This window comes from Natator depressus, chromosome 1 (assembly GCF_965152275.1).
Source record: "Natator depressus isolate rNatDep1 chromosome 1, rNatDep2.hap1, whole genome shotgun sequence".
Taxonomy (NCBI): Eukaryota; Metazoa; Chordata; order Testudines; family Cheloniidae; genus Natator; species Natator depressus.
Genome location: NC_134234.1, coordinates 283,551,490 through 283,695,668, shown reverse-complemented (window position 1 = coordinate 283,695,668; position 144,179 = coordinate 283,551,490). Strand labels below are relative to the sequence as shown.

At 43.3% G+C, this 144,179-nt stretch overlaps 2 protein-coding genes across 5 annotated transcripts; one reads left to right on the top strand and one right to left on the bottom strand.

The window, feature by feature from the left end:
• Positions 1-26,668: 26,668 nt before the first annotated feature.
• Positions 26,669-46,350, top strand: MDM2 (MDM2 proto-oncogene). 2 transcript variants are annotated; one of them, XM_074942080.1, is made up of 11 exons: positions 26,669-26,788; positions 27,347-27,431; positions 32,844-32,918; positions 33,359-33,492; positions 34,663-34,712; positions 36,116-36,183; positions 36,341-36,434; positions 39,071-39,228; positions 39,992-40,147; positions 41,557-41,634; positions 44,746-46,350. In XM_074942080.1, exons 2-11 carry the CDS (start codon positions 27,351-27,353, stop codon positions 45,316-45,318), a joined length of 1,467 nt encoding a protein of 488 aa, XP_074798181.1. In that variant the 5' UTR covers positions 26,669-26,788; positions 27,347-27,350; the 3' UTR covers positions 45,319-46,350. The 2 variants fall into 2 exon arrangements, with proteins under 2 accessions (XP_074798181.1, XP_074798182.1); XM_074942081.1 differs by lacking the exon at positions 26,669-26,788 and adding an exon at positions 26,990-27,223.
• A 26,044-nt stretch (positions 46,351-72,394) lies between these two features.
• On the bottom strand, positions 72,395-138,368 carry CPM (carboxypeptidase M). 3 transcript variants are annotated; one of them, XM_074942077.1, is made up of 9 exons: positions 138,238-138,368; positions 137,868-138,027; positions 104,285-104,382; positions 91,422-91,594; positions 87,609-87,793; positions 87,177-87,347; positions 83,424-83,576; positions 75,784-75,932; positions 72,395-72,793 (listed from the first exon to the last, which is right to left on the bottom strand). In XM_074942077.1, the coding sequence occupies exons 1-9, from the start codon at positions 138,241-138,243 to the stop codon at positions 72,560-72,562; spliced, it is 1,329 nt and encodes a 442-aa protein (XP_074798178.1). In that variant the 5' UTR covers positions 138,244-138,368; the 3' UTR covers positions 72,395-72,559. The 3 variants fall into 3 exon arrangements, with proteins under 3 accessions (XP_074798178.1, XP_074798179.1, XP_074798180.1); XM_074942078.1 differs by lacking the exon at positions 75,784-75,932 and having other exon boundaries at positions 72,600-72,793; XM_074942079.1 differs by lacking the exons at positions 72,395-72,793; positions 75,784-75,932 and adding an exon at positions 77,529-78,266.
• Between the last annotated feature and the right edge of the window lie 5,811 nt (positions 138,369-144,179).

Below are 144,179 nucleotides of genomic sequence, written 5' to 3'. Positions count from 1 at the left end.
CACAATGAAATTAGGTTGATGCATGGTGACTTATGATGACCTATCTATGCACGTCTCTGCACTCAAAAAGGGCTGCATGATGGTGATGGAGTAAAATCACCTCCCTGAATAGTGTAGAACCATAGTCAACCTGCTGAGGTTGATGCAGTGCAAGTGTAGGTACTTCATGACCTATGTCAACCCTAACTGTCCTCAAGCAGCTGTCACTGCAACAGTGACCACACTGGTCACAATTGTGAACTCCATCGCCCAGGGGCCTGGAGACCAGAAGCCGCCCCCACTTTACAAACACTCCACATATTTTTGAAATGTCTCTTTCCTGATTGCCCACCTTGTGTACAGCTGCCAACAGACCATGCAAGCTCCACGTGTTAGAAGCCCAGAGTAAACAGGAAGTATATGCATGTTTTGAGCCTGTGGGGAGAAGAGATTATGCAAGCACAGCTATGGACCAGCCATAGAAACATAGACATCTACGAAAAGATTGCACAGGGGATGCAGGCACAAGGGTCTGACAGGCTTCAGCAGCAGTGCTGCGTGAAAGTGAAGGAACTATGGCAGGCATACCACAAGTTCAGGGAGGCCAACAATCGAGCTGGTGCTGAGCCACAGACCTGCAGCTTTTACGTGCTGCTTGACATAGCTGGCGAAGACCCTGTGGACCACTGTGGGCTGAGGAGTCCATGACAAAGAGAACCTGGCCGTGAACAGTGTGTGAGGAGGAGACAGTTGAGGGATCCAGCTATGCTACGAGCCAGGACCTGTTTGAGACTCCACCAGTCTAGCCAGTTCCACCAGCCAAGCATGTATGAGCCTGATTTAAGAGGAAAGAAATGTGTGTATGCATTTTCCCTTATAATGTTTAAAGATGGTGCCTGGCCCATCCCCAAGTTAGCAAAACATATATATCGACATTGCATTGTTTTACTCGTCTGAGAAGAGATAGCCTTACAACAAACAGAGGCAGAGTTGGTATTTGCTTTTCATTACCCACTTGGGGTGGGGGAATATGCAGAGCAGTTTGTATATGTACATAGTGAGGTCCCTTGTATCCACCTGAGAGATCTTGATGTAACTTTCATGGAGGTAATTGCAATCCTCTCCTGAAGGTTTCTAGGGAAGGCAGTCTTATTTCTTCCTCTGTGATAGGACACTTTCCCATGCCACTCCACAGTGAGTTAGGCTTGCATCACTCTATTAAACAGGCTAGTGGCATACAAGCCTGGGCAGCTTCAGGACACCAGTAGTAGCTGTGCTCTGCGCCTTTGTAACCTGCAGGAATGAGATATCGGCTAAAATCACCACCACCTGTGGGGAAAAGTGCCAATATTCAGTGCCATTTTCCTCTACTCGTGCCCATAGTTTCACATACACTGATCTTTGAGAACCACAGCTGGAGTATGTGTAGCCAAATGCACTATATTTGTGCACTGAAATGGACAGAAACTTTCCAATTTTAAAGTTTTGTTCTCTTAAGTTAGAAGTTTGTATTGTATTGCCTTGCACATTTCTGCACTGTTTTTGCCACTCAAATTTCTATTTTTTGAAAATAAAATCTTTATTAGTTCACAACACATATTGCAGAATGCATGGGTGGTACTTAAACCAGCCAGAACTGATAAGTGTATAGCACCACTGAACTCATAGGTTCAAGAAAACACCCAATCATTTGGATAAATGTACAGCAAGCACCACATAATTCATAGGTTCAGGAAAACACGCAATTTAATATCTATAAATATGCAGCAAGCACTACACAATTCCTATCAACACCCAAAGCTTCAGGGCCAGAGAACAGTCCAGCACAGGTCACTATTGTGGCTGACCATTAAAGTGCTCTTTCAAAACCTCTCTCATATGCATAGCTCTGTGCTGAGCTCTTGTAATGGGCCTTGTGTCTGGCTGTTTCAAAAAGTCAGCAGACAGCTGCTCCACCTCCACCCTGGTGGCAGCTTTCCCCGCTTTGTTTCACAGATGTTATGAAGGACACAGTAAGCATCTATAACCATTGAGATATCTTTCTCACTGAGATCCAATCTTGTGAGTAAAATCCACCAGCGTCCTTCAGTCTAGGAGAAGCACATTCCATTGTCATTCTGCACCTGCTGAGCTGGGAGTTGAGTCTTTCCTTGGTGCTGTCCAGTTGGCCAGTGTATGGCTTCATGAGCCAGAGGAGCAAAGGATATGCTGGGTCTCTGAGAATCCTCTGTTTGGGAAAGCATGTCCCTGCTTGCAGCCTTATGAACAGTCCTATGTTCATAAAGATGCAAGAGACATGCATCTTCTTCAACCATCCCACACTGATATTGGTGAAGTCTCTCTGGTGATCCATCAATGCTTGCATAACCATAGAAAAGTAGCCCTTTCTATTGATGTACTTTGTGAGAAGATGGGCTGGTGCCAAAATAGGAATGTGTGTGCTGTGTATCACTCCACTGCAGTTTGGGAACCCCATGTAACATTCTATACCTTGGGGGAATGCCCTGTAACCCCCATATTCGTCATTTATATATCATTGTAATAGTGCATATTAAAGCAGGCTGTGTGAGGTATCAGGAGAAAGGTTACGATAGGCTGAAAGTCATTTTTCTACCTAAATATGCATATCATTAATGCAAATGAAGTTATGAGAATGTGTTGTATGGTTGTCACTAAAATATGCTGTGAGTTGGGGAATCACCCAGATATTAGCTCCCCAGAAACAACATCAAGGAAAGTAACCAACGCCCGGGCAGGTTTCAAACAACTATCAACAATCATTGTCCTGCAAGGGAGTTTCAATTCAATGACTCACTTGCACAAGGCCACACCAGGGGAATTGCTCAACCTTGCCTGGTAACTCATCAATGTCCTCCAGACATGCCTGGACTTGTGTTTTCCAACCACATGGACTCAGGGTATAAAACAGAACAGAGTGGCCCCATGCTTGGCTTTCTCTCCTTCCCCGCCCACCTATGCTGTAAGCAACAAGGACACTCAGAAGACTGAAAACTGCAACAGAGGAGAATGGCCCAGATTTCAAGGGTGAAACCTGTGTACTATGAACTGCAATACCCAGTGGGGTTAGAAAAACTGCTTAACCTAGATGTTGCCCAGTCTAATGGGGTTGAGAGTTTAGACTGTGTGCTTACATTTTATTTTATTTTATTTTGGTAACCACTCTGACTTTTTGTCTATCACTTAAAATCTATCTTTTGTAGTCAATCAACTTGTTTCACTGTTTATCTTTACCAGTGAGTTTGCCTGAAGTGTTTTGTAAATCTGCTCAGCTTTACAAAGGCTGGTGTATATCCACTTTCCATTGATGAAGTAGTGAACCAATTAATAAACTTGCACTGCTCGTCTTGACAGTGCAAGATGGTATATTCCTAAGGTACAAGATTGGGTGCTGAGGCGATTCGACTGGTGCCTTTCTCTGTGTGATTCATGAGTGGCTCTGGGAGCATTCATGCAATCTAGCTGGGTGTGGGGCTCCAAATGCGGTTATGCTGAGTGATAACAGCGCCCGAAGGGGTTTGCTGCTTGTCACTAGCAAAGTGTTGTGAGAGACAGCCCAGGCTGGAGAGTTAGGGGGGCACAGAAGTCCCACAGTCCCAGGCTGCACCCCGGGGATCCTGTCACACCCCATTCCTGCAAGTCCATCCACTGTTTCCTGCACATTGCCGAGGGTCATGGTCCTGAATAGCAGAAGACGATTAATGGCCCTGCACGCTTGCATGACAATAGCCTCCCCCCCCCCCCCGCCCGGATTTTCCAACTCCATAATGATTTCCCACTGACTGGTAGGAATCCACCATTGCAAGCTTCCACAGTATGACCATCTCTCACTTCTCAACGGTCAGTGCAGATCTCATTCTGGTGTACATACGCTGGTGTGTTGCGGCAAGCTTGGCCCACAGATCCAGGAACGTGGCCTTTCACAGCTCATCCTCCCAAACCTGCATTATGATGCAATGCCACAAGTCAGTGCTCATTTCTCAAGCCAAGAAGCACTGCTCCACTGTCTGCAGCTGCTCTTTGAATGCCACCAACAACCATGAATTCATTTAAGCTACATCCCTCAGCAATCCAAAGAAATCGTCATGCCCCATGCTGTTTCGGTTCTTCCTGCAGCTCTGCAAATACCAGATGATAGTTTGTCCTATGTTTGTAACATGGATTAACTACAGCAACAGAAAAACCCCTTCTATCATTGTACAAGGGTCTACACTATGGTGCTACAGTGGTGACAAGCCCTCAGTAACAAGATTACTACAACAGGACATTATGTTGTTCCAACTCACTGCCTAAGATGGTCAGAAAGAACTGAGTCGCGGTTAGGGTTACGGTGCCCTTTATGCCCTTGGAGGAGAGGGGGCAGAGTGTGAGAGCATGAAGGGCTCATGCATGACCCCTATTGGACACAGCTAGTGAAAATGTTCCAAGCTCCTGTGCTGGGGCAGATGGGCATGGACACCGTAAGTGGGATCCACATTTGCAGTAGCCTGATGAAGAACTTTGGTTCTAACAGCTTTCAAATGTTTGGAAATGTAAATCCTGCACGAAAAGTAAATACTTGACTGCAGATGACATAAAATCTCCATCAGCCCGAGTTTCCTGGAGATCTGTGTCAAAGCTTCTAAATTTCTTGTGAAGAGAAGAAGGGAGCAATTGTTCTACTTCCAACACACACCACAGAAATCCTACCATTTTCTTTGGTCTAGCTTATTTGAAAAAAGCTCATATGCCACAATAACCACCAGCCTAAAGTCTTGGTTGGGTCCCAGGCAGCATCGCTGATTTGGCAGTAGGGTATGGGAACAATAGAATACATTTACTAAAGTGATGTGTGTTAATGTCCCATCTACACCAGGACCTCCACTAAGAGGGAGTGCAGTTCCCTCTCTTCTGCTTTTAACAGCAGAGCAGCTCCCATTCCTTAACCTCTATAGCTGCTGTTGCCAAGAAAACTTTGGCCAAAGAAGCTGCCATAGGAGAGAACAGGTTACACCTGAAATACCAGGTAAAGGAACTAAGGGACGGAACAGAGGCTGTCCTAAAGGAGGCGACTATAGGGCCCACCTTGATTATCATGCACATTGTAGGGGGAGTGGTCACTTCGGATGAGCTATTACCAGCAGGAGAGTGAGTTTGTGTGTGTATGGGGGTGGGGGAGTGAGAAAACCTGGATTTGTGCTGGAAATGGCCCACTTTGATTTTCATGCAGGTTGTAAGGAGAGTGGTCACTTTGGATAGGCTATTACCAGCAGGAGAGTGAGTTTGTGTGTGTGGTTTTTGGAGGGGGGTGAGGGGGTGAGAGAACCTGGATTTCTGCAGGAAATGGCCCACCTTGATTGTCATACACATTGTGAAGAGAGTGGTCACTTTTGATGGGCTATTACCAGCAAGAGAGTGAGTCTGTCTGTGGGGGGGCGGAGGGTGAGAAAACCTGGATTTGTGCTGGAAATGGCCCAACTTGATGATCACTTTAGATAAGCTATTACCAGCAGGAGAGTGGGGTGGGAGGAGGTATTGTTTCATGGTGTCTGTGTATATAATGTCTTCTGCAATTTCCACAGTATGCATCCGATGAAGTGAGCTGTAGCTCACGAAAGCTCATGCTCAAATAAATTGGTTAGTCTCTAAGGTGCCACAAGTCCTCCTTTTCTTTTTGCGAATACAGATTAACACGGCTGTTACTCTGAAACCTATAGGTATCTTGGCCTGACTGATGTAGAGAAAATATCTTTTAACCACCTTGCAATGCAAGAAAAGCTGGATAGGGAAAACTGAAGCAAACGTCAGTAGTAATATGTACTCTTTAACTCTTCTAGACAGCTTTTGATTAACTATCACCTGAAGAAAACTTTTGAGAGCTAGATCCAACTAGCTATAACACCTAAGTCTCTAGTGATACTGTATCGAAGCATATAAAACACAACACAAAACAGGCAGGCTGAGCAAAACCAGAATGATAGGAGATGAGTCCGCTGCCTAGGCTTCCTGAAAATCTGGGATTTTAATGCTTACAGAAACTTAATCCTCCTGGAGTCAAGCTAGGTTAAAAAATCTTCATTCATATTTCTGTGAATGCTAATCTACACCATTAAAAACAGACAGCACTGTCCCACATCCACTCAATTAAAACAAAATGAGAGAACCTTTTTTCTGAGATACACGTCCTGTGGATCTCTGGGTCCATTTGGGTTTGACTTGCTTTGTTTGTATTGGGAGCTGATTGTCTGTCTGAGTCCAAGAACATGCTGCCAGTGCTTAATAAACTATCATAACCCATAGACTATACTACAAGTCCATAGTACTGGTTTTGACACTGTCTCCACTTCAGCTCATGCTACCCTTGTGTTTCTCTCAGAAGCCTGTACCACAGTTGTCTCCCACTGTAGGCTTTGGCTTAGCACGCCTCTATCCATAATGAGGACAGTCGTCATTCCAGGTTGACCCAGCATGCTCCTTGATTTTCCACTCACCCCAGGTAACAACACCTTCAGACAGACCAGCACCTCCTTGTGGAGGGTCTAATTTATTTACAAAAGGCATTGCAGAACATAAACAAAACTTTCACCCCAACATCTCAGATTGGTGACTGGGTGATTTAGTCCATCTGTCCCGCACCTGAGTCCAGCGTTCACCTCTACCCAGGTTCTTCCCCAGGAGTTTTCTTGGTTCCAGTCTCTGCCCCCTGGTAGTAGGCATCCTGCCCCTACTGGAATAAGATCCTTCTCTGGATTCAGGTGTTCAGGAAGGTCTGTCCACTGTGACTCTTCTCCAGGGACAATGGGTGATCCTTGCCAGACCAGGCCTTTTCGGGTGCCTGCTGACTGTGGCTCTCTGTCTAGGAGGCTCTCCTCCCTTGGAGCACCTCTTACAGGCGCCCCATTCTGGTGGGTTTCCCAGAGAGCTCACCCTATAGAACGTTCTGACTCACTCAGGCTTCTCCTGGGAGCTCCTCTTCCACAGGAGCGTCCTGACTCCTGTTGGAGTTTTCCTCTAACTGATCTTGGATAACCTTTGTTAGGCCCAGTTCTTTACTACTTATCCATCTGGGGAAGTCAACTAGAACACGTCGGGCCTTCATAAAGCAGACTGGACCCTAACCCCTGTAAAGGGCAGCTGCTCCATGACAAGGATAAAACCACGTTAGCTGGTCTGTGTTTAAAGATAGTTCAGGTGAGGCAGAAGCCTAGCTCAGATGATAGTACAAGAAGGGTATAAAGATGCAGAAAAGGCAGAAAAAACTGCCCAGAAATACCCACTGAAGGAAAGCCAACAGACAAGAAAGAGGGCTTCCAGACGTAGCTATTGTGCATGTTGTGTCCTAAGTTCCTCTTCTCAGAGAGACCAGCTGCAATGGTAGCATGATCACACCTAGCATCTGTATATGTATTTTGTCTGATACAGGGATCAGGTTCCTTGGAAACTTTAGGACTGGATAATTCAGAGAGGCCATTTGGAATCTTTCTAGTCTGAGCCCTCAACATTTGCCAGGCAATGGCGGTTTTAAGTTTTCCTCTCACCACCCTACTTTTTGGATAAGTCCAAATGCATAGGGTCCATGTTAGTGTCATTCTTCAGATGCAACTTGGGGTTGGGAATTTAGGCAGTGGATGGCATTTTGCCACCTCTGTGGACCTAGTGACTTGGAACATGCTGCTTCTTTGATGAGGAAGCCTGGTGGCCAGTTTTATGGACACTTCCACTGACAACCTATAGTCAGTATTCCTACTGGTATATTTGTTTCCTCCTGAAATTGTTCCAAAGAGTGTGGGGGTCTTGGGGTTGGAAGTGGGACTCATCAGTTTAGAGCAGTGGTGCCCAAACTTTTCCCATCATGCCTCCTGTGACACTGTATGGAATATAGGTGACCATTTATAATATTATTGATACCAATATTACAAAATTGCAATGAAACTTACAAGATATGCCATATAAGGTATCAGTGGAAAAGTCATGATTTGCTTCATTTGGGTTTCAGTGAAGTCACACAAATGAGGGTCATTCTTGTCAGTTGCCAGCTTGTGCAGATCAAGGAGTGACTGGTTCACATTCTTTTCCAGGTGCAAGGCACGCTCCATTGCTGTCAACCCATTCTCCCAATCATCACGATCTGGTTTCTTGATGTCCTGCAAAAAGATGCAACCGCCCCTCTGGTTCTGCAGCTTCATGAGTTTTTCAGCATGCTCACGCTCCTCGTGGGACTGGTGCAGGAAATACTTGGCAAAGTTCTTCTTTATATTGTGAGTTATACATGTGTGTGATATATATGTATGTCAAACTTGTGCTGTTTCTGGGTGACACCACCCAGACAGATTAGCATCAGCACTATCTAGCTTGTTTGATGGCCCATCAAGGTCAATCAGCTGTACAATTAACCTACTGAGAGAAGCCAGGTTTCAGAGTAGCAGCTGTGTTAGTCTGTATTCGCAAAAAGAAAAGGAGTACTAGTGACACCTTAGAGACTAACCAATTTATTTGAGCATAAGCTTTCATGAGCTACAGCTCACTGGTCGGTGAATCTAACTACACTGTTAACCACCAGTTTTGGGAGACTCTGCTCTCCTTTTTTGCAGCCTGCCTAGACTATGGCATTTTCTGTGTGGGCTACCCTAGGCACCTCGGGTCACATCTCTACTTACCAGTAATGGAATCTATCTGCTCTCCCCCTCCATGACTGCACAATTGGCTCAGCAGAGAAACTTGAGCTGGGGATGAGGGCGGAGAGGAGATGAGGCCAGAGCTGGCCTGGGGGGCAGAGCTGGGGCCAGGAGTGGGAGGGGAGCTGGGAGCGGCGCCACAGCCAGGAGCGAAGTCGCAGCTGGGAGCAAGGGGCGGGAGCCAGGCTGCAACCATGAGCAGGGCCGGGAGTGGAGCCAGGGGGCATTCCCTCCCCATCCCCATAGGGGCTGGCCTGGGCCCCACCATGCACCCCCCCGCCCCCGAAACTTTCCTCTGGGCACCCCTGGAGTTTGGGGACCATTGGTTAAGAGAGATCTTCCTAGGTACTAACTATAGCAGCATTTTCCAAGGTTGCAATATTCTGGGACTCCTGGGTATGTGTTTGTTGCAATGGTGCTGCACCGGTTTAACAATAAAGCAGTGGCTTAACAACAAAACTCAATCTATATGGCCCCTCTCCCTCTATAATCTGAGAATAACTCAAGAAATATTGCAAGACAATGTTCACAAAGCTCTTGGAGTCGCTGATGGAAGGGATGGTAGAAATAAAGTGTTGTGTTTACCTGGCTAAACAGTTCTGGCCCCCAGCAATAAAAGTGCCAGCTCCTCCTCCCATATAATGTCAGTAAGGGGATGTCAGTTTTATAAACTGCCACACCTTCCCACCTTTAGAAGGGGTATGCAAATGCGTCTTAGGCCTCTCATATCTTATTTTGTACAGGCCACAAAATCTAGAGCCATCCCTACCTGCAGCATTTGCTTTATCCAGTTTTTCCTGCATCTGTGCGGTTGAGATTAGCCTTAGAGAAGATACTTATCTTCAGGGTTAGCTCTGGTTCCTTCATCCCATGCTTTAAGCTTGACCCTGTTCTGTTCAATGGAAGTTACTTTGGCTGAAGAATTTCAGTTCTGACACTGTTCCACTACGTCCATCTAGGGCTGAGGAGGAGAAAAGAAGCATAATGTACTGCATGTGGAGCTGCTCACTGGCAACCCTGTATGTGGAATTTCTCCTCTTCCCTTCTTACTTTCCTGGCTTTCAGTGGAGTTCTGCTGCTTGGGAAATGTTGTGGCAGATGGAAAGGGCCATATATGACTTTGGTGCTTTCAATTTGCTTCCGCCGCCTTGCTTCCATGCAGGTGGAGTCGTCATGATTAGGGCAGTAGTGAGGTCTTTCAATGGGACCTGGTCCTTTTGAGGCAGGAAAAGGGATTGCCAGCACAGCCCAGCAAAGGAAGAACTTTTTTTCCTTCACTGAAGTTGTTAACAGAGGAGAAGTGGGGCCAATGCAGGAGGGCAACCTAGTCCATGATTGCTCTCCCTCATTCAAAGACCTTTCACAGTGCATCAGGTTGCAGCCTCTCCTCTGGCTATGCCAGAACCTCTTACTGAGGTTGTGGCTACATTTCTGCCGATACGTGCTGATTTACGCAGACCCCGTCTGTTGCCCCTTATCAAATTCCTCCTGGTACTAGCCAAGACGGTCATTCATCACACCAGGAGGAGGATGCTGGATGGGGGGGTGCGCTGCAACTGTGGGGCCTACTTCTGATTCCTTGTTAAGTCATATGTCTGAGCTGAGTTCCTCTGGGCAGAGGCAGGGGAGCCTTCCCAAAAGTGAGGGGGTAAGGTCCCCTGCCCCTGAGGCCCCTCCTCGTCCCCCAAGATCCCACCCCCACCCCTGGCCAAGCCAGAGTGGGGCCAGGGAGTCCAGCCCCCCCCCACCCAGGGTGGGGCAGAAAGCTGCCCCCTGGGCTACCCCCCCGCAGGGCAGGTGGAGGGACCCGGGCTCCCTACAGCTGCCCATGTGGCTCTTACCCCGACCCGGCTCTGGCTAAGGGACGTGGCCTGGAGCCACAGCGCGGCCATGGTAAGAGCCACACGGGCAGCGGTGAGGAGCCAGCATGAACCCTCCACCAGCCCTGGGGATGGGGACACAGGCCTGGGGCTGCTCTCGGGCCCCCCGCACTGTGGGCAGGTGGAGGGTGTGCCACGGCTCCCCACAACTGCCCACATGGCTCTGACCATGGTCAGGCTGCGGCTCCAAGGCCTTAGACCCCTTGGCAGAGCTGGGTCAGGGTAAGAGCCGTGCAGGCAGCTGTCGGGAGCTGGCATGGACCACAACTACCCGGGCTCGCAGGCCAGGCTCAACCAGCTGCTGCCCTTGCCGAGGGTGGGGCCTTGGGGGAAGGAGGAAGGGAAGGGGGCGGGGGTCCCTTGGCAAAAAGTGGACGGGCCATGGCCCCTGGCCCCCTCTGTTCCAGTGCCCCTGCCTCTGGGTGGTGTCCACTGACTCCTTAGTTCTCTTTCAGGAGCAGTGGGTGCAGTTGGGGGGTTTTCCACTCAATGTCCCCTTCCGGTTATCTGAATTTCACTCTATGACCTTATCCCTGGTTTTTCATTTGTCCCCCTCCGCCCGTACACAGTCCCTAGCTACCCCCTGCCAGCACACAGCCCCTAGCTACCCTCTCCCTGCATCCTGAGCTACTCCCCTCACTTCACACAGCTCCTAGCTACCCTCTCCTTGCACCCTGAGCGGTTTTCAAACTTTTTGAACTGAGTCTTTCCCGCCCCCTCCTTTGAGTTATATTTTTTGGTTGCATCCCCCCCCAGCCCAGACAGGCTGGGTGGCCTCCTGAGTAAATCAGGGGGCAGAGGTGGCACTCCCTCCATGGACCCTGCTGTGGGGAGCTGGCTCGAGCCCCGCCAGCCCTTGCCCCCCCAAAATAGAGGTAAAACTATGCCTATGCCCAAGGGTTCCCCCCAGCCCGCCAGGCTGTGGCGTTTTTATAGCATATTGAGGGGGGCCTCAGCAAGAAAAAGGTTGAGAACCTCTGGACTAGATAATCCAAAAGACATGATATTTTTAACTTCTACGCTCCTATTTTGCATGGCTTTTAAAGCTTATTTTTTTGCCACGAGATGGCACTGTTGCCGGCAAACAAATTTCTCTGCTGATAGTCTGCTATAGAGCATGGATCTTAACTCTGATTCTACAACAAAGACCTCTTGAATGTTTTTTAAAATGTATTTTACCCTAAAGGAGTCACTTGGCAACAGCCACACAATGCTCTTCTCTAGTAACTATGAAGTCTCACAATTTGCAACCTCTTTCTCCCCTTCTCCTCACCTCTTTCCTTTAGTGCTGTTCTTTTCCCCAGATGTCTTATTTCTTGCCTTTTCTTCAGTTGCTTCCCAGCCACCTCTATTTCATAAGTCTCGCACCAGTACTTCCAATCTGATGAAACCTGCTTAGAGCAAGATTTGGGCCTCACAGGCTACATGTGGGGGAATCCCCCTGTGATTTCTCTATTTCAGAGTAAGTGGAAAGAATTTATTCTTAGAACAAAAACAAGTCACCTGCAAAAACTACTCGGCTTGATCAAGTTTCTGTTCAGTGTGGCGCAGCAAATCACTCCACTGACTACAACAGGACCATGTGTTGCACTGAGCTGAACTTACAAAAAGTTAGCAGTTTCTCATTCTTGTGGGAGCCTGATATTTATTTTGGGCAGCCATGCTCCAAACCCCCAGGAGCATATTTGCTTCTCTCACTGAAGTAGTCTCGTGATATTCAGCAGTATCTTGGGGAGGAAGGATGTGCAGTGTTGAGTCTAGAATCTTGCAGGTCTGCTTCACCTTCTATTAGTTGACTTTCAGGGGGAAGCTGGAGGGAAGGTGATCATGCTTTAGTTACAATTATGTTGGGTCACAACAGGAAAGGGAAGGAAGCAAAGGAATGAAATAGAAACAGATTAAATGTATCAAACACAAGTAAATATGTACTTGTTAAAATAAATCCCCTTCCTGTTATCTCCCTCCCGCCTCTGCTTTGCCTGTCAACAGTATGTTGTTTACTTAGACCCCAACCCTGCAAACAGTTTTGCACATTCTTGCATAAAAGCTAAGCACATGTGTTTGCAGGACTGGGGTCTTAGACTGCAAGCTCCTTGTATGGGACCTATTTTCCTACATGTCTTTAGCTTGTTTTTGGGTGCTTTTGCTATCCTGAAAGACAGCAACAATAAGGGAGTGAAGGGGGGAGGAGGTGCTGGAAGAAGGAGAGGCAATGGAGGAAGGGAAGAAGAGAGAAAGAGACAGACAGACAATGGAGGAAAAACAGAAGAAATCCAAAGATGAGCACGAGACAGAGCTCATTCCACTAGACAGTGTCCTAGTTCCAACCTGCACTGTCTACAATAACAATTAATACATGTGTGTAACAATCAGAAGAGATAGGGAAGGCAGACAAAGGTCGCAATAGGACCACAGGGTTACACAGACTAAGGCCATGTCTGCAAGTAGTTGGGTCTGAGTCAGGTTTTTTATGGGCTATCAACAAGCACTACATGATGACATCAGTAATCTCTCTAAGCTGCCTGCCTAGCAGGGCCGGTGCAATCACTAGGCGAACTAGGCGGTCGTCTAGGGCGCCAAGTGGTTGGGGATGCCAAAAAGCGGTGCCCTGGCTCGGCAGGGAGGAGCCGCCTTCTGGAGGCACCGGAGAGCCGGAGCGTTGGCTTGCAGGGGCGGCGAGCCCCAGCCATGGAGGAGCCGGCGCGGCGCAGGGGGGCAGCAGCCCTGCAAAGGCGGCAGCGCCGCTAGCAGGGCGCAGCCACGCCCCCTGCCCCTCCTGCCCAGGCGGTGGCCCGGTGCCCCCCTCCCGGGGGCTCCTGCAGGCTGCAGCAGATGCATGCGGGTGGCGGCCCCCGTGTGCCCCCCAGCTCCCCCCTCGCCGCGCTCAAGCTCTGCGGCTCCCAGGCATGTGAGCCGCTGCTGGGGCGCGGGGCCCTGAGCCTGCTCCTGGAGGGGCAGTGGCAGCGGCGGCTCACACGGGAGCCGCAGAGCCCGAGCGCGGCAAGGGGAGAGCTGGGGGGCGTGTGAGCCGCCGCTGCCTCAGCACTCTGCGGGGGAGGGGCTGTGTGCCTGGCAGCGTGTTTTGCCTCCACGTGGAGCCAGTGTCTGACCGGCATGGGCATGGTAAGGGGAGTCTTGGCCGGGGGGCAGTCAGGGAGCAGGGGGAGGGTTGGATGGGTCGGGAGTTCTGGGGGTCCTGTCAGGGGGCGGGGAGTGGTTGGATAGGGCATGGGAGTCCCGGTGGTCTGTCTGAGGGCGGGGGTGTGGATACGGGTTGGGGCAGTCAGGGGTAGAGTCCTAGGGGGGCAGTTAGGGTGGGGGGGTCCTCAGGAGGGGGCAGTCAGGGGACAAGGAACAGGGGGCGGGGTTGGGGATTCTGAGGGGGGCAGTCAGGAGGTGCGAAGTGGGAGGGAGTGGATGGGGAGGTGGGGCACTCCCCCCATCCTCTTTTTTGATTGTTGAAATATGGTAACCCTAGGCGAGGGGGGAACCGGGGGCACATGGGGGCTGGCACCGCATGCATCCGCTGCAGCCTGCAGGAGCCCCCGGGGGGGGTGCCAGGCCGCAGCCTGGGCAGGAGGGGCGGGGGTGCTGCTGCTCCCCTCTAGCGACGCCGCTGCCTTTGCAGGGCTGCTGCCCCCCTGCGCCGCGCTGGCTCCTCCATGGCTGGGGCTCACCGCCGCCGCAAGCGGGACATTCTGGCTCTCCGGTGCCTCCGGAAGATGGCTCCTCCCTGCCGAGCTGCTGCAGCGGCCCAAGCCCGGCAAAGCCAGTGAGTGGACTCCGGGCAGGGGCCGCTGGGGTGGGGAGGGCTCGCGGGGGAGCTGTGCACCCTCCAGGGGAGTTCAGGGGGCAGGGAGGGGGGAACCTGGTCTGGGGAGCAGCTCCTGGGCACAGCTGGCCCTTGGGCAGGCTGGCCCCTGGGGTCTATAAAGGCTCGTTGGGATTTGCCCCTCAATGAACCAATGTGCGGGGCGGGAGGGGCCAAGGTGGAAGTTTTGCCTAGGGAGTAGAATATCCTTGCACTGGCCCTGCTGCCTAGTCATTATCAGTTGGCACTATTGTGGACTTGATGGGAGCCTGGAAGGGAGGATAAGGTAGTGGCTTTATGAACTAGTTGGATGCATAAGGGGAAGTATGGAAGGAAGCATAAAAGCACTTCTAGGAGAGTTGGACAAATAGGCGAGCATCACAGGGGCAACAAGAACAGATAAGTAGGATGGCACTACACTGAGAAGGACCTTGCTGGATGGAAAACCCTGCTGGGTTTTGTTGCTGAAACCAAATGGAAATGTAGGCAGACTCCAGACATTCAATTAAAGGCTACCTCTTATCTGTCTCCCCCTCCCCCGCCTCCACTCCAAATTTCAGACTGAACATTAAAGGGAGATTAGAGAGGCTATCAAAATAAAGAACTCAATAATAGTGGGGGATTTCAATTATCCCCATATTGAGTGGGTACATGTCACCTCAGGACGAAATGCAGAGACAAAATTTCTCGATGCTTTAAATGTCTGCTTCTTGGAGCAGCTGGTACAGGAACCCACAAGGGGAGGGGCAACTCTCGATCTAGACCTGAGTGGAGCGCAGGATCTGGTCCAAGAGGTAACTATAACAGAACCGCTTGGAAATAGAGACCAAAATATGATAACATTCCTGTGATGGGAAGAACACCTCAACAGTCCAACACTGTGGCATTTAATTTCAGAAAGGGGAACTATGCAAAAATGAGGAGGTTAGTTAAACAGAAATTAAAAGGTACAGTGACTAGAGTGAAATCCCTGCAAGCTGCATGGACACTTTTCAAAAACACCATAATAGAGGCTCAACTTAAATGTACACCCCAGACTAAAAAACACAGTAAAAGGACTAAAAAAGAGCCACCATGGCTTAACAACCATGTAAAAGAAGCAGGGAGAGATAAAAAGGCATCTTTTAAAAAGTGGAAGTCAAATCCTAGTGAGATAAATAGAAAGGAGCATAAACACTGCCAAATTAAATGTAAACATGTAATAAGAAAAGCCAAAAAGGAGTTTGAAGAACAGCAAGCCAAAAACTCAAAAGGTCATAACAAAATGTTTTTTAAGTACACCAGAAGCAGGAAGCCTGCTAAACAACCAGTGGGGCCCCTGGACGATCGAGATACAAAAGGGGCACTTAAAGACGATAAAGTCATCACAGAGAAACTAAATGAATTCTTTGCTTCAGTCTTCACGGCTGAGGATGTTAGGGAGATTCCCAAACCTGAGCCTCTTTTGTAGGGGACAAATCTGAGGAATTGTCACAGACTGAAGTGTCACTAGAGGAGGTTTTGGAATTAATTGAGAAACTTAACAGTAACAAGTCACCGGGACCAGATGGCATTCACCCAAGAGTTCTGAAAGAACTCAAATGTGAAATTGCAGAACTATTAACTATGGTTTGTAACCTGTCCTTTAAATCAGCTACTGTACCCGATGACTGAAAGATAGCTAATGTAACTCTAATATTTAAGAAGGGCTCTAGAGGTGATCCTGGCAGTTACAGACTGGTAAGTCTAACGTCAGTACTGGGCAAATTAGTTGAAACAATAGTAAAGAATAAAATTGTCAGACACATAGAAGAACATAAATTGTTGCGCAAAAGTCAACATGGTTTCTGTAAAGGGAGATCACGTCTTACTAATCTATTAGAGTTCTTTGAGGCGGTCAACAAACGTGGACAAGGGGGATCCAGTGGACGTAGTGTACTTAGATTTCCAGAAAACCTTTGACAAGGTCCCTCACCAAAGGCTCTTATGTAAATTAAGTTGTCATGGGATAAGAGGGAAGATCCTTCCATGGATTGAGAACTGGTTAAAAGACAGGGAACAAAGGGTAGGAATAAATGGTAAATATTCAGAATGGAGAGGGGTAACTAGTGGTGTTCCCCAAGGGTCAGTCCTAGGACCAATCCTATTCAACTTATTCATAAATAATCTGGAGAAAGGGGTAAACAGTGAGGTAGCAAAGTTTGCAGATGATACTAAACTGCTCAAGATAGTTAAGATCAAAGCAGACTGTGAAGAACTTCAAAAAAATCTCACAAAACTAAGTGATTGGCAACAAAACGGCAAATGAAATTTAATGCAGATAAATGTAAAGTAATGCACATTGGAAAACATAACCCCAACTGTACATACAATATGATGGGGGCTATTTTAGCTACAACTAATCAGGAGAAAGATCTTGGAGTCATTGTGGATAGTTCTCTGAAGATGTCCAAGCAGTGTGCAGCGACAGTCAAAAAAGCAAACGGGATGTTAGGAATCATTAAAAAAGGGATAGAGAATAAGACGGAGAATATTGCCCTTATATAAATCCATGGTACGCCCACATCTTGAATACTGTGTACAGATGTGGTCCCCTCATCTCAAAAAAGATATATTGGCATTAGAAAAGGTTCAGAAAAGGCCAACTAAAACAATCAGGGGTTTGGAACGAGTCCCATATGAGGAGAGATTAAAGAGGCTAGGACTTTTCATCTTGGAAAAGAGGAGACTAAGGGGGGATATGATAGAGGTATATAAAATCATGAGTGGTGTGGAGAAAGTGAATAAGGAAAAGTTATTTACTTGTTCCCATAATATAAGAACTAGGGGCCACCAAATGAAATTAATGGGCAGCAGGTTTAAAACAAATAAAAGGAAGTTCTTCAATCAGCACACAGTCAACCTGTGGAACTCCTTGCCTGAGGAGGTTGTGAAGGCCAGGAGTATAACAGGGTTTAAAAGAGAACTGGATAAATTCAGAGAGGTTAAGTCCATTAATGGCTATTAAGAAATGGTGTCCCTAGCCTCTGTTTGTCAGAGGGTGGAGACGAATGGCAGGAGAGAGATCACTTGATTACCTGTTAGGTTCACTCCCTCTGGGACATGTGGCATTGGCCACTGTCGGTAGACAGGATACTAGGCTGGATGGACCTTTGGTCTGACCCAGTATGGTTGTTCTTATACCAATGAACCTATGCCTAACCCCACCACCAATAGGATCTCCATATAGGGAATCCACTTTTTATGGGTGGCTGTTCACAGTCATTCTAAGGGATATATTGCATTTCCCACTGGTTTTTAAATAGCTGTCTCATGGAAGGCTGGATTTTTTTTTTTTTTTTGAGTTAGGCTCTTTTTTTAGATTGCTCATTGTCCCAAATCTCATACAATGTGTTGTTGCCACTTACATTAATCCTATTAGCTTGTTGATACTATTCCCTTCTAGGCCTCTCCCTGCCATAGAAAGATGCTTTGTGCTAGTTTAAGTGGTGCATTAGAGTGAAAACAACAAAGCACTGAATAAAACAGTCCTGGTGGCAAATAGTATCATCCTACTTTGTTTAAATCAGACAAACCACCCATCATAAATTTGAGACGGGGTAATGAGCAGATATGAAGCAGTCGACTCTGCATGGCAGGCGAGATCACTGGAAAAAAATATTTTCACAGTTGCTGATTAGTAGAACTTGCTGCTACAGTTGCAGACTTTACCACTCTCTGTTAGCAACAAAAAAATTGGGGGGGAGAGTTGGAGAGGAAGAAATATGTTCTATTTCCCCACTCACTGATGTCTTAGCCAAAGCTATAATGAATTTCATCAGAAAAATCTTTTCCTGGGATTTTCTGCTGCAGCAGCATAAAAACACTCATTGGCCCTGTCTTGAGACAGCCAATTTAATCAATATATGCCCTGGCAACTCCACATCAGATGGAATAATTGTGTTTGCAAAAGGCATTTATATTTAACTTCTCGGTTTAAAAATAATTTCCTAACATGGGGGAATCTGGTATAGATGGGGTTTAAATTGTATCACCTCAGCTGCATGTTAGATGCTGGTGACCTCAACACAAATTCGAGGGATTAGTTTTATTTATATAATCTTTCCTTGCCAGTTGGAGTCTTAGTGGCTGATTCACAAAATTAGTTTGTTAACTCTGGGCTTGTGGTTGATTCAGCTGTTTCCAAGAGCCAGAATGAATCAGAATTGGGCAGGCAGGGACCGAATTAAAAACTGCTCCCAAATGTATGATGGGAAATCAATTAAAAAACAAGCACAGGAAGTTTGCGTACTGACCTAGGATAGTTCCAACTTCAAGACTGTTTTTGAGACAGCTTGTGCTTAATTATATAATAATGCTCTAACCAGTAAGGCCCCAGTTGAACTGAGTGCCTTTTAAGAGTAAGGAACACATGACTAGTGTTTGTTAGAAAAACATTTTTTTATGACTATGCAAGCCTTGTGTTTACAAAGCCATGGTACTTCAGGTTGTGGTTTTGTCAGATCTTACAAATGGGCAGGGAGGGTTGGATCTGGTCATGACTTGTACAGACGAGGAAAACATAAGAAGCTGTGTGTGCTGACGATTCAGTAAGCAACACTCTTCCCTCTGAGGCCCTATCCCCTAAAAAATATTCAAGTTACCTGAACCGAGACTGCACTAATTGAAAATCACAGCATGCATTTCTGCAAGAGGGCTGAATTCCTGTGCAAACAACTGCCCTACTGTGCTTCCCACAATGCCTTATGGAAAGCCATCATGTAATCGAGCTGCCAGCTAGCCTGAGCCAGACCCAAAGACCCTCATTCTTATTGGGATCCAGGTAGAACTGATTAATTCCATTATCAGCTTCTGGCTCATTTTGGCATTGAATAGAATGCCAGACAGTGCTGTGACAAAATTAAGGGCCTGAAGAAGCAGTATGAGGTTGCAGAGAGTGAGGGTATGTCTATACTACAAGCCCTACTGCAGCCATAGGTGCCAACTCTGTGGGTGCTCCAGGGCTGGAGCACCCATGGGGGAAAATGGTGGGTGCTAAGCACTCATTGGCAGCTCCCCATGAGTTCCCCTGCACCCCACTAGCACCTCCTTCTCAGTGGCGGGCCCTGCCGATCAGCGCCTCCCACTCCCTCCCTGCCCATTGCAATCAGCTGTTTTGCGGTGTGCAGGAGGCTGCAGGGGAGGTGGGAACGAGGATGTGGTGCGCTCAGGGGAGGGGGTGGAACAGGATGGGAAGAGCGGGGGTGGGAGGTGTGGCATTGAGGGAAAGGGTGGAGTAGGGTTGGGGCCTGGGGCAGAGTTGGGGCTCAAGCACCCCACACACAATGAAAAGTCGGCACCTGTGACTGCAGCTATGCCACTGTAGCGTAGAATGCTTGCTACAGCGATGGAAGGGGTTTTTCTGTCGCTGTAGTTACTCCACCTCTTCAGAGGCAGCAGCTAGGTCAATGGAAGAATTATTCCATTGGCCTAGCAGTTTCTATACCAAGGCTTAGGTCAGCTTAACTATGTCTCTCAGTGAGCTCAGGTGACTTGCTAGGGCCATGTCTGTCTGAATTACAAATTTTGGTTGATGCAAATGTTTATATCACTTGGATGCATGCATACTTGGCTGCTTGTGTTGGTGGTATGCATATTCATGTCAATGCCAAGTGTGGAGAGCTGCTAGGTGTGCTCATCAAGGTGGGAAATCAAGAAAAGGCATTTCAGAAGTGCACAGGAGGTATTAAAGGGGGAGGTGGCTTCTGGTCGCCAGGATCCCTTGGGCAGTGGAATTTACAATTGTGATCAGAACAGTCATGTCACAGGGAACAGGGCATTGTGGAACACCTACTGGAGGAATGTTAGGGTCAACACACGTCCTATAGCATCTATACTTGTGCTGCACTGACCTCAATAGCTCGACTGTAGCTCTACACCATTTGGGGAGGTGATTTTACTGAGTTGCTGTAACGGGATGCTTACATAAGCTGGAAACAAGTTTAAGTGTAGACATACGCACAAATAGGTGATGCACGGCAACGTACATCATCCTAACTTTGTAGCATAGACCAGACTTAGGTCAACTTTTATTTTAGGTGTAGACAAGGCCTAACCGGACCTCTGCAGTTCAAAGGCATTTCTGCCCCTTCTGAAATGAGCTCGATGGGATTCTTAGGCCCAAAGTATCCACCAAGCCTCCTGTGGACTTGCACAGCAGCCAAGTACAAGTTTGGGAGCCAGAATGGTCATTTTGTCATCCCAGACCTGCTGTCAGAGCCCCAGCTAATGGTAACAAAACTGAGAACATGGCAGGCAAGATATAGTCCAGTATTCCAGTTCTTTTGTAACTGTTACCATTTGTGCTTTCTGGACTAGGAAGAGGAGAGATCTTGGTTCAGAGCACTGCCATGACTTCTATGAGAGCTAATAAGAATGGCCATACTGGGTCAGACTAAGGTCCATCTAGCCCAGTATCCTGTCTTCCAACAGCGGCCAATGCCCAGTGCCCCAGAGGGAATGAACAGAACAGGTAATCACCAAGTGATCCACTCCCTGTTGCCCATTCCCAGCCCCTGGCAAACAGAGGCTACGGATACCCTCCGTGCCCATCCTGGCTAATAGCCATTGATGGACCTATCCTCCATGAATTTATCTAGTTCTTTTTTGAACCCTGTTATAGTCTTGGCCTTCACAACATCCTCTGGCAAAGAGTTCCACAGGTTGACTGTGCATTGTGTGAAGAAATATTTCCTTTTGTTTGCTTAAAACCTGCTGCCTATTAATTTCATTTGGTGACTCCTAGTTTGTGTGTTATGAGAAGGAGTAAATAACACTTCCCTATTTACTTTCTCCTCACCAGTCATGATTTTATAGACCATTATTATATCCTCCCTTAGTCGTCCCTTTTCCAAGCTGAAAAGTCCCAGTCTTATTAATCTCTGCTCACATGGCAGCCATTCCATACTCCTAATAATTTTTGTTGCCCTTTTCTGAACCTTTTCCAATTACATCTTTTCTGAGATGGGGCAACCACATCTGCATGCAGTATTCAAGTTGTGGGCGTACCATGAATTTATATGGAGGCAATATGACAGGAATCAGCAACCTTTGAGAAGTGGCGTGCCAAGTCTTCATTAATTTAAGGTTTCGCGTGCCAGTAATAAATTTTACATTTACAGGGCCCCTCCCGACAAAACCACAGACTGGCAGTGGGCTCAGCAGTGTCGATGGCCAGGACCCCGGCTGGCAGGGGCCGGCGGACGGAACCCCAGACCAGCAGCGGGCTGAACGGCTCAGCGCGCTGCTGGTCTGGGGTTCCATCTGCCACCCATGCTGCCAGTCGGGATCCCGGCTGCTGGCCCCGCTCAGCCTGCTGCCGGCCTGGATGGATGGAACCCCGGGCCAGCAACGGGCTGAGGGGGGCCGGTGGCTGGTACCCCGGCTGGCAGGGGCTGGCGGACAGAACCCCAGACCAGCAGTGCAGGCGGCAGACGGAACCCCAGATCGGCAGCGGACGGAGCCGCTCAGCCCCCTGCCAGGCTGGGGTTCTATCTGCCGGCCCCTGCCAGCTGCTGGCCCCCGCTGGTGGGCAGGCAGTTGGTGAGAAGGGATCCAGCCAGCAGCAGGACCCACCAGAACTGATGGGGAGAGAAGGCAGAAAATATGGGACAACTTGCCCATTTTAAAGAAAAAGTCAGGACACCTGTAGGAGGGCTTAAATATGGGACTGTCCCGTTAAAAGCAGGAAGTCTGGTCACCCTCATACCCTTAACTGATATAACTACATCGGCAAAACTTTTAAGTGCAGGCCAGGCCTTAGTGGTACTAAAATGGTGCCTAAACTTTCTGGAATGTTTTATGCAGCAGGAGCTGACTCTAACTACAACAGCTGGAAAAGTTTCTACACTCCTTGAAGGTGGCATCCTTTGTCAAATATAATTCCTTTGAGTCCTTTTTCTAGTTTAGCTGCAGCCTTAGAGCTCATTCATATGGTATAGCAACCTGGCTTTCCCATAGGGGAAGTGTCTGTTGTAGTACAGACCCATATTCCACAGAAGTATGGGGAAAACCTATTTCTAGCAAATGAAGCAATTATGAATCATGTCATTAGGCAGAGTGTAAATTTGTATTAGAATGGTTTCAATTATCCTGGTCCTTAATGAGCAACCACAGATATGTTAGCTATGGCTCTAATTGTGTCACTGGGCAGGGCTTCAAAGTGGTGGTGGCCTCCTTTTGTTTCTGGGCCATTGGAACAGTAAGAATATTTGCTGTCTTAAGGGCACAAGCTGCCATTCAACCTAAAAATATCACACTGTGGTTTTGTCTATGCTAGAAAAAACAGTCTTACAATAAAAACAGTCTTGTATTACAGCAACTGCCAACAATGGTGCAACTGCACCAGTGGTAGCAAGCAACAGTGTAAACATTGAAAGGAGGGGGAGAGAGAGAAGCACGCTCATTTGCTTTACCATCATGACATAAAAAACTATTTATACCTGAGACTTAGTATTGATACAGCTGCACCATGGCAGATTTGAAAACAACAGCAGATTTTTAAACTAGACCAATCTCCCACTGACTCACTATAAATTCTGCCTGAGAAAAGAAGATTTGTGCCCAAAAGCTAATAAAAATCATGGTCAGAAACTTTTCCCCTGTTGATAGGTCTTCTGGGAATGGCAGTTATCAGCTGAAGAACACTCTCACACTTGTTGTTCACAGCAAGACACTCGCTGGCTGAGGAGTGGAAAAAGATAGACATAACTGCTTTTTTTTTTTTTAAGAGCGTGGGCTATATTAATCACAGTAAACTTACTGGTGATTTAAACAGGCATGTCGCTTATATACAGCCTGAGCAAAACCATACCACAAACACAGCTACAAAGCCTGATTCTTTGACATACATTTGTAAAGACTTAGCAAATGATATCTTTCTGTTTTGAATGTAATAGCTGTTGTGTTGTTGATGTAAAAGGTGTTCTCTGTCTGTGCTTTTGTTTTGCCTCAGTTCACTAGTTGCATTCTGTACAGGAATAAAACAGTGTTAATTAAATCATTTCCTAGTGTAGAGTAAAAACTTTCACTGCTGTTTTATGTTAAGTCCAACTGTAAAACTTCTAGCAATTCAGCTCTGCACACTTTAGTACTTTTTGTATACAATATGAGTATTGTTCTTGTAATGATCAGATTAGGTTCTGGCTACATTTGGTTAGGGAGGGATGGTCTGAGAGGATTCCTGCTCTGTCAGCTGTAGGCTAGGACATTCCGTCCTCATGAAAACAATCTTTCTGCCCTTTGAAATTCTGGAGATAATGAAATGTAAACACATCTCAAAAATTCTGACAGTTGTTTAAATGCCACTCATTGTGTAACTTCTTGGACCTTGAGCTTTGTGTTTTAGAAGGATAACAGGACTGTCTTGAAAATCTAAGTACTTACACAAATACCTAGATTTAATGATCACTGAAATTTTTTACAAGGTCCTGTTGAAAAACTGTATTTGTCCAGTGGACAAGCCCAGACATTTGTAGGGCCCTGCATGGATACAAATGTATATCCACGGATGCGGATATCCGTGGATATAAATCGGTATCCGTGGAACCGCAGGGCTCTCCCGGGAACCGCAGTGGCAAAAGGAACAGAACGTGGGGCAGGGCCGCCACTCCCAAAAGCCAGCGTCCCGCGCCAGCAGCTCCTCCAGCATGGCTGTACCGCCCCCAGCCCCACCCACTGGGGCGGGCACCAGGCTCACCAGTAGCTGTCCCTGGTTGCGCTCTTGTGTTAAAGCAGCGTGCATGCTCCCAGACAGGAGACACAGACAGCTATGTGGAAGGGACGGGGGCAGGGCTGGGGATGGGGCTGCGGTAGTACAGCCGTGCCAGAGGAGCTGCCAGAGTGGGGCGCTGGCTCCTGGGAGCGGCAGCCCCACGTTATGCTCCTTTCACCGCTGTGGTTCCGTGGATACTGATTGGCATCCGTGGATATAAGTTTGTATCTGTGCAGGCCTCTAGACATTTGTCGATCTCCTCTGCAGACAAGGGCATAGCTACATTGTAATGGCTAGAGCTGTGCCACTGTAGTGTCATAGCACTGATGCTTCGTACATCGACGGAAAAGGTTTTTCTGTCTCTGTAATTAATTCACCTCTCTGAGAGGTGGCTGGTAGCTAGGTTGATGGAAGAATTCTTCCATTGACTTAGCTGTGTCTACAGTGGGCATTAGGTCAACCTAATTATATCAAACAGGGAGCAAAATTTTTCATAGTCCTGAGCAATATACCTAGCTCAATCTAATTTTTAGGTATAGACCAGGCCTACGTTAGTTCTTACCTTTATTCTCTTTCCACTCGCAAATAATTCAGGTCTGTTCTTTCCATTCCTAGATTTCAATTTAAAAAATCTGCAGGTTTCAGCAGAAAAATGGAAAATGTTAAAAACCAAATGTTTTTGTTTTAAAAAAAGGTCTAATTTTGTGTTTTAAAAAAAAAAAGATTTTGAATGAAAAATTTTGACCAGCTCTACTGACTTACACAATTAACAGTACAATTAGTAAATACTATTGCTAGAAACAAATAATTCTATTACTAAATTAATTTACATTTTATCTTTTTAATGTGAAGACCCTATACTTATTAGAATATTTGAATCAGGGACTAAAGGAGGGGAAAAAATGGACAGGGTAGCTTCCCCTCCTCTCCTTGGACTGAGTAAGCAGCTCTTTCCTGCACATTCCCCTCCTGTTTCAATCTACTTTAACCACTTGATTTGCATACATTAGTAAAAATTAGTAATAAGTATGGCTATTATGGGGAAGTTTGGAAACCAAACTAGCAAGCAAGGGTATCTTCATCTAGTACCAAACCGAATAAAATGTACTTTAATCTGGCATTGAATTAGTTATGTGGATGATATGAAAGGCTCTCTGCTTTTATTCATCTGGATGAAATGCCAAAGGTCACAGTCAACTGTTCTACAAATAATATGTTGTAGCTGGATTTATTAGAAAACTTTAACATCAATAGTAGTAATTTCTACTAAAATAAATGTAATTGAATCTTATACTTCAGAGTTTAAGATAATTGACACAGAAGTCAGAAAGATTCCCTTTCTCCCAGCCCACCTCTGTGGCATTACACAACTGGCAGGGTGCATGGAGGAAGCAAGCAGCTATACAGGAAACACTGGATGGCCTAATATAATAAACAGGTTTCAGAGTAGCAGCCATGTTAGTCTGTACTCGCAAAAAGAAAAGGAGTACTAGTGGCACCTTAGTCCCTAAGGTGCCACTAGTACTCCTTTTATTTTTTTAATATAATAGAGAATTTTATGTTCTTAAAAAAATAAAAAGGTGAAATAAAGATTTGCAGGGAAAAATCAGGGTTACACAGTAGACATGCTATTATTGATGGGCCCTAATTTTCTCCTCTGACTGCCCATGACTCTTCACCTCTACACCCAGTAGGTTTTTAATGAAATACTAGTCGTTTTTACAGAGAGTTTTACTGAAAAAGTGGACTTTGTGAGACAAGAGGGAGAACATGAGCTGGAAAGGAAATGACTAGAAATACCTATCACTACATGCAACTTTTCCCTTTCCGGTGCCACTGTTTTTCACTGTACAGTGGAAACTGCTAAACTTGGTTCAAACAGTTGTTCAAGTAAGTGTTTTTCCTGACCTCAGGCCAGGCCAGGATTTTTGTCAGATGACCATGGCCTCGATCCTGCGATATGTTCTTTATGGGTGTAGTCCTGCTGTCCGCAGAAATCCAGGCCTGTGTTACAGATGCATGGTTAAAACCTGGTCTATAGAACAATAACTGGATGATGGTTGGGCCATGCCCCAGTTACAAACCAGTTCAACAAGCGGGGTCACTGTGGCTCATGCGCCGTTCAGCGCTCCAGGCTGGGCCCCATGGGACTGGAGCCAACAGCCGCGCCGTTTGGCACCCTGCTCCCGGTTTGCTGGCCGGTGTGGACGCCTGGCTTGGGCGTGGCTGGCCGGGGAGACAACTGCCCCGCTGCGCGGCCAGGGAACGGGGCAGGGGGGCAATGCAGAGGGATCGCGGGGCAGCAGGCCGGGGCCGTGTGGACGGTGGAGAAATGCAGCTCCCGGTGTGCGTGAAAAGGGTCGGGTCAGGCCGGCAGCTCGGGGGAGGAGGTGGTGGTGGTGGTGGTGGTGGCGGGTCCCCTCGGCCGGTCTCTCAGTCTGGGCGGGCAGAGGCCACGCCTTGGCGGGGGTTGGGGATAGGCCCGGGCTAAGCGGCGGCCCCTCCCCCCCCCGGGCAGCTTTGCGTGCGACGCGCCGCGAAGCCCAGGCCCGAGACCCGGATGCAGCTCGGCCGGGCAGGCTCTGCTGGCCGCGAGGGGGCGCCGGCCCGGGGGCGCTGTGTCGCGGCGCGTCGGGGAAATGGCGGAGCTCGCAGCGGGCCTGGCCGCGGCCGTTCGTGGGGGGTAGCGGCACCTCCCCCTCCCCAGCGGCTGGCGGTGCGTGGGGACGGGGCGCTGGGCCTGGCTGGCGGAGGGAGGGGCTCGGGCGGGGTAGGCCGGGCGCCTCGCTTCGCCTCCTCCTGGTGGGCAGGCTCTGCAGGGCTGCGGAGGGCGGCCGCGCGGGGCCTGCCCGGGAACGAAGAACGGGCGGCCGCGGGGCTGGGGCGAGAGGCGGGGGCTGAGGCGAGGGGCCGGACCAAGGCGGCTGCCCCAGCCGTTGGGTGAGTCAGCAGCGACGCGCGGCCGGCCCCCACTGACTCAGCAGCGTCAGCCCCGGGTTATGCTCAGACATGCCGGGCCGCGGCCAGCGGAGGAGCTAAGCCCCGACTTGCCTTCGTCTGGCGACGCTATTTAAAGGCGGCCCGGCCCCGCCGCTTCATGCCAGTGCAGCGCTTCAGCTCCGCCGCGTGTGCGCCCGCCAGGAGCGCCCAGGTGAGGCCGGCTCGTGTTGCCGCTTGGCGTTATCCTTGCGGGGCATGGCTCTGCTCCTCCGCGCGGACTCCCCGCTTCGCCCGCTGCCGGGCAAGCTGCTAACACCGGCTGTCTTCATTTCAGGCAAATGTGCAACACCAAGATGTCAGCGGGGTCGGACGACCGCCTCGGCGCCTCTTCCATTCCCCACGCCGAGCAAGAGGCGCTGGTGAGTAGCCCTGGCCCCTGGCTCTCAGACACTGAGGTTTTCCTGCTGGCTGCGGGGCTTGGTGCCAATGGACCTGTTGGTAGACAGGTGTCGAGGGTGTGGATGCTGACTGCTCCTACATCAATGCTAGGAAATAGATGTTAATATTGGATTAAAGCCAGGGAAGTGAAGGTGGGTTCTCTTTAATCGCCCAGTTGTGGAGTAAATCAGCTTTCACGGTTGGGAGTGAAGGATGACACAGCTACCTAAACTTCATGTTTCTGCGATTTTGTTGTATTTAAATGTGTTCTTAAAGAAATGTTTTTAACAGGTGTTTGATTTTAATGCCAAGTTTGAGCCCCAAACAGGTTACTAGGTCCGTTCAGAATATAAAACCCATAAAAATAGCATTTACAATGGAAATCTTGACAGAATCCAATTAGAGCGTTGGGAAAGGTGTATCTTCTAGCACTACATGGTGTTTGTATTGTTTCTGAGAGTCTGAATTTTACTGATTCCATTTAACTGTATGGTGACAGGTTTCAGATATTGTTTACCCATTGTTTCATGTTCTCTATGTATATAAATCTCCCCACTGTATTTTCCACTGAATGCATCTGATGAAGTGAGCTGTAGCTCACGACAGGTTATGCTTAAATAAATTTGTTAGTCTCTAATGTGCCACAAGGTGGTACTTTTCTTTTTGTGAATACAGACTAAGGCTGCTACTCTGAAAGCTGTGTTAATGTGTATCAGCAAAAACAACGAGGAGTCTTTGTGGCACCTTAGAGACTAACAAATTTATTTGGCCAAATACATTTGTTAGTCTCTAAAGCGCCACAAGGACTCCTCTTTGTTTTCATTTAACTGTGGGTTTTCAGTATGTCACAATACCATCTTGTGCTGCATCAGAACTTAAAAGCAAAACAGGGTAAGAGACATAGACCTTATAATGAAAAGCCATGGGGTATGGTGATTCATTAAGTGTGTTACGCTTCTGTCTGAGTACTGTACCAGAGCTGCAGCAATGGCGTTAGTCACTATCCTATGGTTTCTTTCACATCAGATGTGACTTAATTTATTTAAAAAGTTATGGCATGCTATTCCAAGTGAATTTACTTTGTTAGAAAAGTTAAGTAGTTACTAATAGTTTAAAAGGCTAGAAAGGTAGGAAAACATGAAAAAAGCCAGAAGTTCATGAAAGCGTACCATGCAGCTTAGGATGGAAAAATATACTGATTTATTTAAAATCAAAATACCTTAAAAGTTGGGGGGTTTTGTCATGGAAATCAAGGGAGTGATTGTAAGGCCTTGATCTGCAATCCATCTACAATGCCTGGGTGGGCCCTTGTGTTTGTATAGAGTCAGCAGTGCTCCTTGTGGGCACAAGCTTCCTCCCACACCTATCCAGTTGCAGGATCAGATCTTAAATAATACACTGGTAATTTACAACGCTGCAACTTTCTTTTTCCGGGGTGTGAAAAAACACCCTCCTGAGCATAGCAAGTTTCAGCATTGAGAAGCTCCAGTATAGACAGTGCACCAGCGCTGGGAGCTACACCCCTCATGAGGTGGGGTGTGTTTTTTTTGTTTGTTTTGTTTTGTTTTTTTTTTAAGAGCATTGGGACAGCTCTTTCCCAGCGTTCTGCTGCAAGTACATAAGTCATGTTAAAGCACTGCCAGTGTAGACTAGCCCTAAGTTCTGTCTACTTATGGTACATTCTCTCTGTTTCAGTGAGATGTTCATTCCCTTTATGAATCTGTTGTAAAATCATACGAATGGCCATAATGGGTCAGACCAATGGTCCACCTAGCCCAGAATCCTGTCTTCTGACAATAGCTGATGCCGGATGCTTCAGAGGGAATGAATGATACAGGGCAATTAGGGTGATCCATCCATCCATCCCCTGTTGTCCAGTCCCAGCTTCTGGCAGTCAAAGTTTAGGGACACTTGCAGCATGGGGTTGCATCCCTGACCATCTTGGCTAATAGCCATTAATAAACTTATCTAATACTTTTTTGAACCCACTTACACATTGGGCTTTCTTAACATCCTCTGGCACTGAGTTCCACAGGTTGACTGTGCATTGTGTGAAGAAGTACATCCTTGTGTTTTAAACCTGCTGCCTACTAATTTCATTGGGTGATCCCTAGTTTTGTTATGTGAAGGGGTAAATAATACTTCCTTATTCACTTTCTCCACACCATTCATGATTTTATAGTCCTCTGTCATATTCTCTTGAAGTCATCTCTTTTCTAAGATGAACAGTCTGTCTATTTAATCTCTCCTCATACGGAAGCTGTTTTATGCCGTCTTATTATTTACCCCTTTCCTAATGGTTCCTAACATACTGCTAGCTTTTTTGACTGCTGCTGCACGTTGAATGGATATTTTCAGAGAACTATCTGCAATGACTCCACGATCTTTCTTGGAGTCTAAATTAGTTGTTACCACTAATCATTTTGTATGTATGGTTGGAATTACTTTTTCTAGTGTGCATTACTTTGCATTTATCAACGTTACATTTATCACAAGCTAAATATGAGTCAATAGTGTAACGCTATGGCAAAAAAAAGCAAACATTCTGGGATGTATTAGCCAGAAGTGTTGTAAGGAAGACACGAGAAGTAATTCTTCTGCTCTACTCTGTGCTGATTAGGCCTCAGCTGGAGTGTTATGTCTAGTTCTGGATGCCACATTTCAGAAAAGATGTAGACAAATTGGAGAAAGTCTAGCGAAGAGCAGCAAAAATGATTAAAGGTCTAAAAAACATGACTTCTGAGTGTTTAGTCTGGAGCAGAGAAGACTGAGAAGGGGACATAAGTTTTCAAGTACATAAAAGGTTGTTACAAGAAGGAGGGAGAAAAATTATTCTCCTTACTCTCTGAGGATAGAACAAGAAGCAGTGGGCTTAAATTGCAGCAAGGGTGGGTTAGGTTGGACATTAGGAAAAACTTTGTCAGGGTAGGTAAGCATTGGAATAAAATTAGTAGGGAGGTTGTGCAATCTCCATCACTGGAGATTTTTAAGAGCAGGTTAGACAAACAACTGTCAGGAATGGTCTAGGTAATAATTATTCCTGCCATGAGTGCAGGGGACTAGACTAGAAGACCTCTTGAGGTCCCTTCCAGTCCTACAATTCTGTGATTGGATTTCATCTGCCATTTTGTTGCCCAGTCACCCAGTTTTGAGATCCATTTGTAACTCTTCACAGTCAGCTTTGGACTTAACAATCTTGAGTATTTTTATATTTTCTACAGATTTTGCCACTCACTGTTTATGCCTTTTTCTAGATCATTTATGAATATATTGAACAGCACTGCTCCCAGTACAGATCCTTGAGGGACCCTGCTATTTACCTCTTTCTATTTTGAAAACTGACCACTTATTTCTACCCTTTGTTTCCTATATTTTAATACTGATCTATGAGAGGACCTTCCCTTTTATCCCATGACTGCTTAGTTTGCTTAAGAGCCTTTTGGTGAGAGACCTTGTTAAAGGCCTTCTGAAAGTCCAGGCATATCTACTGGATAACCCTTGTCCACATATTTGTTGACACCTTCAAATAATTTTACTAGATTGGATTCTGCATGATTTCCCTTTACAAAAGTCATGTTGACTATTTCCCAACGCATCGTGTTCATAGATAGCAGGGGTAGTCAATAGGCGGACCACGGGCCAAATCCGGACTGCCAGACGCTTTTGAATGGACCCCAAAATCTTATTTACTTAGAATTATTGTTACTGTACTGTATTTTATTATTTTCTCTGGAGTCTGGACTTTGCCTATACCTTGACCAAGCTTTTTGGACCTTGACAAAAAATAATTGACTACCCTTGATCTGTAGTAAAGAACACAATTATCAGACGCACGGTTTCAGCCAGTTTTCCTGGTACTGATGTTAGGCTTACCAGCCTGTAATTTTCAGCAATGCCTCAAGGCTTTTTTTTTTTTTTTTTTTTTTTTTTTTAAAGGTGGTTCCAAAACCACCTTTACTGACACCTCAATCTGGGATGGTTCCTCAGATTTGTTACCTAAAAAGAATGGCTAAGGGATGAGAATCTCCCCCGTATCCTCTGCAGTGAAGACCGATGCAGTGGCCTTGTTTTCACTGAGTGCTCCTTTAGCACATCAATCTCTAGTGGCCCCACTGATTCTTTGGCAGACTTCCTGCTTCTGATGTGCTTTAAAAAATTTGCTGTTAGTTTTTGTCTTTTACTAGTTGCTCTTCAAATTCTTCTTTGGCCTCCCTCATTATACTCGATTTGATGGAGTTTGTTCCTTTTTTGTTATATATCCATCTGTTGCATTTCAGTGATATGTTTGTATTGTTGGGTTGAGCCAGTAATTAGGTTGCCTAACCCTTTCCATATAAAAAATTCTTGTGGCCCTTTTGTTTTTAGAAAGCTCTAACTGCTTCATAGTTTGCATCAAACCTTTGAAATATGGGAGAAGGAAAGTCCTTTGACCGAAGAGCTGTCTGTTTTGTCCCATGGCATTCAGATCAGGTTTTGCTGAGAGATGCATTTTTGAAAAAAGTCATTTCCCTTATCTCACCTGTTCTTCAGAAATATTTTGTCTCGATGCTGAAATAACTAAACATGAACATGTTAGGACCAGGTTCATGCTGCTGCTGAACCAGCAACAGCAGCATCGCACTCTATATTTGGAACACTTAAGAACTGTTAGAGCTGGTGTAGCACAAGATGATTTGGGGAGAGAGACACAGGGGCTTACGCCCAAACCCAGCAAATAGCTCTAATGAGCCATATAATTAACTTTGAGGGCACCATATGGGGTAGGAGCTGCCACACCTCCTAGTGGTGCGAGAGAGCTAGGCTGGGTTCCCCCTTCAGATACCAGCCTTCTACTTACCACCTAACGTAGTAAGTCTTGTAGTTCAAGAGAGAGCAGTCTGTGCTACATTGCTGAAGGTTCAGGGTTTACACCCAAGTGGTGGTGGATGATTTGGGGGAGGGAGGGTTGTTATAGTTGCATGTAATAGGATTTGTTGTTCTTTTTTTCTGAAAAAGAAAAACCTAGGCAATTACGTAAGTATGTAAATGAATCTTATTTAGGTTGCAAAGACTGTTGTTGCCTGTGCAACCTTACTTTAGCCTCCATGTACATATGTATCTTGGCACAGTCTTTAATTATGTGATGACACACAGATTTTCACAGAACCCCTGTTTCATTTGATGTGAACAGTAAATGCACTGGGGGGGAATGACAAAATTAAGATTGCACAGGGAACCAAAAATCTGCCATGCCCTAACTTTGAGGTGCTTGACTTTTCAATGTAAATAACACTCTTTTAACATAGTTTTTGTGGGAGTAATACAAAAGTAATCTATGGAGCTTTGGACTCTTTGGGGAGGACATGCACTATAAAAATTAAATGTGGTGTTTGCTTTTTTTTTTTCCCTTTCAGGTTAAACCGAAGCCACTATTGTTGAAGTTGTTAAACTGTGCTGGTGCCCAAAAAGACACTTTTACAATGAAGGAGGTAAGTTATCAGAACTTCTCATTAACAATGATGGATAGCAATAAATAGAAGTGTCAGACTTACAAGTTTACCATACTTATTAGTGATCCCATAATGAAAGAAAAATAATGTGGTTTACTGGATAGGGCATCGATTTGGAAGCTGGGAGATGGTTCTGTTCCTGGCTCTGCCACAGTCTTGCTTTGTAACCTCGATCGAGTCACTTAACATCTATACCACAGTTTCTCTTGTCTGTAAAATGGAGTATATAGCTTTGAGAACTGCAGATGAAAACTGCTATGTAAAGTAGTATTTATTTATAACTGTTAATATGGAGTTGCAGGTGATAATTGAAAGGAGAATAGACTCTTTAGGGGGTTTGAAATAAGTTATTTTATATTGGTTTTATACTTTAAAGTTATAAATATATTTAGTATAGCTATATTTGTCTTGCATTGTAGGTAATATTCTATCTTGGCCAATATATTATGTCTAAACAATTATATGATGAAAAACAGCAGCATATTGTCCACTGTGCAGATGATCTTCTTGGAGATCTATTTGGGGTACCAAGCTTTTCTGTAAAAGAACACAGGTAACATTTCATATTCTTTGTGAGAGAGATCAGTATGAAATGTATGTAACACACTGAAAGTGTGTGTTGGTTTGCAATTTGTTGCATATTTTATTTGCATAAGTCTTGACAGATGGAATTGTCATAATTGTATGCCCGCTGGCCAAGTATCTAGTTTTTTAGAGGGAGGCCCGATTCAGCCTGCATTTATATCTATAACTGCCAGACCTCAGAAGCAACACAAACTTCTGAGGTTCAGTGACCTTATGGGCTTTTGTCTGCTTTGAAGAGAGATTCTCCTCTTTACCCCTTGAGGTAACAGCAACATAATTTAGACATTACACAAGCACTTAAGTCTGTCCCCTTCCCATTATGAACTCCTTGTGCATGGGAGACCAAGCCCAGTAAAGGGGGTTGCAGAGAAGGGGCATACACTTTTGTTTTTCTCCAGGCAGCTACACCACTTATCAGTGCAGAGTGACAGTGGTTGAAGATTTCCCTTTGCAGCAGGCTAGACTTTCTTCTGAAATAGGTTATATTGCTGCAAAGCCAGGATGCATGACCTGGGTCTTGCCACTGCCCTAAAAGTTTAAGATATTTTTCTCTGGATTAAACCCTGAAATAATACTGTACAAGTTCCATTAAAAATGCTTTGAATCATGACTAGAGATGGTCCAACTGATCGTTAAGTGAGAAATGGCTTTTTGATGAAATTGAAACTTTTAAGAGGAAAATTCCTGGTCTTGTTGAAATTTTTCATTTTTTGAGAATTTCAAATTGGAATTTTTTCCAAATTTTTAGAAAAAAGCATTTAAAGTTTGTTTTGGTGGGGGAAAACACTTTCACTTTTTATACTATTCCCTTTTTACAATGGGGTGGTGAAAGAGGAGTGGAAAGCTTAAAAAAGCAAAATCAAAGTGGTGGTGGTGTTTTCCCCACCAAAATAAAATGAAAACATCCAAAAATGCTGTGAAAAGTTTTGAACAAAATAGAAGCATTTTCATTTTTTGAATTTTTCATAAAATGCATTTACCTCTTTTTCAACCAGCTCTAATCATGACACTACAAAATAATCAGTGTTTTCAGCTTGGTCTTTCTCTCTTCTAGTTTGGCTAAATATACCACAGTAAATAGGAACTTCTAATTTATAATTTTTAAATGTATGAAATGTCTGTTTTGTCTCCCTTCAAGGAAAGTATACTCAATGATTTCCAGAAACTTGATAGCAGTTAGTCAACAAGGTAAGTTAGTGCTGAAAGGCCTTTTTTGTGGGGGAGAAAGTGATCTTTATTAATGCAAAAGTCCTGAACCTGTATTAACTTACTTTGTAGGTGATATTCAGTTAACTTCAATCATTGATAGATGACGTAATTATTATCACTTTTTTGTAGCACTGTTGGAGGTGAATTGCATCTTTAACAAATAAATTGTTTAAGGTTATGGGTCTAGCACAGAAAATGGGCTTGAACTTGCTCATAGTGAAGTCAGTGGCAAAACTTTCATTGGCTTCAATGGAAACGGGATAAGGCATTATGTGCAGACTTTGATTCTGCTTTCTTTACATACTCAACTCACACTAAGAAATGTATTTTAAAAACAAAATATTTGAATATTGGTTCATCCTTAACTACCCTGTCTAATTTGAGTTAACATTTCTCTTGTAATAGTTTATATGATAAACAATAAAAGTAGCAGGAAAAAAATCTATATACTTTGTTCTTATGAGTTTAATAAATCCATATATAATTTCATAAAATAGACTATGGCCTAATTAAATTTATTCACATCTGCAAGAGAAGGATGGATAATGCATCTGTGATGTAACTTAAATTTAAGAAATGAGTGAAATGAAAGTTAAATATGGGGTGATTTTTTTTTTAAAGGCTCTTAAATCTACATTTATACATGTGTAATCTGCTTGATTTTCCAAAGTATGGAGCACCTGACATCTCCCATTGGCTTCAGTGGGTACAGTTGGGTACTCAACACTTGAAAATCAGGCACCTGCCTAAATATGGACTTTGGGGCTTAAAGTTAGGCTCCTATTTTTGAAAATCTTGGCCAGAACAGCAGAGTGGAAGGATAGAAGTAGAGAAGATCTCAAAGATAAAATCTGGTCAAATAAAGAGGGTATGTGCTTACTATACTTAACTTTGTTCTAAATGGATACCTTTTGTCGTGAAAATAACTAGTTGCATTGTGTAGTTCAGGGTCCATTCTGACAATGTAGTTAGAACAATTATTTCTATGTCTTAGTAGTATATTAGTGACTGTAAACATCTCTTGCAGAGCTTGATATCTTCTTTTGTAAACCAGTGGATCTTGTATGTGTCCCCTTGTAAATAGTGTAGAATCATTCTGTTGATATCTAGCTAAAAAGTGTATTTCTTTCATCTGTGAGAAATCCCAAAACACAGTTACATTTCTTTTTTCTTATAATTGTGTATGTAATGTAACAAAGAAAACCTTGAACCTTTCTTAACATTTACAGAATCACTTCATACTCGTAAGTATACTCTGAATTAAGATTTAAAACGATATGTACAAAGTATTTGCAGTATGTTTTTACAACTTTCACAGCAGTCCCTTGAGCCTGCAGATATTTCCTTTTTGATGCATTGCATTATGTATTTTTCTTTTTCAGAGTCTATGGAAGCAAACGTATCTGAGAATGAGACCAGGTGCCAACTTGAAAAAGGCAATGTTCTAAAGGTGATCTAACTACTTGATACATTCTAACATATACACTCTTTCAAGTTTCACAACTTCAGTTGCTTTACCATTGAGATTTGGATGCAGTTGAAAGATTAAAATTAATTTCATCCTATCCACATTACTACTATGCTTACTTAGTATTTTTGTTAAACAGGAATCCATGCAAGAGTTAGTTGACGAAAAACAGACATCCCCAAATTTGACTGCTAGACCAACTACCTCTTCTAGGAGGATGCTTAGTGAATCTGGTATGTGCACATTTATAATGCAGGATTTTCAATATTTTATACCTTTCAAGAGTATGTACACCTAGAGCAAACTTGTATGTCACTGGCTCATGTCATCTTTTGTGGGGGAGTCCACATTTTCACGTTTTTAGCCATTGTGAAAGGTACCAGATTGACAGCCCTGGAGAATGAGCTTCTCTGCTTATCCATAGAATAGATACAATGTGGGTAATGGCAATACAGGCTTCCCCGCATGTTTGTATGTCTCCGGACACAGCGGTTTCAATCTTTTATTTCTTTTTTTTTTTTTTCCATTTATGGACCCCTAAAAAATTTCGACTGCAGGTACGGATCCCTTTGGGAATCTTTGACATAGTGAAAACCACTGTCCTAGCACAATGGGGCTCTGGTCCATGACTAGGTGCTATGATAATACATACAATAACCTCACCAGCATGGTGCAGTCCTGACCTGCAAGGACTACCGGTAGGGTGATAGGGTAGCTCAGTCTCCATGACTTTTTTCAGTCCTCTGCCTTTATACTGATGTCACCAACAAGGTATCAGTGGTGTTTTCTTTGTGATGTGGACATCTTTTCACACACTGCACTGAGACTATCAAACTGATGTCAGGTAACTCTTCAGACAACCACCAGATTATAACTTTTGGTTGCTGTTTGTAACGTATTTGTATTGGATTTAAGCCAGTGACATGGGGTGAAAGGCTCTATTTTATCCAGTTATCTTGGTCCAGATTTTCAAAAGTATTTAGTCACCTAAATATGTCTGATTGGCCCTCTGATTCTCTTCTCTACCTCTCCCCTCTACATGGCAACTTAATATTTATTGGTTAATGCATTCTTTAACATCTGAGGTGTTGATTCTGATATTTAGTAGCTGTAATTAGTGAGTGTTTTTGAGTGGGTGGGTTTTTTGAGTTATGTTTAAACTTTCAACCTCTTGGTAGTGACACTTCATAACTTTCAATTATATGTAATACACACTGGTAATTTCCACACCAACCTGCATTTTATCACTTATCTGGTGATTCTTGATAGTTGTGATAAATTGAGTAACAATAACCTTTCACATAAAATCATAGCATGCAATATTTATTTTGTTTTCCTATGTTCAGTAATATTTTGTTCAGTTGTTTGATCTATGTAAAGTATTTCTGATATGCTTGACTTTGTAGTATTTAGGTAGCAGTCATCCTAGCCTATCCTAAAACTGTACTGCATTTATAAGCCATTCACGCTACATTAAAAGAACTCTTTAATGTTGTAACTCAAACTGGTGAAAGGATGAAAATTCACAGTTAAGGATTATAACTTGTAATACTTACACACAACCCAGAGTAATCAGGTGTTCTGTTGTGCCTGCTTATTGCAAGCTTAATCATTAACTCTGTTTTTGCATCCATTTGTCAGTTTATTACAGCCTTAAAATTCTTTTAATAGTGTTTTTATGTACACTGTTTTTTTAATTTGTAGGAAATCTTCCCCTTAAACCACTATGCTCGTTACATTGGGATGATAGCGGCTCCTTTGGAGCCGCTACTATTTCACTGTAAATGTTTAGAAACCGTGTGTTGGCATGTTATCAGTGCCTCATGGAGAGATGACAACTTAATGAGGACAACGATGGACAGGAGCAACGGTTGGGCCTGGGGGCATCTAAGTTTGAAGGTTGGGGCTCTCAGGGCGAAAAAAGAAAAGAGAGGGACTGAGCCAAGAAGCATCAAGGGAAAGTAAGAGGAGTCACAAAGTATGTACAAGTGTTTTGTTCTTGTTTTTTTTTTAAAACTAAAGATGCCAGGCTTAGAGGCCCTGGGGTGGATTTTTCAAACTTTTTTTACAGTGCAAAGAAAGTATTGGGCAGTAGAGTGAAAGGCACCTGTAGGTGACAGCAGGCTCTGTTGAATGGTCATTGAACCGATTTGCCAATCCTGGTAGGGAATTTCACTCCACTGCATTTATTACATACTGACTTGGCAGCTGCTTATTGAGTTTTCGTCAAGTTCGTTTATAATGCCTTTTCTTAATATCAGTGGAGTTGAATTTTGATACATTTATCCCCAAAATGCTGTCTCCCTACTCCCTCCCTCCCTCATGCTACCAGAGTCTAAAACGTCAGTGTTTTTTAGTTCTTCGGCTTAAAACAATGTTTCCACAGTTGATAGCTTGAACATCATGGTTTAGCCTTGAAGGAATTTTTAGTGTGGACTTTTATACCCCTTGCAAATTGGGTTTATAATAGAAATTCTGATACCAATAAATATACTATTGCATGCTATGCTAAAATAAAATCCCCGATTTCCGGAGGTGGCCGGGAGTTCGTTCTTATGATTCCTTAATCATAGTATCTACTGCCTGGAGAAATGACCATTTATAGGGCAGTCAGTGAAAAACAGCCTCTGAAATGTCAATCTTTTGCCCATTTTACACCATTTTCTTTTAGGAATATGGCAAGAATGTGTTTCATTGTCTTTTTAAAATAGGTCAGGTGCCTTTATTTAATTTTCCATTGAAAAACACTGAATAATTTTAATATTAAAGTTCTGAATAAGTAAAATCCAGTTTAAACATCTACTAAAATGCATGTAACGTGGACTTCATAGATGCCTTTGGATTAATAAGCTTTTTCTCTCTGACACAGAAGAAAATTCTTCAGATGAACAACCTAGTGAAAGAAGAAAACGGCATAAGTCAGACAGCATTTCGCTCACATTTGATGAAAGCCTTTCTTGGTGTGTTGTAAGTGGGCTATGCTGCGAAGGAAGCAACAGCAGCGACTCAATAGACTCTGCAAGTCCTGTAAGCAAGATGTATTTTTAATTATGTTGAGTTCTCAAATTTCCCAGACATGCATCTTGATTATCACCTTAATATTTGAAACAAATAATGCTTCTAGTGATGTCAGAGAACCTGAGTGTTGTATTTTATGTGGCTTGGATCACAAAACTTAAGAATAGAATTTTCTTTAATCTTCATTATGAAAAGTGGTGCCTCTGAATTGTGTATGAATATCTGTATTCCCAGTGAGAGTGTGTTTCGTGATTAGAGTAAGTTATTTACACTTCTCAGTTTCCCATCTGTAAAATATGGGTTAATATTTACACACCTTTGTTAAAGTATTTTGAGATTTGATAAAAGATGCTGTAAGTATTATAAAATCTCAGTACACAGAAGTGAAATATTTTTTAAATTCACACACACTATCATCTGCTTTTCTGTATATTTTAAATGTTAGCAAATGTAAGTTCAAACTTCGCTTGTGTTATATTTCAACATACTAGTTTTGGAGCCAGTTCCAATATTTTTTTCATTCATTTAAAAATAATTTTTAAAGGTTTTATTAGTCCAATAATATATTTCTAAATGGTGCAACTGCAGGAGAAATCCAAACATCTTGAGTGGTATGAGGTATTTGGCTGAGACATGACTATTTTATCTCTGGCCCACAGCCATTTAAACAGTGTTTCTCTTGACTGTTATGTTTAAATACACATGTAGCAGTATGAGTCATAAGAATGGAATAATGAAGTTAAATATATTCACCCCTCCCCTTTTTATTCAGGATCTTCATGCCAGTTCATTAAGCGAAAACTCTGATTGGTTTGACCAGAGTTCTGTTTCAGACCAGTTCAGTGTTGAGTTTGAAGTTGAGTCCATTTATTCAGAAGATTATAGCCATAATGAAGAAGGACAAGAGCTCACAGATGAAGATGATGAGGCATGTATATTCCTCTTCCCCCTCCACCCCACCCCCCCAGCTAAATCTGAAATGTTATAGCAGAAGCATTTTGTTGGAATCCAATATGAAACATTTCCATAGTCGTCTTTCATGACTGTATGTGCTGTATGGCAAATATGTACTGCCATTCTTTATACTGAGTTTTCTTTGTACAAATTTAATCATGATTCTGCAAGAAGCTCCATGTAGGCAGAGCTCCATTGGGGTCATTTATAGGGCCTGAAGGGACCATTACAATGATTTAATCTGACTTCCTCCATAACATAGGCCATAGAATTTAATCCAGTAAAATTCACTGTCTGGCTGTTGAAGTCACTGAGGTTCAGTGCAGGGTCAGGAGTCCACTTATGCATGGTTTCTTGTAGGATAAAGGTCTTAGCTTGGAATATGTATATAGAACTTTATTGGAAGAAAACCTCATAATTTTTGAAAGGCAAAACATATTAAATAGGATATTTATCTGCATAAAGTTAAAAGTGAATAGAAGTATTTTTAGAATACATTTTTAGAAACTATCTAAGATCTTATATCAGGGGTTGCCAAACTTACTGACTCTCAGAGCCACATACGACAGTCTTCAGAACCAAGACACACCTGCTGGGGCTCAGAGCTTCAGTCCTGCGGGAGGTGCCTGCTGGGGCTTGGGGTTTCAACCCCGCTCCCGCTGAAGCCCCAAGCTCTGGCAAGCATGCCCTGTGGGGCTGAAACTCAGAGCCCCCACACCCCACCGCTAGGCAGAAGCCCCTACCCCACCACCCTGTTGCAAGTCAGAGGTCCCAAGCTCCCCTCCCCAAGTATGGTAGGTGGAGAATGGTGGGAGTGTGGGGGGCTCCATGAGCCACACTTCAACAGTAAAAGAATCACATGCGGCTCATGAGCCACAGTTTGGCCACTCCTATGTTATATTATTAAGAGACCGCATAGGTAGCCTTAAAAATTCCAAATAGTGAGCTCTATGGTGCAGTGTATTAGAATTAGTGTCTTTCATTTACTGTGTTGACTAGTGAAATATCTGTGTTGCTAAAGCTTTTGTTCACAATTGACATTATCCATTTGAGGGGGGCCCACTGTTGTCTGTCTATATTGTAAATCTTCCAAGAGGTTGTTCCCAAATGAGAACAAAAGTTTTTAGAGCTGGTAATTGATTACAGTGTCTGTACCCGTAAGTAGTAGAGCTCCTCTCTTAATTCGGTACACCAAGAAAATGCGTGTAGTATGTAGCCACATCATCTAGAACTTTAGCAAGTACTATTTTCTATCTGATAAAAAGTTTAAACAAATATATTCTGTCAAGTGTGCTTTACTGCTTGTTCAGGGTTGTTTTTTAATAAAACATTTAAAATTGAAAACCAAGTAAAAGGAAGTTAAAATATATTTTCTTCCATCAGGTATATCAGGTGACGATATATCAGACTGAAGAGAGTGATGCTGATTCATTCGATGAAGATCCTGAAATTTCACTAGCTGTGAGTAAATCCTTGGTTCATGCAAAATCACAAGTCTTGTGAAATGAAAGACCAGGACTGGGAACATATATGAATTCCGTGGATACTGCAGTGATTTTAAAAATAAAATCTGGCTTTTTCTTGCATTAAAAGGAAAATGATAGTTTGAGGTCTTTCAGTTACCGACCTATAAATCAGTCTTTCTCTCTGCCGTTTTAAAGTTGTGGATACAGGAATTTCAAATTTTACTGGCTCACTCAGAGTAAGGGGCACACAGTTTAGAGCCTAGAGCTAACTTTTTGTTTAAAACACAAAGGAAGGATTTTTTTTTTTAAAAAAAAAAGCTTTTTAATTTTTTTGGAAACCAAAAGCTAGCATTGTTTTTGTTTACAAGAAAACAAAATAAAACTGGCCACTTTTAATTTCAGTGTCCAATCTGAGTGAAATAAAGAAAATAGCAAAAAATTGTATATTGAAAATTCACTAAGGATAAAGGAACTGTTTTTAAATTGTCTAGAAGATTGAAAAGATCAGTTTCTGTATTTTTTTTGTGTATAGTAAAGTTTTTTTTTAAATTTCAGCACATTGGCTTGTCAGAATATCTGAATTCAGAATTTGACATGTCTTTAAAACTAAATACTAAAACATGGAACATTTCTTTAAATTGCCATTATGAACACAGAGTTGCATAGGAGAATTAGTGATCCAGATCATGTCATTGGCTGAGCTGCCTTAATCATGCTCGTACTGTGGAGCCAGCTGTAATGATACCTCTGGGAATATAAGGAGGTTTTTTGTTTTTGTTGTGTTTTTTTTTAAATGTCAAACAGAATATTTTTAAAGTTACTTTGTCTAGATTTAAATAGATGATATACCGTTATTTCTTATTGCTCTTCATTCACAGTTCATGTCTGAGTAGAAAAAGGCATCCAAAACAAGCATTTTTTAATTATGGTGTTGCTAGTTGCAGCTCCATAGTTAAGGTTAAGTTTGCCACTCCCCAAAATTACAACACTCTGAGAATGGAATTTATATAAATTTGTTAAATACCTTTAGGAGTGAAAATGAATTTTAAAATGTCTTTTAAGGAGTTGAACATCCAGTGTTAGTCAAATTGAGGTTTTTTGGGGAAGGCTCTTGAATAATGCACACATTTCAAACATTTCATATAGTTTAAACTCACTGAAATCTTGAGTAGACTACACTTGAAAAAATTTTTTAGGATTACTGATCGTTTTTTCACAGTATTCATAATTGGAAGTTTTTCCTTCAGCAGAGACTGGAGAATAGTGTTCTACTTCAGAGAATTTCAGAAAAAAGTGCTCTTTTAAAATAGCTGCCACCTTCAGTTGTTTTCCGTAGTACTGAAGCCACAGGTTTCCCCCAGTTGGTAATTTTTGAGAAGAGCTAATTGTTCTCAGTACAACCAAATATTATTCTCCGCCTTGTGACCTCATAGGGTCTACCTGCTAAAGGCAGGTTGCCATCTCCTTGGGAACAATGGGAGGCTATAGCCATTTGTAACGATGATATTGACCTATGGTCTCATTTACATTAAGAACAATGGGTAATGGCAGCCATTTTGAAATAGGGCAATTCTTTGTGAGTTTCTCCAAAGAAGATTGTATGCACCAGACTCTCTTACTTGCAGGTGTAAATTTTCAGTTAAGAAAAATAATGGCAGAAAATTATCATTAATCCTAAATGTTTCCTAATACCATTGGGAGTGGGTAGGAAAATCAAGTTAATCTGACCTGGGACAACAAACACAAAAATGGCTTAATCACAAACAGGTTAGATTGGGGGAGGGGAGAACGGCAGTGATACTTCTCAAGTTCTGTACACAGAATAAGTTCTGCCACATGATATGGCGCTCTCAGTAGATTGTGCAGATACTCAAAATAGGTTCACACATCCTCTTGGATCTCAGGCTCCATTCAGTGAGGCTCATATGCTCCACTGGCTTTTTGGAGGAACCCAGATGCTCCTCTGCGGTCTGCTAGGTTTTTCCTTGACTGGAGACAGAAAACAATGGGATACTTGTCCCAAGGCCACTGACTAGTGGTACCAGAATAAGCTGTCACTCACAGTAGATTACAGATCTTCACAGTATGATTTTCCTTCTCCTTTTGTATATGCTTTGAATAATGAGTTAAGTGTTGACGTTTGAAGTATTATTATTGGGTGATAGTTAGCACCCACTAAGATAAATGAATCAGGTCACATACCCCTTGGAATTGTTTCAGGTTCTGCAAATGGAGACAGACATCATTGCATCAGTTAAACTCTGTTCAAATTTTCAAGGCTCAGTAACCTAACGGCTAGAGACTTTTATTTAAAGAAACATAGTGTTCTGGGATCATGAAGGCAGTGTAAGAGAGGTTCCAGTATGATGTACTGCTGCGTACAACATAAAATGGAATCTTGTTCTGTAAATGAGTTTAGTATATGGTGTTATTACAAGGCAGACCTAAAGGTATTTGAGTGCCGTAAATGTGCATTTCTATACCTTAACATGTTTGGATTTCTTTTATGTTTAACCTTAACTCAGAATATCCTGGGTTTATAATGCTTGGTTTTAGGATAATTACAGCATCCCTGTAATGTGTTTTTCCTAAATTACTGATAAGTAGTTGCAACCATAATTTCACTTTAACATAGTTTTATTTTTCTGAAAATATATATGCAGATAGTCTGTGCAATGTGCAAACTTACATTAGAGAGGTAGAAGATCAGTTGCTAAAACATATCATGGAATAGATTTGAGTCTAGCTCTAATGATAGTACTAACTGTATACAGTTTTGGTACACTGCCTGTGTAACATATTTTCCTTGGCATAGTTGTTTACTTGTTCAGTTTTGAGAGAGTTTTACACCCAAATTTTTAATTGCAAGGAGGGGGGAAAAAAATCATATGTGCTATCGTTACAAGATCGAGAAATTGTGGTATAATTGATCTTAACTTTCCTCTTCCTAAAGCTCTTTCCATCTTAAAATGTGATGATTGACCAATTCTATGTACAAATATTGAGTAAATACTTTAGCAGTAACATAAAGAATCTCCTTTAGTTTTTTTTCTATAATAGTAGGAAAGCCAAATAGCTTAACTGTTTAACTTTTAATTCACTAAAGGATTATTGGAAGTGCACTAAATGCAATGAAATGAACCCTCCCCTTCCGCGGCATTGCCCCAGATGCTGGGCTCTTCGTGAGGACTGGCTTCCTGATGAAAAGAATGATGACAAATCTGAAAAGCGAAAATTGGAAAGTTCCACACAGCTAGAGCATGAAGAGGGTTTTGATGTTCCCGACTGTAAGAAAGTGAAAATGAATGAAGATAAAGAACTAAGTGTTGAAGAAAGTGAGGATACAACAGCACAAACTTCTGAATCCCAGGAAAGTGAGGAATACTCTCAGCCATCTACATCTAGCAATATCTTTTGTAGCAGCCAAGAGGATTGCAAAGAACCTGAGAAAAAAGAGTCAGAAGACAAAGAGGAAAGTATGGAATGCAGTCTACCCCTTTCTAGCATAGAGCCCTGTGTCATATGTCAGAGCAGACCTAAAAATGGCTGTATAGTTCATGGCAAGACAGGACATCTTATGTCATGTTTTACTTGTGCAAGGAAACTGAAAAAGCGGAATAAACCCTGTCCAGTCTGTAGACAGCCAATTCAGATGATTGTGCTAACTTATTTTAGTTAGAAGGAACTTCAGCATAACTGTGCAACAAAGTTTCAACAGACCTTCCATACAAATTTCCATAGACTCTTACAATTAAGAGAGTAAGAAACTATTTTTGTATGTTTAACTAAAAACATATTTTGGTTGATTTTTCTTTCTTTTGATTTTAATGAAAAGTTGATGTCTTCATTAGGCATTTGGGGAGATTTTAAAGTACCCAAATTCCTGAAACTTATTTCCATGTTAGGGGATCTGTCACAACAAGAATTACACATCACAAGCAGATCAGTAATGACTCTTGTACAACTGAATAGAATATCCATTTTAAAATAATGAATTTAATGCTTTTGAGAAATGAGAGAGTTCTCAAGTTTCATTATTGTGAAAATCAATTTTCTTTTCCTCGGTAAGAATGAATAGATTTCATAATTTCAACCTTCCCATCTTTCTACAAATTCTGGTATTTGTTCCTTAGTCAAGTCATTGGGGAAAATCAGAACTTCTTAAGAAATCCCTAGGAAAATTCCTATTTTGAAAAATAAAATTTTGACTTGGTCATTGCTGAGAATTCAATTTATTTATCAAAGTAGGTAAATTGGGGGAAATACTTCTGAGACCACTTCAGATCACCAGAAGATGTGAAAGTTAGTAAAGAATTAGAGTAATTAATTTAGACCAAAAATTGGAATGAGCGAAGAATGAAATTAGGGTAGAGACTAGCCTTTCATTTCAGTAAAATGCAAGTATACGTTTCAGGTGCTATAAAAATGATTACTATTGATAAGTAATTGATTTGAATTCAGCTTTGATTGGTAGTAACCGAAGATGTTTGTCACATCACTCCTGTGAAATGATTTTGAGACCTGTTTCTTATGATTTGGTAGTCTGTCCTGTTGCTAATAGATAAGTAACCACATCTGAGTTTGGCACATTTGACTGGCCCAGCAGAGGGGGCCAAAGACTCAATGGTCGTGGTGACTTTAAAAAAAACAAAACAAAAAACCACGTTCGCTATGAAAACACATTAGTGGAGCGGTGTTGGGGAAGTTTATACTTCTACTGTACCTGTGTCCAGTGTTGTCAGTGTACCACATTTCATGAGCATTACGTTCACTTAAATAAGACCAAATATACCAAACCCTTCAGAGAGAGCAAAAACAGCACGGTGATATTTTGCATAAGGGTGGTTTTTTAGTTCAGCAGTTTTTTTTAATTGAATCTGTGATTCTCTGTTTTTGTAAGGGTTTTTCTGAATATTAAAGAGTTGTGAGGTGGTAGATTGGTTGGTTATATACTGAAATCAGACTTTAATATAAAATGTTGATCAAAATTTTGATATTACCTTTTTGGACAAAAATGAAAAATCTGTAAAATTAAATATCCTTAAAACTAGTGTGTCCAGTTCCTTGGTAACTCTTTTCAGTAATGAATTTTAAAAAAATCTCACCATACTTGCCCTCTCCTCCACCCTCCCACCCTTCCCAAATTCTCTGTCTTGTGAAATTTCTCTGTACTTTTTATGTTGCTGAATATTTTGTGTGTTTGTGGTGAATTCCAAGAATGCAGTGAAAGTGTGTATTTACATAGAATTTTTTTAAAAATGCTGTTAAGTTACTCAGTTGAACTGGTATTTTGAGGATAAAAATATAAGGTTTTGGATCATTTTGACGAGACTATTGTGCAAAAATGTGGCTTTCTTCTCTTGCTTAATGAGGTCCTCTTGCAGAGTGTAATATTGAGAAGAGACATGCAGATTTTGGGGCTTTCTGATTTCAAGGGCAGCATTCCAAAGTAGTTTAACCAATAAAGAATGGTGAAAACGGGAGCACCGTTCATTTAGTGACTTCAGATACTGAGGCCCGGTGTAAACAAAGGTTATACGATTTTCAATATATCAGTTGTCATTTTAGCATACGTGCAAAGTGCCTCATGTGGCAAGTGACCAGGATTCATCACCGAATTTGGTCTGCTGGTTGGATCATTGGCTTTCCCAGTTTGGGCCAGGTGTTGATGGGGAATGCAACATGAATGCTAATCGTTGGTTAAGGGGTACATCTCCTCTAAGTTGGACACAGCTATACCAGTATAATTATACTTATAGCATTATAAATTATTTGTTATAAATTATTTCCTCATGGGAATGGGTATAACTGTGTCTGCAGTAGGGGCTGTACTGCTATAGCTGTTCTGGTAAAAGATCACATCCCTAACTGTAATAGTTATACTGGTATGTGTAGACCAGGCCTGAGAGACACTAAAGACAGGGATATAGAAAAGCAGATTACAGAGCAATTAACAGAACCAGAAATTATACAGTCAAATCTTACTAAACCGCACAATAAGTATTCTTCTATCCTCACTTCTGAAAAAAGATTGAATTGCCAAGGACTGCAGTGAGGTTTCATTTTACTAAGACTTACTTATTTTTACATTTTTGTAGTATTTTTTGAATTATGGACATAAATAACTCATATTGTACTATTGCAAATAAGTGAACAAAACAATTTTTTGTGGCGTTTTCCTTTTTAAATTTTGATCACTTACAGATTCTTAAATTTCAGCAGTTTGCTAGCTGGAACGATAAAGTTAGTCTCTAATAAAACTGTCTGGGCATATAGTCTCTTCAGCTTTGTCCCTTCTCTTAGGCCTGGCCCACACGGGGGAGAGGGTGTGGGAGGGGGGAATTGATCTAAGTTACGCAACTTAGCTACGTGAATAACATTGCTGAAGTCAACGTACTTAGATCTCACTGTGGTGTCTTCGCTGCGGTGAGTCGATAGCTGATGCTCCCCCGTCAACTCTGCCTGCGCCTCTCGCTCCAGTGGATACCAGAGTCAACGGGAGAGCGCTCGCCGGTTGATTTATTGTATCTAGAGTAGACGTGATAAATTGACCTCTGCTGGATCGATCGCTGCCTGTCAATCCTGCTCCTGCGGGTAATGTAGACACTCCCTTAGTCACTTGGGGAGCAACACCATGAATGCTCTTACAAGAGAGCAGCCTGGCTCCCTTCCTCCAAAAGGATTTGGTTGCCTCTCTCTCATGTACAGCCTTTTCTAATCAATGTGTATTGGAAAGAAGGGCCCAGACATTTCAATAGGGATGGAGTAACCAATAGAATTTTTGGAATAGGCTACAGCGATGGTGGCAGGATTTCTGTGGTGCTGCTTCTGTCACAATACAGAAACACCATTCCATCTTCAGGCAGATGCTTCTTTGTAGTTGAGAGTTATTTTTAAACCTACAGAACTTCTTTTTGTAAAGCATCTCCTTGCACAGCGGCCACTTATTATTACGGTAAAAAGAAAGGAGTACTTGTGGCACCTTAGATCCGATGAAGTGAGCTGTAGCTCACAAAAGCTTATGCTCAAGTAAATTTGTTAGTCTCTAAGGTGCCACAAGTCCTCCTTGTCGTGAATACAGACTAACACGGCTGCTACTCTGAAACCTGTTGTTATTATGGTATGTTACTTCATAAATATAACTATGATAAAACTTGCAGACAACTTCTGTGTTGGATGCGGGAGATCAGAACCAAACAGGAAAGTGATCTGGGGGCTGTTAAGAGTAGTGGGGTTTATAGAGAATAAGGAAACATCAATGTAAAGTCATATGTTCAGAAAGAGGCAGTAAATACTGTTGCTACTAAGGGTTTTAACTCTCTCTCTCTCTCTCATACAATTTGCATCATAACAAAATACTGCCACCTCTTCTTAGAGAATTGCCCCTCTAGTTAGCACAGTGGGTATCTATTTTTCATCATTCCCTGCTTTGGAGAATGTCGATTATATAATTTCCTTTTATAAAAAATATTTTTCCCCGCCTTAGAGTAGGGTACCCTTTGCTTAGTTGTCAAGTTTAGCAAAGGAATAAAACAAATAAGCAGTCCACAAAGTTGGATTCCTAGTGTAGGCTATTCTGTGTAACCCTTGGAATGCTAGGAACCTGCCCATAGCCAAATTGATTTTGTAATAGTATGACTAGGAAATCTTCTGACAGTTAAAGGATAAAGAATTTTTTTTGTACGAATTGTGGAAATGGGCCAGTAAAATCTTTTCCCCTCCTCACAGCACTGTGGATATGTCAGGGCTTCCATGTCCTTGGGCAGACTTCTGTGTCATGGAAAATCAATATATTTCTGTCTGAATTAGGTCTTCCAGGAGTACTGTGTGCATTCTTGAGTGCTGCATATGAAGTACTTTATCACCAAAAAAAATTTATAAATTTTCCTCGTATTGTAAAAAACCAAGCTTTACCCCAAAATATATGCTATTTACGTAAAAGCAAAGACACTCCTACGACGTGGCAGCTGTCCTAAGAAACCAAGTTATCAGGGTTTCCTATCATATCCTCTCAACATTCTAATCTTGTGAGGCTTTCTTTCAAGATTCAGAGATTGAAAAGAAAGTAGAGAAGATACCATGTACCCGAATGAAAATTTTCAAGTACTTTTCCAGTACTTTGCTAATAAGTCTGAGAATGGCATTCATAAACATGTCTTAAAAATAAATTGGAGCACCTCAGCAATCCTATCAAATGGCAGTTTTCTATATTGAAGTCCCAAGTTGAAGTCTGCACCCGACTCAGTTTTTCACATGTATCTGACCCATATGTTGAGGACCTAGAGTTCATCATGAATTGTACTCCAGTTTTTCTAAAACTAGGCAAATTAAACCCAAAGCAGGGTTAATGGTGAGCAACCTTCAGTACATCTCCCTGTCTTATTTACCTTTATTATTTTATTTTGTGCAGTAATCAATGCAAAACAAAGTTCACAGGCATATTACTCGTATGTTGAGCTCTCTGAAATTCTACTTATTTAATATCAGATTAGTTTTAACTCTTAATTTATCACTTGTAAATATTCTTGTATTTTCGGAGACTTAGCAATGTTTGCCAGTTTTAATTTATTGAGTGGGAGGGGGGTGGAGGTGGGGGGTGGACAGGAGGAGAGACAAGGTGGGTGAAGTAATATCTTTTATTGGACAAAACTTCTGTTGGGGTGAGACAAGCTTTCGAGTTTTTCTTCAGGTCCGAGACAGGTACTCCTAGCATCACAGCTAAATGCAAGGTGGAACAGATTGTTTAGTGTAAGTAGTTAGCACATATTCTAATCTAAAGGACCATTCAAGGTAGAGTGGTCTGTTTAACTCCTCTGCAGTCATAAGTCAAAAAGAGGGAGTTAGTGGATTGCAGATGATTGTAATGAACCATAAATCCAGTGTCTGTTCAGGCCAGGAATTTTAGTGTCTACCAGAGTTGTGAATTTAAGATTCCAAGCTTATCTTTTGAAAATGTTGTTCAGGTTTCCTTTGAGGAGGATGAGGAGTGATACATCAGATATAATGTGATCACTTTGTGAAAAGTGTTTAGGCACAGGTGATTGGGTGTTTGGTTTTTTTTATCATTTTTGTGTGTGAATTCATTTGAGAACCTAGTGGTTGTCTGGTTTCACCCACACAGTTGTTGGGGCATTTAGACACCTGTAAGGTAAGTTTTAACATTTAGCTAAAAAGAGAATATTTAAGTGTAGTTGCATTTTAAAAGAGAGATCTTGTGATGATGGAGTGGGGCAGAAGCACAGGAAGGTTTATAGGAAAGCCATGAGATTGGAGTTTTCTCTTTTCCCTCTCAATGAAATTTGCAAGCTAAAACTACAAAAAGTAGTAAACAAAAAAGAAGTAGAGAGAAGGTAGCTGAGAGTTATCTGAAAATTCTAAAGGTGCCTGTGGTGGGGTGGTTACCCTGCTGTTCCTCGAAGGGCTTAAAACAGCCCTAAGAGAGGGCTATAGCTGGAGGAAAGTTAGGCTGGTTGGGGGAAGTAGCCACAGGTGGGGCCATGCCCGAATCAGGCCACAGCTGGTCCTATAAGAGGGCTGTTAGCCAGGAGCTGAGACAGATGCTCTCTCTAGCTACATGGAGAGAGGAGGACCTGGCTGCCTAGGAAGCTGAGGAGGGTACCTAGGGCAGAGCAGTGCTGGGGAAGGGCAAAGGGAGCTGGGGAGCTCCAGCCTAGCAGAGTCCCACGCTGCAGGCCAAGGTAAAGGCCCACGAAAGGGTACTAAGGCTGCAGAGGAGCAGCCCAGACCTAGACAGAGGCAGCTGGTCTGACCCCCCCTTGCCGATGATGAGTGGTACAGACTACAGTCTGCCCCGGGAGCGGGGGCTAGATGATGACTGACAGTAGCTAGGGGGCAGAACCCTAATCTAGAAGGGCACCAGGGTCCAGGAGGGGCATGGGTCCAGCAGCAGGCGAGACACCGACTGGCAGAGGGCGCTCCTGGCTGAAAAGAGCTAATTCCCTGGACAACTAGCAGGAGGCACTGCAGCGGTGAGTCGTTGCCCCCTGACAGTGCTGTAGTAGGAAAAAGTCCTTCAGCAGCAACACTTTTCCCAGCTAGAGTGCTATTGAATCTCTGGCTGCAGCCAAGGGGTTCAGGATTAGTTCTTTGTGCTGGTCATATTGGCGTTTATTCAGTAGAGGGACTAGCTGCATGACCAGAGGCCCTAAGAGAAATCTGTATTTGTTTATGGATTCAGTTTGGCTGTGAATAAGGAACCCACAAAGGTGAATGACTGGATGGGTGACCTAGATCAGTGGTTCTCAATCAGGGGTCTTCGAGCAGGTTTCAGGGAGTCTGCCAAGCAGGGCAGGCGTTAGACACGCTGGGGCCCAAGGCAGAAAGCTGAAGGCCTGAGCAATTTACTATACGGGGCCCTCTGTGGCTTCGGGCCTGGGCAGTTGCCCTGCTTGCTACCTTCTAACGCCAGCTCTGGCTTTTATATGCAGAAAAACAGTTGTGGAACAGGTGGGTCATGGAGTTTTTATAGCATGTTGCAGGGAGCCTCAGAAAGGAAAAGGCTGAGAACCCCTGACCTAGACATGAATTAAATCTTTAAGACTGCAGAGTTTTCAATAATGGTCTTATATTCCTTCATAGACTTGACTTCTGTGCATTCAGAGCATATAGGAATCAAGTACCATTGGTGCAGTGATTTGAAATTATTCTTACAGTACAACAAACAAAAGAGGTTCTTGTGCCTCTTCCATACCAATTTCCATGTTTTAGTTTGTGTTCTTGGGGTTTTAGGGCCTATGGTATCTGTGATAACGAGAACACTGATGGAATCGCAGAATTAAAACAATAACAGAATCTAGGGTCGCAGAAGCAGGTGGGCAGCGAGGGCTGCATGGCTGAGCTATGTGCAGCTGCTGGAGGTAAGAGCAGTGGGGAGGAGGGCATGGGGGGCAAGGGATTCATGGGGAGGAGGTGCAGGGGGCTAGGGACACAAGGGAGTGTAAGAGTTAGGGGAGAAGAGCCAGCAGCTGGGATTTAAGGGCAACTTCTGGGAATTCAGTTCCTTGCTGTGTCAGTTTCATGTTGGGAGTTGCAGACTCCAGCCATGCAACAAAACATTGATCAGTATAGCGAGCTACCACCTCTCACCTCTGTTAACCAGAAGTGCGTGAACAATAGTCGTTGTTTCTGCACAGTACTCAGAATGACCCCATCTCAGGTCCACTGGATCTTTGCACTTATTGGAAGATTATGATTGTGCCTAAAGTAGCAGAGGTTGCCCTACCTTACACCTTCCCTGTAAGCTCTGTAAAGACAGAGAGAAGCTTTAGGGAAATATAAAAATCTATTTACAGCCAAGAGGGAATCGCTCTCTGACAAAAATACTAAAAGGCTAGCCATATTGTACCACAATGCAGATGTCTGCCAGAGATGGCAAAAATAATATTTAAGCATCAGTTTGTAATGCTACTCAGCAATAAACAGTTGATTTGATATTTTGAAATGATTTAATCAAATTTGAAATGAAGCATTCCTTCAGACTGTAGGAAGCTTTAAAGTACTTACATTAATTTAAAATGGCAACAATGACTGCTGCAAGGATAAATTGTTTTGAGTGCATTTTTTTTATTTTTTAATTATTCAAATCTGAATTCAGGTAAATTGACACGGTAAGAAGCTCTTTCTTCTGGTGACTTGTGTTATTGTTCAGCAAAGTAATTTTGGTCATATTACTGAGTGCTACTTTAAGAAGTGTTTTAAATGTGTTACTTTTACTATGTACTGTGTATCTGCAGGATGTTTTGTTAAATTATAGGATTTTTTGGTAAAATCAGTTTTTTCCCATTGCAATCCAATTCTGAACATTTTAATGAATTTATAGAAAGGCTATTTAATTGTCAATGTGCATCAAACAATTATGATTAAAAACATAGATGGAATTATTTTTTTAAAAAATGAAATAAATAAATCCAAAGATCCACAATAATAAAACTGATTTCAGAGGGCCCTAGATGTCTTAGATATTTCATTAGCGTCGTTCCTGTGTCAGTTCTAAATTCATCTCTTTAGAACAGTGTGCCTGGTTCAAAATTAGTACTATCCAAGACATCAACAAAAATTGCTTTTATGTTTCAGATTTCAAGTCTTCATAATATACTTTAAGATAGTACGATTTCCAAAATTTAAGTAAGTCTTAAGTTATTTGTGAATGGATTAGAGAGAAGGGGAAATTTTCTTGTTTGTGAATATCTACTGGTGTTATCCTATAAAAGTCTCACAGAGTCAAAACAAAGTTTAGCAGTAGCCAACTTACTGGTTAGATATTTAAGCACTATTGATACTGCAGGGCTTATTTCAATTAAGTGCTATCAACTAATGCATATTAGCAGTTTTAAATAAAGATTTGAATTAAATTTGGAAAAACCATCATATGTATTCAAGAGGATCTGGATATCAGGTTTGATTATCTAGCTGATTTAGAAAGGGTAACAGCTACATAAAACTAAATCTATTTATCGAAGGTATTAAAATTGAATAGCAATGTTGTCTATAGATCATTGTATTATCATTATTTCATTTGCTAGAAAGTGGTGGTTAAATGTGGTGATATCTCCAAAGCGCTCTATGTGAGCACAAAGTTTAATGCAAAATTTAGTCACATTTGACTCCTTTATATATAAAAAAAATCCTAAACAAAAACTATTAATTTCTCCACGCTTTTGCAAGTGTTCCCCTGTACTTTTGAACATCCGTGGAAACAGTTTTTAAACAAATAAAAACCCTTGCATTGTTTTCAACTGCTATAAACCAGCATGGTATGATTGTATCAGAACCGGAAAGTGAAATGATTAGACGAAGTGGTGACTTGTCCAAGATGAGAGATGAACAAATGAAAAGTAAATTCGTTGTTTCCATTTTAGTAATCTAAGAGGCTGTTGGGTAAGAAGGGTACTCGTGGACGGTGGGTATAATAGGCCAAGGGAGGCTTAAGTTTCCCCAAACAGGCTGCGCCGCTGCTGAAAGGGTGCCTGGGCCATGCCCCGGCCCGCACTTCACCCTGAGGCCCTGCTCCTGTGTCTCGCTCTTTCCCTGTGGTCCTGCCCATGTTGCCTCTTCCCCTGGGGCCCCCGGCCTCTCATGCCTCTTAACCTCCTCCCCCATGGTTCCTACCACTTGCGGTCTCTTCGCTCCGAGAGGCATGAGCGGCACACGAAGGGGAGCCCTTGGGAGAAGGGGGCAAAGAAGCACAGGCAGTGGGCGGGGGACCGAGTGGGGGGCAGGCTTTGGGATGGAGCAGGGGGCAGGGCCATGGTCCTGGCACCGGTGGCCCTCCCACCCTTCTAGGGAGCTTCCCGCGCTCGGGCCAAGCCTATGAGCTTACTTTAGAGTCGCGTCGCCCATGAGGTTACTTTAGAGTAATTTTTTTATGTGACAGTGGCTTTTAAACCAGTTTAAAAAACAGTTTAACAACTAATTAGCTTGAATCATGTGTGTATTGCTGAACAGCTATCCCCTCAATTCCCCAGTCTGGGGTGCCTTTTACACCGCTTTGCTGTGAGAACAACTACTCCTGCCCAGTTCATTCACAGCCATTAGCATGCAAAATCCTGTTATCTCAAGTGGAGGTTCTCAAACACTTGAATCCAAACACACATGGGTTTAGATAAAACAAGTTTATTAACTACAGAAAGATAGATTTTTAAGTGATTGCAAGTAATGAGGCATAAAAGTCAGAATTGGTTACAAAGAGAATAAAAGGCAAACTAATACCTAATTTAACAAGCTAAGTGTACTTAAAAGCAAAATAGTCTCAGCATAAGCTTACAGCAGTCTGGCTGGATTACTTCAGCCAGAACCTCCTCCAGTTCAATGATGCTTCCTTTCTATTTCAAATGTTCTTGATGTGAGTAGAGATGAGTGGAGAGAGGTGGTTTAGCAGCCTCTGTTTCTCATTCTTATACCCTCCTTCCTATTCCAGAACACTCAGGAATTTTCTAGAACTAATTAAGGCAGACAGGCTAATTAGGACACCTGTAGCCAATGGGAAGCTGCTAGAATTAATTAAGGCTAATTAGGACATCTGGCTTAAAAAGGCTGTCACTCCAGTTAGTGAGGTGTGCGCGTAAGGAGCTGGGAGTGAGAGGACGTGCTGCTGGAGGACTGAGGAGTACAAGCGTTAACAGACATCAGGAGGAAGATCCTGTGGTGAGGACAAAGAAGGTGTTGGGAGGAGGCCAAGGAAAAGTAGCCCAGGGAATTGTAGCTGTCGTGCAGCTGTTCCAGAAGGCACTCTAGACAGCTGCAGTCCACGGGGCCCTGGGCTGGAACCCGGGATAGAGGGCGGGCCTGGGTTCCCCCCAAACCTCCCAACTCCTAATTCAACACAGGAGCTTCCACCAGAGGTCTGAGCTGGTCCCCGACCCACAGGGTGGATCAGCAGAAACTGTGGGGATTGTTCTTAACCTCATCACTGGCCAGCATGGGGAAAAAGAGTATCTGAGTGAATGGCAGATTTGAGCCACGAAAGTGGCCAAACTGAGGGCTCCTGTGAATCTCTGAGGCGAGCAAAATCCGCCAGTAAGCACAGGACCCACCAAGGTAGAGGAGGAACTTTGTCACAATACGTATGTTTGAAAAAATACTGTCATGAGTACACAGTCAAAGGTTTAGAACTGTATGTGTGATATTTAGTACACTTTTTTGGGATCCTTCACCTCATCTGGTGCAGAATGATACAAGGTGTGTATATTTGGAAGACCACATGGTGAATTTTAAGAACTGCAGGGATATTTGTATATATAAATAGAAACTACTGCATGTCTTTATGCAATGATTTCAAATCTTGTTCACTCCATGATTTGGAGAGAGATACTTTTCTCTTTGGTAGTCTTCTATTTGTGCTTAGAAGGATTGACTTAACACAGCTCCCCAGAAACTAAGCCCCCAGTCCACACCACACCTGAAGCTAAACTCTTGGGTGTTAAGAGTTCTGACACAGTTTAAAAATTGTGGTGTAGATGGGATATTAAATTAAAAAAAAAAAAAGAAAGTCCCAGAGATGTTGCTGACCTCTTTACAACTGAGCAACAAATATAGAGTTATGTAGAAAAATCGGGGGCAGGGGGAAAGAGGCAACCTGTTACTACTTCTAAGTGGCCTATATTGTTTTACTCAATAGCACTAACACTATAAAAATTCCAAGTGATTGAATCTTTGTAGTATATTGTAAATGTTAATATTTATTAGCAATACTTTAGAAATCTGGTATATTTCCCCTTGGTCTTTGTAAATATTGCCCTTAAGTTAAAAAGTGGTGGTTTTTTTTTTTAAAAGGACAAACTGTTTGCAAACTGAATTATACAATGGACAGCATGGTGGATTAAATAAATCCTGAAAGTATTTGCTCCGTCCTGCAGTTTTTCTGCATGCAGAATTCCTTTGGTCTTTGAGAATGTATATGGATTACAGGATTGTGCCCTTGCTCATTTAAAATAAGACCACCCTGCTTTGTAGTGATTTCAAACAGCTGTGCAATATAGACACCACTCATAGATGCATCAATATTTTAATGGCTTAAAATTTTAATCAAAATATTTTGATAGGATTTGTAATAGCAAATATCAGTACTATCCGTCAGTGTCCATTAAAATTAAATAGCATTAAAAAAGTGCACGTACTACAGTTTTCTTTAAAAGAAACAAATTTTTCATTGCTGGAAAAAATATGCAGGATATATTAAAATTGTTTTAGTGTCTTTTGTTGTACGAAATCACAACTCTTAAGGAACTCAAGGTTTTATTTTCTGTTTATAAAATAGAGCACATGTAATAAAGAATCTTTTGAAATCCCTCCTGGCATTTGTCATCTTTTAATTTTTTCATCTTGAATGTGTTATATAATTATCAAAATGATTTGAAAGATTCAAGGTCAGTGTTTTCTCTGTTAGAGAATGAGATCTGTTTTTCCTCATTGGCAGCATATATTTTCACTTTTTTTTAAAATTAACTTTTTGTAAACCCATGTATGTGCAGCCGTGATCCAAAGTCATTTGAAGTCAGTGGGAAGCTCTTAAGGCTTCTCATTGACTTCAGTGGGCTTCGGACATGTACTACTTCTGCCAACTAAGGTGAAAACAATCAGAACTTAATGTCAATGAATACTGCTAACTAGAAGGTTCTGAGCTCCTGTGTATTGCAGGTTTGTGGATTCATACGGTCAATGATCTTGTTCTGTTTTTACTCGTATGTAACTCATCTTTGTGTTCTTACACAACCTCAGTCCCTACTATAATGTAGAAAAAAATTAATAGCTTCTCTATAGAAGGTACTTAACAAATATAGGAAAATTCTTATGGTTAATTTACAGAGAAGCAAAACTCAGTGAATTGTAATTTGCGTGTGCAGAGATATTGTGAATCTACGTTGTCCTTGACATTCAATTTTATTTATTTATTTATTTAAATTTACCTTGTAAACTCGATGTGTTTCTAAGTCACTGGAGAATGGGGGAGGTTTCTTGTAGCTCATTTAATATCTGTAGTTTCCTATGGATTGAAAGAAGTTGGATAGCATAATGGATGAAGTGTTTGATAATGCAATGGTAGTTTACACTATGGCTGTACTTTTATTAATATTGCCGTTGATTTTTTCCATTAATGGAATTATATAATTTGTTGTTAAAAAAAAAATGCATACCTGTACCTACAATAAACCCAATACAAAACATATCACATTAAACAAAAGGAATAAACTGAACTATAATGTGATTTTTTTTTATATATATAATATATCCATATAAGAAAAAAATGTTGTTGTGATTTGATCATTCAAAAGGCCTGGTACTGCGGGGACGGGAAGACACCACTGTAGGCTTTGAGGGAGATGTGACTTAAAATCCATAAGAGAGAAATTATTACTCAAAAACTATCTGATTTTGCTGTAGAAAGGGGGTGTCTAACAGAACTGGAAGAAAGGAGAGAAGTCATAGCTATTTAAGAGAACAATTATTTTTAGAGAGTTTTACTGACATGGGACTATTTCTGACATCCACATGACAACTGTACAGTTAAAACTTTACAGTAGTTACCTTTAACCAGACAGTATTGAAATTTCTGCATTCTGATTTCTTTGTCTTCAGTTCACCTCCAGTGTAAATAACATAGTTGTCCAGCTTCACATTTTCCCCAGCTAAAAACATGTTTGATTGAAAATTTTAATAGCTAACAAGTGCTTCCCACAACTTGTGTTTAAAAAAAAAAGTGTAATATTGTGTGCTAATTAACCCCCTTCAGCCCAAAATACGGTTATGTGAAACAGAATGTCTTAAAAGTGGACCTGTAAATAACCTGATGATTGATTGATATTTTGTGTGCTGAGCACAGATATCCATTATGTATGCCATCCCAAATACAATAACATTGCTAAGGAATAGTGTAGTTGATAGTGTTTCTGAATCTTGTAGAAGGACTTGTACTCTATTATGTCACACCCAAGTATATAACCAATAGAGTTTCTGTGCAGTAAGATATGTTGTGAAATAAACAGCTACATTATAAGATTGATTATGAATAGTAAGGACATAAAATATGCTCAAAATCAAAGGATCTATTGAAAAGGTAACTAAAATCGTTACTCACCTTGGAAAAGTTTGATACACAATAGTAATACTATATACAAAATTTGCAAAACATTAAATATTCAGTGGACTAAATCAGCTTTACAATGCTGCAAAATTATTCCATTTCTACAGAACAGAGGAATAAGAAATCAATTCTTAGAGGAATCACATTTTCAGAAAATCAGATTTTTGCCTTCTGTCTTCTCAGTGAGCGTAGATTATTTCAGCAGCTTTCTGAAAATGGAGTTAAGAATTTGTCACTGCCTCCCAGTTTCTCTGCATACATTCTTGTTACCACTTGCCATTCTACTACTGGTTCTTCACATGCTGTCCCCTGTGTGTGTTCCATTGTGGATATGCATGGGCTTCATGCTCCTGAGACCAGGAGAGTCTTGCTGGGATTGTCTGTTGGTCTGTGCCTGTGCTCTTCCCCTCCTCGTGCTCTGAACCAAAAGTGTAAGGGGTGGTGTGTACCAATTGCCTCTACTGTTCCTTCTTATCACCACATGGTCTGAGATGAACAATCCACTGCTCCTTGCCCAGCCAGACCCAACAGGCATGGGAGTTGAGGATCAGAAAACATCTTATGGAGCAGGTGAGACCTCTGTCTGATCTGGGCTGGGTGACTCACCTGTACATCGGTCAGAGGTGTTGAAAAGCATGCTTCCTAGCACTGTGGCTTCCTTAACAGGGATGAGTAGAAGTAGCGTTGATTCCTGAACACAGGGGAAGCACACTAAAATCTAGAGAGGTCTCCCTTCGAATCCTCTTCTAAGAGGAAGACTGCCTCCCCAACTCCCTCTGAGTTGGCTGAATTGTTGTACTCTGGTCACAGATCCCAAAAGAGCCCTGGTGCCAAGTTTCAGGCATGAAAGGCTAAGGCTACTTTGGTTCCAGTACCAGCTGTTACTGCTTCACCATCGGTACAGAGCAAAGAGAAACACTGTGGCTTCCACTACCCTCCATACCAAAGACGACGATGTTACAAAGAGCCATTTGCACCGGTGGTGCTGACATGCTCACATATGGAAGCTATGACTTCCATGACACTTCCTATGCAGGCTACATCAGTACAGGAGACAAGAATCTTCATCCCCTGCTCAGGGAGAGGTATACTACCAGTGAGGATATCCTTCTCCTCCTTGATCCGTGCACTTCTCATTCTTTTGGAACCTATCTTCTGTTGGGAGTTTTTGATACCATTTGGTACAGGAATACTGCTAAGAGAGCGACTGTTCTCTACTGCCCTTCAGCACTAGGGGTGCTACGACATCAGTGGCACCAAGGGTGTCGCCATTAGAACTGGACTCTGTTTTCGTCTGACATTGAGAGAGGACAGTCATTGGTCCTCACCAAGGGAAGTTAGCCTGGCTGCAGGATCCTGAAACTCCTGGCCCCTCCACAACCCTATAAGGTGGCATACCATTGGTACCCTATGCTCTGGGGACCACCTCATACCACGATGGTGTTAAACCCCCAATAGATTGGAAGACAAGCCAGGAAGTAATTTTCCCCTCCCTCTTTCATACAGGTACTGTTGATCAGTATCTGATCACCGGTAGCAATCCCCTTCCCTCACCTCCCAGACCTTCCCACCAAAGGAAGGAAAAAGCACTAAGCAATTAATGGGTACTAACAACAATAACATTTATTAAAATAACTCGATAGTTAACACACAAATTGGCATAAAGCCAGGACACCAAAAACTATAAGTGGGTCAACAAGATAAACTGTACATCACCATTTCACAGGCATACTAGGAGGGGAAGAAGGCTGCCACAACAGGATCGGGACCATGGCTGGAACAAGAACGGACAAAGACACTGACCAGGAACACCATGGACTGGACAACAAGGATCAGGAGCACACTTGGGAACAGGTGAGTTGATCTTCCTTGATGTTATTCTGCAGACATTGGGCTGCCTCTGGGACAGACAGCACGCTTCACAGGGTGTGCCAGGCTTTTGTGCTCTTCTGTTACTAGGCAGGCTATTCCCAAGTCACATGACACAATTTCCCCACTCTTACTGAAAAAGGGCAGCAACTGATGAAGAAGAAGGGGGTCAAACATGTAGGGCAAACAACCACTTAAACAAAATGGCAAAACCCCCAAACAAGTCTTACAATGCACCCTTCTCACTGGCCATATTGAGAACCATGGGACCTTTATACACATTAGCCAGAATTGGTACATTCCTGTAGATAATTACACTATATCCCTCTTCTTCAAGAGAGCAAGCTGAGCTCTCCCAGAGCCCAAGGAAGAGGAGAAATAAGGATTGGATCTATCATCATCTTCTCCTGAGAAGGTGGTTGCCCCAGCATTACTGTCTTGTGCCTGATGATCACAAACCATTCCAGTAGCTATTAAGGAGCATTGCTAAGGTGCTTCAGATCCCTGTGGACAAGGTCCGGTAATCACCACACAACTCCTGGACAGTCTAGAGAGTGCAGGGCTAGTAGGGTGGTGCTCCTAGTGTAGTGAACGAGGCTCTGCTAGTACCGGCTAAGATGGTGTGGCACACTCCAGCACCATGTGCACCTACTTCTAAAAGCAGAGAAATATATATTTTCTTAGCTAAGGGAGTAGAGTGTTCTGTTCACTCATCCTGTCCTGAACTCCTTTGTGGTGCAAACTGGTGTTGAAAAGTGGAGACAACTGCAGAGCCGATTTACCCCTTTGGATAAAGAAGCTAACCATCTAGATCTTCTGGGAAGAAAGGTATTCACATCAACCAGCTTGCAATTCCAAATAGTCAATTATCAAGCATTACTGGCAAAGTAGAATTTTGTCAACTATTCCAAGTTTTCAGATTTTTGAGACTGTCTTCCCATGGAAGCGTCCCTTCCAGGCCCTTACCGAAGATGGTAGGCTGGTGGCCAGATCATCTCCAGGCTGCGGTAGACTGGACAATGCAGCCTCTAGATTGATAGCAACATGAATCCTGGCTTCACTTTTCAGGGGTCCCCGGGGAGGGACAGGTCACTGTTGAAGATTTACCCTCTGAAGGGGCAACTTGTTCAGCCAAAAGACCAAATTATTGTATGTGTCAAGACTCAAGGTCAACCTTCTGTACTCAGGGAATATCTCCTGAAGTGTTGCTGACCTCATCACAATTGACTAACAGATATATTTATATGTAGAGAAAAGGCTTTATTTTCTTCAAATATAGTTGTTGTTTCTAAGTAAAGCTATGTTTTAGTCATGGGTATTTTTAGTAAAAGTCATGGACAGGTCACGGGCAGTAAACTAAAATTCATGGCCCATGTCCTGTACTATATACCCTGACTAAAACTTGGGTGCTCTGGGGTGGGAGGTGGCCCAGGGGTGCCGCAGGTGCTCTGGGTGGGTGGGGTGGCCTGGGACTCCCATTGGTGCTTGGGGAGGAGGGGGCAGTGGCAGCGGTGCACGACCCAGGACCCCACTGGTGCTAAGGCAGAGAGGGGGCTGGAAGGCTTCCTACCCAGCTCCACGCGGCTTCCAGAAGCAGCTGGCCTGTCCCTGTGGCCCCTTGGTGGAGGCATGGCTAGAGGGGCTCTGCGTGCTGCCCCTGCTCTGAGCGCCTGCTCTGCAGCTCCCATTGGCTGGGAACCACGGCCAATGGGAACTGCAGGGGTGGTGACAACAGGAGATAGCATGTGGAGCCACCTGGCTGCTCCTCTGCCTAGGAGCTGGACAAGCCGGCCACTTCTGGGGAGCCCCCCAAGGTAAATGCTGCCCTGAGCCCCCTTGTGTACCCAAACTCCTGCTGGTGGGGAGGGGCGTGGTGGCCTGAGACTGTCCCAGCAGTGGCTGGTGTGGCTGGCCTAGGGGCCACTCGACCTGCTCAGGCAGGCAGCCTCTGGGCCAGCGTACCTTCCACTGCAAAAGTCACGGAGGTCTCAGAAAGTCACAGAATCTGTGATTTCCATGACCTCTGTGGCAGACTCGCAGCCTTACCTCTAAGTGATGTATGCTATTTTGCTCGAATAGCACTGTCACTATGAAAATTCCAAGTGAATTATTTAAAAATCTAGCGTATGTTCCCTTTGTTTTTTGTAAATGTTGCCTTTAAATTAAAGTGATTTTTTAAAAGACAAGCCTGTTTGTTTTCAAATTAAATTATATAATAGAAAGCATGATGGATTAAATAGATCCTAAAAGTATCCACTCAATCCTGCAGTTTTTCTGCATGTGGAACTACACCCTAAATTTGTCACCATTGTAGTCCCTGATTTCCATAAGAATCAATTCACACACTTACCAGTTTTGTTTTTGTTTTTTCTCTCCACCTTATCACTTATGAGGAACAGAAACTTCATCTTGGATGTACCTCAAGTATTGGGTTTCTGTCTTCAGTGAACAGAGCTATTTAGGAGGTCACCCAGTGTCTTTGTTACCCTTATGGAATGCATGAAAGGGCATGCAATCTTGTTGCAAAAACTAAGTGGATTTCTGGTTGTATCTTGCTCTGCTACCAGTTGTCAGACTCCTCCACTGCAACTGGTCAGAACCTTCTCCACCAGAGCAAAGGACCGAGGGGTTACAGTGAACCAGAAGCTGGATATGAGTCAACAGTTCATCCTTCTTGCCAAGAAGGCTAACAGCATTTTGGGCTATATGAATAGGGGCATTGCCAGCAGATCGAGGGATGTGATCATTCCCCTCTATTCGACATTGGTGAGGCCTCATCTAGAGTACTGTGTCCAGTTTTGGGCCCCGCACTACAAGAAGGATGTGGAAAAATTGGAAAGAGTCCAGTGGAGGGCAACAAAAATGATTAGTGGCTGGTGCACATGACTTATGAGGAGAGGCTGAGGGAACTGGGTTTGTTTAGTCTGCAGAAGAGAAGAATGAGGCGGGATTTGATAGCTGCTTTCAACTCCTGAAGGGGGGGGGGTTCCCAAAGAGGATGGATCTAGACTGTTCTCAGTGGTACCAGATGACAAAACAAGGAGTAATGGTCTCAAGTTGCACTGGGGGAGGTTTAGGTTGGATGTTAGGAAAAACTTTTTCACTAGGAGGGTGGTGAAGCACTGGAATGGGTCACCTAGGGAGGTGGTGGATTCTCCTTCCTTAGAGGTTTTCAAGGTCAGGCTGGGATGATTTAGTTGGAGATTGGTCCTGCTTTGAGCAGGGGGTTGGATTAGCTGACCTCCTGAGGTCCCTTCCAACCCTGATATTCTATAAAAGGCTGCTTTGGAAGCTTCTCTTTGGGGAGTACCTCTTGTTGACATATGTAAAACAGCCACGTGGAGTTGTATTCAGACCTTCACAAGACACTACATCCTGGTGCATACCTCCTCAGCTGATCTATAGATTCATAGAAATGTAGGGCTGGAAGGGACCTCGAGAAGTCGTCAAGTCCAGTCCCCTTCACTGTGGCAGGACCAAGTTAACAGACCATCCCTGACAGATGTTTGACTAACCTGTTCTTAAAAGCGTCCAATAATGGGGATTCCAGGACCTCCCTTGGTAACCTATTTCAGAGTTAACTACCATTATAGTTAGAAAGTTTTTCCTAATGTCTGACCTAAATATACCTGGCTGCAGATTAAGCCCATTACATCTTGTCCTATTCTCAGTGGACATGGAGAACAATTGATCACCATCCTCTTTACAACATCCCTTAACTTATTTGAAAAGTGTTATCAGATTTCTCCCTCAATCATCTTTTCTCAAGACTGATATACCCAGGTTTTTAACCTTTCCTCAGAGGTCAGGTCTTCTAAACGTTTTATCATTTTTGTTGCTCTCCTCTGGACTCTCTCCAATTTGTCCATATCTTTCCGAAAGTATAGCGCCCAGAATCGGACACAGTAGTCCAGGTAAGGCATCACCAGTGCCAAGTAGAGCAGGACAGTTATCTCACATGTCTTACATACAACACTCCTCTTAATGCATCCTGGAATGTTGTTAACCTTTTTTGTTGCTGCATCACATTGCTGACTCATTCAATTTCTGGTCCACTATAAACCTCAGATCCTTTTCAGCTGTACTACCATCTAGCCAGTTATTCCCCATTTTGTAGTTGTGCATTTGATTTTTTCTTCCTAAGTATAGTACTTTGTACTTTATTGTATTTCATCTTGTTGATTTCATTCCAGTTCTCCAGTTTGTCAAGGTCATTTTGAATTCTAATCTGTCCTCCAAAGTGCTTGCAACCCCCCAGTTTGGTGTTCTCTGTGTATTTTGAAAGCATATTCTCCATTTCATTATCAAAGTCATTAATGAAAATGTTGACTAGTAAGGGACCCACTAGATATGTCCTCTCGGTTTGACAGCAAACCACTGATAACTACTTTTTGAGTAGGGTCTTCCAGCCAGTTTTGCTCCCACCTTACAATAAGTTCGAGACTATATTTCCCTAGTTTGCTTATGACAATGTCATGTGCGACAGTATCAAACACCTTACTAAAATCTGCCCTATCCACTAGGCCAGTAACTTTGTCAAAGAAGGAAATTAGGTTGTTTTGGCATGAATTGTTTTTGACAAATCTCTGCTGGCTGTCCTTATAACCCTTTTATTCTCCAGTTGTTCACAAATTTATTGTTTAATAATTTATTCCAGTAACTTTCCAGGTATCGAAGTTAGGCTGACTGGTCTATATTTCCTGGGTCCTTTTCGTTCCCCTTTTTAAAGATAGGTACTATGTTTGCCTTTCTGCAGTCTTCGGGGACCTCACAAATTCATAGTTTCCAAGGACAGAGGGACCATTGTGATCAACTAGTCTGATCTCCTGTATAACTCAGGCCACAGAACTTCCCCAAAGTAATTCCTAGAGCAGATATTTTAGAAAAATATCCAATCTTGATTTTAAAACTGTCGGTGATGAACCATCCACCACAACCCTTGGTGAATTGTTCCAATGGTTAATTACTGTCACTTTTGAAACTTTATGCCTTATGTCCAGTCAGAATTTGTCTAGCTTCAACTTCCAGCCATTGGTTTCAGAGTAAAGCCGTGTTAGTCTGTATTTGCAAAAAGAAAAGGAGTACTTGTGGCACCTTAGAGACTAACCAATTTATTTGAGCATAAGCTTTCGTGAGCTACAGCTCACTTCATCGGATGCAAGCATTTCAGCCATTGGATCATTATACCTTTGTCTACTAGATTGAAGAGCCCGTTACTAAATATTTATTCCCCATATAGATACCTATAGACTATAATCAAGTTTCCCCTTAACCTTCTGTTTGTTATGCTAAATAGATTGAGCTCCTTGAGTCTATCATTACAAGGTGTGTGTTTTTAATTCTTTAATCACTCTCATAGTTCTTCTCTGAACCCTCTCCAATTTATTAGCATCCTTCTTGAATTGTGGGCACCAGAACTGGACATACTATTACAGCAGCAGTCACATAATGCCAAGTATTGAGGTAAAATAACCCCTCTACTCCTATTTGAGATGCCCCCTGTTTATGCATCCCAGGATTGCATTAGCGATTTTGGCCGCAGCATCATACTGCAAGCTCAAGTTCAGCTGAACCTTTTTCAGAGTCACTGCTTCCAAGAATGTAGTCCACCATCCTGTAAGCATGGCCTACATTCTTTATTCCTAGATGTATACACTTACATTTAGCCATATTAAAACCTGTATTGTTTGCTTGTACCCATTTTACCAAGTGATCCAGATTGCTCTGAATCAGTGACCTGTCCTCTTCATGGTTTACCACTCCACCTATTTTTGTGTCATCTCTAAACTTTATCAGTGATGATTTTATGTTTTCTTCCAGGTTATTGATAAAAATGTTAGATCGCATAGGGTTTAGAACTGATCCCTGTGGGACTCCACTGGAAACACTCCCACTCCATGATTCTATGAGTCTATGATTCCCCGTTTACAATTACATTTTGAGATCTATCAGTTGGCCAGTTTTTGTGCCATGATGATTTTATATCATTCTAGTGTTTTAATCAACATTTTGTGCAATACCAAGTCAAATGCTTTACAGAGGTCTAAGTATATTACATCAAGACTGTTATCTTAATCAATCTTGTAATATTAAAAAAAAAAAAGTTTAGTTTGACAGGTTCTTCTTCCACAAACCCATTAATTTTGTTATCCTTTTTTAATCCTTTAGGTTGGTGGTCCTTTAATCCTCAATGCCACAGGGGTCCTCACACCCACTTCCATCATGAAGACTGCTTGTCAGTCATCTACAGTAGAATACTCAGAGGGTCCGACCCTTGAAGAAATAAAGGCTATCTACTTTCCATAACCGGAGTTCTTCAAGATGTATGGTCCTTATCTGTATTCCACTACCTGCCCTCCTTCCCCTCTGCTTCAGATCATAGGTTCAATTCATGGTAGAGAAGGAACTGGAGACCATTCTAACCTTTGCTTCAGAACACAAGGAAGGGAACAGCACAGGCACAGACCAACAGATGCTACTAGCAAGAATCTTCTCGTCTTAAGTGCATGGAGCACATTTGTATCCACAATGGAATATAGGTAGGGACCACACATGTCAAAGAACTCCAGTTACAGAGGGAAGATTTCCTTTCTTTTTTGTATTATATGTCAGCCCAACCCAACTATTTTTTAAATGTAGTCTTTGTTTTTTATGTTAACTGTGTTAAAATAAACAATAAAGAACAAAGAGAAGAAGGGTATCTAATCTGGAATAGAACCAACATCTGATTTTACAGCAAAGTAAGATAGATCAAATTTCATTATTAAGGGCAAAGAATAATATAACAAAGACAGCTTTTGTCTGTTAAAGAGATTTGCCCGCACAGTTATGTACTAATGGTCATTTTATTATTCAGTCCCAGTTTGGGGTTCTTTGTAAAGTAAGATCAAAACTAATCTCCAGAGCTATTTCCTTTCAGAAAAAGAGAGAAGCAGAAGAGAAAAGGGAGTGTTGAGAGGAAAAGGAGGGCCAAGGTAAAGCCTGAGAGGGAAATAAAAGAGGAGAGGAGAAGAACGATAGGACAGAGAGGAGAGGGGGAAGAGGAAGGAGATGGATTGAGGAGACAGAAGGGGGTCTAAGGTCGGAGTAGTGGGTGCAAAAAAGTTTACCCGATGGGGACTTTATAAATGATTATTCCAATGCTTCTAAAAATGGGACCCGTATATTTATAAACTTGGTTGTTTCTGCTGTAAAACATTATTTGTTCCATTGCCACCAGGTTCCCCATGTGGAAACACCATTCTTCGATAGTTGGGTGCACTTAGGACTGCCACCATTGTAGAACGAGATGTTTGGCTGTGATCAAGTTCTACCTAGCCATACTGTTTCAAAGGCCTTCAGTTTCCAAGATGGATTGATTAGGATGGTGTGGCCAGCCTGCAGTTCCACACTGGTGGACAGAAAGAAATTGGTCCATATATTTATCTCTGTCCAGAAAAGACCGCTCGCAGGACAATCCCAAAGCATATGATGTAAGTTTAGCACCTGCTGCATTGCAGCATCAGCATTTGTTAAACCCGGGTATGCTGGACTTGAAAAGTCCTATATGGAATCCAGTGCATTCTCCAAAGAATTTCCTACTGGCCCTATCTTAACACAGCTTGCTAGATTGGGGTTGTATAGTGGAACAAATCTGATTCCACTGAATGTTGGCAAGGGAAACTGATCACTCATTTTCCCATTTCTTTCTAACATTGTCCCTGCTGATTGCCAATTTGCCTGATAGTTTGGAATACAGACTAGACAATGACTTAAGTAGACAGTATAACTTTTTCAGGAAGCTCCAAAGTTAGGGATTCTGGGGCTGCAAAGGCATCTGAACCAAATTGGTGTTGCAGAGCATGAAATTATTGCCATTCCTGCTTCCTAAGACAAGGAAAGAGCATGAAGGACTCATTTTCAATTGTGATTAATGCTCAAAATGTGTTGATTTTTTGTTTTGTTTTTTGTTTTTAAATTTAGTCAGGCCATAGAGTGGGTCTATAAAATTTTGGAATGACCCCAAATTGAAGTCTTTGAATGTAATAAGGGATGATATTTAAACAGACACAACCAGATACCAAGCTTTCCAAGATGTCAGAATTGTGACAGATTTCTTCTTAGGAAAATGGTAGAAGACTCATTTTTAGAATTGATTCTGGTGGTGGTGGGGCTAAAGTTCCTTCCTTCCATGTACAGCCAGGCTGGAGATCCTGAGCGTTGAAGGGCCAACCATTATGCCACTTGTCTCAAGACTGAGGATAATATAGTAAAGCCTATAGTTTGGTAGACCCAAAGCCTCCTGATTTGATAGGCAGTCATGGTTTTTCTCAAAGGATATTCTGGGCTTGTTGCCCATACCCCACAAGAAGATCTTACAAATGTTAATTCTGAAAAAAAATACCAGAAGGGTAATTATAAACTGGCAAGGAGCTAAGCATAAATAGAAGCATTAGAAGGACATTCATCTTTAATACATTAAACTTTACCCCAAAGCAATAGAGGGAGGGCCTGCCATCTATGTAAATCCAAAGATATCGGTGCGATAAGAGGATTAACATTAATTTTGACTTTCTTTTATATTCCTAGAAAAGCGGATTGCCAAGCCTGTGACTGATTTCCTCCTGTTGCCAGCGAAAAGTTTTGTCTAAGAGGGTGACGTTATGTACTTTCTGAGAGATACTGACAGCCTCCAACTTGTGCCAATTAATTTTGTGCCCTGGGATTTTCCCAAACAATTCAAAGGTTTTGTAATATGTTGGGGGTGACCTGAGGGGGGTTGGTGATAAATAAAAGTATATCAGCACAGAAGCATATTTTTGTCTGTTAGGACCCTATGTGTAATACCTTGGATCCCCTAGCGTGCTCTAACTTGTATTGCACGCAACTCCAAGGCCAAATCAAATAGGAAGGAAGACAGGGACAGCCCTGTCTGTTACTGTGGGACTAGAGACTGAAAAGAGGGGAGATGTAGTTATTGGTTGTAACCTGGAATTGGAGCACAGAAGTCTAACCTAGGAAATGAAAGAGGGACAAAGTCCATATTTTTATAGGATGAGGAAAAAATACCTCCAATTTGCTCTATTGAAGGCTTTTCCCACATACACCAACAGAATAGCCATCAGTTTCAAGGGGTTTTGATAGTAGGACAGCACATTAAGATGAGTGTTTTCTGACCCTTGTCTCTCTTGTATAAAACCCACCTGGTCCAGGTGTATTATGCTCCTCATTGCTTTTTCTAATCATCCAGCTAGGATTCTAGACAATATTTTAATATCAGAGTTGATTATGGATATTAGTAAATAGCTAGCATGTTCCTAGGCATCTTTGTCAGGCTTAAAACCTACTGAGATTAGGGCTTCATTCATTGAAGAGGGCAGTGTATACTTTGGCCAGTCTGGGAGCCAGACTGTCTGTCTTTGAATTGGGCATAAAATTCAGCAGGAAAGCCTTTGAGGCAGGGCCCTACCCAATTTCTTGTTCCATACTCTCACAAGTTTGTAAAGTAATCAAGCCAAATTTTTTGTTCTTCTGTTAGCTGGGGGAATTGCAGGTTTTTTTGGTGTATTCCTCAAGTAATTAATCATCAGGGGAGTTTTCCTTTAAATATGGGCATTGGTAGAATGTAGAGAATTGTTCATGAATATGTTTTTGAGCGGTGAGTATCTGCCTCTGACGAGTGAATTGAGGGGATGTTAGCTTTCAGTGAATTAATTTCCCAGTTTTGTTGCTGAATTCCTAGTATGTCTGTTTTACTCTAAACAAAGCAAATTCAGCCTGAGCTGAGGTTAATGTATTTATTTCATATCTTGGAGTTTATCAGAAGAGGGAGAATCAGCATAGCTGAGAGAATAGCCTCCTTCAGCTATCAGCATAGCTGCCTCCTTGAGCCTTTACATTAAATTCACCAGCTCACCCTGCCTATCTCTCTTTTTATGAAAGAAGTAGGATGATATTCTTCCCCTTAAGTATGCCTTGAAAGTGTCCAGTGAGATTGCTTGGGAGTTCAAAGGGTTGTCACTGGTCTCAAAGAAAAATTGTGTTTCTTCCTCCACAAAGTTTTTTAAAATTGTCTCTCTACTAGTAAAGAGGAGTTTAACCTCCATCTTCTGGAAGCCCCTATATTTCAGGAGATGAGTAGCAACCACCACAGGTGCGTGATCAAAGATCATAATAGGTGTTGTTTCATTAATAATGAAATATCAAGCCACCTGATACCAAAAAAAATTCCCACTGTGATTATAGGGAATGCAGGGGTGAGAAAAAGGGGAATTGTTTCTACCTTGAGGGTGCTGCCGCCTCCACGTGTCCTTTCAGCCCCGTTCTTCCATCTGGGCAGTAATGGTCTGCCTCACTGAGGACCAGGAACGGTGGAGTCTGCTCAATCTGTCCAAAAGCAGGTCTAACATTTCACTGAAGTCCCTTGATATAATCTGGTTTCCTAGAGAGGAGTCAATCTCAAAATAATTGATTGAAAAAGGAGGAATCATCTTTGTTGGGGGCATAGAGTTAACAAAAGTGTGCGTAACATGGGAGATGCCAGCATTAACAATTAAGAGCTCTCCTTCCATGTCTTTATCAGTTGATAGGATTTATGGGTTCAATTTTTTATTGAACTGGATTGACGCCTCCCTAGACATGGCTGGGTAATTACTAAAAAAAAAGCCTCAGATTCAATGAGGTGGAGTTTCTGGAGGACTGTTAGATCAGCTTTCAACTTTCTTAAGTGAGACTTTTTTTTCTCCTCTGTTTGATAGGATTACAGTGACCCAAGGGCAGAGGAGCACATATGGGTTCAGGGATCCCTGGGGTTTACCAAAAAGGGATCATGAAAGGTCTCTACTGAAAGCCTGTTTCACACTGGTCATCGTGATTGTGAGATGTACGTACAGAGAATATCTGAGGGGTTATGTATCTATGCTGAAAATTATGCTCACGAGGCCTTGTAGTCAAAGGCAGGTCACTCAAAGATAGCATGCCTTGAGACATACTTCTCCAGACAGGGAGGTGGGAGACAATTATATCCCTGGTGGACCATTCTGTGTCTTACAGCAGAAGTCTATAAGCATACTGAGTCAAGTGTCAATGAAGAGCTTACAGGGACTTCAGAAGGAAATTAACAGGAGGAGTTACACAGTGTGGGAGATTGATAGGTCTGGGTCTGGTATATCTGTGGTGCAGACAGACAGCTGAGCTACCTTCAGCTTGTGAAGACAAACCTGCTGCAAGCTTGATCTTACGAAAGGGGAATGGATATCAGCATTATTCTGGTACATTTAAACAGTCAAAAAATTTATTGATTGTCCGGCCAACATTTTAAAAATATAGTAAACTTGATTAAAAAAAATCCTCGGTATTCAATTATACAATAATATACACTCTTTTGCAAATACAACTTTTAGCTCTTAAACACATTTGTGCATTGATGTGCTAGAGATAATGTTTTCAAGTTTCACCTAATTCTTCCTTGGCTTTATTTGAAAACTGTATACAAAACAGTCATTAAAGCCAAGAAATGCAAAGTAGGTTTTACTGCTGCTGAAATGGTTTCAAAATCTGGATAAAGAGGTTTGGTAGGGCACGAAGCATCTCTTGCTATGGTGGAGACCTCTGAGAAAACAAAGTCATATTTCAAAGCACTGAAGTTTTCAGGACCATTTGGTACTAGCAGTGTCTTTAGTATTGATCCAGATCCGGGTGCTGTAGCCTAAGGACAAACAAGAAAATGTTCTTACTAGCTTGTTTAACATGCTAGCTCTAGTCATTTTAGTTACATAATTTACTTTACAAATATTGTAGAGTGCTTCTTTGCATCTAATGCAGAGATTAGATGTAGCGCTCCTCCTGCATAAATTAGTTAGGTAGATTGTGAAAGTAAAGATAAAAGTAAAGTATAGAGTGAACATTAAATGAGAAGGGTGAGAAATATTTTACTTATGTTTAAGTCTAATTGCAATAACATAGATAACAGAGGAGAAAACATACTAGGTATTCTTGGCAACTTTTTCACAGAGAACAAAAGGGATTTAGTTACTTTTGCTTTAGCTGGTTTATTGGCTAATGATGAATGAACAATGAACTATTGGATGACTCAAATTATCAGAGCAAAAGAAGAATATTTTGTTTGATTAAGAGGCTAGGAACGAGTAAAGTGCTGGGTAGAACTCAGAATGTGTTTGTCCATATTGGATGGAAATATCCACAGGGAATAATAACTATATTACCATGACCTCTGACATCAATTAGGATTTCTCCTTGCTGCTTGTTGCATGTATTAACATTTAGATGGGAGTCTCTGCCTTGCATAGGCCAAACAACTAGAGTCAACAACTGTCATTCACTTTGCTGGCTGTAGGTTGGGAAGTGTATTTATTTATTTTTTTTAAATGAGATTCTATTCTTCTGAAAAGTGACTGTATAAAAATGGCAGCTTCTTACTCAGTCAATCCCCTCGCAAAAGGTGCAGAGTCATATCTGTTAACTTAAGTGATGTGTTTACTCTTGTAGCTCTGCGGAGTCAACACAGCTAAGATTGAGTGAGCAGTGGATTTTATTCTATCTTGTAAATTAACAGAAATGTGTATTAAGTTACAATTAGTTAAATCTATGAAACTCTTTTGAAGAGCTGAGTGATGCTGTCAAAGGCCTAAGTTGGCCTGCAAAATCTGTGAGTTGCAGTGACGCATTAGAAGGAAAAACCCAGCTTCACTTTGATCCCCAATATAAGTTTACAGGGCTGGTAGGTAGGAAAAAAATCTCATCACTTGTAAACAGACATCTGATGCGAAAATCCACTGAAGCAATAAGTAAGGCTACGATTTTGTCACGGAAGTCATGGAATCTGTGGCTTCTAGTGACCTTCGTGACTTCAGCCTGCGGTGGTTGGGAGCTGCAGGGTCCCCCGCCTCCTCCGGGGGCAGGGAGCTGCAGGGGTAACCCCAGCGGCCCCCAGAGCTCCCAGTCATCACAGGTGGCGGGGGAACCCCCACAGCTCGTGGCTGCCACTGCCGGGGGTACCTTGCAGTCCTGGCCCCCATGGGCAGCGGAGGACCCCCAGAGCTGTGGGTAGCAGGGGTACCCCGCAGCCCCCAGCTGCTGCAGGCAGCTCCTAGCCCCTGCGCAGCTGCTCCGCTTGAGGCCGTGTGGGGACCTGCAGATCCCCATTTTGTCAGGTATATTTTTTAGTAAAAGTCACAGATAGGTCACGGGCTTCTATGAATTTTTCTCTTTTGCCTGTGACCTGTCTGTGACTTTTACTAAAAATATCCATGACACAATCTTAGCCTTAGCAATAAGCATAGAACCCCAAAATAGCATTTTTACAGTCACTTTTCAGAGTAAGGCTGGCCTTTAAGAATTTCAAATTTATGAAACTGATGCAAAGACCAAGTATTAGAAAGAGAACTCTAAGATGCAACTCTTCCATCTTAAATCAAGCAAGTTACTTTCTATACAGTGTGCAACATCCCTGGAGGTGGAAGCAGAAGTCCTGCAAAGGGACTTCCACAGGTTGTGGGAGAGGTAGTATAGAAGGGAGCCCCCACTTTTCCCCTTCCACAGCCCTCTGTCTCGTTCTACTGAATATTGCTGTTCTCTGCCAGTACATGTAAAGTTGCCATCCAGTCTCTAGTTATTTAGGCTAGTCCCAGAGCAGCAATTTCCAAGATCTGTTCCCTTATCAACCACAATGACTTCTTTGATTATGGCCACAGAAATCCTGAGATCCCTGCAAAAAATTACCATTTAGAATGCAGTATCTTAAGTTATCAGCACTACTGGGATTTGACTGATTAAGACAAATCTGCCACTAGTTGAAGGCCTGTCATGTTACCACCTAGATATTAGGCTTTAGAAAATGCTGATAGTTTGTCCAACTTTGCACTCTTTTTAGAAAACAGGATTTTCTGTATTCATTTTTCTCATTCAAGTGGGCAAATATGGCTCTGCATACACAATGAGCGGCCATTTTTTTATATAGTCCCTTTTCAGAGCAGCACTATGCCTCCACTGGAAACATTCGAAATAGGCAGGCTTGACTGCATTTTTTATATTTTGATATTTTCGATGGATACTATGGATGTTTTGTTTTTTTTAAGTATTTTTTTAGATTTGACAAATTGTCAACATGTCAAAACACAGAAAGTAAATATCCTTAAATCAAGCTCTAATAATTTCTTAAGCAACATTTTTCTTACTTTGCCTCTCAATTTTGATTATCCTGAATGGAAATAGTTTTGGTTGGGGTGGTATGTGTATGATGAAATCAACATTTATGGACACTTATCCAATAAAAATCTAATCCTGCTCACCCTAAAAATATGCAACTACTATTTAAAAGGCCTCTGAATGAAAGAGATTTTGTTCTGTCATGCCAGTCCTTGCCATTCCCCCTCCCCATGTACTGTGTCCACATGAGGCCTTTCGTACTTCTCGCCTGCTCACTTTTCAATAAGTAATGGGTATTGCTAAATGCTAAATAGATGAATATTGATTGATGATGTTACCAAGAGGTGAATGGCTGTTCTCAGCAGTTGGGGGAACCCCCTGCCCTGTGTCGACACTGTACATTTATTTTATTAAAACAAAACAAAAATCCAAACCCCAACACCTTAATTTTATAGGCTCCTGTCTCTGGCAATTTCAAGAACTCTCTGAACATAATTTAGAAACGAAGGTTTAGCAGAGTAGTCATCTTACATTAAGCACATAGCTTCCAGGCAGGAGGAGAAGGTAATATTCTCCATGTTGATTGGTTCTATAGGGACAGATATGTTCCCTTCCTTTGGCTTCCACTATTACATTTGGTATAGGCTGTCCATGCCTGTCAAGAACTTGACCTTTGATACCTATGAGGCAGGGAGAGAGTATGTAAATGTGACTGTTGGTTTCATTTTCTGGTCTGGAAAAGCCAGTTTTTTCATCATTCATTGCAGCAGAGGCTTGTTTCAGTCATTTCCTCCCCAAACTAGACAATAGAGCCAGTCTCCTACATATTGCTAACGAAAATAAGTAGCAGCAGCACAAAATTCTTAGTTCTTAATCATTTACCTTCCCATCAAGTTAAAATGCAGCCGTGTCGGCTTTTCCATCTCATTCTCTAAAGGTACAATTTCGTAGTTTACATTGATGTTGCTGCATGTGTTCTCTACAAAAGAACTTACTTAAATCTCTTTTATGCTGTTGAATTTATTTACCTAGCTTAAAACAAAAACTCATTTACCCTGTTGGTGTAGTCAAACATTGCTTCTCGACTAGTGTTTCAAAAAGGCAGAGTAGTTGTATATTTACTTATATTTTAGTCTTCCCAAATCTTCTAACACACCAGATTTCCAAGAATGAGTGGTTTTGTTAACTGACTTATCTGCAACAGCTATTTGAGACAATATTGATGAAGTGTGTTAGCTCAGTTTCTGCTATTTTATTCAGTATATTTAATTAAATGTATAATTTTGGCTCAGTAGCAACCTTGCCACTGTGTAAAGGTTGTGGGTTCAGATCCACGTACCCCAGCCCATATTATTGTTGGTTTTTTTTTTTTTTTTTTACTTGTTCGATGAAACCCACAGGTTGATAAACCTTACTCTAATGTTTAAACAGTGCTGTATTAAATCCAGATTTCATTGTATATGTGAGATATTCTTTTGGAGGACAATCTGTTAAAATTAATTAGTAAAGTCTAGCCTATCAACCACATTTGAATAATCAAGGATCATGGGCAAAAGGCTAATGTGTATCTCTTGCTCCAAATTACTGCAACAATAAATAACCCTACCACCACCTGTTATAGGCCTGGTCTACACTACGAATTTATGTCGGATTTAGCAGTGTTAAATTGGATTAACCCTGCACCCTTCCACACAACGAAGCCACTTTTTTTGACATTAAGGGGTCTTAAAACTGATTTCTGTACTCCTGCTTCTCAGGCAAAAGATGTCTCCTGTGTCTTGGGTTACATATGTGCAGACAGCTGGGCAGCCTCCCCTGCCCCAAGGGTCTCAGCAAAAATCACACCCCCAATTCCCACCACCGAAATATTGGTGCAGTACACAGGGAAACAGAGGTACCCACAGTATTAGTATAGGACAGTAAGACTCACATGCAACATAAGATGAATAAAACCCCACTTCGTCACACCTTGTAACCCTGTTATCCTCTCGGTGCTTATAAACTGGTTTGATAATTTGTTCCAATATCTTCCCAGGTATGAAGATTAGGCGGACTGGCCTATAATTTCCCAGGTCCTCATTGTTGCCCTTTCTAAAGATAGGTACTATGTTTAGTCTCCCTTCTCCAGTCCTTCAGGAGTTCTTAATGATAATTGCTAATGGTCTGAGCTTGCTTCAGCTCGTTCCTTAATTACCCTAGGATGAATTTCATCTGGCTCTGCCAATTTGAATACATCTAATTTATCTAAATATTCTTTAACCTGTTGTTTCCCTATTTTGGCTTGCGTTTCCTTCTCCCCCACCAACGTTGTTAATAGTAATTGTGTTCAATATCTAGTCATCATTAACCTTCCTAGTGAAGACTGAATGAAACGTAATAGTCATCAAACAGTCTTCTTGATGTCATCCGTTATAAGCGGTCCTTCCTCGCTAAGTAGAGGAGCTACACTTTCCTTTGTCTTTCTCTTGCTCCTACTGTATTTAAAGAACCTCTTCTTATTGCCTTTTATGTCGCTTGCTAGGTGTAATTCGTTTTGTGCCGTAGCCTTTCTGATTTTTCTCCCTATATACCTATGCTATTCTTTTGTACTCCCCTTTAGCAATTTGTCCATATCTCCACTTTTGCAAGATTCCTTTTTGATTTTCAGGTCATTAAAGAGCTTCTGATGAATCCATATTGACCTCTTACTATTCTTATCTGTCCTTCACATAGGGACAGTTTGCAGTGGGGCATTTAATATTGTGTTCTTGGGAAACTGCCAGCTGTCCTGAACTCTCCTTTATCCCTTAGATTTTCTTCCTGTGGGACTTTACCTACCAGTTTTTGAAGTCTGCTTTTTTTGGAAGTCCATTCTCCTTATTCTGCTGCTCTCACTCCTTCCTTTCCTTAGAATTGTGAAATCTGTCATTTCATGATCACTTTCACCCAAATGGCCTTCCCTCTTCAGATTTACAACCAATTCTTCCCTGTTGGTCAGTCTAAAATGGCTATCCCCCGGTTACTTCCTCCGCTTTCTGAAACAAAAAATTGTCCCCAATATATTCCAAGAACTTATTGGAAATTTTGTGTTTTGCTATATTAATTTTCCAATAGATATCTGGGAAGTTAGTCTCCCATTACTACCCCATCTTGTGTTTTGGGTATTTCTGTTGTTTGCTCAAGAAATACCTCCTCCACTTCTTCCTGATTTGGTGCTCTAGAGTCGACCCCTACCATGATATCATGCCGATTTCTTCCCTTTTTTCTTTACCCAAAGACTTTCAACTGATCTGACTCTTCCTCCTTCTGGTCCCCAGAACAGTTATACCAGTTCAAATTATGTATGTACAGTCCCATTTCAGACAGAGGTGCAGTATAAAATAGGGCCATCCAAACTTTTACTCAGCTGAGGGACCACAATAAGAATGGCTGCAGCTTTCAGTTAGGCAAATTTCAGGCCCTTTCATCTTTAATATGAGAAGCATGGCCAGTGGATAGAAGATAAGAACGACCATACTGGGTCAGACCAAAGGTCCATCTAGCCCAGTATCCTGTCTTCTGACAGGGGCCAATGCCAGATGCCCCAGAGGGAGTGAACAGAACAGGTAATCATCAAGTGATCCATCCCGTCGCTGATTCCCAGCTTCTGGCAAACAGAGGCTAGGGATACCATCCCTGCCCATCCTGAATAATAGCCATTGATGGACCTATCCTCCATGAATTTAACTACCGGTAGTTTTTTTTTTTTTTTTCAACCCTGTTATAGTCTGGTATCCTCTGGCAAAGAGTTCCACAGGTTAACTGTGCATTGTGTGAAGAAATACTTCCTTTTGTTTGTTTTAAACCTGCTGTCTATTAATTTCATTTGGTGCCCCCTAGTTCTTGTGTTATGAGAAGGAGTAAATAACACTTCCTTATTTACTTTCTCCACATCAGTCATGATTTTATAGACCTCTATCATATTCCGCCTTAGTCGTCTCTTTTCCACGCTGAAAAGTCCCCGTCCTATTAATCTCTCCTCATATGGAAACTGTTCCATATCCCTAATCATTTTGGTTGCCCTTTCCTGAACCTTTTCCGGTTCCAATTGATACCACAAGTCCTGGCCTGCAATTCTTTATTAACATCTAAAGGCACATCTACACAGAGGTTTTTTGGGAATATGTTTTTGTATATAAACTTTGGCAGAATAACAAACCCAAAATAAGGACCTATGCTGAGACTGCTAGTTGCTGCAAGGTATTCTTGCATATGAAATATTACTACACTGTAGAACCCTGTGGGCTTCCCCTCATGTTCCACTGATAAATTATGTAAGGGAAGAAAACCCATTTTGGCCATCTACCACACTGCTTATGTTTTTCCTTGAAAGCAAAATATCTGTAGGCACCTAACTTTTTTTTTTTAAACTATTCAGAAAGCGAAGATTACTTAGGCCTGTATTTTGCAACCTTTTTGATACTAGGGAGCAACTTACTGCCTTCCTAAACTTTGTTAGGGCGATCTCAGGGACCGATGCCGGTCAACAAGACCAGTCATTGAGAAACAATGACTTAGACTATGTCTATATTACCAGCTAGGGGTGTGATTCCCAGTGGGCCTGTGTACACATACTCATGCTAACTTTCATTGGTGTAGGTGTACGTGAGCAGGGAATGGCACCCCTAGCTCATAGTGTAGATATAGTCTTAGATTGCAAGCTCTTTGGGGCGGGAACAGTGTTTTGTGTTTATACAATGCCTAGCGCAATGTGGTCTTGGTCTATGACTGGGGCTTCAAGGATCTATGACAAGTTTAAAGAGCAGGGTGTATTTCTGCCTGTGAATCTTGACAATTCCCTTCCCTCAGGTTTTTTTTATAACAAATTTTACAAACACACTACTTCTATAGTATGCTATAAAATATATAAGTATGCTAACTAGAAATGTGCACCTATGTTTTCCTTCCAGGATATGGAATCAGGACCCATATGAGCAGGCTCCTATTCAAGCACTGTATGCCCATAAGACCTATAGGGGCGTTAATACCCATATGAAAGCTGTTGCACAGGGAAATGTGGCAATGTCTCTTGTTAATGGGAGTGCACTGTGGGTTGGTCTCTGTTAAATCACTGCTCGCTTCCATTTAAAAGCTGCTGCCCTCTAGCACTGCCAGCCTTTGCCCACATGGGGGCGGGGTTGCGACACTTCACTTAAAAAAAATCTAATTCCTTTTCCCCATGCTGGTTTTCTCTGAAGTGAAACCCTACAACTGTCTTTAATTAGTGAACATCCCAATACAAACTGCCATCTCTAATCCCACCCAGCCCACTGTAAATTGCTCAGGATCCCCTCACCCTTTGAAGTGAGGGCGTCACTTTTAGGTGCACCACACTGCAGAAAACTCATTGTAAACCACAGTTTGCAGGCTCAGAAAAAAGTGTAATGAGGGTGAGTTCTGTGACTTCTGTCCCATTCCTGGCTGAGGGAGGGGCTGGGAGGGTTCCATCGGGGTGACATGAGGCAGTACTCCTTGAGTGACGAAGGCTTCAGCTCACTCCTTGCTGGGCAAGCAGGGCAAAATTTCCTCTCTCTCCTCCTTCGTACTAGGGAGCATATGAGGAGCATAGGTGGACGGTTTCCTCAAGGGCTAATATCGTAAGACTGAAGTCTGTTGCAATGCTGTCAAATCTTGCAATACTTGATGACTGTCTTAGAGACACAGTTTCCAAATTCATGTTTTGTTTTGTTTTAAAATGAAAAGTAAGATTGCAGCCCACATGGTTGTGAAGAAAAGTTTTAAAACGTGACCTCAGTACATCCTAGTTGCTTAGAAACCAGAAGGCAAATAAAGAGAAGCCAAATTATTATTTTTTAAATCTTATTGTGTTTAAGCTAATATCCTGGGATTTTGGGGGGCGGAGATGGAGCATGACTAATGAAAAAGGATAAGATTATGTTATGGAGGTCACAGAAGTCATGGATTCCATGACTTTCAGAGATCTCTGACATTTTCCGCTTCAGCTGTGGGGTGCAGGGGCCGAAGCTGTCAGCCAGTGGGGACCCAGAGCCCTGAGCTGGCTTGGCCAGTGGGGGGACCCAGAGCTCCCAGCCTCTGTGAGTGGCAGGGAACCCGGAGCTGCCATGATGGCAGTGGCTGCTAAACCCCCTTTGCCCCTCACAGCTGGGCTTGGGCTTCATCATCCCCCATCAGCCTCTCCCCTGCCAATTATTTTTAGTTAAACTCACAGACTGGTCATGGGCTTCTATGAATTTTTGTTTATTGCTTGTGACCTGTCCGCAGCTTTTACTAAAAACCGTGACAAAATCTTAACCTTATTAATGAGTTTTGAACACCTGAGGCTGGCAATACCAGTTGCCAGCTGCTTCCAACTGGCTCCTAGCTCTGACACCTCAGTAAAGCCACAGAGGAGTGGGAGAAGCCTTTAATTTCCTAAGTAGTTGAGCCAGGCTCCTTCACCTGTGTTCTCCCCCTGCACCTAACTACTATAGATTCTAATCTCCTGTGCCCAGTATTGGCTGTATGCCCCTCTCCCCCTCAGCATGTGTCTGCACCAGGGATGGACCCCCTGTAGATTTTAGATCCCAGCATCTTTCTAACTCCTTTTCCCTCCTGACCCCATAGGATGGAGGCAGAGGCTGGGATATTTGTCTGACTCCTCAGAGGACCCTGTATTGAACACTGCCCACTGGAGTCCACTTCCCAAAGACTGGGTGGACACAAGTCTCTATTTTAGGTGACTTCGGTTCTGTAGCTGCTGTGCATATAGAAGCACCAGAGAGGTCAGTGGGAAGATCTGTGCAGAGAACAGCTGCAAAAATGGGCCCTTTGTGTGGTCAGTGGCTTACGAGGTTTTAATCAATACTTTGAAACCTGGACGGCTGTCAGAAATAAGGAAGGCAGATGAATTCTGCTCTTAATAGCTCCTGGATCCTAAATGAGCAAACCCACAAAAAGTAAGCCCTACCCTTTTCCCATTTGACACAAATGATATGTTTTGTCGGTCTTCATTTAAAAAAGCTTTTTCATAAATGTCTCTTAGAATGGGGGCATCTTTCTACAGCTTTCTATTTTAATCAGTGCTGGTCGCTGCTCACTGCCCCTAATAGATGTGAAAGCTGGATGTATGGCTCTGACTGGTATGTGTCACTACTATGGCCATATCTATCCAATTTTAATAAAGCTAGATACAGTAAAAGCTTTGTTGTCCGACATGTTGGGGGGATACTGGGTGCTGGTTAGTCAAAAATTCCAGTTAACTGAGTTATACTTACCAAAGGAGGGAGGGAGTTTGGGTGTGGGAGGGGGTTTGGGGTAGGGGATGGGGCATGGGAGGGGCTTCAGGGTGTCGGATCCTGGCAGCGCTCACCTCGGCAGCTCCCTGCGAGTGGCTTCATGTCCCTGCTGCTCCTAGGTGGAGCCACAACCAGGCGGCTCTGCATGCTGCCTCCACCCGCAGGTGCCGCCTCTGCAGCTCCCATTGGCCACGGTTCCCAGCCAATGGGAGCTGCGGAGCCAGTGTTCGGGGTGAGGCAAGAGTACCGCACAGAGCCCCCATGGCTGTTCTTCCGCCTAGGAGCAGCAGGGACATGAGAGCCACGTGGAGCCAGGTAGGGAGCATGGCAACCCTTCTGAAGATTTGAACATGGAGATATCAGAAATGCCAGTTTCTAGAGCTTTCTGGTTGGTAAGGTGCCAGATAACATAGCTTTTACTGTAAATGGATATGTTCACATACACTTAGTTTGGGGATTTCCTTTCTTTTCTCAAACCCCAATCTCAGGTTAAATGGGGTTCACCTACATAGTTCAGTTTAAAAAAAAAGTCTGCATTTTTCTTCAGAACGGCCTATGAACAAATGCATTCACAATGCTAATATTCCAGATGTCCCAGTCACTTCTGGGCAGCATTCTCTGTCTCACTATCCTCCCTTAGCCATCATCATGCTCACAATATTGTTTCTAAAATGAGGATGGCGCGCACAGCTCTCTGCTACAGCCGTCTCTTAATTCAGCAAGAATCAAGAAAAACCAGATTTCATACTGAAAGGCAAAGTCCCTTACAGAAGTAGTTCTCTTGGTTCTAGCCTGTTGCTGGAGAGCCTGTTACATGGCCATGTTGTTACAGGAGCTTCCCTACAAGCTGTATTGGAAGTTGAGCAGATGAAATTCAAAATACAAAAGTTTACCCACCGAGATGAACTTGTTTAATGTATTCAATCAAAGCAGCTTTGTTATCATTCCAGAAGGCCTGAAGTTGACTTGCTGGTGGATATTTACAGCATGACAACTCCAACGTAATTTCAAAACATTGTCCCCAGATGTAGTTGTAATCCTGCATCCCACCTAAAAAAATAAAATTATTTGATTATTACAGTGAGAGCCACTGAGTAAGAGCTAAAAATGGACTAGGAGACTTGTGCAACTTTTCCTAAACTCTAGCCTTCTTGAAGCATTTCCTTAGATCATGATGCAAGGGCAATTCAATTAGATAAATTATCACAAGTTGGGAAGTGCAATTGTTTTTTAATCCCACAGTCAGTTAGATTTATGATCCCCTGTGGAAAACCTGCTTAATTACTTAAAAAAACAACAACTCCAAAGTGCGGTGGAATTACTAGAATGAGGCTATAATAATGGTTGAGAAAGGGGACCCTTTGATTCGAAACCTCTCCAAGTACTCGTATCTATAAGAGGGACAAAAAATTACACTTTGGCACTAAATTTGTCATGCTTAGTTGTGCCTCAAAATCCTTTTAGTCATTTGAATTATGAATGTGGGGAAAAGGTGGGCTTTTTTTTGTTTTTTTACAATAAAAAAATTGTTCAGGTGTGAGTTTTTTGGCATGCTGAGGACCAAAGTGAATTGATTTAAACAGGGAGGATACACTATATCTTACACATATTTATCTAAGCAATTATTTAGCTTAAAATACATTTATTCAGTATTTTAGTTTTTACACATTTTATTATGTTAGAAAATGGCAAATTATATTTCTTATTTACTAGATTTTTTTATTTTTGTGTGTCAAACTATTTGGATGGAAATTGGAATTAAATTAAAAATTCACAAAAACAGCATTTAAAGGTTTTTATTAGTTAAATAAAACTTACTTTAAATGTGCTGGACACAAAAGGAAAAACTTATTTTTGTCAAAGCATGTTCTGCATTTAAAACTGATTTATTAAATAAAGCAAGTATTATCTGCAGTTAGTGAATTGAACTGATTGTTTCTAATCACTATGTCCTTCAAGATTTTAGAACTAGTAGATCTCACTCTCACATTGAATTTTTATTCATAGATTGGAAGAGGAAAACAAGCTTCCATGTTTTTTCAACTCCTAATTGGTTTCTTAACTTTGAATTAACTAGCTAATGAACTGAACTATGTGAATGAAATGAAGAAAATATTCTCTACAACTTCAGAAGAGGTTACTGCTGTCAAAATCTGGGCTAGCACTACAACAATCCCTGGTTCCAGAGGCTAAGCCAATGACTTCCACCAGTTCAGTGATTTGACTTTATTTAAAACTTTGCAGCAAACATGTACTCTTTGAATATATTTTTTTATTTAAATGCTTTAAATAGGTTATGGTAAGTTTGGACTAAACATAGGTTGTCATAATTTCAAATTTAATTTTCTGTTTATTTTTAAAAATAAAAGGTATTTAATTTAAATAAAATTCCATTATATATATTTTAATATAATGATTTTTATCCACCCTGCTGTAGTACTTTGGTTGTAGAAACCTGGATTTGGCATTTGCAGTATGGAGAACTCTGGGAGGAATGTAGGCTTTGCCAAGCTTGGGAGAAGACTGGCTGAGTAGTTGAAAATAGTTTACAAAACACGTGTAGTGTCACTTTTCATAGTGATTATTGTACATAGAATGTGGTTATTCAGGTGTGTATATCTGGTTATTTACACATGGATATAAATAGGGGTGTATTTGTTTCAGTGATTAGACATGAAGATAGATGTTAAGTGAAATTGATTCTCTTCTTTTTAAACAAAAGGAGAGAGATTTTTTGATCTCGGCTGCACAGATAACTCTACTGATAACTGGACACTTGATTTACACAACCATAGCAGAGATAAGAATTTGGCACAGAGTTTATCGTATATGTATGTGCATCTATATTAATGCATAAACATTAACCCCTTCCCTCTCAATTTGTGTATTGTAGGGGCAGGGCTGACGGAGCAAGTGCAAATGAAGGAGATGGGCTTGTGGTGTTATCTGAGTGGGGGAAAAGCTGGCCTGGCAGAAGGGGAGGGGAAGCCTTAGTGGCAGCTTGCCAACAGATAGCCTTGCCAGCTGGCTAAGGAGGAGCTCTGAGGAGATGTGACAGATTAACAATGTCCTGCAGTGTTTTGAACAAACTTTATGAAATTAAGAAACTTTACTGCATTAAGTATAATACCTTTGGGGCCATTGTATTAAAAATGCACATTTATGTACTATTGTGAAATTGTATGGAACTTTGTTAGCCAGAAGACAGTATGAATGTAATCTGCATTTAATTGCAATTAATGCAATATGAGGAACTTCAAAGGACCTTTGGAACAATGCATGTAAAGTGGATTTCCTAGGAAATACCTGCGAGTAAGGGGAATGCAAATGACCCATTGGAATCTATCCCTTTGAACTTATGCCCTGGGAAGAGAAACCAAGTGTCTGCTAATTACCTTCTCCTGGAAATTCCAGATCAAAGATATAAGGAGTGGACTAAGCTTGTCATAGAATTATAGAATATCAGGGTTGGAAGGGACCTCAGGAGTTCATCTAGTCCAACCCCCTGCTCAAAGCAGGACCAATCCCCAATTAAATCATCCCAGCCAGGGCTTTGTCAAGCCTGACCTTAAAAACTTCTAAGGAAGGAGATTCTACCACCTCCCTAGGTAACACATTCCAGTGTTTCACCACCCTCTTGGTGAAAAAGTTTTTCCTAATATCCAATCTAAACCTCCCCCACTGCAACTTGAGACCATTACTCCTTGTCCTGTTCTCTTCTACCACTGAGAATAGTCTAGAACCATCCTCTCTGGAACCACCTCTCAGGTAGTTGAAAGTAGCTATCAAATCCCCCCTCATTCTTCTCTTCTGCAGACTAAACAATCCCAGTTCCCTCAGCCTCTCCTCATAAGTCATGTGTTCCAGACCCCTAATCATTTTTGTTGCCCTTCGCTGGACTCTCTCCAATTTATCCACATCCAAGTCATGAGTGTACTTGTTCTGAGCTGAAGCTGTGATGAACTTGAAACCCCCTGGGCCTGGTCTACAGTGCGGGGGAGGAAGGGGGGGAGAGATTGATCTAAGTTACGCAACTTCAGCTACGTGAATAACGTACTTAGATCTACTCACCACAGTGTCTTCACCTCTGAAGAGAGGACAAGAGAAGCTTGCTCCGAGAGCCTGTCTTTTACTGATAACAACACAGTGAAGGCAGAGAACTGTTCAGCCTGGAGATAGCCTGGTCAGAAGGGAGAGAGATGCACCCAAGAGAAGTGACAGCCAGGGGAGCCAGAAGCCTGAAAGCGGGCGCCCTTGCTGGACCACAGAGGGGGAGTACAGGTGCAATTGCCCTGAACTGTGATAGGTGGCATGCTGGCTGATAGAGCAGTAAAAGAGCTGGGCTTGAGGGCAGGGAGGAGCTGAAGACCCAGGCAGTGGAAACTGGCCCATTAACTTGTGTTGGCTAACATGTTTGTACATGCTCATCTGGATGCTCCACAAAAGCTTGTGTCCTGAAGTGCCCAGACTGCAAACACATTGGATAGCTCAAATTAATTAGTAATCAGCTCACTTGAGTTCAATACTAGTGTGGACAAGTCACAGAGCTTTCGCTGTCAAGGAATGCAGAGGTGTGTTAGCAAGTACATGTTGGAGAATCAAATAAAAGCAGTGGAGATCAGAAAAAATTGGAAAACACTGAAATTTTACCTTGCAGTTGGTACCAGGCATACCCATTTGTAATGCCATATGGAAAGACTGGTTTATTCCCACATTCATTCCCTTTGTACATGCTGGCATGGTTGGAAGAGTAGGTTTTTGCAAGGTGTATGAAAACATCATCATCTTGGGATCTGCTATAGCCTTGTAAAGAGCCAGTAGCTGTATAATAAAGATGGCCAGGGTACAAGCCAAGTTAATGTTAACACACACCCAATATTGTCTTAGATAAAAAATATTAAGCCCCCAAACCTACACATCAGTTTGTGTGATCCAGTGAAACTGTACTACCGGTGTATCCCAACACATCTGAGCTCATGTAAGTCTGGTGCTTCTCTTCACCACATCAGGCATTTTGTTTTGCTCATGCTGAAGCTGGCAGAAAAAACTGGACTCAAATAGGAAACAAGGATATTATCTTACCTGGGTTACCGTTATCAAATGTATAACTGGCAACCAGTGCTCCACCGTGCAAGTTAGCTGAAAGAACAAATGTCTCATTTTTTATCCAATTTATCACTGCTTGAGTCTCTGGCTGGATTGTAACATTGTTACTGTTGAAGACATCAGGGAAATTCCTATTCAGATCTTTCCCATTCTTATTGAACCTTTGAGAAAGAAAATACAGTTCTATATTTGTTAAGCTGTTGCATCTGAGTAGATTCACAATGCTTCGGGTCTGTGTTAGTGACTGTTGGGCACAGAGTTACTGGAACAGTACATGGAAACAATGAGCATCACAAATTGGGTTTTCACAAATCATGAAATAGTGACTTTCTTCCGCATTGTGGATGCTACTAGCCTCTGCCCACAATGGACTGATTACTGTAGAGTAATTAAAATATTTCCAAGTGGAGACATTAGGAGTGATGCTTGAAACCTCACCCAAAACATAGTAAAATGTAACATTGTTGCATAAGCCAAATAAGAGAGTGTATGGAATAAAAGGGTTTGTTTTCCACTTGTTTAGAAAGAAAACATGACTCTCACATGACTGCCAGTCGTAATGCAGTCATCCCAAGCATGTAGCTATAAAAACTTTATAGATATCCAAAGCATTTTTTTCCTCTGACGGTGTATGACATTCCAACCTGTGTTCAAATGCTCATTTCTTCCTTTCTTTTCTCCCCTAGGAGGACAGTCTACCCATCTGATTAATATTTAGCTTTGGGTGTTAATTTTTAAAAGTCTCATCAGCTTAGCATCAATCCTGTGGATGCTTCACCCCATAGAAAAAAAAAAACCCCACCCTCCATTTAAAAACCTTAGCCACTTGTTTCAGGAATAAAAAATCTACCTTATTCAAAAGCAGGGCTTACTCTAGTTCAATAAGGCGCCAAATCCCCTAAGTTGCCAAAGTAGCTATGACAGCCAAGGCAAAAGACCCAAGAGAACCCTAGTCTTAGTTACACAAGTAGTCCTGGTACAATCAGCACGACTACTTGCATGAATATGAATTGCAGGATGGGGCACTTTGTCTTCTCTACCTTCCCAACTTTGTTAATTTGTTCTCTGCCACTTGGCATTTCTCTCCCTTATACTTTTCCATCCTGTCTCTTTTTTTTTTCTCTGGCTTTTTAAAATTTTCTGCCATTTTTGGTCTCTGCAGGGTCACCAGCAATCACACTAGAGCATACAAAGGTTTGCAGACGTGGCACAACATTTACATTTTCTTTGGCATCAAATACTTTACACACACACAGAGCCAGCTACCATTAGTGCAATCTCCCTTGAAGCCAGCTCCGTTTGCACAACCTCATCCACATTATTGAGACTGCTTTTTAATACTACTTTGTAATTCTGCCTTTCATTAGCATAGACGGGGCCTAGGGCTTTGTCTTCATTGGGAACGTGGCAGTTCTCCTGCCAATGATCTAGTACCACTGCAGCTAGTGTGAACGTGGCTGCTAATATTTTTATCCTGTCTTAACTGGATGAAAGCAATATGGACACAGAAGTGTAAAAATGCTGCGGGCAGTCTATGCTAGCAACACTGGTGCTAGACCAACCATCAGAGAATTGCCTAAAATTCTCAGTGGAGATGTGCTGTAAGAATATGGCCAGCCCTGCTTTAGAGGAAACACTACACAGCACCTCCCGACACGTGTATAGCTGTCTGTTCCATCTTTGCCAAAAATTGGCCCAGAGTAGAAATCAACTGAGACAAGGTAAGTGTTCTGCTCTAGGGGTGGGTGGAATAACTGTGCTTTTGTAGTGCATAAAATCTCTGGTCTTAATGTGAATTCTTAAATGTTCTTTCTTGGTGGGGCAGGTGAGGAGTGGAGGCTTTGCCCAGTTTGGCATTTGTATTGTTAAACATTGTATTCATTTATGCTTCCCTCCCCCACAGCAAACAGATTCATTTTAAGTTTTCAATCTTCCACCTCATCTCAAAGAAGGGTTGGGAGCAGAGGGCATTCAAAATTTGAGATTCTCAGTTGAAGTTACGTCCTTGTGACTGTCTTTATTTTTTGGCATCTTGGGGATCCCGAGAAGATGTACTTTGAGTCAGAATCCAGAATAACCTAAGGTTAAACCACTTAAAAACTATGATCATTCCTCTCTAGTTCAGAGCTGGCGTTCACCTCAGTCCCTGGAAAAATCATGGAGCAGGTCCTCAAAGAATCAATCCTGAAGCACTTACATGAGAGGAAAGTGATCAGGAACAGTCAGCATGGGTTCACCAAGGGAAGGTCATGCCTGACTAATCTAATCGCCTTTTATGATGAGATTACTGGTTCTGTGGATGAAGGGAAAGCAGTGGATGTATTGTTTCTTGACTTTAGCAAAGCTTTTGACACGGTCTCCCACAGTATTCTTGTCAGCAAGTTAAGGAAGTATGGGCTGGATGAATGCACCATAAGGTGGGTAGAAAGCTGGCTAGATTGTCGGGCTCAACGGGTAGTGATCAATGGCTCCATGTCTAGTTGGCAGCCGGTGTCAAGTGGTGTGCCCCAGGGGTCGGTCCTGGGGCCGGTTTTGTTCAATATCTTCATAAATGATCTGGAGGATGGTGTGGATTGCACTCTCAGCAAATTTGCGGATGATACTAAACTGGGAGGAGTGGTAGATACGCTGGAGGGGAGGGATAGGATACAGAAGGACCTAGACAAATTGGAGGATTGGGCCAAAAGAAATCTGATGAGGTTCAATAAGGATAAGTGCAGGGTCCTGCACTTAGGATGGAAGAATCCAATGCACCGCTACAGACTAGGGACCGAATGGCTAGGCAGCAGTTCTGCGGAAAAGGACCTAGGGGTGACAGTGGACGAGAAGCTGGATATGAGTCAACAGTGTGCCCTTGTTGCCAAGAAGGCCAATGGCATTTTGGGATGTATAAGTAGGGGCATAGCGAGCAGATCGAGGGACGTGATCGTTCCCCTCTATTCGACACTGGTGAGGCCTCATCTGGAGTACTGTGTCCAGTTTTGGGCCCCACACTACAAGAAGGATGTGGATAAATTGGAGAGAGTCCAGCAAAGGGCAACAAAAATGATTAGGGGTCTAGAGCACATGACTTATGAAGAGAGGCTGAGGGAGCTGGGATTGTTTAGTCTGCGGAAGAGAAGAATGAGGGGGGATTTGATAGCTGCTTTCAACTACCTGAAAGGGGGTTCCAAAGAGGATGGCTCTAGACTGTTCTCAATGGTAGCAGATGACAGAACGAGGAGTAATGGTCTCAAGTTGCAATGGGGGAGGTTTAGATTGGATATTAGGAAAAACTTTTTCACTAAGAGGGTGGTGAAACACTGGAATGCGTTACCTAGGGAGGTGGTAGAATCTCCTTCCTTAGAGGTTTTTAAGGTCAGGCTTGACAAAGCCCTGGCTGGGATGATTTAACTGGGAATTGGTCCTGCTTCGAGCAGGGGGTTGGACTAGATGACCTTCTGGGGTCCCTTCCAACCCTGATATTCTATGATTCTATGATTCTATGATTCTCTCTCTCCTCCCCCACCCCGCCCCTTGATCTCCAAGGGCACATGCATGCGCACGCTCGCTCTCTCGCACACGCAGCGTCTGACAGTTTTCTTCAAAGCAAAGCCTGTGCTCCATTTAGTATGCCTTCTAAAGACTGTGGCCCAAAACATATCCCGAGTGTAGCTCCTAGGCTAGTCTGTCCACCAAGTATGACCCAGCCACTTGGCTATCTCTAAATGTTAACGAAACAAACAACAACCTCCCTACTTACTGTCTCCTCTGCCCCCTCCCCCACCCTGAAAAAACACACATCCTTACCTTCCTTCTGAGTAATAACAATCATGCACTGTTGTAGCTTCAAATCCATCCGGGTTCATTGATGGCATGATATGAATCCGCGTGCTGTCGATTAGCTTTGTAACAACTGGATCGCTCTGATCGTTGGTCACCAGGAAGTCTATCAAATGGAGCAGCAGCTCCCTCCCAACGGTCTGTATTAAGAAGCACAGGTTTTTATTTTTCAAGTCCACTGTGAAGACAGGAAGACACTCAGTACAGTGCGTATTTGATCGGACAAAGATAATACTGTGCGATATAGACATGACAGAAAACTATAATCATAACACACATCTGCTGTGGTCAACATTATTTTGTTACAGTTCTTGGCCTCTAGAAAATTAAATGTAATTTAATAGAAGAGAAAGAAATGAATGTAGAGGGGCCACTTCTAACAAGTGATTTTAAATTCAGATTGACTAGGGTTTCTTCTGTAGTGGGAACTGAACTGTGCCAGCTACAATGATGTTTAAGTTGTATGCAGATAGGGATTGTTTGTTTGAGACCCATCTTAGAACTATGCGTTGTTAGCATGTTAGCATATTAAAACCATCCTATCAGTGGTGTAGGGTTGTCTGTGCTAGGGAATTGCACTGTTGCATGGGGCAATATCTTCTTACTAGCCATCTTGTTTGGGTGCACACAGTGCACCATTTCTACACAGGTTTCAGAGTAACAGCCGTGTTAGTCTGTATTCGCAAAAAGAAAAGGAGTACTTGTGGCACCTTAGAGACTAACCAATTTATCTGAGCATGAGCTTTCGTGAGCTACAGCTCACTTCATCGGATGCATACTGTGGAAACTGCAGAAGACATTATATACACAGAGACCATGAAACAATACCTCCTCCCACCCCACTCTCCTGCTGGTAATAGCTTATCTAAAGTGATCATCAAGTTGGGCCATTTCCAGCACAAATCCAGGTTTTCTCACCCTCCACCCCCCCCCCCCCACACACAAACTCACTCTCCTGCTGGTAATAGCCCATCCAAAGTGACCACTCTCCTTACAACGTTCATGAAAATCAAGGTGGGCCATTTCCAGCACAAATACAGGTTTTCTCACCCCCCCCCCTTTTTTCCAAAAAAACACACACACAAACTCACTCTCCTGCTGGTAAAAGCTTATCCAAAGTGACCACTCTCCCTACAATGTGCATGATAATCAAGGTGGGCCATTTCCAGCACAAATCCAGGTTTTCTCACCCCCCCCCTTTTTTCCAAAAAAACACACACACAAACTCACTCTCCTGCTGGTAATAGCTCATCCAAAGTGACCACTCTCCCTACAATGTGCATGATAATCAAGGTGGGCCTGGATTTGTGCAGGAAATGGCCCACCTTGATTATCATACACATTGTGAAGAGAGTGGTCACTTTGGATGGGCTATTACCAGCAGGAGAGTGAGTTTGTGTGTGTGGGGGGGGGGAGGGGCGGAGGGTGAGAAAACCTGGATTTGTGCTGGAAATGGCCCAACTTGATGATCACTTTAGATAAGCTATTACCAGCAGGAGAGTGGGGTGGGAGGAGGTATTGTTTCATGGTCTCTGTGTATATAATGTCTTCTGCAGTTTCCACAGTATGCATCCGATGAAGTGAGCTGTAGCTCACGAAAGCTCATGCTCAGATAAATTGGTTAGTCTCTAAGGTGCCACAAGTACTCCTTTTCTTTTTGCATATCTACACACAACACTCTGTTCAACCACTGGTGGGCCTATGGATTTCTGCACTGATCCCACAATGCCTTGGACCTTCCTGGGGCAGGTGCATAATGCCCTTGCCCAGGGGCCCGGCAATTCTGTCGGCAGCACTGCCTACGGATCTTTTCACTGGGCCCTGTTTATTCTACCACAGACCATTGCTCGCCCATATGGATACATAGCTTCTACGGATCACTTGTCGGCTTTCAGAACTGCCACTCGCATCATTACGGGCACAGTAAAATCAATACCACAACTGTGGCTTCCAGTAGTGGTGTACAGACTTATATCATACATCAGCATTTGTAAAACTGTCAACATAACAATTTACAATCAAGGGTTTGAAGTAAGAACTGTAGCAGTTACTTAGTCACAAACTTCTACGGAATAAAGGATTCTGGTTTGGGCTGGTTCCTAACCAGCATTTTACGAGGGATTTAGAGCTATTCATTACAGGATTCTTGAAATATGATGTGATCTTTGCAGCAGTTCAAGTATTGCTAGGCATCAAAACACATAACTTAACTAGTCCCACAAGAGTGGATTTCTTCTAAAAGATAACGTGAATTTTAAATGTTTTTTTTTAATTCATTTATTTTAAACTTAATCTCTTTAAAAATACAGAGGCCCACAATAATAGTCACTGATGAGTTTGCTGATTTGTCTGAAGTTGTTGGTAATTATCTTCCTTGTCTGGTATATGAACAAAAAACTCTGATGTTTTATGAAGCCAGAAATTAGTAATAACTAAGGCTCTGACCCTGCAACAAACTCCTTAGGGGGAATGCCCAAAATAAAAGTAAATAGGGCTTTGTTTTGGTGCAGGTCTCCATTCTCACAGACAAGGGTGAAAGTAACTTAATGGATTTCCCGGTACGCAGGGCAACTGGGGTCCTGGGCAAGGTGGGGGAGTGGCTGTGGGACCCCGGAAGGGGCGGGGCCTCAGGTGGAAGGGGCAGGGCTGGGGCCAGACTCCCCCAGCCAGCCCTTCAGCGCTATCTGGCTTGGAGCTCAGGTGACGATTTAAAGGGCCCAGGGCTCCAACCGCTGGCGTGGTAGTGATGCCCGGGAGCCCCGGGCCCTTTGAATCACCGCCAGAGCCCTGGGGTAGCGGCAGCAGCCCCAGGGCTCCGGCAGCAGTTTAAAGGGCCAGGGGCTCCAGCTGCTGCCGGGAGCCCCAGGCCCTTTTAAATCGCCAGGTCCCAGGTCAGCTGCCCGTTCCCTCCTCCCCCACCCCCCGCTGCCATCAGTGGCCCTGTCGGTACAATCGGCTGTGTACCGGTGCCCACTTTCTTACTGGTACGCTGGACCGGACCGGCTTACTTTCACCTCTGCTCACAGAGCTCATTGCAGGATCAAAGCCAAAAAAGAGAAGACGGTAAATGCACTTTGTCACATTCCCCTAACCCCCATTCTACAAAATCAACAATACTTAATAGCCCTCAGTTTTTGCGCAAATTATTTTATTTGCACTGCAGTGGAGAGGTAGAATTTAAAAATCAGTTTATCAAAGAAGAGGAAAGTAGACGCTGAATGCCAAGTATTTAACAAAGAGTGGACTTCAAAATAGTTTTTTACTGATGTGACAGGAAAAGCTGTGTGCTTACATTGCAAAGTGTGGCACTTTTCAAAGACTACAACTTAAACCGGCATTTCGAGAGCAAACATGCATCCACATATAAAAACATGTCTGCTGAAGAGAAAGTTAGAAAAGCGCATTAGATGGTTGCTCGAATGCAAAAGAGCAAAATTTTTTCACAAAACTATCCGCAACACAAGACAGAATTATAAGAACGAGCTACATGATTGCACACAAAATCGCCAAAAACAGCAAACCATTCTCCGAGGGAGAATTTATCAAGGAATGTTTGGTTGACTCTGCTGCAATATTGTGCCCAGACAAGAAAAAGCAGTTCAAAAATGTTTCATTGTCTCGGAGAACCTGGACCAACAGTTGAAAAGCAAGGTAAATGATTTTTCATACTTCTCAATGGCACTCAACAAAAGTTGTGACATTAAAGATACAGCCCAGTTGTTGATTTTCATTTGAGGTATTACCATAAATTTTGAACTCTCAGAAGAACTGGCATCAATGCAGTCAATGAAAAATATGACTACTGGAAAAGATCTACTGGAGGCAGTAAATAAGTGTCTCAAAATTGGGATTGGAGTGGAAGAAATTGGTGAGTGTGACCACTGATGGAAGTCCTAATCTGACAGGCAAAAACATTGGATTGTTGAAAAGAATACAAGACCAAGTGACAGAAACAAACCCAGAGCAGAAAATCATTTTTCTACATTGTATTATTCACCAAGAGGTCCTCTGCAAAAGTGTTCTGAAATTAAGCAATGTTGTGGATACAATTACAAAACTGGTCAACTTTATTGGAGCCCGAGCATTAAAACCTCAGGCAATTTGTCTTTCTGCTGGAGGAGTCTGAGTCAGAGCTCAGGGATGTTCAGTACCATACAAATGTTAGATGGCTTAGGTTGGGGAAAGTTCTGAAAAGAATGTGGGATCTGAGAGCAGAGATTGATTTGTTTTTGAAAATGAAAGGAAAAGATGTGGTTTTCCTTCAATTGAACGATGTGAACTGGCTCTCTGATTTTGCATTTTGCCATTGATGTTATGGGTTACACGAACAAACTGAATTCAAAACTGAAAGGTGGGGGGCTTTTTGTTCATGACATGGATTCCCTTGTCAAATCTTTCATGACAAAGTTGCTCCTTTCCCCATTAGATTGGAAACAAGCAGTTCACGCACTTCCCCACTTTGCAACAGATTACAATATCTGACCAGAACCTGGAAAGATACATGTCATTACTGCTCGCTATGCATGCTGAATTTTCTTGCCGCTTCGAGGATTTTAGAATGATAGAAAATGACATGGCTTTGATCTTCTCCCCTTTCACATGTGATGTGGCCTGTGGACAACATTCCAAGTGACCTCCAACTTGAGCTTATTGACTTGGAGTGTGATGCATTGCTTGAGGAGCAATTCAAATCGGCGTCACTTCCGAGGTTTTACGCATCTCTCAATGAACAGAACTTTCCGAAGATCAAGGCTCTGTGCCCAAAAGATGCTTGTACCGTTCGGATCAACTTGCGTCTGCAAGCGGACATTTTCTGTGATGAAATTCCATAAATCAAAGAACAGCTCTTGGATCAATGATGACCACTTTGCAGCAGTGCTCCGCATTGCAACAACAGAAATGACACCTGACTTCACCTCCCTTGTTAATGCCCATCAGAGACTTTCTTCTTCACACTGAGTGAGTTTCATTTCTTCTTTTACACTTAATTTTAATAATGAGCATAAGTTGTAAGTAAAAGCTAGCTTTAGTGTTGTTGTTACAATTTTTACAAGTGTTCACAAAATGGTTTGCAATATAAATTGCCTTCTAAGATAAGCTTTGGATAATCATGTATTCAGTTAATTGTTATTAAGTGTAATTACTTTGTGTAAAGAACATAATGGGGGTCTTTTTACAATAGATGGTGAGATAATTTCATTAATAAGAAATGTGTGGCCCGTGAGGACTTACCAAAATTCGTGGAGTGGGCCCCCTGTGAAAATTATTGCCCACCCCTGAGCTAGAGACTAAGACCAGAGGAATGATCCCCACCTCTGTAGATGTGCAGGTCCGACGCACAGAGGCATGTCTGGAAACCCATGATAAGATGGTGAGCACAGAAAGAGAGTACCAGGAGGCTTGTGTGGATACCAGTGCCTTGGCTGATGAGCTAGACATCCAGAAAGACCTCCCAAAAGGAGCAGGTAGCAGCCTAATAAAGAAGCGGGTGTCCTGTGGCACGAACACTAAGATCCCATGCACAATAGAGGCTGCAATAATGGCAGTAGCTCCCTCATCTACAGAGCAAACCTCTACAATAAGGTACTGTGGTGAGCTAGAAGAGAAGGCTGCTACTGCTGATCAGAACCAGGCTGAAATCCTGGAACTACGGACACAGGTCACGCAATACCGGCAGGAGCTGGAAGATATCTGCTCTTCATGAGACAGGATCGTAGGGCAAGCAGTAAAACAGGAGTAAGAGCTGACCTGCCTCACATTGGAGGAGACAGGGGAACAGCAGTGCTTTCTGCTGCAAAAGGAGCTTACTAAGCTCCAGAACCTACTCAAGGTCCAGCCAGGATCAAAGTCCAACTCGGCAAAGGAGAAAGAGCTGGAGTTGTGTGGACCAAGGCCACTACAGAAGGAAGATGACTTGGACAAGGATATATATCTGCCTGATGAATCAGAGAGCTGCCCGACTGTGGCTCTAAAACCCTAGGATCTTGATGTGGCAGCAGAGCAAGGCCACAACCAGACCTATACTAAAAAGAAGAGCTCTTCTCAGAGGAAAAAGGAAGCTAAAAACAGTCTTAACATGCTGAATGTTGTCCACACAATAGTGTGGGTATGGAAAGAACAAAAGTGGGTGTTGCTAAACCAGGTATTGAAAGCAGTGAGCAAAACAGTACAGTCCCTGGTCTCTGGAAAACCTGGAAGGGATCTGAACCTGGATAGAGATATCCTTAACTCTGAAGGGTGTACATGCAGATGCATCCAGAAGGACTCCTCTCCAGATCCGGAGGCCACATTAAAAGAGTTTATTTCTTGGGAAATCCCAGCTTTGTTATCCAGCCTAGAGGTGGTAAAAGACTTTCACAATCTGAACGCCCTGCATGTGGTAAATTATGACAGGGGCAGTGAGTTGTATGGGCCCGTGGTGCCCGTGCTCCACCAATCTGAGAGCATGGCGGCCTGGTTCCACCAAAGCTCAGGGCCGCGTCTCTCCCCCGGCTCTGCATTCCCCCCCCACATACACCTCCCCCAGAGTGTCCCTCCCGGCGCAGCCTGCTGCCCCTGGGCAATTTAAAAGGGCCCAGGGCCCCTGCCATCACTACCGGCAGCACAGCAGGGCTAAGGTAGCTTCCTACCCGCCTGCTCCGCTTCCAGGAGCAGCCGGCATGTCCCTGCAGCCCCTCATGGGGGTGTGTCTCCGCACATTGCCTTTGCCCCAAGTGCCAATTCTGCCAACTGCGGCCAATGGGAGCTGCAGTGGCCTGGGCAGCGTTGTGCGGAGACCCCTCTGGGCCCACCGCCTAGTAGCTGCTGCCAGAGTGGGGTGCGGGTCGCTTTCGGGAGCTGTCCGAGATAAGCACTGCACCCAAACTTTCTCCCAGAGCCCGCCCCGCACACCTCCTCTTGCACCCCAACCTGCTACCCCAGCCCAGAGCCTGCACCCAAACTCCCTCCCAGAGCCCAAACCCTCCCTCTCCTGCACCCAAAATCCCTCCCAGAGGCTTAGGCAGGCATGGGGGCGGGGGGCAGGACTTGGACCCATTCTGGGCACCACCAAAAATTATACAAACCTGCCACTCCTGAATATGGAGGGTTATGTGCAACGTATGGGCTCCCTACAGAAAGAAGGACTCCAGGCTGTGGTAACTTCATATTTCTCTGAGGAAGATAAGGGTATTGCCCAGGACCTGGTGGATTTCCTAATGTTAGCCAAACAAGAAGTTCCCCCTTGGCTGAAGAACATGGCTAAAGGGTAACTAATTCAAACTGGTTTCTCCAGAGACCAACAGACAAAGAAACACTCAATAAGACTGATGGGTGATTTCTGGTAAGCTTTTAGCCTGCATCTAGAAATGTTTATTATTTTGTTTTCTCTGTAGTGCTTTCACCTTAAGAATAAATGTGCTTGCTTACAAAGAGCTGTGTGGTACTCATAACTGCTGGCAATCACACTGTCCATAGCCTTTGAGAAGAAAGTAAAGTGCAGACTCTAGCCTGTTTAGGCAGTCTGGCTTGCTGGGAATATCAGTGTACGCAGGGACCTGCACTGTCTGCGGGGGAAAAAACCCCAGTCCGGAAGGAGAGAGACTTTTGTCTTCACCCAATAGAGGTGATGTCTGAAGAATCAGGAACCTAGAGTGGGTGTGCTTGGTGTACCACAGGGGGAATACATGTGCAGTTGCCCTGAATTACAATACCAAGCACTAAATGGCCCAGGTATACCTCACTTTGTTTGCTGGGTTTATTCTTGAATGAGCCATAGCCTGTTTAAAACTTGTATTTGTACAAATACATTTCGTTATTGGATGGTACCCAGCTGTATCTGTGCCAACCTGTTGATATGTGGCACCTGTAACAAAACAGGAGTGCTGAATATCATGAGCATGCTGTGTCTTCCTCCTTTTTGCCACTGAACGAAATGTCAAAGCCTGTTGCAGAGCTAGTAATTGCACTAGGTGTTACCAAGTCGACCTGTTATATCCCACACAGTCTCTAGTTAACTTAGGAGGTGATGGTTTAGAACAATGGTTCTCAACTCTGGTCCACCACTTGTTCAGGGAAAGCCCCTGGCGCGCCGGGCTGGTTTGCTTATCTGCCACATCAGCAGGTTTGGCCGATCGCGGCTCCCACTGGCCATGGTTCGCCGCTCCAGGCCAATGGGGGCTGCAGGAAGGGCGGCCAGCACATCCCTCGGCCCACGCCACTTTCTGCAGTCCCCATTGGCCTGGAGTGGCAAACCGCAGCCAGTGGGAGCCGCAATCGGCCGAACCTGCAGACGCGGCAGGTAAACAAACAGGCCCAGCGCACCAGGGGCTTTCCCTGAACAAGCGGTGGACCAGAGTTGAGAACCACTTGTTTAGAAGAAGAAGAACAGAGGCAGCGGGAGTGAGATGAGGAAAGGAGGGGGGAAGTAACTCGAGACTGGTTTAAAGCACAGTGTATATTGTGGAAGAATGTTAATCTTCTGCCTTTTTAAAAATGTCATGTTCTGGTGAATGGACTTCAGAGATTTCCAAAGCCAAAAACAATCATAGTGCTACTGGCCTTGTTTTTTAGTTACAGTATAAACACTTGTGTGTTATGCTGCTTATTGGCAAAATATATCACATCCAAGTTATTTAACTTAGGCTAGAGTTGAAAGGTGGGAATCTAGCAGAAAAGAAAACAGTCCACTCTATCATCAAACACATTATTTCAAAGCTCTTTTCTCAGCATCTTCAATTTTTTTTTCTTTTTTTCATGCCATAGTGAACAGTAGAGACAATCTGGTAGTCAGTTTTCATATGGTTCCTTGAAGCACTTTCTTGGCATTTTGTTTTTTCATAGTGCTCAGCAGGTCAGCTTTAGCCAGACTCTTCCTAGGAATTTTGATGATCTAGATGTGGCTTTCACTCATTTCTATTGTCAAGAGTTAGGAGACCTATGCTTCTGAAAAGCCCTGGGAAACATCCAAATATATAAAGAAGACACTTGTTGAAAAGAAAACCTTGGGACACAAAACACAGGAACTGCAGAGGTAGCTAGATGGAAAGGTTTGCTTCGGCAGGTCTTTTACCTCAATAATACTTGATATTTGATCACAATCAATCAAAATGCAACCCACTTATCCACCAGATTATCTACCTCCTATCTAGAAGCCTTTCTTTAGTAATAATTCTTTTCATTACATGGAGGTTAAAGTTTTGTGATGTCACAAGAAGCCAACATTATAGATACGTTCTTTCACTTAGGCTAGTTCAACACTGATCATGGGCCCAGTTTCTTGCAACAGAAAAAAGTTAAGATAGTTGTAATTAAAGGAAAACTATTGTGAGTTGTAATAAGATAATGGGGCAGGAGAAGCTTTCACCTGAGGCCCAGGCAACGTGATAGCCGTAACAAAGTTAGGAGAGCCAGCTGTTCAGATTAACTGGTGAGTGGGATAGCAATATCCAAGTAGGTAATGCTTAGAAGTTTTAATGAAACTATGGGGGAAGTTGCATTCAGTGGTGTAACTGGGATCTCTAGTTTAGTTGTGCAAATGGGGCTTAAGTCATTAGAGCTGGCTGGAGAACAGCAATTCCACTGCACATCAGTGGTTGAGATTTCAAAATTTGTTTTCATTCTGCATTGCAACAAAAACAAATATTTTCAAATGTTTTTGTGAAAACTGAATTATTGAAATGGCTAGCTTTGGATCAAAACCTGAGCTTTTTAATTCAGAAGGGCATGTATTTGGGGGGTGTGACACATGATGGTTAGAACAGTGGCCCAGGTTGGGAGAGACTTGTGTTCCAGTCCCTGCTTTTCAATGCAGTTTTTCATTCCAGATCACTCTGGATCAGGCAAAGCAGGGCCTTGAACCTGGGTCTCCCACAGCCCAGGCCAATACCCTATCACCAACCAGAGAATGAGTCTCTTACTTAACCTTCCTGATGAAAACTTCATAGAAACAGATCAGTCCCCACACAACCTTTTGGCTTTGAAACAGCATATTTTGTCAAAACTTCATTTAATCAAAAATGTTCTGATCAGTTCTAATCTGACCTGAGCTGATAGTGATAAAAAACAATAACTTTAACATTGTTGATTTGAGCTCCATTCAGGCCCAGGGGCATGGGGCTATGCCAAATAGAATGAAAATTTGTTCTGGTCTCTAAACACACCACAGTGGAGAGTATAAAACAAACTATTAACATGACTTGGTTATGTCTCTATTAAAAGAATTTAACCTATTCTAAAAATAACTTTAATGTCCTGATTCTGAAAAACAAACAAATCTATCTGCTCTCCAAAACAAGGGCTACAATATTAAGATGTCAACTCCTCTGCTGGGCAACCCTCCAAAACCACAGCATGTGTGATTTTCTTCCAGTTGCAGATATGCATGGACTGCATGCAACTCAAACACGTCACAGATCATCTCCATTCTTATGAGCAGGGTCTGCACTGTAATAAACAACATTCCAAACAAAATAAGTAGGTCCAATTTTAGCTTTACCTGTCTGATCACTAAAACTCTTTGTTGTTGACAACTGGCTCCTCAGGGGGATATATAATATCCAGGTATGCAATACAGCAGGCAAATGCTGAATATACAGCTTCATTGTCATAGTTGCTAGCCTATATCAATCAAGTCAATGCATGCTGTACACTTAACACAACACTTATTGGCTTAATATGTTAAAGGGGAAGTTGAATATATTAAAAGGGAGGTTGAATACCGCACCAGGAGACTAGCGCAGCAAAATTTTAGATTATGTGACTGAACATTCAAACTCCCTGATGTTCTCCTGTATAGGACTTAGTTTCCTATACTTTAAAATCTTTTTATGGCCAGAAAGTAAAACCAAATCTCAACTTTACACATGTTAATTCCATACACAGAACATGGACCTAAAGGTGACCATGTGTCCCTGGAAAGCAGGAACAGCCCTGTTTCCAGGCTCTCTCCCAGCTTCCCAATTGTTTTTTGCACATGCACCAGAGTGCTGTTCCAGCGTCTTGAGGATTTGATTGAAACTGGTTGTTAGAAGGAGCTGATGGGCAACTGAGCTAATGCACTGTGCAGGTCAAGGACCACTCTCTCACAACCAAGCCTGTCCCCCTTTAGCTCTGTCCACACAATCAAATGCACATAGTGAGATTCTGAGCAATGCATTGAGCTTAGCTACCCCAGTGCCCAAAGAACAAAGTCTGTGCATTCTAACAAACAATGCAAGAAACTAGTTTAATTAGGGGAAATTTGTCATATAGGTCAGTGTCATAATTACCTCTGTAAGGTTTTGGGGGCATGAACTGTTTTTGTTCTATGTTTGTATGGCACCTAGCACAATGGGGGCCAGGTCCATGATGAGGTCACCTGGTGCTACAATAAATACGTTCACAATATTGTTATAGCATAGTTTGTGCTATTCTTCAGGAGTAGGAAGCTTGTGCTGTATAATCTATATTTCTTTCTAGATTTCAAGAATGTATAGTATGGAATTTTGCTGCTATTCTGCTGAATTATCACCAAGAACGCCCTCTCATATTGGGAGTCTACATCAGTCAGATGAAGTAAAATGTAAGGCATCTTGAACATGCCTATTAAAAGTAGTTATAGCTTTTGTTTTTAAAAGGGCCTCGAGTAAGAAATAGGTGAAATATCTGAAGAAAGGAGAAATCAGAAAAGTGAAAAAATGAAATCTGTGCTCACAGGTACAGTGGATATTGCACAATGGAATTACAATGGTAGCCAATGTATCTTCCATAAAGTAAAGACATTCTTTCCACAATGTGCTGATGTCTGCAAGTTTCTGTTTTGTGTTCATAAACTTATCTCAGCCACATTAGGTATTGCATTTTAGTGATGGGTACCAATGCAGAGTCTGTTTTCATAAAGTAAGCCAGCTGGCCCTAGATAGGGCAATTATCACTCATTTTTGGACTCACTGGGTTGTATCTAACATTACTGATAAGACCGTAGTACTTTCCCAAAAAAGCGGTTACATTTATGACTCATTCCAAGTTATGCTAGGGTCTCAGGGCATTATCCAGAAAGGGGACATGTAAAGTTTACTCCATGTCTGCCATCTCAAACAGGTATCAACTGATGCAAGAGGAAGTCTAATGTGCTCTGTGTAAAGTGCTGAACTCTGCGACCTTACATTTAGCTTCCGTGGACATTCTGTAGGAGGTCCATATACCATACATTGAATGTTTAATGTGCTTTCTCTCTCTAGTGGACCTGACAGATGATCTGTAATGGAGAAAAGAGAATGCTTGTTCTCTTTTTTGATATATGAAGGAAGCCTAAAAATTTGTTTTTCCTCAAAAAATAAATGCTTATTTACATTAGAAATTCAGGTCTTTTCTGGGGTGGAAAAAGACTGGTGAACTAATGAAAATGGCAGTATCCCAGACTCAAGGGAGGGAAAATTGTGCTATTAAAAGGGAAAGATTTTTAGTCTGACTGTTTAAAAGCTTTTTTCGATGTTTTGTTGACAAATTTTGGAGAAAGGAAGTAGTCTTGTTAAAAATTAATACACATTCCTTCAATTAACTTAAGAGCTCACACAAACACCTGAGACCTTCCAGAGATCCTCCACCAAACCCAGGAAAGATCAGACTTGAGATTTCTTAGATTGAAGAAAAACAAACAGAAATTTAAACATTTCAGGCCTTTTCAAACAGGCACAAAGGGCATAAGCCCATTTCAAGTCCTTTGTAGGTCACCTTTTCGAATTTCGGAGAAACTAGAGGGGTATAGTAAACCCCAATAATTAGTAATATGAGCATAAGCAAAATTCCTTTTAAGATCCCTGGTAAATGTTTTGCTGTAATCGACACTGCAAAAATTGAAATTGTAGACATACCTCATCCCCATGCATATTAGCAATATACTTGAATTCTGGTATGCCAATGGTATGTTGTGTTGGAAACCTTCCCAGAACAAGAACCCACAGGTCTCTACCTTTAAGAGGGGAACAGGAAAAAAAATGTTAAGTGTCAAATGATACAAACTTTTAGACCAGCCTACCCTCTGTATAGCATAATATAGTAGATTTTTTTAAATAAACTTCAGAACTGTATTTTGTCTTCAAAGCCCAAGTTAAAAATGTACTGAGGTATTTTTGTATAATGCTCCAGTCTTCAAGCTAGACAGTTTTCTAAGATACTCTTTTAAATTTAAGTTTATTGAATGTGAGAAGAGAGCATCTGGGGGGAAAACACACACACACACACATCTGCTACTAAGCAACAGGAAAACAAAAGAAAACAGTTTCCTCATGAACAGGCAAAATATTTCAACACCAAGTAAAATAGGAGCATCAACCTGCAAAATAAAATACAGTAATGAATTGTTGGTGAGACAGCTGGAGACACTGGAATAATTATAACAAAATTTCTCTGAGGTAAACAGGGATAAGAAATGAGTCATAAAAATAAAGTTAACTATTATGTATTATCTATAGCAATAGCTTTTGTTGTTGTTGGGGACCTGTCTTGCCACGTTTCCTCAGGGGAGTAGTCTCATTGCAGGATTAGGCCCTAGATTATCAAATTTAAATTGGCTGCCAAAATGTGATCAGATTTAGGAAGTGAAGTAGGATACTCTGCCACTATTCAAAGCTACCATCTTATCTTTCATTGAAAGGGGAGAGTTAAAGGGAAAAATAGATTTGCTGAAATTAATCTTCCTAGCAGACCCTGGAACTACCCACAACCAAAGCACCCATTACTCTGTGTAAAATAAGCTAATGGATGGAGACAAGACTTGTCTTGTACATGTAAATAAATGGACCTAGGAGGTGTCTGTTCTAATTAGCAGCATGTCAAAATTATCAACGTTAAAGAAAAACAAGAAGACTATACCTAATTTTTAAAAGGATAGTATATTGAAACATTACTAATCTGTAGCTATTTATACAAAAGGATTGCACTATAGCAAAAATAAAGGTACATACTAACAGAAAACACTGCCTTACCTAGTGGATCTGTGGGCTTGCTTTTTCCAATCTTGTATATATCTTTGTTTAAACTTAATTTTTTTAAACCAAAAGCAGACCACATGTAATGGACCACTTTGATGTACATACACGTTTAGCCCTAAATCTGACTTCTTCAAAGCTGATTGCATTCAAATAGCAAATATTTTTGTGACTAGTAGAGCTTCTGTTTTACCATATTAGAGCCATTTTACATTTGTGAATCTTCAAAACTGGTCTGCATGATTCATTTGAAGAAATCAAATAAGTTTATTCCATACTTTAAATACTTTGCTGATCAGTCCGTGAATTCTAATACCAAATACTCTGAGCCAACAATGGGTGATATTCACTCAATACCAACTGCTTTGCAAACAGCAAGGCTTCTTTGGGAATATTTCAGTATACAATCTCCCCCACTCTCCTCTCCTCCTCACTCTATCCCCCAAAAAACCCTCCCCAACCCAATAAAAAACTAGAATTTGTCAAAATTTGCTACAGTGCATGTCTCAAAGTTCTAAATAGTTTTATAGATTGTACCCTCTGTTTAATTATGAGGTGCCCAGGCCCAGAGTAATCCTGATTCTTTAGAGTAAGGAATAGGACTGTATTCCCTCGAATATCCACATCGGTCACTTGAATGTTGGCACAAATGCCAGTTACTATACCTGTACCAAGTAAGTCCTTCAATGCATAACAGGCATAAAAATTGCTTGCATGTAGTACAATCTCTGCAACATGATTTTTTTGATTCAGGTTTGTTTTAAAACACAACTATCGTGTAATATTCAATGCTATCACTAAGCACTGGTTGTTGATGGGAACAGAACACCATAGTTACATAGGGTATGTTTATACTACGAAATTAGGCTGACTTTATAGAAGGTGATTTTTAGAAATCGATTTTATACAGTCGGTTGTGTATGTCCCCACTAAGCGCATTAAGTCGGCGGAGTGCGTCCTCACTACTGTGGCTAACATCGACTCACGGAGTGGTGCACTGTGGGAAGCTAGCCCACAGTTCCCGCAGTCTCCGGTGCCCATTGGCATTCTGGGTTACGCTCCCAATGCCTGATGGGACAAAACATTGTTGCGGGTGGTTTTGGGTACATGTCGTCAGTCTCCCCTCCATCCCTCCCACCCGCCCTCGCTCCCTCCGTGAAAGTAACTGCAGACAATCATTTTGCGCCTTTTTTCCTGGGTTACCCATGCAGACGCCATAGCATGGCAAGCATGGAGCCTGCTCAGCTCACTGCTGCTATTGCGAGCATTGTAAACACCTTGCGCATTATACTGCAGTATGGGCAGAACCTGGCTAATAGACGGAAGCACGAGGACGATTGTGAGGAGGACATGGACACAGACGTTCCTGAAAGCATGGGATGTGGCAATTGGGACATCATGGCGGTAGTGGGGCTGGTTGATATAATGGAACGCCAATTCTAGGCCCAGAAAACAAGCACAGACTGGTGGGACTGCATAGTCTTGCGGGTATGGAATGATTACCAGTGGCTGCGAAACTTTCGCATGCATAAGGCCACTTTCCTGGAACTCTGAGTTGCTTTCCCCCACCCTGAAGTGCAGGAATAGCAAGATGAGAGCTGCCCTGATATCTGAGAAGGAAGTGGCGATAGCCCTGTGGAAGCTTGTTATGCCTGACTGCTACTGGTCAGTCGGAAATCAATTTGGAGTGGGCAAATCTACTGTGGGGACTGCTGTGATTCAAGTAGACAATGCAATCACTGACATGTTGCTATCAAGGGTAGTGACTCTGGGAAATGTGCAGGTCGTAGTGGATGGCTTTGCTGCAATGGGTTTCCCTAACTGTGGTGGGGCGATAGATGGAACGTATATCCCTATTTTGGCAGCGGATCACCTTGCAAACCAGTACATAAACTGCAAGGGGTACTTCTCAATGGTGTTGCAAGTACTGGTGGATCACAAGGGACATTTCACCAACATCAATGTGGGATGGCTGGGAAAGGTGCATGACATCTTTAGAAACTCCGGGCTGTTTGAGCAGCTTCAAGAAGGGACTTACTTCCCAGACCAGAAAATTACTGTTGGGGATGTTGAAATGCCAATAGTTATCCTTGGAGACCCGGCCTACCCCTTGCTCTCATGGCTTATGAAGCCATACACCGGCAGCCCGGACAGTAGTAAGGAGCAGTTCAACTATAGGCTGAGCAAGTGCAGAATGGTGGTAAAATGTGCCTTTGGACATTTAAAAGCTCGCTAATGCTGTTTGCTGACTAGGTTAGACCTCAAGCAACCAATATTCCCATTGTTATTACTGCTTGCTGTGTGCTCCATAATATCTGTGAGAGTGAGGGGGGAGATGTTTATGGCAGGGTGGGAGGTTGAGGCAAATCGCCTGGCTGCCAATTTTGAACAGCCAGACACCAGGGCGATTAGAAGAGCACAGGTAGGCGCGCTGCGCATTAGAGAGGCTTTGAAAACCAGTTTCATGACTGTCCAGGCTACGGTGTGAAAGTTGTGTGTGTTTCTCCTTGATGCAAACCCGCCCCCTTTGTTGATTTTAATTCCCTGTAAGCCAACAACCCTCCCGCCTTCGATCACACCTGGCAAAGGAAATAAAGTCACTATTGTTTTGAAACCATGCATTATTTCTTTATTAATTAAAAAAAAAGGGGGAGATAACTGATAAGGTAGCCCGGGTGGGGTAGGGTCAGGTGGGGGGAAGGACAAGGGCACATTGCTTATTGTAGCCACACTACAAATCAAAACTGTTTGAATGACAGCCTTCTGTTGCTTGGGACATCCTCTGGAGTGGAGTGGCTGGGTGCCCAGAGCATTGCCCCCCCCAGCATTCTTGGACGTCTGGGTGAGGAGGATATGGAACTTGGGGAGGAGGGCAGGCTGTTGTACAGTGGATGCAGAGGTGGTCTGTGTTCTTGTTGGCTTTCCTGCAGCTCCACCAGACGCCTGAGCACGTCCGTTTGCTCCCCCATTAGCTCAGCATCACCTCCTGCCTCTGCTCTTCGCACTCACTTAATGATTTCCTGGACTCTGCCACTGAATGCCTCCATGTTTTCAGCTGTGCCCTATCAGTGCGGGAGGACTGCATGAGCTCGGAAAACATGTCATCGCGAGTGCATTTTTTTCGCCTTCTAATCTGTGATAACCTCAGGGATGGAGATGATAGTGGGAGCACAGAAACATTTGCACCTGCAGGGGGATAAAAAGGGAGAGTAAAATTTAAGATGATACATTTCTGAGAACAAAAGGGAGACTCTTTCACAGTGAATCAAGCAATTCACAGAAGACAGCACATGTGCTTTAGGTACAAACAGCATTTTGCCTTTTATATTGAGCGCCTGCCAGTATGGTGACACATCACACACGGCTGGGCAACAGAATTCGGTTTCCAGGCAGCCATGGTAAGCCAAAGGGTACATGGGTTTGGCTTCTAACGCCTTCATAACATGTGGGAATGTTTTCAAACTGCAGCGTCCTCCTTTCCCATAGCAAGCAATGCCGGTTGGGTTTGCCATTTAAAAGGAGGGGCTGCGGTTTTCGGGTGGATGTGCAGCACACATCTCCGCCCACCCCTCTGCATGGCTATTTGGGATGATCCCTTCACCCCTCCCCCTGCTGCGTGGCTATGGGATGATCCCTTTTAGCCAAGCGCAAACAGTCCAGCATGAACGGGGTCCTTTTATTGTTCCCTTACAAAAATTTCCCTATTTCAACCAGGTGACCATGAATGATATCACTCTACTGAGGCTAACACAGAAAGATAAGGACCAAATGTTGCTTGAATGTGACCAAAACCCAGGACCAGTCGCTGCCATGCTTTGTGCGGCAATGATTCCAGACTACTTGCTACTGGCTTGGCGTGGTAAATTGTCCTACCGTGGAGGACGAAATAAGGCAGCCCTCCCCAGAAACCTTCTGCAAAGGCTTTCAGAGTACCTCCAGGAGAGCTTCACGGAGATGTCCCTGGAGGATTTCCGCTCCATCCCCAAACATGTTAACAGACTTTTCCAGTAGCTGTACTGGCCGTGAATGCATCCCAAGTCTTCAGGGTAAATCAAACATTAAACACTATTGCTTTTAAACCCTGTACTGTTATTACAAATGTGCACTCACCAGAGGCCTTCTCCGCCTTCAGGGTCGGGGATCTCACCTTGGGAGGGTATTGGCTCCAGGGTGATGAAAAGGTCCTGCCTGCTGGGGAGAATGGATTCACCGTTTGCCGGCTGCGCATTCTCCTCCTCCTCCTCATCCACAAAATCCTCCTCCGTGTTGCGTGAGACTCCCCCCTTGCAGGTGTCCTCCTGACAGTGGTGGGGTAGTGGTAGGGTCCCCCCCTAGAATGCCATGCAGCTGATCATAGAAGCGGCATGTATAGGGCTCTGACCCAGAGTGACCATTTGCCTCCTTTGTCTTTTGGTAGGCTTGCCTGAGCTCCTTGACCTTCACGTGGCACTGCTGTGTGTCCCTGTTGTAGCCTCTGTCCATCATGCCCTGTGCAATTTTGGCATATATATATTTTATATATAAGCATTTCTTCTTTTTGATCGGAGTTCGGCCTACACAGATTCTTCTCCCCATACAGCAATCAGATCCACTGTCTCCCGTTCGCTCCATGCTGGAGCTCGTTTGCGATTGTGGGGGGACTGCATGGTCACCTGTGCTGCTTAACCCGCCACGCTGACCAAACAGGAAATGAAATTCAAAAGTTCCCAGGGTTTTTCCTGTGTACCTGGCTAGTGCATCGGAGTTGAAAGTGCTGTCCAGAGCGGTCACATTGGAGCACTCTGGGATAGTTCCCGGAAGCCAATAATGTCGATTTGCATCTGCACTACCCCAAATTCAACCCAGCAAGGTCAATTTTAGTGCTACTCCCCTCGCTGGGGAGGAGAAGAGAAGTCAATTTAAGAGCCCTTTAGGTTGACGGAATGGGGTTGCTTGTGTAGACGCATTCATTATAAAATTGACCTAACGCGGCTAAATTCAACCTAACCCTGTAGTGTAGACCAGGGCATAGAAAAGGCGAGTTAAGGCTGAACAGGATCTCCTTGTTATGTATAACAAAAAGCCTTGTATCTCTACTTTTATCAGTCTGTTTACTTAGTTCTGTTTCTGGGATTGCAAGTTGCTAAGAAAAACCAACAACGTACTTTTACAAGTGAACAGCTTTTAAATGTACATGTGATGTGTCTAACAATACATAGTAGGAGTTGTAATCTATTGTCCTTTTTTGTGAGAAGTGTGAAATTGCTGTGTGATTAGTACAGAGAAATTGCTAAGGGCAAGAGTTACCACCATATTAATTGTTTTTATTTACTCAGGTTTGAAATTTAGTGATCAAATGCTGCCAAGCGAAGACTGTTTACATTAAGAACAAATGAGTTTTTGATGCGATCTGCACTGGCCAGGGAACAGGATTAGAGTGAGCTTGAGCAGAGCACTTCATAATGAGAATTAACGAATAGATTAACATGAAGTTTAATGTTACTTCATGGGTAACACAGGCATGCATCTGCACTGCACTGTGTGTCCTGGATTCCTTGGAGTTAAATGAACTAAAACTACAGATGCCTCAAACATCACAGATCCATGACAGACAATTTCAGTGCCCTAATGAATAGTTAACAAAGCTCTCTGGGAAAGACATTCTTTATTCCCTGTACACAACCACGCTGTTGGCACTCAACAATATCGAGAACAACCTGTTTTGTTAAAACAGGAAACACTACATTCAAGATATCATCGCAAGTATGTTGGAGTTATGAATTCAGTCACTGTTTAGCCTTATTTAGCAGAATTTTGTGAAAATGACATGAGAAATGTTTTTAAATTGGAATTTAAAAAGTCTGACCCATACGAACATTGTCCTAAATAACTAAATGAATCAGAAACAACAACATTTTAATTTGAACAGCTGCTCTCAGATTCTGTCATTGAAATGGGAAACAAGATCTCACATCCTTCATGGAGTATTCATGACAATCTTTTAGCAAAGACAACTTGTCTTTAACAACTTCTACAGCAACTAAAATCTAAGCACTATGGCTGCCTATAACAAATGATATAACACAGCTCTTTGTCACACTCAGAGACACATTCTAGTGTCCTTTGTTTCCCTTTGGTTTTGAGATATCAGTCTGAAGTTAGTGTGTATCAAAGTGAGCTTTGTACTTTAACCTAGTTTTGGGCTGCCAAGATTGGAAAGCACAACTGGCAAATTACTACCACATCCAGTCGATTCTTTATAAATATACAATCCATTGTGGTCTGAGGTTGTACCAGGAGTATCCCTGTGACTAGATGAGAGCACATGTGAAAGAATCCATTAGCTATGTTTAAAGTTCCTAGGTATGTTACCCTCGGATTACCTTTATTTAAGTAGATCCATCTCTCTAGACACCCATAAACAAACTAACAGTCATGAATGAGTACACAAGTCCCTCAAGGCCCAGTGGGCTGGTGTGGAGGGTTGATGAGAGGATTAGCGAATGACACTATAGCCCAGATTTCTAGAGCAGTCGTTCTCAACCAGGGCATGCATACCTCTGGGGATACACAATGGTCTTGCATGGGGTGCATCAACTCATCTAGATATTTGCCTAGTTTTACAACAGGCTACATAAAAAGCACTAGCGAAATCAGTACAAACTAAAATTTCATACAGACAATGACTTGTTTATATGGCTCTATATACTATACACTGAAATGTAAGTACAATATTTATATTCCAATTGATTTATAATGATATGGTAAAAATGAGAAAGTAAGCAATTTTTTGGTAGTAGTGTGCTGTGATACTTTTGTTTTTTTGTGTCTGATTTTGTAAGCAAGTTGTTTTTAAGTGAGGTGAAACTTGGGTGGAAAGGTTGAGGGCCACTGTTCTAGGGACTGCAACCTGATCTCCCTTTTCAGGAAAGCAATTTTCTCTTAAAAATAACTTCTGGTGCAAAGGTTAGTGTCCATCACAGACCTGGTTGAGCTCTCCCTGATGGATATTTACCAGGCTGCTCTGGCTGTATCCAAACACTGAATCTATGTGCTTCCACGATCCCCCTAGACCTCAGAAGGCTTCAGCCACAGCCTGTGGCCTCTCAGGCACATGCCTATCTGATACCACTTCCAAGGAATGGCACCCCACAGTCCAACTGCCCTAAGCCTCCGAAGACACCCCACTCACTCAAGAACACCCTCTCCAGAGCTTGACCTGGGTATTCTGGTTTAGTTTTAACACTTCTTCAGGGATGCGTAGTTAAAGCAAGAACACAGAGATTCTGCAAAAAGAATTCTAAACCAATCACACTTTACTCATAGAAAAGCCAAGGAACTATACATGGAAAGACAACAAAACCTGCACGCAAATCCCTGCCTCAGTTTCCTCACCATTCCAACAGTCCTTTGGGATTTGGTCAGTGACTGTTCAAAGACTGCAAGATTCTGCCCTGCCACACCCATTCCTCCTGTTTAATCCTGTCTTCTTGTTCTGGTCATTGAGAGACCTTGTCCTTTTACAGTTTCTAATCCCCTCTGGCAAGTGATATGCCTGGTCAGCCTCAGTTCCCCCATCAGGTGATCTGTTGCTTTGTTACCAGCCCACTTGGAAGAGCTGGTTTCTGTTACCCGAAATTGGGCCAGTGCCCAAATTCGGGTAACAGTTTCCTTTGGCAATGGCCAGCTCTTCTGCCCAGATCCAGGGGTGCCATTTAGGGAGGTTTTGGGGGGTGGCGTGGAAGGAGAGGAACTGCCTCCCCCCCAAATTTTCCATATATGGGTGAAGTTTGCAGCAGGAGGGAAGATGCAGCCATGCTCTACCGCCATCTGCATCCGCTGCGCTGCCCCACCCCTGCCATGGAGCGCTGCTTGGGACTGAGAGCCTGATCTGCTGGGCAGGGGCTGATGTCAGGGTGTCCCCCGCCCACCGCCCATTGTGTCCCTGGGTGGGCAGAGCATGCCTCTTGCCCCAGCCCCTGGAGTAGGGTTGCTACGCATCTGGTTTTCAGCTGGAACACCTTGTCAAAAAGGGACCTTGGCGGCTACAGTCAGCAGTGCTGACCGGGTCACTAAAAATCCAGTCAGCGGTGCAGCAGGGCTAAGCAGGCTCCCTGCCTGCCCTGGCTCTGCGCAGCTCCCTGGAAGCAGCCGGCATGTCTAGCTCTTAGGTGCAGGGACGGCCTGAATGCCGGCTCTGCAGATCCCATTGGCTGGGCCAATGGGAGCTCCGGGGGCGATGCCTGAAGGCATGAGCAATGCACAGATCCCCCTGGCCCGTCAGCCTAGGAGCCGTACATGACAGCCACTTCCGGGAGCCCTGAAGCTCCGACCGACCAGAGCCTGCACCCCCTCCTGCCCCCAATCCACTGTCCCAGCACTGAGCCCCCTTCTGCACCCCAAGCCCCTCATCCCTGGCCCCACCCCAGAGCCTGCACCCCCAGCTGGAGTCCTCACCCCCTCACACACCCCAACCCTCTGCCCCACCCCAGAGCCCCCTCACGCACCCTGAACCCCTCATTTCTGACCCCACCCACAGAGCCCGCACCCTGAGCCGGAGCCCTCACTCCCCCACACACTCCCAGCCCCAGCCCTGAACCCCCTCCTACACCCCAAACCCCTCATCCTCAGCCCCACCCCAGAGCCTGCACCCCCAGCCAGAGCCCTCACCCCCTCCCACACCCCAACTCCCTGCTCTAGCCCGGTGAAGATGAGCAAGTGAGTGAGGGTTGGGGAGAGTGAGTGACAGAGGGAGGGGGGATGGAGGGACCGGGGGTGAGGCAAGGGTGTTCAGTTTTCTGCAATCAGAAAGTTGGCATCCCTACCTCGGAGCTGCCCCCACTGTGTCACAGAGAGACTGAGTGCATGGCTGGTCCCTCAGCAGGAGCACCCCCTCAGACACAGCCCCTCCCTGCATCCTGAGCTACACCCCTCCCAAGTCCCGGCACACAGCGCCTAGCTACCCCCTGCCTGGACACTGAGCTACACCCCTCCCCGCACACAGCCCCTCCCTACAGCCTGAGCCACACCCCCTGCCTGCACCCTGAGTGGTTTTCAAACTTTTTGAGCTGAACGCCCCCTTTGCATTATAATTTTTGTTTGTGCCCCTCCCCCCACATCTGCAAAAAAACTAGTTTTCAGGTGCCTAAGTAGCCCCTGGAATCACGGTTAAAGTTGCCTCCCCCAAATTTGAAATGGCACCCCTGCCCATATCCACAAAGGAACTTAGGTGTTACAACACTGAGCATCACAACACCTAACTTTTAGGCACTTAGCCTTGGTCTACACTAGGAGTTGAGGTTGAATTTAGCAGCGTTAAATTGATTTAACCCTGCACCTGTCCACACAACGAAACCCTTCTTTTTGACTTAAAGTGTTCTTAAAATCGATTTCCTTCCTCCACCCCCGACAAGGGGATTAGCGCTGAAATCAGCCTTGCTGGGTCAAATTTGGGGTACTGTGGACACAATTAGACTCCAGGGGAGCTATCCCAGAGTGCTCCATTGTGACCGCTCTGGACAGCACTCTCAACTCAGATGCACTGGCCAGGTAGACAGGAAAAGGCCCACGAACTTTTGAATTTCAATTTCCTGTTTGGCCAGTGTGGCAAGCTGCAGGTGACTATGCAGAGCTCATCAGCAGAGGTGACCATGATGGAGTCCCAGAATCGCAAAAGAGCTCCAGCATGGACCGAACGGGAGTTACGGGATCTGATCACTGTATGGGGAGAGGAATCCGTGCTATCAGAACTATGTTCCAGTTTTTGAAATGCCAAAACCTTTGTCAAAATCTCCCAGGGCATGAAGGACAGAGGCCATAACAGGGACCCAAAGCAGTGCCGCGTGAAATTTAAGGAGCTGAGGCAAGCCTACCAGAAAACCAGAGAGGCGAACGGCCGCTCCGGGTCAGAGCCCAAAACATGCTGCTTCTATGATGAGCTGCATGCCATTTTAGGGGGTTCAACCACCACTACCCCAGCCGTGTTGTTTGACTCCTTCAATGGAGATGGAGGCAACACGGAAGCAAGTTTTGGGGATGAGGAAGATGATGATGATGATGAGGTTGTAGATAGCTCACAGCAAGCAAGCGGAGAAACCGGTTTTCCCGACAGCCAGGAACTGTTTCTCACCCTGGACCTGGAGCCAGTACCCCCCGAACCCACCCAAGGCTGCTTCCTGGACCCAGCAGGCAGAGAAGGGACCTCTGGTGAGTGTACCTTTTAAAATACTATAAATGGTTTAAAAGCAAGCATGTTTAATGATTAATTTGCCCTGGCATTTGCAGCTCTCCTGGATGTACTCCCAAGCCCTTGCAAAAGGTTTCTGGGGAGGGCAGCCTTATTCCGTCCACCATGGTAGGACACTTTACCACTCCAGGCCAGTAGCACATACTCAGGATACATTGTACAACAAAGCATTGCAGTGTATGTTTGCTGGCGTTCAAACAACATCCGTTCTTTATCTCTCTGTGTTATCCTCAGGAGAGTAATATCATTCGTGGTCACCTGGTTGAAATAGGGTGCTTTTCTTCAGGGGACATTCAGAGGTGCCTGTTCCTGCTGGGCTGTTTTGTGGCTGAACAGAAATGTTCCCCGCTGTTAGCCATGGGGAGGGGGGAGGGATCAGGGGCTAGCCACGTGGTGGGGGGAGGCAAAATGCGACCTTGTAACGAAAGCACATGTGCTATGTATGTAATGTTAACAGCAAGGTTTACCGTGAAAGAGTGTACCCATTGTTCTATAAAATGTGTCTTTTTAAATACCACTGTCCCTTTTTTTTTCCTCCACCAGCTGCATGTGTTTCAAGGATCACAGGATCTTCTCCTTCCCAGAGGCTAGCGAAGATTAGAAGGTGAAAATAATGCACTTGCGATGAAATGTTCTCTGAGCTCATGCTGTCCTCCCACACTGACAGAGCACAGACGAATGCGTGGAGGCAGACAATGTCAGAGTGCAGGAAAACACAAAATGACCGGGAGGAGAGGTGGCGGGCTGAAGAGAATAAGTGGTGGGCTGAAGAGAAGGCTGAAGCTGAAAGGTGGCGGCAGTGTGATGAGAGGAGGCAGGATTCAATGCTGAGGCTGCTGGAGGATCAAACTAATATGCTCCAGCGTATGGTTGAGCTGCAGGAAAGGCAGCTAGAGCACAGACTGCCGCTACAGCCCCTGTGTAACCAACCACCCTCCCCAAGTTCCATAGCCTCCTCACCCAGGCCCAAGAACGCGGTGGGGGGGCCTCCGGCCACCCAGCCACTCCACCCCAGAGGATTGCCCAAGCAACAGAAGGCTGGCATTCAATAAGTTTTAAAGTTTTAAACTTTTAAAGTGCTGTGTGGCCTTGTCCTTCCCTCCTCCACCACCCCTCCTGGTGCTTCTCTCCTCCACCACCCCTCCTGGGCTACCTTGGTAGTTATCCCCCTATTTGTGTGATGAATTAATAAAGAATGCATAAATGTGAAGCAACAATGACTTTATTGCCTCTGCAAGCAGTGATCGAAGGGAAGAGGGGAGGGTGGTTAGCTTACAGGGAAGTAGAGCGAACCAAGGGGTGGGGGGGTTTCATCAAGGAGAAACAAAGAGAACTTTCACACCATAGCCTGGCCAGTCATGAAACTGGTTTTCAAAGCTTCTCTGATGCGCACCGCGCACTCCTGTGCTCTTCTAACCGCCCTGGTGTCTGGCTGCGCGTAACCAGCAGCCAGGCGATTTGCCTCAACCTCCCACCCCACCATAAACGTCTCCCCCTTACTCTCACAGATATTGTGGAGTGCACAGCAAGCAGTAATAACAGTGGGAATATTGGTTTCACTGAGGTCTAACCGACTCAGTAAACTGCACCAGCACACTTCTAAACATCCAAAAGCACATTCTACCACCATTCTGCACTTGCTCAGCCTGAAGTTGAACAGCTCCTGACTACTGTCCAGACTGCCTGTGTATGGCTTCATGAACCATGGCATTAAGGGGTAGGCTGGGTCCCCAAGGATAACTATAGGCATTTCAACATCCCCAATGGTTATTTTCTAGTCTGGGAATAAAGTCCCTTCCTGCAGCTTTTGAAACAGACCAGAGTTCCTGAAGATGCGAGCGTCATGTACCTTTCCCGGCCATCCCACGTTGATGTTGGTGAAACGTCCCTTGTGATCCACCAGTGCTTGCAGCACTATTGAAAAGTACCCCTTGCGGTTTATGTACTCGCTGGCTTGGTGCTCCGGTGCCAAGATAGGGATATGGGTTCCGTCTATGGCCCCACCTCAGTTAGGGAATCCCATTGCAGCAAAGCCATCCACTATGACCTGCACATTTCCCAGGGTCACTACCCTTGATATCAGCAGATCTTTGATTGCGTGGGCTACTTGCATCACAGCAGCCCCCACAGTAGATTTGCCCACTCCAAATTGATTCCCGACTGACCGGTAGCTGTCTGGTGTTGCAAGCTTCCACAGGGCTATTGCCACTCACTTCTCAACTGTGAGGACTGCTCTCATCTTGGTATTCTTGCGCCTCAGGACAGGGGAAAGCAAGTCACAAAATTCCATGAAAGTGCCCTTACGCATGCGAAAGTTTTGCAGCCACTGGGAATCGTCCCAGACCTGCAACACTATGCGGTCCCACCAGTCTGTGCTTGTTTCCCGAGCCCAGAATCGGCGTTGCACCACATGAGCCTGCCCCATTAGCACCATGATGCCTGCATTGGCAGGGCCCATGCTTTGAGAGAAGTCTGTGTCCATGTCCTCATCACTCTCATCACCGCGCTGATGTCGCCTACTCGCTCGGTTTCGCTTTGCCAGGTTCTGGTGCTGCATATACTGCTGGATAATGCGTGTGGTGTTTAATGTGCTCCTAATTGCCAAAGTGATCTGAGCGGGCTCCATGCTTGCTGTGATATGATGTCTGCACAGAAAAAAGGCGTGAAACGATTGTCTGCCATTGCTCTGATGGAGGGAGGGGCGACTGACGACATGGCTTACAGGGTTGGCTTACAGGGAATTAAAATAAAAAAAGGGGGTGGCTTTGTGAGAAACAAAATGGCCCCCTCAAGGATAGAACTCAAAACCTCAAGGACAGAACTCAAAACTGGGTTTAGCAGGCTGTTGATTTCACAGAGGGAGGGAGGAGAAAATGAATACAAAACAAATCTGGTCTATTTCTTGTTTTAATCCACTTCATCTATCTTTATACATCTTGCTGGCAGCAGACTGTGCAGTACGACTGCTAGCCATCGTCATCTCCTGGGTGCTCGGCAGAAGACGGTGCAGTATGACAGCTGGCCATCGTCTTCTGCTGGCTGCAGATTCAAAGACAGTACACTGCCGGTAGGACTGAACTGCCATGAAACGAAACTTAAAAGGGGAAATGAATTGGCTGAATCACTCCCATGTTTGCCCAGGCGCCCACGACCTCTTCGAGGTCGGTTAAAAGAGCACCCAGGACTACGTCGACAATGGCTACCAGTCATACTGCACTGTCTGCTGCCAAATGGCAATAAACTGTTGCTGTGTAGCAATGCAGTACCGCGTCTGCCAGCACCCAGGAGACATACGGTGACGGTTACCTGAGCAGGCTCCATGCTTGCCATGGTATGGCGTCTGCACAGGTAACCCAAGAAAAAAGGCGCAAAATGATTGTCTGCCCTTGCTTTCATGGAGGGAGGGAGGGAGGGAAGGGGGGCCTGACGATATGTACCCAGAACCACCCACGACAATGTTTTAGCCCCATCAGGCACTGAGATTTCTACCCAGAATTCAAATGGGCGGCGGAGACTGTCGGAACTGTGGGATAGCTACCCATAGTGCAACGCTCTGGAAGTCGATGGTTGCCTCGGTACTGTGGACACACTCCGCTGACTACATGCACTTAGAGCATTTGTGTGGGGACACACACAATCGACTGTATAAAAACGCTTTCTACAAAACCGACTTCTATAAATTTGACCTAATTTCATAGTGTAGACAGACCCTTTGAGAGTAACAGGAACATCACTGTGATCCACAATACCTGAGGTTAGGTGCCTAGACTCCTTACACAACGAATGGGGAGAGATAGGCACTCTCACAAAGAGAGGTGCCTAAGGGTATGTCTCCTCTGCAAACGAAGACCTGCCGCAGAGAGTCTCAGAGCCCAGGTCAACTGACTCAGGCTTGCGCTATGGGGCTAAAAATAGCAGTGCAGATATTTGGGCTCAGACTCCCTGGATTTCAGAGCCCAGTCCCACTTGTCTACTCTGCTATTTTTAACCCCAGAGTGAAAGCCTGAGTCAGTTGACTCACCTAAGCAGTGTCTTGCCGGAATGAGTTAGGCCCCTGCCTCATTCAACACAAAACAGCTGGGGGAAAAGGAAGTGGTACCCACCTTATAATTTGTAGCCCAGTGGCTAGAGCACTCAACTGGGAGGTGAAAGACCCGGGTTCAACTTCCCCCCTGCCTGAAGAGAAGAAAAGAGGTGAGAGATCCATGTTCAAATCCCTTCTCCCCGTCTGGCAGGAGGGAAATTGAACCTGGTCTCCCACATCCCAGGTGAGTGCTCCAGCCACTGGGCTAAAATGTTACAAGGTTGGCAGCTCAGCCACCTCCTCTTCCTCGGCCAGATTTTGAATGGACTATAATCCACAAGGCAGCCCCCGAGCACACCTAATGATTAGGCGTCGCAGGTGAGATAGCCGGTGTTCATCTATCTCCCCTTAATTGGTGGCTCACTCTGGGGCTTAGGTAGGAGACAGGCCTAGAGATAGCAACAGTGTGCAAGCCCAGAATCAGAAACTTAGGCGCTGAGAGAAATTTTACCCTGAAAACTTAGGCAACAAGTGAGTTAGGCCCCTGCAGGGGTTGGCGGGAGTTTTGAGCATCGCAGTGAAGCCTAAAATTGGCATTTAGGCCCCTAAGTACTTTTGTGGATCATGGCTTTTGTTCAAGGGTCATCAAGGATTAACCACCCTCCACTGTTAGCCCTCTGCTAGGTCCAATATTTCTCCTGACACTACCTGTGTGTTTCAGGTGGCTACGAAACCCAGTGAAGGCACAGAACAGGTTCACAATCAAATTATCCTTCACAAAACAACATGGAGTTTGAAGATAGATATAGGTACATGCAGACATACTAATCCATCACAGTCAGCATTTGTACAGCTCTATTTCCACCCACAAAAAGGAACTAGACTTTTGAAAAAATCTAGGCCTCTACTCTCCAGTGACTTGTCAACTTCTGACCTGTCGTGTTACCAAGAATAGCCATCTCAGGACCATTTGTATTGAGACAAGCAAGATGTGAGCTCCTAGGAGAACAGTACAAATTGTAACTATATGTAGTGTAATATAATAAAATAGGTTCAATTCATGCTCACTAAAACAGAGACACATATGAATATAGACCTCAGTGGCCTAAACACAGATCTGGGGATTAACAAGGGAATCCACCTGGAGCAGCAGCTTCACTTTTAGCATTCCACAGAGGGACAACCCTTGTGGCTTTGTGAGCAGTCCAGAGATGGATAGAGGCTTCTGGCAGTGGTCTAGAAAATGCAGCTGTTTTCCTCCCCCCATTGCTTGACCGGGTGAGGGAAAGCAGCTGTTCTTGCCATTTGGAGCAGGCACCTCATCGCCCTGATCAGTGACTATAAAAACACTGCTCTCCTCTTAAAGGCGAGAGAAATGAAGACAAACAGGAGGATCTCAGACAAAACAATGTGTACATACAAGTTCTAATTTAGTTTCTGCCCACATACTTTGTGTCTAAATGGGTGCATGTACATGCTTTATAAAAATATAATACACAAATAAGATCACTGTCATACAAAAAGCTTTTTAAAAAGTCACCACATATTGCTTTCATCCCATCTCCTCCCATGTATGAAAAAAAACACCACAAAAAACAGATGGACCTTGTAGTGTGACCTGAAGGTCAACAAATCTAGGCTCTGGCAGTGTGATGGCTGAAGCTAATTTCACAGTGGAGGACCCTTCACTGAAAACTCCTTCATGATTAAACCAGAGTGTATGTATGTGTTTGTTTTATCTTTGGTGTCTCAGCTGATCTCACATGCTGTGGTGTTGCACAGGGAGAGAGCCAGTCTGAGATAAGTTTCAGAGTAACAGCCGTGTTAGTCTGTATTCGTAAAAAGAAAAAAGAAAAGGAGTACTTGTGGCACCTTAGAGACTAACCAGTTTATTTGAGCATGAGCTTTCGTGAGCTACAGCTCACTTCATCGGATGCATAGCATATCGTGGAAACTGCAGAAGATATTATATACACACAGAGACCATGAAACAAAACTTCCTGCAGGACAGTGGGGTGGGAGGAAGTTTTGTTTCATGGTCTCTGTGTGTATATAATATCTTCTGCAGTTTCCACGATATGCTATGCATCCGATGAAGTGAGCTGTAGCTCACGAAAGCTCATGCTCAAATAAACTGGTTAGTCTCTAAGGTGCCACAAGTACTCCTTTTCTTTTTTCTTTTTAGTCTGAGATAAGCAGAACATAACTTTTGCAGGGCTTTATAAGAAAAATCAACACCATAAATTTCCCATGGAAATGAGTTTAAAGGCAGAACAGATCATGGAGCACAGACCTAATGTGCCCCCAGTGAGGAGTGACCCACAAATGGACTATCTCATTCTACCCCCACTGAATTATCAGTGGAGTTGCTGGCTATAAGAAAAGAAATATTGTTCCATGACAGACTTTTTATTTGAGTCAGTAGGAACTCCACTATAGCACTCTAGGAAGTGGCACTTTATAAGAGAAAAAAAATTGCCGTTGCTTTTTGTTCCATGTTGCTAAACCTCAGTTCTTTTACAGTCATTACATATTCACTTTCTAGCACCAGTTAAGGATATCGGCACAAATAAAAATGGATGCTAAAATAAAATTTACTGTTTCTGAGTTTCACAAGACTTTTGGGGTTGTTAATCTCATCAGCTGTGTTTTGGTTCACAGGTGAGAATTGTACTTATCCACTTGCTTTGCCTGCTCATTCTGTTCTTATCAGCAACAGGACATAAAAAGCTGTAAGGATCTTGCTTATGGGGGAAAAAAAGCTTTTGTAAATTTAAAATCCCTGGCTGCTCCCAAGCACAGCAGACAGGAGGGGCAGCCTGACATGACTGTACATGGATAGAGTTAGAAACAAGCCTGGAGTGGCTCCCCTATCTCAAAAAGGGAAAATGGGATTTTTCCATATGCTAGTTTTGAATGACTCCGTTTTCATAATCCGGATTTTTTTTTTTTTTTAAAGAGCTTGAACTGGTTCAGTCTTGGTCATTTAAAAACTGATAACCTAAATATTTCTATAATAGATGTTGGTCCTACACAAATAGAAGGGCATGGTTTGTTTTTGCTGCGTTAGGTTTTTTCTCTCCATTACGCTTGAGTGAACAGTATTGCTTTTCTATGTCACTATAACAGATGGACAAAGTGCAGTCTGTGGGACAAATGCAGATTAGGGAGTACTATTTGGCCTGTAGTCACCCTCATCTTCAATATAAAAGAGTGGCCCACAGAGGCTGATTTTGTTTGGATAAAGATACGCAAGCTGCACCTCCATATTTAGAACGGAACAATTACAGTCTCCTCTTGTAAGTACCATTTTAAGTGGATATGCTTCCCATTGTAACATTCTAGATAAAGTCATTATCCAGTTTAGATTCACAACTGGAACTGCATGAAAATCTTCCATCAACATTTTACATTGAAAATGGATTTTTTGGGGGAAAAAAAAACAACAAATTTTGTCAAAACCCCCCAAATTAAATTTTTTTAAAGCTTTCTACCCCCCCACTACAAAATGTAAATAAAAAACTGTTTTACGTGGGGGGGAGAGGGAGAGGATAGAGTTAGAAACAAGCCTGGAGTGGCTCCCCTATCTCAAAAAGGGAAAATGGGATTTTTCCATATGCTAGTTTCCTAACTAGCTTTTCCTAACCAGAATTCCCTAACCAGCTTTACTCACCATGATCACAGAGGACACAAACAACAAAACATAACCTTTATAAATCATGCACATAAAAATTACAGTCATACTGATAGGCTACAAAGGCCTATAAAACATCATGAAACAATTACAGCCAGCATTTCTCACAATCTGAAAAGGAGTACTTGTGGCACCTTAGAGACTAACCAATTTATTTGAGCATAAGCTTTCGTGAGCTACAGCTCACTTCATCGGATGCATAAAGTGGAAAGTACAGTGAGAAGATTTTATACATACATACAGACCATGAAAAAATATACATTGTAAGGAGAGTGATCACTTAAGATGAGCTACTACCAGCAGGAGAGTGGGGGCCCCATTGATTTTTTCCATACCCTCTGCAGTCACCTGCCCGTCATAAAAGGAATGCCATTCCCCTTGATTCCACCTGTAAGTCAAAGGTGACCTTATTCTCGGAGACTGAGGCAGCAGCTCTGGCCTCTTCCTCAGTTGGTATCCCTGGGCTTATGGTGCATAATTATCATGCAATAAAGCACCTTGCCTGCACTGTGGCAAAGGCCATTAATTTAATCTCAACTGTCCTGGCCCAACTTTCCCATGAGTTAAGGAAAGTACATCAGGGTATGCTACAAAACAGGCTGGCTATAAATTATTTGCTTCTATGCTATGGTCACCTATGCCAAGAGTTTGCAGGCATGTGTTGCTTTAACGTAACAGATGCAGGGCCATCCGTAAAAGCTGATTTACAACGCCTACAGCAGCTGGCAAAGGGCATTCATCAGCAAATTGGGGAGGATTGGCTAGGCTTTCTATTTTCTGCTTGGGGCCTTTCCCCGTGGCTAAGTAAGTTGTTTAGCCTATTATTTAAGCTTTTCTTTCCTGTATTAATCATGTTATGTTTGCTGTGCTGTATGTGGTCCTGTGTAAAAATGCTTGTTTTGCCGATGAAGTGAGCTGTAGCTCACGAAAGCTTATACTCAAATAAATTGGTTAGTCTCTAAGGTGCCACAAGTACTCCTTTTCTTTTTGCGAATCCCCCCACCCCACTCTCCTGCTGGTAATAGCTCATCTTAAGTGATCACTCTCCTTACAATGTATATTTTTTCATGGTCTGTGTGTATGTATAAAATCTTCTCACTGTACTTTCCACTTTATGCATCCGATGAAGCGAGCTGTAGCTCACAAAAGCTTATGCTCAAATAAATTGGTTAGTCTCTAAGGTGCCACAAGTACTCCTTTTCTTTTTGTGAATACAGACTAACACAGCTGCTACTCTGAAACTTCTCACAATCTGTTATCCTTAGCAGTCCTCAAGTGTCTGAGTCAAGTTATCACAGCAACTTAAATGAATACCAGAGGTAAATTGCTATATTTTTTCTTCCTACAAATAGATATAGGCAATATGTATAGGCCCTAGACAACTACAGGTTTCACATGTAAGAATCTGTCTAATTAAATCCGTCAGTACATTTCAATATTGGTTTAAAAGGTGTATTTTAAAATGTATTTGCTAAAATGTTTTAACTAACGTGTCTTAAAAGTCTGGTGTAGACAGGATACATTGTCTTTTAACATGGCTTGTAGAGGTGAATTCCAGCCTGGGGCCAATGCTTTTAAAGAGCTAATAAATATATTTTTAAAAACACATCAACTTTTAGTCTAGTCTAGACAAGCCTTAAAGGTCTTTTCCCTCTGTTTTTAACTCCTTTCCCCTCCCACCACACACTGAATATATCATGACTAGATTTCATAAGGCTGTTAATATGTCAAACTCACCTACCCATTTGGTTTTAAAATTAACATTTATGCATTATCTAGAATCTTGTTAACATGCACTTGTATGCCACGGGCACTGACAAAGACCAGAACAATGCTAGCTGGGAGGGGAGATAAAGCTAGAGGGAAAGAGGCAGGAAAAAGGGGAAGTACCAGGAGAGCCACTATCCTTGGGGACAATGGGCAAAAGTTCAACTAAAACATCATAACAATTTTTAGAATCCCCCACTTTTATGAGGGCCTGATTCAGAGTCCATTGATGAGTAAAATGTTCCATTTTGAACGAACGCTGAAAACCTGAATAACTATGTAATCCATGCATCTTGTGTCATGTCTAACTAGTTCTGTGAAATACCAGCTCAAGATACATTTTGGGGAAAATGTGCTATCAAGGACCAGTGACAGGAGAGAAAAGCCATATCTGTGTTAAGCAGTCAAATTAAACAACAGAAGGTAAGATTCTAATATACAGGAATGTGACTCACACCACATATCCATGGGAAAAGATTTGCATCATTTTCTCAGTAAGCATTGTTCCCTGTGGATTTTTTCTTTAAAAAACAGCAACAAACCTTTAACAGTCAGCCATAAATTCACTAACAAACTGATCAGTCTTAAAGTTAAAGAACTGCTTTTATGAGGCATACACATACAGGTAATAGCTGAGATGGCTGTGTGATGAGGAGCTTTCACCAGACACAGCACTTAGCTACTTTTAAAAATGGGTGCTATAGAGAAACATTTTTGTTTGGTTCTGTGTTTGCACAGTGCCTCGCACAGTAAGGTCTCATTCTATGGGTACATCTACACAGCAGCTGCGAGGTGTAATTCCCATCTTGGGTAGACATACACATGCTAGCCTGTGGCTAAAAACAGCAGTGTTGCCACTGTGGCATGGGCAGTGGGTTGGGCTAGCCACCCAAATATATAATCAGGAGGTTGGGCGGGATGGTGCTCAAACCACTAGCCTGAGCCACCGCGGCCATGCAGCTATTTTTATGTGCTAGCTTGAGCAGAAGTAGCGCCTGTTCATCCATTCAAGATGAGAATTACATCTCCCAGCTGCTGTGCAGATGTACTTTCAGATTAGGACTCCTCGGTAGTACTGTAATACAAATATCTAGACTCTGTGTCCTGCTTTTTTCCCTGTTTGATCACTTATTCATTAGATTCAAATGAATTCTAAGTCTGAACTCATTTGCTAAATAGCTTGTTCCACCTAGATGCGGATTCCAAAATGCCTAAAACAAAGCCATTTAGCACTGTGGCTAAAGCAGAGGAATTGGAAGGAGTCAGGAGATCTAGAGCTAAATTCATTCTTGGCATATTCTGGCACAACTCCCATTGACTTCAGCAGGGTTTGCGCTTGCTTACACCACAGCTGAACTTGGCCCCTGGGTTCTATCACAAACTCTGCCATAGATTTTTCTGTGTGAACTGGAACAAGGCAATTAATTGCTGTACTATTTGTTGGCTTCCTCATCTGTATCACAGGGATAAAAAAACTTGTCTCTCGGTGTTATAAGGCTTAATTAATGTTTGTAAAGCATTTGAAATTCATGGATGGATGGTGCTATAGAAAGGCAAAGCACTATTAAAAGATAATTGCACTTTCTTAGTGCAACTGAGGGGGAATAGTGGTGTATTCTGATAACACCACCTTTTTCTCTACTGAAGAAAATGTTCAGAGACTCACAATAGGTTTCTGCACTGGATTCAGTTAACAAGATGTTCAGAAGTAAATTCTGAACATCTTGTTAATTGAATAAATTGTCTCAAAATATTCAGCTGCATGAAGGTTTGGAGAACATCCGTGGATGTAAAGTACGATTAATGGGTAAGGTTTGATCACCAAAGTAAAAGAAAAGATAAAAGCTATTAAAACTAAGGGGGGTATGGCCACACTACAACCGCTGCAGCAGTACAGATGTAACGCTGTAGCTATGCCACTGCACTGTAGTGTAGACACTTGCTACAGAGACCAAAGGAACTTTTCCTGTTGTGATAGATACCCGCCACCCCTCACCCCGAAAAGCAGTAGCTAAGTTGATGGAAGAATTCTTCCACCGACCTATTAGTGACTATACTGGGGCTTCGGTTGACTTAACTACTTCTCTCAGGGGTACTGCAATTTTGCTCATCTTAACTATATTCATATAAAGATTATTTACCTATTATCAAGACCTTGTAAGATCCACAAGTCTGCAACATTTTTAGAGTGATGGAAAAGTAACAATACTAAGGAAAGATATAGGGTTATGCCATTATGGTATGTTACTAGGAAAGAAATAAGTTTGTGTTACTTATTAGAAACTACTGAACAAATTGGAATATTTTTCCCTCAACACTGGGCCTCAGTGACTTTCAGACACTCTGAAAGTCTTCCAAATCTTGTTCCTCTGGCATAAATTCAGAGTACCTTTTATTAAAGTCAAAATGTTACACAGCTGAAACAGATTGACATGGCCTTTGCTCTACTAAGTGGTGGTTATACAAGTCTATAAACTAAGGGCCGTATCTGGGCCACTCTATTTTTGAAGTGTGGGTGATTTCTCTCTTTACAAACTCTCCACTCAATGAGGTAATTCAAACTGCCTGGCACTGGAGAGCTATAGGCACACTCCACTTTGCAGGAGGTAGAAAGTAACATGGGATCCAACTACAGATTTGGTTTTAATTAAGAAATTATCTTTTTTTGTTATATTTATTTATGGAGGTGAATAAAGCGGCAATTACTCTTATTCGCCACTATCCGATAATACTGCTATGTATACTGCAGTAGTGCCTAGGAACCCCAGTCATGGAATAGGAGCCCATTGTGCCAGACAGTGGAAAAATGCATAACAAAAAGACTGTAAACTCTTTGGGTGAGGACTTAGGGTATGTCTACACTATGCAGCTTTTAGCGACACAGCCGTGCCGCTACAGCCATGCCACCAAAAGGCACACAGTGTAGCCATTGTTTGTTGGCAGGAGAGAGCTCTGAAGCCAACAAATAACTTCCACCCCCAACGAGCGGCATTAGTTCACACTGGCGCTTGTCGTCAGCAAAACTTGTGTCTTTCGGGAGTGTGTGTACTTTTTAACACTTCTGAAAAACAAAAGTTTTGTCTTTCACTTGCCACTGTAGACAAATCCTAAGTGTAAATCAAGAAACACAGGTGGATACAATATACATTAGGAGCACAATGAAACAGGGTTTTGTTTCTGACCAGTTTATATTGCAACCTACAATGTGCTTAAGTGTTGTTCAAACAAATAGGAAAACACACTCCCTGCCAAACTACACATGCCAAACAATCAATACCAAATGTTTACTGGGTTATCAGGTGTTTCTCAATATTCCTGTCTTATATGAAATTCAGGAGGAAATAAGCTTCCCATCATGCAATGTCTGTCAACTTGTGTCCCCTTCATGGCTGGCTTAAAAATTGAGCAGAGAAACAGTAGGTCTATTATTGGTGGAGAGTAAACACTCTCTCAGGGAAGGAATGGTACCAGTATCTTTTAAACAAGCAATTGCATAATAAGTGAAATCTTGACATGGGTCATCTTTCCAGTCACCACCCTATTCTAACCTGGCTTTTTCTGAAAGGTGATTGATAAGGCTGAGGTAAATCATTTCCACTAACACCTGCATTCCTGAGATCTTCTACAACCCTTTAAATCTAGAATTAGACCTGGCTATGACATAAAGACAAACCTAGGTCTCATTGGTTGATTTTCTCCTTTTGGTGACAGATAGGCATCAAGCACCCATGCCAATTCCTTTGAATCTATTGGCTGCCTTTGATACCATTGATCAAGAGGTTGACGTGTTTTGTTGACATGTTTGCTGATACTGACACGGCTAGATGGAGTGGTACTTTTCTATTTGACAACACAGAGACTAGTGTTGGGCCACCACTCTTCTGGCTGCACAGCCTGCATGTGGGATGATAAGCTCTGTCCTGTCAAATCTCTACTGGATGTATGTAAAGCCATTGGGGGAGGAAATGGGACTGCTTGGGCTCTTAGACCATCAATATGCAAAAAGCACTCAGCTTTGTTTCGTTTACATTAGATCCAGATGGTGAAGTCTTTTAAGTTTCCAAGTGCTTAACTGGGGATTGGGGCTATATGGCCAACTCTGGGAAAACATGCATTTTGTCACCTGCTCTGGGTATCTGCTTATTCAACAGAGGGAGTTTGTCTGCATTGTTAGGAAGGTGAGCTATCTAGGGCTCCTACTAGATCCTTGGTAACTTTGTTGGCTCATAAGAAGAAACTGTGGCCAGCCATAAACATACATGCTCTTGATTAAGAGATTGTGACCTTTCTTCTCTGATGTGGGTCTTGCCACAGTTATCCATGCCTTTGTCCCTTTCAGACTGGATTAATGCAATGCACTCTGCTTGGAGAGCTACACCTGAGGACCACACTGAAGTCGTAGCCTGTACAAAATATGACTGTCTGCTCCTTTATAAGTGTTTCTTGACATGACACTTGTGTACTATAGTCTCTGTTGGCTTCCAGTTCATGTCCAGATGCAATTAATGTTGTTGTTTCCAATATGTACATCTTCTTTAGATCCCACCTCTCCTTGTTTCATGCTGACAGCATATCAGCTGAGATGCCCAACCCTCAGATTTAAATGTCTAGAAATCGGGAAGAGGGCATTCTCAGCACAGAATTCATTCTTCCCACTGGTCTGTCAGAGCTGCTGTTAGAGACAAGGTAAACGAGGAAGTAACTTTTATTGGACCAACTTCTGTTGGTGGGAGGTACAAGGTCAAGAAGTGTTCTGTGTAGCTCAAAAGCTTCTACCTTCAGCTCAGTGGTTTGAGCATTGGCCTGCTAATCCCAGGATTGTGAGTTCAATCCTTGAGAAGGCCATTTAGGGATCTGGGGCAAAAATAAGGAATGGTACTTGGTCCTGTGGTGAAGGCAGGGGACTGGACTCAACTTGATGACCTTTCAAGGTCCCTTCCAGCTCTCTGAGATAGGTATATATCCATATTAAAATATAAATCCATGGTTTGCCCACATCTTGAATACAGCAGATGTGGTCACCCCATCTCAAAAAAAATACATTGGACTTGGAAAACGTTCAGAAAAGGACAACCAAAATGATTAGGGGTATGAAACAGCTTCCATATGAGGAGAGATTAATAAGACTGGGACTTTTCAGATTGGAAAAGAGTCAACTAAGGGGAGATATGATTGAGGTCTATAAAATCATGACTGTTGTGGAGAAAGTAAATAAGGAAGTGTTATTTACTCCTTCTCATAACACAAGAACTAGGGGCCACCAAATGAAATTAATAGGCAGCAAGTTTAAAACGAACAAAAGGAAGTATTTTTTCACACAACGCACAGTCAATTAGAGGATGTTGTGAAGGCCAAGACTATAATAGGGTTCAAAAAAGAATGAGCTAAATTAATGGAGGATAGGTCCATCAATGGCTATTAGCCGGGATGGGCAGGGATGTTGTCCCTAGCTTCTGTTTTCCAGAGGCTGGGAATGGGCGACAGTGGATGGATCACTTCATGATTACCTGTTCTGTTCATTCCCTCTGGGGCACCTGGCATTGGCCACTGTCAGAAGACAGAAAACTGGGCTAGATGGACCTTTGGTCTGACCCAATATGGCCATTCTTATGTTCTATGTTCTTATTGAAGGATCATATAAGAACACTAATTCAGTGCAATAGTAAGATGGCATAAGCACTGGGTTTCTAGAAATAAATTGGGCAACTACTCAATAAATAACTTGCAGTTAGCGGAAAATATTATCCTAAAAATGAAATGGTGAAATTATGTATTTATTATTGATGGCTGCCATATAATTTGTCAAATGGAATTTTTCCAACTGCAAGCACTGCAAAATCAGCCTGGGATTTAGAATAAGCTCTGTTCTTTCTCATCGCCAGTAAAAAATTCTGCAAATAGAATTTAGCTGATAATTTTGTTGATCGAGGAGGCAGAATAGAATCTAGCAAGACATAGCTTTGGAAAAGTGAGCCAAGTGCGGCAGAAGAATTTGTTTTATTCAAAGTAAACAGACACCAAAGATAATGGGTTGAATTCTCCCTTCAGTTCCCATTATTAATGGTATTGTAAGTGCAGAAAGAATTTGGCCCACAGAGCAATTAAAATTAGGAAGCTGTCACTTTACACAGTCAGAAAGATGTCTGTGTAAATCTTAAGGCCTGAATTTCAGAAGCTCAGCATTCTGAAAATCAGGTCCTCACTCTGTCCCTATGCATTAAAATAGGGTAATAATAATAATGTTACATGTTCAAACATCATGTCTAAAATAATGCAAAATGCCACATGTGAATCTAAAAATCATAGCATAAAGACCAAATTGTCCCCTAACTTAAACCTCATGCAAACCTACTGACTTAAACTGCACTGAAGAAAGTGTAAACCAGGGTAGATTTTGCACAGAAGAATGTAGAATTAACAGTGACTGATGCACTCTGTGCACCTTCAAAAGATGTTAAATTTATCTAGCCTAGGATCTGAAAGACAGCATGAAAATTATTTCCTTTTCCTCCTCCTCCTATTACCTCAACTTGTTTTCCTAGATTTTTACTAGCTTTAAGGTCTTATTATACACCATTGTACAGAGCTACAAGTTTAGAGGGAACTATTAGCAGAGACCTGCAAATCCGTGGATATCCACTTCATATCCACAGACCATTTTTGCAAATAGTGTATCGGATGCAGATACAACCGCACAGGGCTCTGCTCACCAGCAGCACCTGGCCCACAGTGTCCGGTTTGGGCAGCCTGAGGGGCGCAGCGCGCTCAAGGCTGGCAGCTAGTGGCCGGGCGGCAGGCCGGAATCGGGGCTGTCCAGCACCCGCTCACTGCACCACTTCCTGTCCAGCAGCTCGGGCCCCTCGGGCTACGCCAGCGTCCCCACCATGGCCTGGTCGGGCACCACTGGCTTCACTCCCAGCCCGCTGACTCCTGGGCAGCAGGGCCCACCCCCAGCCACAGGGATTGAAGTGGGCAGAGCCCCAGCACCCCACCCCTCTGTCCTGCTGTGATGCATATATACATACATGCTTTTAATATATATATATAAACTTTTAATATATATATATATATATATATATATATATACACACACACACACATATATATAAGCTTTTTATATATATATATATATATATATATATATATATTGACACTTTTAATATTAAAAGCATGCTTTTATATAATATATATATATTTATATATATTATATAAAAGCATGCTTTTAATATGAAAAGTGTCAATATTAATTAGCATTAACATTTGAGAACAAGCCTCCCTTGGGGTGGATAGTCTAGATGACCTACTAGAATTAGTCCATCTCTGAATTCTTTGATTCTCTTTTTAGTTTGGTCCTTACTCATTACTTGCTGATCCAGTTATTTCCTTAAATCAAGAGTGAGTGAGTGGTCTGGCAGCTGCTTTCACACTTAATACCAGTGATGACTGATATCTAGCCAAAACAGAAGAGACTGGAATTTAAAAATCAAATTCTCTTTCAGACAAGTACTATTGTATTCAGAAAATGTGAAGTCACACATTTACCTTTATTTTTAACCCTACATGAAAGAGCAACTCTAGCTACTATAGTTCTTCATGCTAATCCGCCTATAATGATGCAGCTTTATCTAGAACACAATCATAGATTTGATCATTGCTACAATTGCTCTTGCTTAAGCAAAAACAGATTAATCAGGATTATGTGAACATGTTTCTCAAGAATGTACTTCCTCATCTCTAACTTTATACCGTATTTCTTAGAATAATTTCTTGTTCCATGATCAAATGAAAAGTACTGTACGTACATAAATTTCTTTTCAGAACACTTGACAAGACATGCATAAGTGTAGGTGTAGGCTAATGTCCTTATTAAATTGGATTTTTAAATTTCTTTAAATAAAAAAACCCAGGCACATCTATGTGTATCTTAGAAAGCGCTGAAATCTAAAAGATAAATCAAACTAATCTATCTACATAAAGGCAGAAGCCTCAAGCTATAACTGGCAAAGCCCTGGTCTACACTAGGACTTTAGGTCGAATTTAGCAGCGTTAAATCGATGTAAACCTGCACCCGTCCACACGATGAAGCCCTTTTTTTCGACTTAAAGGGCTCTTAAAATCCATTTCCTTACTCCACCCCTGACAAGTGGACTAGCGCTTAAATCGGCCTTGCCGGGTCGAATTTGGGGTACTGTGGACACAATTCGACAGTATTGGCCTCCGGGAGCTATCCCAGAGTGCTCCATTGTGACCGCTCTGGACAGCACTCTCAACTCAGATGCACTGGCCAGGTAGACAGGAAAAGGCCCACGAACTTTTGAATCTCATTTCCTGTTTGGCCAGCGTGGCAAGCTGCAGGTGACCATGCAGAGCTCATCAGCAGAGGTGACCATGATGGAGTCCCAGAATCGCAAAAGAGCTCCAGCATGGACCGAACGGGAGGTACGGGATCTGATCGCTGTGTGGGGAGAGGAATCCGTGCTATCAGAACTACGTTCCAGTTTTCGAAATGCCAAAACCTTTGTCAAAATCTCCCAGGGCATGAAGGACAGAGGCCATAACAGGGACCCAAAGCAGTGCCGCGTGAAATTTAAGGAGCTGAGGCAAGCCTACCAGAAAACCAGAGAGGCAAACAGCCGCTCCGGGTCAGAGCCCCAAACATGCCGCTTCTATGATGAGCTGCATGCCATTTTAGGGGGTTCAGCCACCACTATCCCAGCTGTGTTGTTTGACTCCTTCAATGGAGATGGAGGCAACACGGAAGCAGGTTTTGGGGACGAAGAAGATGATGATGATGAGGAGGTTGTAGATAGCTCACAGCAAGCAAGCGGAGAAACCGGTTTTCCCGACAGCCAGGAACTGTTTCTCACCCTGGACCTGGAGCCAGTACCCCCTGAACCCACCCAAGGCTGCCTCCTGGACCCAGCAGGCAGAGAAGGGACCTCTGGTGGGTGTACCTTTTAGAATACTATACATGGTTTAAAAGCAAGCATGTGAAAGGATTAATTTGCCCTGGCATTCGCGGCTCTCCTGGATGTACTCCCAAAGCCTTTGCAAAAGGTTTCTGAGGAGGGCAGCCTTATTGCGTCCTCCATGGTAGGACACTTTACCACTCCAGGCCAGTAACACGTACTCGGGAATCATTGTACAACAAAGCATTGCAGTGTATGTTTGCTGGCGTTCAAACAACATCTGTTCTTTATCTCTCTGTGTTATCCTCAGGAGAGTGAGATATCATTCATGGTCACCTGGTTGAAATAGGGTGCTTTTCTTCAGGGGACACTCAGAGGTGCCCGTTCCTGCTGGGCTGTTTGCCTGTGGCTGAACAGAAATGTTCCCCGCTATTAGCCACGGGGAGGGGGGAGGGTTGAGGGGGTAGCCATGCGGTGGGGGGAGGCAAAATGCGACCTTCTAACGAAAGCACATGTGCTATGTTTGTAATGTTAACAGCAAGGTTTACCCTGAAAGAGTGTAGTCACTGTTTTATAAAATGTGTCTTTTTAAATACCGCTGTCCCTTTTTTTTTCTCCACCAGCTGCATGTGTTTCAATGATCACAGGATCTTCTCCTTCCCAGAGGCTAGTGAAGATTAGAAAGAAAAAAAAACGCACTCATGATGAAATGTTCTCTGAGCTCATGCTGTCCTCCCACACTGACAGAGCACAGACGAATGCGTGGAGGCAAATAATGTCAGAGTGCAGGAAAGCACAAAATGACTGGGAGGAGAGGTGGCGGGCTGAAGAGAGTAAGCGGCGGGCTGAAGACAGGATTGAAGCTCAAATGTGGCGGCAGCGTGATGAGAGGAGGCAGGATTCAAAGCTGAGCCTGCTGGAGGATCAAACCAGCATGCTCCAGTGTATGGTTGAGCTGCAGCAAAGGTAGCTGGAGAACAGACTGCCGCTACAGCCCCTGTGTAACCAACCACCCTCCTCCCCAAATGCCATAGCCTCCTCACCCAGATGCCCAAGAACGTGGTGGGGGGGCGTCCAGCCAACCAGCCACTCCACCCCAGAGGATTGCCCAAAAAACAGAAGGCTGGCATTCAATAAATTTTAAAGTTGTAAACTTTTAAAGTGCTGTGTGGCATTTTCCTTCCCTCCTCCACCACCCCTCCTGGGCTACCTTGGTAGTCATCCCCCTATTTGTGTGATGAATGAATAAAGAATGCGTGAATGTGAAGCAACAATGACTTTATTGCCTCTGCAAGCAGTGATCGAAGGGAGGAGGGGAGGATGGTTAGCTTACAGGGAAGTAGAGCGAACCAAGGGGCGGGGGGTTTCATCAAGGAGAAACAAAGAGAACTTTCACACCGTAGCCTGGCCAGTCATTAAACTGGTTTTCAAAGCTTCTCTGATGCGCACCGCGCACTCCTGTGCTCTTCTAACCGCCCTGGTGTCTGGCTGCGCGTAACCCGCAGCCAGGCAATTTGCCTCAACCTCCCACCCCACCATAAACGTCTCCCCCTTACTCTCACAGATATTGTGGAGTGCACAGCAAGCAGTAATAACAGTGGGAATATTGGTTTCACTGAGGTCTAACCGACTCAGTAAACTGCGCCAGCGCACCTTTAAACGTCCAAATGCACATTCTACCACCATTCTGCACTTGCTCAGCCTGTAGTTGAACAGCTCCTGACTACTGTCCAGGCTGCCTGTGTACGGCTTCATGAGCCATGGCATTAAGGGGTAGGCTGGGTCCCCAAGGATAACTATAGGCATTTCAACATCCCCAACAGTTATTTTCTGGTCTGGGAATAAAGTCCCTTCCTGCAGCTTTTGAAAAAGACCAGAGTTCCTGAAGATGCGAGCGTCATGTAACTTTCCCAGCCATCCCACATTGATGTTGGTGAAACATCCCTTGTGATCCACCAGAGCTTGCAGCACTATTGAAAAGTACCCCTTGCGGGTTATGTACTCGCCGGCTTGGTGCTCCGGTGCCAAGATAGGGATATGGGTTCCATCTATGGCCCCACCACAGTTAGGGAATCCCATTGCAGCAAAGCCATCCACTATGACCTGCACATTTCCCAGGGTCACTACCCTTGATATCAGCAGATCTTTGATTGCGTGGGCTACTTGCATCACAGCAGCCCCAACAGTAGATTTGCCCATTCCAAATTGATTCCCGACTGACCGGTAGCTGTCTGGTGTTGCAAGCTTCCACAGGGCTATTGCCAGTCGCTTCTCAACTGTGAGGGCTTCTCTCATCTTGGTATTCTGGCACCTCAGGGCAAGGGAAAGCAAGTCACAAAGTTCCATGAAAGTGCCCTTACGCATGCGAAAGTTTCGCAGCCACTGGGAATCGTCCCAGACCTGCAACACTATGCGGTCCCACCAGTCTGTGCTTGTTTCCCGAGCCCAGAATCGGCGTTCCACAGCATGAACCTGCCCCATTAGCACCATGATGCATGCATTGGCAGGGCCCATGCTTTGAGAGAAATCTGTGTCCATGTCCTGATCACTCACGTGACCGCGCTGACGTCGCCTCCTCGCCCGGTATCGCTCTGCCAGGTTCTGGTGCTGCATGTACTGCTGGATAATGCGTGTGGTGTTTAATGTGCTCCTAATTGCCAAAGTGAGCTGAGCGGCCTCCATGCTTGCCTTGGTATGGCGTCTGCACAGGTAACTCAAGAAAAAAGGAGCGAAACGATTGTCTGCTGCTGCTTTCATGGCGGGATGGAGGGAACGGGGGCCTGACGATATGTACCCAGAACCACCCGCGACAATGTTTTAGCCCCATCAGGCATTGGGATCTCAACCCAGAATTCCAATGGGCAGCGGAGACTGCGGGAACTGTGGGATAGCTACCCACAGTGCAACACTCTGGAAGTCAACGCTTGCCTCGGTACTGTGGAAGCACTCCGCCGAGTTAATGCACTTACAGCATTTTCTGTGGGGACACACACACTCGAATATATAAAAACGATTTCTAAAAAAACGACTTCTATAAATTCGACCTAATTTCGTAGTGTAGACATACCCTATATTTTCCCAAAGAGCTTGAGAGTTGGCGTTAAATGAGGGACACAATAGTCTTGATTTCAGCACCAAAGTACTTTTTACTTGTACTTGTTGGAATAGTGGGTGAATCCAGGAAGACTATATATCTTTTAAAGTTATCCATAAATTAGAAAATACACATTACAATATCATTGTGACTGGCTTGGACTTTTAGTAAGTTGGACATCTTACACCCATTTAAAAAATATTGAAATCAGCTACATTTTTGAAGTTGTAGCCCTGGAACTGACTAACTTCAGAGCCCTATTTCAAAGGATAAGTTACACTGTGGTTTAATATACACTGTACTAAATGTTGCATTGAGTAACTTTGTTACTACAGTTTGAGAGACAGCAATCTAAATTTAAAACACACACACACACACAAATCCCTGAAGGGGCAAATGTAAGTAGACCGATGCTAGGAACTACAGAAATAGAGCAGTCGCCAAGCCCTCTACTTGTATCGCAATCAACTACCTGAGTATGTCAAATATCAAAGCATCTGCTCCCAGGCACAAAATACTGAGTTGAGAATTATATCGTGTTTGGCTAGAAGTCATAAATCAAGGCGCAGTTAGATCAGACGTGGGTTTCCCCACTAGCCATTCGTCATAGGTTAATGAATTAACATGCGGATAAACATCTTTACACCGTCTGACTTTTTATTTTAGCGGCTCTTCAAATACTTTATAACAAACAGACACCACCCCCCTCCCCCCGGTCTCCAGCATCTCCAGAGCTTGCCCCGCAGCAGCCTACCTGCCACGGACCGCCCGACGCTGTGCAGGGCGGTGATGGCGGGGTGCCGCCGGTGCACCTCCTCCAGGAACGTCCCCAGCTGCTCGCTGCGGTGATAGCTGAACTCCAAGCCGAGCAGCGCCGGGAGCAGGAGCGCCAGGCACAGGCTCCCGCCCGCCTCCTGGAAGCAAACAGAGACGCTGTGTGACACCGGGGAGCCCCGCTCGCCGCGGGCCCGCCGGCTCCCGGGGCTCAGCGCCTCCTCGTCCCATCGCCCCTTCCCTCGAGACGCCGGGCTGAAGCCGGCCTGTTGTCCCGCCCGGGCTGAGACAGGCGCCCGCCCCACACGCCTTGTTCCCGGCGGCAGCAGCAGCCCGGGGCGCGCTCTTACCCGCATGGCTCTGGCTCGGAGCAGCAGCGGCGGCGCCCGCACCTCCCGGCACAAGCTCGGCAGCCGGGGCAGGAGGCGGCGTGACCCCCTCAGGGGACGTGCCCTGCCCGCTGACTGACGCAGGAGCCATCCAGTCTGGTCCCCGGGGCCCGCCCATGGAGGGGGGCGGTGAGAAGGGGTCGGGTCTGTTTCCCCCTCTCCCGCCCTCACCAGCCCCGGCGGAGCTCGGGGCTCTGCGGGAGGCAGCCGGGCGGCGTGGAGCGTGGACGGTCTCACCTGCTCCAGGAAAGGTTGGGGGGGCAGCTGAGCCCTCAGCAGAAAGGGTCCCTGCCGTGGCCACCGGCCTGAAATGCTGAGCGGGGTAATGAGAGGCTCAGCGGCTGGAAACGTCCCGCTGATTGCAACGTTGTGACAAGCCCATGGCTGAGCCTTTTCACGCCAGGGATCCCCACTAAATCCCTCTTCTCAAAGGGAAAAACTAGTCCCCAGTCACATGGGGTGGGGCGGGAAGAAGGGTGGTGAGGGGCAGACTAGGTAGAGGGGTAATCAGGGGTGGCTGCTGCTGCCTCAGTTTCTCCAGCTGCAGAAGGTGGATAATACACCTGCCTCAGTGACACAGGTGTTTTAATATACTTAAAAATAGGCAAGGATTTAGTTAAACAAAGAAGATTAAAGAGGATTTTTAATGGAAAAATGTAAATGTTGAGGGGGTGAATATAAACCAGGAAACTTTAAAATAGAAAGTATGTGTGTGTACACAAAGTTTTATTACAAGCTACATCTATGAGGAGAACATAAAAGAGAACACCTGCTAGCTGGTGTAGACAGACATCTCTTACATATCACTGCATGCATTTTAAAATGTCCTTGAGTCACATTTGTGTGATGTCAGGTTCTCCTCTTCCACTTTTGCTTCCCTCCCCCATAAGAAGCCCTTTTTAAAAGTTACTTGTTTAAGTTTTAACAGTTTACAGATGATCACTGTACAGGTATCTGAAATACAATATATGGCTCCAGGCCTGCAAAGACTTAAGCACACCTTTAACTTTATACACTGTGAGTAGTCCCATTAAACATATGTGTATTTGCCTGCTAAAGATAAAATGGCAGAATATTTTTCATTTAAACCCCTGTTCTTACATGCTCATAACATTCACCTTTTGGGGCTGAACTTGTCCACGTCCATCCTTGAGGTCTGCCTAAATGTGCTTTGTTGGTTTAAATTTGAGCAAATTCTTTTCAGCAATTTGAGTTATGTAAGTATGAAAAGTAAACACCATTCTCATTAAAAAAAACAAAAACCCATACATCCAAAAACAGAGCTACAGTAAAAATAATTGATGTTTAAAGCCTCCAACTTGGTATGGACAAATCCTTCACTGAAAACTAATGTTGGTAGTAAGCATTTATACAGTTCTGTAAATGCCAGGGCTTTGTACGGCTTTAGGTCAGGGTCCTGAAGTATTTATAATGTAAAGACAAGTAAAAGAGCGAGGAGAGAACAGAGTATTTGCTGTATATCAACCCCAACTCTGCAATGACATGGAACAGCCATTCCCATAGGAAGACTTTAAAATACTCTTGTTCACTGGGAGAAGCACTCATGTTCCCCATAGCCTGTCAGAACCTTCCCCCCCAAAACAGCGAATTGTGCTCATCATCACTAATCCCAATCATAAAAGGAGCACATACACAATATCTGGGTGTGGACAAAGGATTGACCAGTCTGTATGCACACAAAATTCAATTATCAGCTACTGTACATGCTTGCACGAGGGCATGATGCTGTGCTATAAAAGTCAAAGTCAGTGTGCTGCAAGCTGGTGTTTGGAAAAATCTCCCTAACAAGTAGCAATAAAAAGTTTATAGTGTACCTAACACCCATACTGTGTTTCTGAAACACCTTAAAAAAGCTGCTTCAGAATTAAACTAAAAATTCTAATGAATTAGCTTCCCCCTCTCTTGCCTTCCCTCCTCTTTCCCCCCTTCAATCTTGCAATCAGATATATGAAGGCACAGGGGCCATCCAAACAGAATTGAATATAGAAGCAGGGCTGCCTCGCCCTGTAAAAGTCAAGCTGTCTTTGTTACAGCTGTCCAGCTCAAGCTGGGATTTACCACTGTTGCTTCCCAGAGGATCTGGTTTATCTGAGACTACTGGAATGGCAAAAGGTAGTCAGGGGTACCCTTGGGGTTCAGTTTATTATCTATTTATTATTGTTAATAGTGAACAAAGCCCAGGGACTGGAATACATATTCCTTATGTATATCCCTATGTTTGTAATTTTTGGCTAAAAATTTAGCCTTTTTAAAAATTAATTCATACATCATGTTAGCATGGTCCAGGGATAGGGCACTGGACTAAGTCAGGAATCCTGGGTTCTGTCCAGGGCCGGTGCAAGGATATTTTGCGCCCTAGGTGAAACTTCCACCTTGCGCCCCCCTCCCCTGCACATTGGTTCATTGAGGGGCAAATCCCAACGAGCCTTTATAGACCCCCAGGGCCAGCCTGCCCAGGGGCCAGCTGTGCCCAGGGGCCAGCTGTGCCCAGGGGCTGCTCCCCAGGCCAGGTTCCCCCCTCCCCACCCCCTGAACTCTCCTGGAGGGTGCACAGCCCCTCCACGAGCCCTCCCCTCCCCATCCCACCCTGGTGGCCCCCGTGCTCCCTGTCTCCTGCCTACCCCAACCCCTTTCCACACCCCCGCCCTCTGACAGTCCCCCCCAGAACTCCCGACCCATCCAACCCCCCCTGCTCCCTGCCTGCCCCGACCCCTCTCCTGCCTGCAGGAGCCCCCCCGGGGGGGGGGTGCCGGGCCGCAGCCTAGGCAGGAGGGGCTGGGGGTGCGGATGTGCCCCGCTAGCTGCGCTACCGCCTTTGCAGGGCTGCTGCCCCCTGAGTCACGCTGGCTCACCCATGGCTGGGGCTCGCCGCCCCCGCAAGCCAATGCTCTGGCTCTCCGGTGCCTCCAGAAGGCGGCTCCTCCCTGCCGAGCCAGGGTACCGCTTTTTGGCGCCCCAACCACTTGGTGCCCTAGGCAACCACCTAGCTCACCTAGTGGTTGCACCGGCCCTGGTTCTGTCCCTGACTCTGCCGCTGACCTTGGGCATGTCTTTTTATCTCTCAGTTCTCCTGTTTCTCCATCTATAAAATGGGGATAACATTTGCCTAATTCCCACTTGATTTCAGTGGGAATTGGATGCCTAAATACCTTAGAGGATCTGGGCCTCTGAGCACTACCAGTGAAAAGTGCTATATAAGAATAAGTATTATATTCTGAAATCTCCTGAGTTTTAATTGCAGCGACTTTTTACTGACAATTTTTAATCGGTAGAATGAACCAAACATGGTCATGCAAATAATTGGGTTATTATTACAAGAAGAAGAATACCTGATGTTTATGACTTCATCTTTAAAATGCTTTACAAATATTGTACAATTAAGGGCCCAATCCTTCATTCCTTCCACTGAAGTCAGTGTGAGTTTCAGTATGCCACTTTTAGATGCAAAACAAATGCAGGCTCTAACTGCTTTATTAGACAAACATAAGTCACATTTTAAAGTATGTCCCATTGTATTTTAAAAGTGATCAATATAGCCGTGTAAAATATACATATTTTTCTGTAGGAGTAACAGCATTTCCAACCAAGTGTTCAAAAATCATAAGTCAGACCCCCCAAAATCACAATATTAGCTTTAAAATCATAAGATTCATTTAATGTTTTTATTTCTCCTATGGTTTCTGAGCGTTTAGGGCACACTTGAATCATATTTTCATTTCAGGCTTTTTGCCACAACTATGAGGACTAAAAATGTACTATTTTTTTAAATAAAAAAAATGAAAACTGAGATTCTCACCCAATCCCATCTCTCCAGCAGCTGGGGCTTTAAGAAAAATAGCAAATATTGAAAGATTTACAATAAAATTGCAAGAATTGGCAACAATGAAAATCCAACCCTCCATCTCTCCACGCTGGTGTCAGCAGAGGGAGTATGGACAGCATCATGCTCAAATAAATTGGTTAGTCTCTAAGGTGCCACAAGTACTCCTTTTCTTTTTACAGGAAAGACAGTCTCCCTGCTCTCACTTCCTGTGCCTGAGGCCACTGCAGCCCTCAGGAACTGGAAGAAGCAATTACAGGGAAAGTTCTGCTCAGCCTCTGCATTCCTCGGATGGAGCATGTTCAGTGCAGACAGAAAAATCCTCAAAGAATTTGGATGCCCAACTCCACAAATCTCTACTGAACATTTGTGAACTGAGACTTTTCAAAAACTCATAATTTACCCAAATTTGAGTGAATTTTCCCAAGGCACCAGTGTGATTTCTTTTCCCTCTCCACCACTTTTCTTGTTTTGGACCAAGAGTATTCCCTTGATTTAGAGAGATGTCAGCCTTAAAATCTATTTCCCAAATATTTTCAACACCTTTTATAATGATTGTTAAAATCTGAGATTGAAAGAGCCTGACATAGGAAAGTCAAAGATCCTGCAAAGAAAAAATTAGGATAGCATCAAGATTTATTTTAAAACATGCTTCAGAGGCATGCTTCAGAAATTGGTATATGACAATTTTTTTAAAGTCCTCTATCTTGTGACACCTTGCAATGAAAGTAAAATGGCAGTAGCATAAACCTATCTTTTGTAATTGTCCAGTGCAAGGTCTTTTGCACCTTCTTCTGAAGTATCTTGTACTGGTCACTGTAAGAGACAGGATACTAGATTAAATGGACCATTGTTCTGATCTAGAATGGCAATTCCTACATTTCTATTAGAAGAAAACTCTCTGCTTTGATTACATAAAAAGTTGTCAAATCTTATAAAAATTGTGTTAAACTATTTTAAGTAAGTATTTGTATTGTGCAATTTAGTTTATCAAACATTTAAATTTTAAAAATGAAGATGTAAGACAGCTAAGTTTCTAGTTGCAGGGCTGCTTGAAAGATTATCCTAATGGCACCATTCAAGTGAGTGGGGGAGGAAAGCAAATTTCTTCAGCCTGTATTGAGTCTAGGATGGGTCATAGTTCTATTGACAGACGTAAAAAAAAAAAAATCAATGTACATGACTCTGAGGTAGAGAAGGAGGATGCAAATAGCATGGTGAAAAAACATGGATGTAATTACTTAACTTGACTGGAACAATTAAAATCACATCTGATGTCATGCAATTGTAACCTTTGGATGGGCTAGAGTTCACTTCGTTTCCTGTCTCTAGTGCCTTAAAAAAACAAACCACAACTCCCATAGGAAGTAGCTGGAGACCCAGAGTTCAGTCTCTAAGGATTTTCAGCAAGGATTGCACAGGGTCAACCTCCCCACATTCAAGTCTCAAAAGGAACTAAAGAAATGAATTTAATTAAATAATTTTATAAAATCTTATGATAAAGAAATAACAATAATCTAATTTTTACAGCAGGACATGGCTATTTTATAATCCACAGACATTACTTTCACAGTTATACATAAAGAGAACAAATTAAAATCTGAACAGTCCAGTCCCCACAGAAATACAATGAGAAGAAACTGAAAGTTCCCAAAAGCTTAGGTTTAGTTCACCTAAGTCTCAGTTAGAGTCTTTGATCACCAAATCTATACAGTCTGCTGAGTCTAAAACAACATCTTCCTTCCACTTGCTTGTAGGAATCTTCAGCTGGAATCTATGCAGACTCTTCCTCTGCTGAAATCACTGCTAGCCGGTCAGCTAACTGATTAACCAATCACTCAGTTAAAGTGTATAGATTTAAAGAAAACCCTGTTACAAGAAAATACAAAACTGAGAATAGCAAAATAGAAACGACTCTTTCCCCATTACTACATTTAAAGAAAAGTTGGTGAATCCGACTAGTTGAGACAATTTAACTAGAACAGTTTGGCTAAAATCAAAACATTCAAAGCATACAATTAAAATATAAGTTATTTTTCCCTCCCAATTTCCCCTTGCTATA

What these genes read in the sequence shown, in the direction of transcription:
- MDM2 (XM_074942080.1), top strand. Translation starts at nt 27,351, where the DNA reads ATGTGCAACACCAAGATGTCAGCGGGGTCGGACGACCGCCTCGGCGCC. An exon ending in GATAGCAGTTAGTCAACAAG is followed by an intron (nt 34,713 to 36,115) that starts GTAAGTTAGTGC and finishes TTTCTTTTTCAG; the next exon opens with AGTCTATGGAAGCAAACGTA. An exon ending in GAGGATGCTTAGTGAATCTG is followed by an intron (nt 36,435 to 39,070) that starts GTATGTGCACAT and finishes TCTCTGACACAG; the next exon opens with AAGAAAATTCTTCAGATGAA.
- CPM (XM_074942077.1), bottom strand. An exon ending in CGTCGGGCGGTCCGTGGCAG is followed by an intron (nt 104,383 to 137,867) that starts GTAGGCTGCTGC and finishes CCCCTCTTAAAG; the next exon opens with GTAGAGACCTGTGGGTTCTT. An exon ending in CTGGAAGCTATGTGCTTAAT is followed by an intron (nt 72,794 to 75,783) that starts GTAAGATGACTA and finishes GTTTGTCCTTAG; the next exon opens with GCTACAGCACCCGGATCTGG.